This window comes from Esox lucius, chromosome 4 (assembly GCF_011004845.1).
Source record: "Esox lucius isolate fEsoLuc1 chromosome 4, fEsoLuc1.pri, whole genome shotgun sequence".
Classification (NCBI taxonomy): Eukaryota; Metazoa; Chordata; class Actinopteri; order Esociformes; family Esocidae; genus Esox; species Esox lucius.
Genome location: NC_047572.1, coordinates 12,460,265 through 12,584,134, shown reverse-complemented (window position 1 = coordinate 12,584,134; position 123,870 = coordinate 12,460,265). Strand labels below are relative to the sequence as shown.

The following is a 123,870-nucleotide window of genomic DNA, read 5'->3' as shown; positions in this document are numbered from 1 at the left end:
ATGTGACATGGGTCGTTCCACCAAGAGAGTGCCTTTCATGTCCTTTTAAGGTAGTAATTATGCATCGATATTGCATATACAAATTATATTCAGCAAGTGCCCTTTAGTAAACCACACATGTTTATTTTAATTAGTCAGTATATTTTAATTAAGTCAGTATATTTTAATTAGACATAATGAAGCATTTTGACATCAACTCTGTCACTTCCAAGCGGATTAAACCCACTTGGGGTCTAGACCCACAATCCAAACATTTCTTCGTGTGTTCTCATTACCGTAAGCCTGTAGTCACGTTTTTTTGACGGACATTACTTTTGAGATTAAATGTTTTTCCCCCCCTTTGAACATTCATTTTCAAATCATTGGGTCAATGTGGGTAAGCTGTTTCCACTACTTCTGGACTCTTTCTGGCGTTTTGCATTGGAAGACTGAGTGGGTGCTAATTCTGTTACTCCTATGAGACCTTTATCTGAGGCGCAAATAAACATGTAGGTTAATAATGGAAATGATTATTCCCACACCAATCCACCTAATTAATAATGTATAAAAATAGAGATTGTGATTTGTGTAATTTTTTAAAAACCTTTTTATTCGATTGCCACACCATGCCATGAACAACAAGCTTTCATTCCCTTAAAGCTGATTTAAGATAGTTGTCAACCCTGTTATTCTATTTGGCACTTAATAGGCACATAACACCTAGTTATTCTTCATTGTTTGAAGTCCAGGATTTTATGACCGAATGTTAAAATAGATGCAGCCCCTCACATTTGGCATGATTACACTTCACAAAAGGCAACTGATTGGTGGAACGACCCACATATATCTATGCTTGTGCCTTGTCCCCAGCAGTTTCAGACTTGAACAATGTTTTTACTACTAAGGGCCATGTTCTGGCTCCCAGAACATGCATTTTCTATGTCCGGATTCTCATTATTTTAGGCTTAGATATCAGAGTTGATGTAATTGAACACTGTAGATGTATGAAGCCATCTGAAATAAGAGATCTGGTATGCATTTGAAATGTTTATCTTAACCTCTACACCGGATACCTTATCTCTAGCTAGTCTCACATTACAAACAGAATGAAGGGTTTTGTAGGCGTCTACATGTCTTGTCGCTACTAGGAACCAAATGCATCACTTGTGAACAATGTCAATCTAACCATATTCACTGTACCATGTCAAAACTTTGTAGACAAAAATATAGAGAACCGGCCTTTTGTGAACTTTGTACAGTTTTTATATTGATTTACATTCCTATTCATGTTTATTATTTGATTTAGTCCTGTGTTGTTTATAAAGATGATTACAGTCAGAGTGGAGAACTGGGTTGTATTCATTATACACCAAATTAAGGGGAATGGACCAAAACAATGAAGAACTACCTGAACTTCCAATTCGACCAATACGAAAGCTCGTATTAGTTTTTTGTTAAATGTTTTGCTACGGTGTGACTTAATGAATATGACCCTGTTTAGATACAGAACTAGCTCTTCACTCACTAAAGAGCTATTTTTCACTGAGGTGTCAAGGTGCAATATGTTTGTTTTTGTTGGTAGAACCATAGAAATAGAAGGTTTCCTTCTGATAGAACTCTTCTCACATCCGTCACTGTCTTGTATAGCTCTCACTACTGGTTCATCCTTTACAACGTAGAATTTGACATTATTGTTTGACTTGTCTCAACCATGATCCTTGTTGCCAGAAAGCAGCAAGCACTGAAAACGGACTATGTTGCATATTGCAGCCTTGACTGATATACTGTGTATTTGCTATAGCGATACTGTGCATTTTTCTATACTCTGAAATGTACAGATAAAACGACACACCAAACAACCACACAACTTCTCCAATGAAATTACTAAAGAAATGTCACTGCTCTATTTTTGTAAAGATTTTTTTCTGTTTTTATTTTTTGGCTTCATTAATGTGACACTGAAAGATAAAGCGGGTTGTTTTATCGGTTGAGCCATTGAAATAAAACACACTAAAATGAACCAAATATCGTCATTGGGACAGTGTGTTCTTTGTTTATTAAAATTGTGCTATTCATTTTTGTGTGTAAGTAATTGTTGTTTAAATGGGTCATTGACGTATTTCAAAGAAAGATATGAACAAGCAGTCCATTTTCACAGTATTCTAACAGTGTCTTGGCCTAGCTGACTAAAACGGAGGCTGAAGAATACGATACGAGGGGCCCCGCAGAAATGTTTCTACAGTTCAACTCCTCTTCTCATGAGCCCTCGATGCCACCCCCTCATCTCATTCAGAGGGTTCTATGTTCTAGGACATTCCATCAAAGAAGGCTGTTCATCACGTACTATGAATGACAGTGTTATGAATATTAAGGCACTCTTTGAGAACTTGTGCACCTGTCTTGTGACTGTCTTTAGTTGAATGAGTCCACCTGTGTGCAATTAAGGTGTTTCATATGAGTTCAGGTTAAATTAATTCATTATTTTCAAATAAATAAAAACTCAGATAAAAATTAAATAATACATATGTATATACAGACTATATGAACTATAATAATACAGTAAACTAAAATTATAATGTATGTTATTATATAGTAATGTGCAGTATTATTTGATTGAGTCTTAAAGCCTGACTGTCTGTGCTGCCCTGAGGCTGTCAGGAAGGGAGTTCCAGAGGTGAGGTCCAGTGTTGGAAAAGGTGCGGGCTCCCATTTTTCTTGGTTCATTTGAGCAGATTGGTGTTACTGGCCGGTAGAGGGCATGAAGTTTCATAGGGAGAGAGCAGGTAAATTAGTAGACAGGTTTCAAGCCATTGATACTAAAAGGATCATTTTAAAGTGAATTCTCTGAGGGACAGGAAGCCAATGAAGGTCAGTAAGGAGAGGTGTGGGCAGATTTATTTGATTATCTCAGGATCCTTGCAGCACTGTTTTGGATGAGCTGTATTTTATGAACTGAATTTGCTGGCAGGCCCCCGAGTACTGCATTCCCATAATCACTTCTGGAGAAAACAAATGAATGGATAAGAATTTCTGCGTCAGAGATGGTGAGAGAAGACCATAAGGTGAAATAATTAGGTTTTACAGACATGTCTAATGTGGGCCTTAAAAGGGTTAAATAAAGAGTAGGGTTACATTTCACACACAGATTGGTGTTGACTTAGGAGAGGGGAATGATGTGGCACTCAATGGCAGAGCAGATGTAGGAGTTGGTGACTTGCTGTGGGGTGCCTATAAGTATTGCCTCTTGCTGCTATAGAGTTGGAGGATGTTGTTCTGGATCCAACATTTTACCTCTTTCAGACAGTTGGACAGGGTTGACATGACAGATGTTGTGTCAGGTTTGGTTCTAATGTACGCCTGTGTGTCACCTGTGTGACTTTATTGTCCCGGGGAGGACACCAAGAGGCCAGAGGAAACTAGAGTTACAGTATCCCCAGCTAGGCTAGCATAAGTGCACAAATAGCAGCAATAGCCTGGGTGCTTCACAAACGTAGCTTTTATGGGAGAGTAGTGGAAAAAAAACTATTATTGTAAAAGCTCACCTCAAATCTCAGTTAGATTTTCCCCAAAAGCCAAGTGGGAGACTGAAACCAAGTGAAAGAAGATTCTAAAGTCTGCTAAAACCAAAATAGAGCTCTTTGGCCTCAACACTAAGCGCTATGTTTAGCTCAATAACACAGTACTGATGATACCATCCCTACCGTGAAGCATGGTGGTGGCAGCATCAAGCTATGGAGATGCTTATCTGTGTCAGGGTCTGGAAAGCTTATAAAGATAGAGGGCCAACTGTACGCAGCAAAGTACAGAGAAATCCTGGAAGAAAATCTGCTGATGTCTGTAACAGACCTGGGATAGAAGAAGATTATTCTTCCAGCATAACAATGACCCCAAACATACAGTCAAACCACACTGCAGTGGCATAAAAACAAAAATGTAAATGCCCTGCAGTGGTCAAGAATATGTGGACATAGTTAAGAAATTGCTTTTCACCAAAGGTTGCCATCCACGATTGAGGAATTCTTTGGGTAGAAATTGTTGTGTCCAGATATGCAAAGCTGGTAGAGAATTATACAAATAGACCGATGGCTGTGACTGCCGCCAAAGGTGCCTCTAGCAAATATTGACAAAAGGGGTTTTTAATACTAACCCAGTCAATTATTTCCTGTTGTATTTGTCATCAATATAGAACAATATTAGATTTGACATTATTTTTCACTTTGACATTAGACTTTTTTTGTGTTGATCAGTGGCCAAAGATTAAGAAAACGAATTAAATCCATTTTGATTTCATGTTGTAATAATAAAATGGGTAAAGGTCCAAGGGAGTGAAAACATTTGAAAACCACTGTAACCTCCTCAGATTTATGAAAATAACAGCTCAAACAAAGACCATTTTTGAGTAGATAAGGGATACAAATATATGAACATCTGATGCAGATGGAGAATAGGAATCCAATTGCAATCAACAACAACAACAATCCATAAAATGAATTACTTATGTCATCATTTCCACTGTTAAAGACACAGTCACAAGTTCACTGGCGCATTTAACGTCATCATGTGATGTGCCTGTTCACTGTAGTTTCTCCATGTTGTCCTCTTGATGTTCGCTCTGTGTGTTGGGTTTAAATGTCATTTAGTGGTGTCTCTCAATGTGTTTGGTTTTAATTTGGCTTAGTGGCGTTTCTCTGTGTTTGGTTTAATATACACTCACCTAAAGGATTATTAGGAACACCTGTTCCATTTCTCATGAATGCAATTATCTAATCAACCAATCACATGGCAGTTGCTTCAATGCATTTAGGGGTGTGGTCCTGGTCAAGACAATCTCCTGAACTCCAAACTGAATGTCAGAATGGGAAAGAAAGGTGATCAAAGCAATTTTGAGCGTGGCATGGTTGTTGGTGCCAGACGGGTATTTCACAATCTGCTCAGTTACTGGGATTTTGACGCACAACCATTTCTAAGGTTTACAAAGAATGGTGTGAAAAGGGAAAAACATCCAGTATGCGGCAGTCCTGTGGGTGAAAATGCCTTGTTGATGCTAGATGTCAGAGGAGAATGGGCCGACTGATTCAAGCTGATTGAAGAGCAACTTTGACTGAAATAACCACTTGTTACAACCGAGGTATGCAGCAAAGCATTTGTGAAGCCACAACATGCACAACCTTGAGGCGGATGGGCTACAACAGCAGAAGACCCCACCGGGTACCACTCATCTCCACTACAAATAGGAAAAAGAGGCTACAATTTGCACAAGCTCACCAAAATTGGACAGTTGAAGACTGGAAGAATGTTGCCTGGTCTGATGAGTCTCGATTTCTGTTGAGACATTCAGATGGTAGAGTCAGAATCTGGCGTAAACAGAATGAGAACATGGATCCATCATCCATGTTCTCATTCTGTGCAGGCTGGTGACCACTGTGCAGGCTGGTGGTGGTGGTGTAATGGTGTGGGGGATGTTTTCTTGGCACACTTTAGGCCCCTTAGTGCCAATTGGGCATGGTTTAAATGCCACGGCCTACCTGAGCATTGTTTCTGACCATGTCCATCCCTTTATGTCCACCATGTACCCACCCTCTGATGGCTACTTCCAGCAGGATAATGCACCATGTCACAAAGCTCGAATCATTTCAAATTGGTTTCTTGAACATGACAATGAGTTCACTGTACTGAAATGGCCCCCACAGTCACCAGATCTCAACCCAATAGAGCATCTTTGGGATGTGGTGGAACGGGAGTTTCGTGCCCTGGATGTGCATCCCACAAATCTCCATCAACTGCAAGATGCTATCCTATCAATATGGGCCAACATTTCTAAAGAATGCTTTCAGCACCTTGTTGAATCAATGCCACATAGAATTAAGGCAGTTCTGAAGGTGAAAGGGGGTCAAACACAGTATTAGTATGGTGTTCCTAATAATCCTTTAGGTGAGTGTAGTTCAGTGCCGTCTCTCTAGGTTCTTGATTTCAATGTAATTAGTGGTGTCTATCTGTGTGCTTGGTTTCAATGTAGTTTAGTGGTGTATCTCTATGTGCTTGGTTTCAATGTAGTTCAGTGGTGTCTCTCTGTGTGCTTGGTTTCAATGTAGTTTAATGATGTCTATCTATGTGCAATACCCATTCTCTAAAGGCATTTTGCCTCCTGCCTGCTTGGCTTGCCAAGAAAAATGTGTTCTTAATTGACTGGTAAAATAAACTTAAATAAAACAAATACATTTCAAAAATGAATATTACTTATGTAACATATTTACTCTATGTTCACAATATTAAATTCTCAGCTGTTGTTTCCATTCCAGGGATCTATGACTCTGATCAACAGAATTTGTGGTAAGTTGATCGGCCTGCTATTCATTGTGCAAGTGGATAGTGCCAGTACTGTGCTTCAAAGCAGCTCAAATTTCTCGTACGGGTGCTTCCAAAACACAGTTCCCTTCCAGTCATGAAGGTAGCCAACTCCTGGACTACAAGTGAACTTATTTTGAAAAAAGGGTTATTGTTGGGGCACATTTTACAGGAGCCTAAGTAATAAAGACTGCTCAACTTGCTGATGTTTCACAATATGCCATGGCCATCTCAGTCAGATCTCAATCCAATTTGAACAAATAAGGGAAATTATAGGGCAGCGTTTTGTACTAACATCAGCCAACACAAAATGTTTTTAAAAAAAGAGATGTTGCACTTCATCCCTCTCAGAAATCCTAGTGTTGGGGTACTTACAGGATGTCTGGCCCAACACCCTGAAATTCAAAGAAATTACACAATTTCAAACTACAAACGGTATCAATCGAGGTGGATGACCTATCCTGGTCAAGCATCAAAAGTCAGAAGAGTCTAGTGTCAGGTATCCCAGCTGCAGTCAGTGCGCTGCAGTGGGGGTCGCGCTGTTGGAGTGAGTTGGGATGGGCCTGATGCATTGAGTTTAAAGTGAAAGATCATTCTCACATTCTCTCCAGCCTTTGTTTGTGGAGCTAAGGGGGTGAGAGGACGGCTTCCTTTTAATTTGTGTGATGAGGGACAGGAGGTTTATGCGCACGCGTTGTGGGGGGATGGGGGGGGGGGTATAACATCTTCCCATATGCATGAGGGCTCCTAAAGACAAGCTGCTATAGGCATCAGACACATTTGTCCATTAATTAAACATTGTTGGGGTACACCTAGCATTACAAATTAGTCCTACTTCCGATTGCGTTTCTTTTTCCTTTTTACAACAGGCATGATAAAATACTAATGTAAACAGGTAACTGGATTTTTCTGTAACTTTCCCTTCACAGTAACTATCAGTAAAAATTACTTTCATGGGGAAACCAAACTAGTAAGTGTTTTTATCTTTCAGTATTAATAGTAGAAGGGTGGGGCAAAGTTTGAAATTTAGAAAAAAAAGAGGATTTAGCGTTTCAAATCCCAGGCAGTATGAGAGGTGAAACAAACCGAACCTCTCTGATACTCCTGTGATGGACAAATAAATAGAACACGCTACAGATCAACATAACCTGATAAGTGTCTCCATCTAGTGGACAGAGAGATCTATTGCGCCATTTGCAACGTTGCAAACAGGAAAAAGATGAGTAGTTGGCTAACTCATTCTCTTGCAGTTGTTGATTTGTGTAAAATCTAATGACGCACCCTGCATTTGTAAACACATAATCCTTGTTTCAACAGCTCTTCTGCACTTCAAAACTGTCGTTTGCATTGTTGTATTAGCTGGAAAGCAAAATTAAGGTGCTGTAAACAGGTAGATTAGACATCACTCCTTAAGCAGTGAAATCTCCAAATACCATCCGTTAAAACAACACAGCAGCATTTTCTCCACCCTTTTTCTGTACATAATTGAGTGATGGGGTGGCGAAATGTAATCACTCGTACTGATAGGGCTATACATCCAAGAACTTGGTCCATGAAATCAACATTATAGTTTGAAAATGTTTTTGAGTGTTTGTTTAAACCATTACACTAGTCACTCTTTTCCAAGCAGAAAAACAGACACACTTATTTCCTAAATTCACATTGTTTTCAGATTTCTATTAAACATTACTTATAGTTAATTAGAATATTTACACATTTTAAAAGGCGATTACGTGTTGTAAAATGTTCATTTTCTGCGTAGAAATAAATACGTATTTTTTTCCATTAAAATGTGAGTATACCACTTATTGGCCAGACCATCCTTTTTAAGATGTCCCTTCGTTTCCTTATGATATTACTAAACAGTAAAGAAAACCAAATCCAACCTTGAGTTACACTACCCAGTTCTTCAGTCTGAAAGGCATGACATCATAGTGTGTGAAATGAGATTTGTTAGGTATGACATCATACAGTATACTGTCCTATACGGTATATGAATTTCATATATATTATCTGACAGTATGCATTAAACACCACGTCACTAATGAAAATACTATTATTAACAATATTGTTTTTTAACGGCGTTTCTACTAAACTTTGATGTCATAACGATGCTAAATTAATCAAGCGAGTCCCATTATTGGTCGTTTCTTTTTACTATGTGCTCGTCTGTTATTGGCTATAGTAGTTTTTCCAGCTATTAAATAATTCCGTACAACAACATGTGAAGTAGAAAGTGTCCGTGGTACCGTGAACCAAAGCAACCAAATACATTAATGCTGGAGATGTAGGCTGTGATTACATTTTGTTTTATATATAGGGATTTTAATTAATAGAATTACATTTTATACTCCATTTTTATAGAATAATAAATATATACAAATATGATGAAAAATAGGAACCAGTTGGTGGCTGTTTCGTACCCGGAACAAGAATATGGTCATCCCGGATCCATGGCGTCAGAAATAATTAGAATTGATCTGTTAGTGTCTTGTCGAGTCCGAGTTAGCAGAATGAGAGGTTTTGGTACATTTATTAGGATACCACTGCTTTTTCTATTACTTCACTTTACTTTTGTGCAATGTGATATAACAGACGGTAACGCAGAGCACTTGAAGCGAGAGCATTCGCTCATGAAACCTTACCAGGGTGAGTAACGTCCGTTGATAATATTAGCTAGGTGACGTAAACGTTACATTTCTTGCCCTTAATCGTATCGGCTAGTAGGCAAGTCAACTGCGTAGATCGGTTGGCACTATAACGCAAGGATAAAAGTACGAAGTAGTTCTATGTGTTTAACCGAAACTTTAGCTAGCCTGCTAGTTACTTTATTTTGGCTTGTTGGAGTAATGCTGTACACAACTGATAAGCAATATCGTTATTTTGTAAGTGTAATAAGTCCAGAGGTAGACATAGATTCGAAGGCTCTGGGCTAATGTGGCACTGTATTATTTACGCTACACTGAATTATTTACGTTCTCCTTGACCCTGAAATCCTGCTTGACAAAATATTGTACAGGTGTTGGAAGCAGTCCATCCAGTCAGTGGGATTTCTGGGGAAGCACACTAGTGACCAGCTCATATGTACGCCTCACACCTGATGAGAGGAGTAAACAAGGATCCATTTGGAACACTGTGGTCAGTAAGGACCTAGTTTACTGTTAATTGTATTGCCGTTACAAGAAGATACACAAAGTCTGCTGCACACTCAATGCCCTAATTGAATAACTGGATTCAAGAATATATCTTGAAATGATTTGGTCCAATTCATAGTTCTATTAATGATGTGTTGTCGTGAACCTTTCCTTTGTAGCCTGTTTATCTGAAGGACTGGGAAATGCATATCCAGTACAAGATACACGGGTCTGGGAAAAAGAATCTTCATGGAGATGGCATTGCCATCTGGTACACTAAAGACAGGCTGCACCCAGGTAATGCATCAACTTGACAAAATAACTAAATTAACTTCCTTATTTCACAATACATTACAAAGCTTTTCTAGTTTTAGGCATAAACGACGTAAGTTGTCACTTAGGGGCCCCTCACTGCTAGGGGGCCTCCGTCTGCTAGGGGAGAGGGGTCATTCCATCTATCAGAACTCTTAAAGGAGTAAGTACAGAGACAAAATTCTCTTGGCACAATTAATAGTTTATTTGCTAATAGAGACACAGCATATGCTTACAGAATAATCATCAGAGGAGTCTCTAACTTAATACATGACAATCATCAGTACTTATAGTGGAAAAAGGGGTGTGGTAAGATGCTGCTCATCTGTCTTGTGTCACATAGGTTTTACCCAAAGGGAGGGATGTCACCCCACCTTATCCTTCCTGCCATAATGTTTACTGTTGTGTTTACCTAAAGAGGCCAACTGCCCCTACTTCCCACCCAAAGGTCACATTCCTAAGGAACAAAGGACTGATACCCTTCTTGGTTTAAGCAGATAAACAGATGGTCAGAGAACCTAATAATCCTTCGATGTTATACAGACGTGTGTTACAATCAAAGTAAAGAGTTACATACCAGGTAATAGAAAGACAGACATTTCTCAAATGTATCTTTGTTCAAAAATGTCCACAACTCCCAAAAGGTGTTGGCACTGACTGCCAGAATGTGTAGTGGTGGGAGTGGTGGAACGGGGTCTCACTCACCGCAAGAACTTGAGGCCTTAGTCGTGTGCTCAATGTCTCGCATTTTTGCCTCCATTTAGGCCCAGTCTTTGGAAACCAAGATCATTTTGTTGGCCTGGCTATATTTGTGGACACCTTCCGCAATGATCTCCATGGGATGGATGTAAGTGCCGCGTCCTGCTGTCTTTACTTGACTTGATTCTTTCCTTGCAGGGCCTGTGTTTGGCAGCAATGCTAAGTTCCATGGCCTCGCCCTTTTTGTAGACACGTACCCTAACGATGAGGCGGCTGACGTGAGTTGATGCTGCCCGATCTATCCTCCTTCTCATGTGTCTCATTTCACTATGGTGGAAAGATCTGAATGTGATGTGTTTTTCCCCCCGTGTGATATTATGTCATATGAAGCTTTTGAGTTTTCTTGTGGCTATCTGAGATCACTTCTTTTTTTGCTGTACAATAAACTGCAACATTTTATGCTCCTTTCACCCCGTCCCCCCCCCCTTATTTTAATAGCTATATTGCCTGAGTCATGCAGCAATGTGCTGTGAACAGATTATTATAAGGTGCATCTGCAAATGTTTTTGCTTTGATTTAAAATTGAGGCTAAATTAGGCTAAATTAGGCTAAATTAGGCTAAATAAATGTATCATTACTATATTTATACCAGGGTATTTAAACTCTGATTTTCCAAGGTCCAGTGCCTGCTGGTTTTCTGTTCCTGTAGCCCTTGATTAGAGGGTTACACTGATAGAAATATAATGCTTTCTAAATCTGTGTCTCATTCCTGTCCTTGGTAGCGTTCCTTCCCCTACATTTCTGCCATGGTGAATAATGGGTCCCTGCCATACGACCACGGGAAAGACGGGCGGAACGCTGAGCTAGGAGGCTGCTCCTCAGAAATCAGGAACAAGGACCATGACACCTACCTGGCTATCCGATATTCCAAGGGCAGACTTACAGTATGGGTCTTTCCATTGTTATCAACAATAAACCTGGTTTAATTCTAGACCAAGAAGCATTTTCAGTGGAGTTTAAGTGATCCACCTGGACTTGGCTCAGTCTGGGGAAACTGGTTCCTTGGTAAAATTGCTTAGATAATGGCACAATGAATGAAAGTAATCGCTGATATGTACCGCTTTTGATTTTTATTATATTTTTCTTTTACAGGTTATGGTGGACATTGATGATAAGAATGAATGGAAAGAATGCATTGACATTGGGGGTGTCCGCCTTCCCACAGGGTACTACTTCGGAGCTTCTGCTGCTACAGGGGATCTCTCGGGTATGTTGGCATCATGTAGTAGGTCCCCATGCACAACCGCCAGGCGTTGTGGGTTCAATTCCCACGCGGGGCCATTATGACAAGTATGACATGTAAGATGTCTGTAGTCACTTTGGATATGTTTGGTAAACAACGTCAAGGGGATGATGTCTCATTAAATTGAATGTAATGTAAAAACTGCACACTGAAAACAATATCGACTGACCGTGATTAAGTTTGTATGTATGCAGAAGTAAAACCTCTGTCGATTTATCCTGGTTAATTTAACACAGTATTGCCCATTGCACAGATAACCATGACATCATCTCAATGAAGATGTACCAGCTGATGGTTGAGCACAGCCCAGATGAGGACAACCTTGACTGGACCAAGATTGAGCCAAGCGTTAGCCTGCTAAAGTCACCCAAAGGTAAGTGGATTTTATTTGGTGAAGATTGCATTCTGTTTAAAAACCTAATGTTGTGTGTCATCTTAATGTAAATAATGTACAGTATGTCGATTAACTTATTAGAATTAGAGTTGTCCATTGTTCATGTTTCGGCCGTTTTCTCATTCACAGACAACATTGATGACCCCACTGGTAATTTCCGTAGCACACCACTTACTGGCTGGAAGGTATTCCTGCTTCTGCTCTGTGCACTCCTGGGAATTGTAGTTTGTGGTGTTGTAGGGGCTGTAGTATTTCAGAAGCGTCAGGAAAGAAACAAGAGGTTTTACTGAGAGGTCGAAACATGTTTCCATGTGAGATCTTCATGAAATGAACTATTGCAAAGAATACAGATTCAACAAAACATCCAATGTGAATTTTCTAAGGATTGTAAAAATGTTTATATCCGTTAAAGCACTGCGACGAGTCATTCGTGGTATCTTCTAATGTTTGAGGTCACCATGACTAATGGTTACTACCATGTGTGTGACTGACTGGTTACCATGGTTACTAACATTATAATGACCTTTTTGATGGAGGCAGTTTGACCTTTTTTTAAATTCTCCTGTTCTTGTTTTTTTTTCATTCATAGTACAGGTGACAGTTGTGGTAGGTTTTCTTTTTTAAATTAGATCAATCTGCAAAACACTGATTTGATTACTAAGATTATTATTTTTTTATATGTATAATTATGATTTTATTTTTCTCTCTTATTTCGCATTTGTAACCTTGGTTTCTGATTGGGTTAGTTTACATATGTGTAAGATTGTTTTTACTTTTTTATCTCTTGACTGCTCTTGACTGTAGATTGAAAATGATTGCTGCTTTCTCTTTTGATTCTGAAATGCTGAGGCGACCTTATCTGGACATTTTCTTTCCATGTGTGTCTTTGACAAATACATTTTAAATGCTTATAGGGATTACAATCACCACAATCAGAGGCCCCTTTAGGAAGAATAATTTACTAATTTTGGAATTGTTAGCCTAATTATACTTACGTTTTACATGCTAAAATACCACATGAACTGACAGGATTTAGGGCACATTCTCAATTGGTAAGGCCTACTGAAAGCTGTATATGTCTCTACTATGAGATTGCACCTTTCCAAACTTGCATTAGATCCATGTATATTTTATTTTTTGACAATTCTCTATAAAGTGTTTATCATTAGTGGTGGCTGCTTACACAATGATATGAGTGGAAATATCCCTTTACTGTGATTGAATGACTCAAAAGCAATTTTTTAGGCATCCTGTCTGACTCAATAAAGCTGGTCTCCAAATAAAAACATTGTCTTCTAATGTCTAACATATCCTGTGCGGTTCAAATCATGAAAGATGTGTATTACAACACTATATTCTGAAACGTATTTTTTTTAAAGGACTAAAATACAGTCAATCTAGAAATGTGACCTTTTTCTTCCGTTCCCATATTTTGACACATCCAATGTTATTGATGGCCATTTTTCTACACAACAACTCATTGGAGTGGAGGATTATGCCAAGTTTTGCAGGCCAGCTGTCTCAGGATGCCGCTAGAGTGTGAAGAGACCAGGAAATCCCGGCCGACGATGCCTTCCCCTCTTGGTGATACTGGCCATCACTGCTCAAACCTCAATTGTGGTGGTAACCTTGGTCATCAAAAAAACCTAGCCAGCTGTGCTATATGGGAGGACTTAATTTGGTATTTTTGCAATATGTGAATGTGTCTGTTATGTTGTTGAATATATATATATATATATATATATATGGTAACATGTTGTTGAATATATATCTAATTTACTAATGTTGCCTTAACTTTGCCCTATACAGTCTTTTTTGTCCTGTTTGGTAATGGCAATTGCTCTGTGCTAGGTTTTTTTGTTTTAAATTTTCCCCATAGTCTCTTGGGACTACTATGTCATGTCTGACAAAGATGTTTTCAATCTATTGTCTATGTTCCAGAGCAACTCTTTCAAAGCACATTCAATTTGACCACAAAAAATTAACTACCAAAGCCATAATCCTGGTTCAAGCCTTAACTGCCTTTGTTTTGCCTTAAAGCTTACCAAATAAATTTGTAATTATATTATAATCTCAAGTTATTCACTGCATGGCAGAAAAGCCCTGACACCCCAAATCAATATATGTAATCATTTTTTTTTGTTTTTATTTTGTGAAAACTACAGATCAACCTTATTCAACCAAGTACATGTTGGTAAGATTACTTCTGAACTGACTTCCCTACCATAGAGCCACCTTAACCCCTTGTAGAAAGTTGGAAAGTTACTGAATACATAACAGCACACTTGGAATGTTAGTCTTTTCTTCCATATTTGTCGGTCCCAAATTCTTCAGTCTCTGTTGTTGGGATCACGGCTGAACAGCAAAGGTTTGGACATTTTCACTTAAAGGTGTACTCACTTTTGTTGCCAGTGGTTTATACATTAATGGCTGTGTGGTTAGTCATTTTGAGGGGACAGCAAATTTACACTGTTATACAAGCTGTACACTCACTACTTTACATTGTAGCAAAGTGTCATTTCTTCAGTGTTGTCACATGAAAAGATATACTCAAATATTTACAAAAATGTGAGGGGTGTACTCACTTTTGTGAGATGCTGTAAGTCATGGGGCAGGAAATGTGACATGTTCTTTACAATCTGGGTTAGAGACAAAACCAAAAGTACAAATTAAATACATGTATTATATAAGGTATGGTTCCAATGTGACATGGCAAGCAAAATATCTAACATCCTCTCAGTCATAATAAATTCAAAAGCTTGTACATGTGGCTCTTTTAGATGAACCATGCAAATTAAAATATGCACATATTACATACAAACCAAAAGGACTCAGGAAGTTACAGTCCTGGAGGCATGCGTATAATATACTCTCCTTAGGTTACTTCTCTGTAACTCTGCTCTCACCAACTGTGTTCTGCTACAGCCATCGCCAAGTAACTTCCTGTGGGAGGCCACCTAGAACTCAAAGGCTTGAATACCCACCTAGACTCACTTAATGCAATTAATCAATTAAATTCAAGTTGGCAACTAGGCAATGAGTCACACGTGACACACACTACAAGGCAACCACCACTAAGCTTTTATACGAGGCAGTGACTTAGTTATGTGTTATGTTACAGGAGCCCAAAAACTGTTCCTAGGGCATTTTCTGTTGTTGCATTATTACGTTTATGCTTTGCAGGTTGCTTATTTTAACACCTATATTGTATAAGTTGTTTTTAGACTGACATTTCGCTACGTGCTAACAGCAAGAATATCCACTAGAGCTGTTACAAAATAAATTAATGTTGATTTCTCTACAATAGGGTGCATCCAACAGCGTTTTAAAGAATTTGATAGTACGTCCAATGGCTTTGAAGTCCCTCCCAGTCTGGGGCCTGGCAAACTATCAGCAGAGGAATCTTGGCTGTTAGCAACAGCACATTCCATCTGTTACTGTAATTCCATGACCCGGATTGGTAAATTGGGCTCAGCTCAATGGCCCGGGGTAGCTTGCTGTGCAGCGAGTTTAGAAGGGGGTCAGTGTAACTGCGTAAAGACTGTATCCTAAGCACACTTCACAGATTGCTTGAAATGACAATTATCTTCTTGTAGCTCAGTGGGTTGGAATTTTGTTAAGGAGGTGTTGTGTGGCAGCAGTCCACGTGATCACAGTGTGGGGACTAACAAATTGTCAGGGAAGGAAGCTTGACTATCAGCAACAGCACATTGCCATTATTACACTGACAAAACCTGACAGACCTAATAAACCAAAAATCAAGGAGTCATCCTACTGGGAGTTGATAGGAAAATGGCCATTGTGTCGAAACAAGGACCCTTCTTATTACAGACACTTGTTCATTCATCAACTATTAATCATACGTGGACTCCTGAAGCGAGACAGATACCATGTCCTGTTGAAATACTTGTTATACTTTTTTTTATAACTGTCTTTTTTATTACCTTTTAAATCGTATTTTTTCTCTAGCATTGTCTAGTAGAAACCTGAATTTTTCATTTGTTTGTAGTTTTAAATTTCTCGTCACTATGTGAAGAAATAAGAATACATTGATAAAACTACAACAACCAGAAGTCTAGCGCAAGTGTTGATTGGACGACAGCGAGCGATAGGTTACGTGGCATTGGTGTTTGCGCAGACTCAGATCACAACATCCTCGTTCGTCTATCACCGGCTGGAAGATGGTGGCAGTTAAAATGCAGTCTTGTGTGTTGTCAGTTTTGCTTTTGAATGTTTTTTACACTTTCGTGTCCTCGCTGTACTTTCACATTGGGGAGACTGAGAAGAAATGCTTTATAGAGGAAATTCCTGATGAAACGATGATCATTGGTGAGAAGCATGCTGTGTTGTGTTCATTGACATTGCTATGTTAGCTAGCATTGGAAAGTCAGCTAAAGGCTACTTTGCTAGCTTGTTGATAACTAACTCGTCAAGTTTGCGTCTGAGTTCGCTAGGACGCTTGCTGGGTACAGAAGTTGTCCAGCAAGCCAAGGTTGCAATTATATGCACAGTTCGTTTCAAACAAAAGTATTATTTATTTTCAGTTGACACTTTTCTAACCTGCTATCTACTCATCCAGGGTAACAACTAGCTAACTATAATATTTCGCTATCTACCAGCCGACACCTGTCATGTTGATATTCCTAATACAGCTATCACCTTCTGAATACGTCATGCTTACGTTTGATATTTGCCTGTAATCATAATATAATCGTATTTTACTGTCTTAACATTGATTTCGACGTCCATTTCCGGATTCAACATACTGACTGTGGTTCCTGCTATGAAACAACCCCTGGACCTCTAACAGTTTGACCCCACCCTCCACTGTTTAGGAAACTATCGTACACAGTTGTATGACAAGCAGAAAGAAGAATACCTTCCTGCCACACAGGGTCTGGGGATGTTCGTTGAGGTGAAAGATCCGGATGAGAAGGTAGGATTCTGCTCTGCACAAAATATATATTTCCCTTCATATCAAATGGTAGTCTTTCAGATAAGCCTGTAAGAATACACTTCATGGATGTATCAATCAGATTGATTTTATGAATCCCTTTTTCATCAGTGGTCACATACTGTTTGTACAGATACCCAGCCTTGGAAATTGATAATTTATTATTTCCTGTCTGGACTTCAGGTAATCCTGTCTCGTCAGTATGGCTCTGAGGGAAGATTCACCTTCACCTCTCACACCCCTGGAGAACATCAGATCTGCCTCCACTCCAACTCCTCCAAGTTCTCCCTCTTTGCTGGGGGAATGCTCGTAAGTGGCTAGAGCTAGGCGAAGTCTGGATTTACATATCCCAAACATTGTCGACAGTCAATGTCATCATTTTTTCATTCATGGAAAGCGAGGGTGCATGGATGGGTAAAGTGGCATGAAAAACGCAATGTGCTAACACATTACACACACATTAACTTGTTAAAATAGCTACAAAACAAATATTGTTTTAATTTGGAGAATGTTATTGCTTTCTTATATAGAATATTTAAAACAAACGATTAAACTGGAGTTGGCCTTATTTTGTCATATATAGCACTATATAATGAGTTTGTTAGCTTAGACAGGGCATTGTATTGTCTTGTATGCTATACATAAAAATAATCAGAGATGCATTATATAAGCTAACCCTTTCGAAAACAAATAGGGCTACTTAGTTGACTTATCTGTTATGTTCATTCATATTTAAACTATTTTTTGCTACTCTTTCGCTCAACGTACTGCTTTATGCTAAATCATAAAAGAGAGACTGGTGTGTGTGGGGGGGGGGGGATTATGTTGGACTGGGTGGCCAATAAAATGTTTCTGTCTTGTTTGGCTGTCCTTTAGTTTTAGGCTAAATGACACGGGTTGGCCAGTACACCTGAACGTCTCCTACAGTCAGTTGCAGGAAATGCAAGAAGATTTAAGTGTTATAAAGAATTAATATGATGGTAATTTATTTTGTTGTATTTTGAAAGGAGAAAAATTATTTGGTTTAGGCTGTGTTATTTTTATATTAAAGTATTACAAAAATTAGTAAATAGCTTAATTTGTAAGATATAACTGTTGTTGCGTTCATTATCAATACACCTTTTTCTTAGCTCTTGTAAATTTAAGTTGTTCATGAGACAACCTTAAACAGTAAGCGAGCGAGGGATGCACCTAGCGACATTAATAAACCCTTCAATATTACAAATGTTTCCGTTACCAAAGAATGATTTCCAACAGCAGTTTGACTTTCCTATTTGATTAGTCTATCTTAGAATTGTTTTGCAATTCTCTCTCATTAATGTAATTAGCAAAAACATGCAGGTGGATTAGAAGATTCTAAAAATGAAATTGCCTTTTTGTAACATCTATTTTCATTCAGAGAGTACACCTTGACATTCAAGTGGGAGAACACACCAATAACTATGCAGAGATTGCTGCCAAAGACAAGCTGACTGAGTTGCAGCTAAGAGTGAGACAACTGGTGGAACAGGTGGATCAGATCCAGAAGGAGCAGAACTACCAGAGGGTGAGTAGACTATGAGGAGAGTATATAAAAAGATATCCAAAACACTGCAAATGCCAGTCAGTACTGTTCAATCACTTATTAAGAAGTGGACATTTCGGGGATCTCTTGATACCAAGCCAAGGTCAGGTAGACCAAAAAAGATTTCAGCCAAAACAAAGAAAAACCCACAGGGAACCTAATAAGAAATACATGCAGACTTTTGAACAGGGTCAACAGGGTTTTCTTTGTTGCCATGTTTTGTTTTATTATTGTGCCAATCTGTTATGACCTACTGTTGAATGTGAATCCCATAAGAAATAAAAGACGTGTGTTTTGCCTGCTCGCTCATGTTTTCTTTACAAATGATACATATATTACCAATTCTCCAAGGGTATGCAAACTTTTGAGCACAACTGTACATCTTAAATACTTTTGAATTGTAATGCAGTGTAAGTAAAACTCCACAGATACAGGTACATTATAATCAGGTAAATACTAGCAAGCAAAATCTATCAGAATAAATGTTGAACAGGATGTTGGTTACTGTTAGATGTTTCCTGTAGAGTACATTAGCCACCAAGTAGAGTCAGGTATCTTGAAAACAATAGGTAGGGTTTAATAAGTGGGACTTATAGGGATTTTCCTGTTCTGCTCCTTACTTGTATTTATAGAAGTTTTACCATGTCTTTCAGTACCGCGAGGAGCGCTTCAGACAGACCAGTGAGAGCACCAACCAGAGGGTTCTTTGGTGGTCCATCGTTCAGACATTGATCCTGGTGGCTATTGGCTTCTGGCAGATGAGACACCTCAAGAGTTTCTTTGAGGCCAAGAAATTAGTGTAGAATGCACTTTCATTTTATTGTTTGAGTCCAGGTTGGGGGGGTCAATTTGCTTTCAAAATCTGCAAATTCAAGAAGTGAATTTTCATTCTGTTATTTATTAGAAAACTGCCACATAGTTTTTTGAGGCTTTTTTAATCCATCAATTGAATTGGAATGAACTTCCTGAATCGATGATGTAACCCACCCCAACCTCGGTCTGAATGCAGTACTCCAACATCAGTCAGGTGTGTGGGCTCCCAGAAGGTACACGTGTTGACTTAGGAGGTCAGCATAATTGAAAAACCACCCAATTCCTTATGAGAGGGCTCTGCTTTGGATTTTAAAACCATTTTGTGGCTTTGATATGCCCAAACTATGTTTCTGTAAGAGAAAACTGTCTGCAGTTAATTTTTGTTTCCATTGCCATGTTTTTTTGTCCTGAAAATGGGTTTGCTTTTGGACTGAGTTAAATCATTTAATACTGTCTCACTGCGCATCACATGATGTTATTAAATATCTTCTTTGAATTTTACCACCCCTATTTTTTGTGCCCCTTAACCACCCATAACTTATTTCTGCAGTATTGTGTGGGACATAGATCAGTCATAGACTAGTACCTGGTTGAATCTCTACCTGTTGGTTAGGCAATGTTTTTCCTCTGTACTTTCCTTTTAATGGGTTTTTTGTTACTGGCACAGAGAGATTCTCTATTTTGGTTCAGAGCTATACAACAGAAAAGTTTACTATTCATTTGATTTATGAAACATATTTTTGGTCTTGTGTGCATACTGATACCTGATTTATTTTGCTTCAGATGAATGCTGTTTCAATCCCTGATGCACTGTACCAGTCAAAGGTTTGGACACACTTACCCATTCACTGGAATTAGAAACCGAATGAGCTCCAGAATATGCAAAATATAAAATCAAATCCTTTACATTTGTGGTCCTCAGTCTGATATGGCACATGGGTGCCTATGTAGGGCTCCATTTTCTGTTAAGTCTTGCGCTATACCCGAATGAAGCTTCCCGCGTCTGTTTATTTCACGGTCAATTTATGAAGCAGGAAACTGTGAAAACATTTTGATTTAGTGGTGGTGCTAGGCGTCAGAGTGGTATTGATGGGAGGTATGAGTTTGTGTAATCCCACAACCGATCAAATAGTCGTGTGGAATACCTGTTCTGCATCTGTTGAATAAACTAGACAATTGTTCTGTTTTCCCCTAATATGCTGAAAACACTGCCAGTGATGTTATGCTATCACAATCCATTGGCTTAACGGCGGTCAAAGTGAATACTTGCAGATGGTGGGATTCTAAGCGGTGTTAATGACAGGGTTGGGGTCAGTTCTATTCCAGGAAAACATTTGACCAAATGTGATTATTCTGAATTGATAAGGTATTGACCCAGAATCTTGTTGATGACACTTCAATTCTCTGTATACAGTTCATCGAAGGCTGTTTACACAGACAGTCCGCTATTATTTTCTTTCCACAAATGTGACCAATGACATCAAATCTTTTCACTTAAATCAGATCAGTTATGAATAAGATCTGGTCAAAAGACCAATTACGGGATCTTCATGCAGATTATGGGATTGTCTAAAATGGCCCCCTGTTGCCTACATAGTGCTCTACTTATGTTAAATGTGTGCATTAAATCAGAAAATAGGGTTCCACTACACACACTGACATTGTTTTGTTTTTCTGCTTCTGTTTGGTCCATTTGTCCTGTTTGCAAATACTCAGGTAGAGTTATGAAGACACTGATGTAATTAAATAAACAAGTGCTCCAGATAACAATTCACTCTACTTCTCATCACACAGTATAGAAGTTGTCATTGTCTACATGTGAGAAGAAGCAAATTTAGATAAAGGGTATTGGCCTGCTGTGTAATCTTCCTGGAAACAGTTTTGTTTTTGTAAGCCTTTGAACCCTTGTGGGATTATTCTCTTTTGGTGTTTCAAAATTTGTTTTCATTGCATTGAATTACTGAGTTTGACTTTAAAACACGTGGTGAATATGTGCTTGTGGTCATGGGGTTTTATTTATAGATTCTGTAAATGTGGTATCTTGTCTAAATTGCACACAAAAATAAAGATTGGTCACTTTTGGTTAGAAAGCTTGAATAAATCACCAACACATTGGCATGAAAAGGACAGTCACATACTGTATGTCTCCAAATTGTCAATTATCTTTTTCTAGTTGTGTGTGTGTGTGTGTGTGTGTGTATACACTCACCTAAAGGATTATTGGGAACACCATACTAATACTGTGTTTGACCCCCTTTCGCCTTCAGAACTGCCTTAATTCTACATGGCATTGATTCAACAAGGTGCTGAAAGCATTCTTTAGAAATGTTGGCCCATATTGATAGGATAGCATCTTGCAGTTGATGGAGATTTGTGGGATGCAAATGACTATGGGGGTACAGTGAACTCATTGTCATGTTCACGAAACCAATTTGAAATGATTCGAGCTTTGTGACATGGTGCATTATCCTTCTGGAAGTAGCCATCAGAGGATGGGTACATGGTGGTCATAAAGGGATGGACATGGTCAGAAACAATGCTCAGGTAGGCCGTGGCATTTAAACGATGCCCAATTGGCACTAAGGGGCCTAAAGTGTGCCAAGAAAACATCCCCCACACCATTACACCACCACCAGCAGCCTGCACAGTGGTAACAAGGCATGATGGATCCATGTTCTCATTCTGTTTACGCCAAATTCTGACTACCATCTGAATGTCTCAACAGAAATCAAGACTCATCAAACCAGGCAACATTCTTCCAGTCTTCAAATGTCCAATTTTGGTGAGCTTGTGCAAATTGTAGGCTCTTTTTCCTATTTGTAGTGGAGATGAGTGGTACCCGGTGGGGTCTTCTGCTGTTGTAGTCCATCTGCCTCAAGGTTGTGTGTGTTGTGGCTTCACAAATGCTTTGCTGCATACCTTGGTTGTAACGAGTGGTTATTTCAGTCAAAGTTGCTCTTCTATCAGCTTGAATCAGTCGGCCCATTCTCCTCTGACCTCTAGCATCAACAAGGCATTTTCGCCCACAGGACTGCCGCATACTGGATGTTTTTCCCTTTTCACACCATTTTTTGTAAACCCTAGAAATGATTGTGGGTGAAAATCCCAGTAACTGAGCAGATTGTGAAATACTCAGACCGGCCCGTCTGGCACCAACAACCATGCCACGCTCAAAATTGCTTAAATCACCTTTCTCATTCTGACATTCAGTTTGGAGTTCAGGAGATTGTCTTGACCAGGACCACACCCCTAAATGCATTGAAGCAACTGCCATGTGATTGGTTGATTAGATAATTGCATTAATGAGAAATTGAACAGGTGTTCCTAATCATCCTTTAGGTGAGTGTATGTATGTATTTATATAGATATAGATAGATATACACACACCGATCAGCCATAACATTATGACCACTGACAGGTGAAGTGAATAACACTGATAATCTCGTTATCATGACACCTGTCAGTGGGTGGGATATATTAGGCAGCAAGTGAACATTCTGACCTCAAAGTTGATGTGTTAGAAGCAGGAAAAAAGGGAAAGTATAAGGATCTGAGTGACTTTGACAAGGGCCAAATTGTGATGGCTAGACAACTGGGTCAGACCACTTCCAAAACTGCAGCCCTTGTGGGGTGTTCCTGATCTGCAGTGGTCAGTACCTATCAGAAGTGATCGAAGGAAGGGAAAGTAGTGAACCGGCAACAGGGTCAAGTGCAACCAAGGCTCATTGATGCACGTGCTGACCCCTGTGCACCGTCAAAAGCATCTACAATGGGCACCTGAGCATCAGAACTGACCACAGAGCAATGGAAGAAGGTGGCCTGGTCTGATGAATCACGTTTCTTTTACTTTACGTGGATGGCCGGGTGTGTGTGTCGCTTACCTGTAGAACACATGGCACCAGGATGCACTGGGAAGGAGGCAAGCCGGCGGAGGCAGTGTGATGCTTTGGGCAATGTTCTGCTGGGAAACCTGGGGTCCTGCAATTCATGTGGATGTACCTTTGACACAAACCACCTACCTAAGCATTGCTGCAGACCATGTGCACACTTTCATGGCAATGGTATTCCCTGATGGCATTGGCTTGTTTCAGCACGATAATACACCCTGCCACAAAGCAAAAATGGTTCAGGAATGGTTTTAGGAAGTTCAAGGTGTTGACTCCAATCGAGCCTCTGTGGGATGTGCTGGACTAACAAGTTTGATCTGTGGAGGCCCCACCTCACAACTTACAGGACTTAAAGGATCTGTTGCTAACATCTTGGTGCCAGATACCACACAGCACACATTCAGAGGTCTAGTGGAGTCCATGCCTCAGTGGGTCAGGGCTGTTTTGGTGGCAAAAGGGGGACCTACACATTATTAGGCAGGTGGTCATAATGTTATGGCTGATCGGTGGATATAAATGGCATTCATATTCATGTATGTGTGTATTGCTCTATACATTATTTTCTATATAGGAATATACAAAAAATATGCTCAAAAAATTAACACTTAAATTGCACATTGGGTCTTGATGAACGAAATACATTTAAGATCAAAGTCTTTACTGTGCATTGTGTAATTAATTGAGAACAAAATGACGTAACAACGGTAAATGGAAACCAAAATCACCAACCGATTGAGGGCTGGATTCAAACTCACACCAAATTGACTGTTCCAATTTGGGTGAATTTCATTACAGCAACTCAAAATATGATTCAGTAGTGTGTATGGCCCCCAGGCGCCTGTATGCACTCCTGACAACATCTGGGCTTTCTCCTGATGAGACGGTGGATGGTGTCCTGGGGGATCTCCTCCCAGACCTGGATCAGGGCATCAGTGGCGCTACTTTGAAGCATCGGATGCCCCGATACATAACGTCCCAGAGGTTCTCAATTGGATTCAGGTCTGGGGAACGTGAGTGCCAGTCAATGGCATCAATGCCTTCATCATCCAGGAACTGCCTACACACTCTGGCCACTTGAGGCTGGGCATTGTCCTGCACCAGGAGGAACCCAGGGCCCACTGCACCAGCATACCGGATTTTATCCGGTACCTAACAGCAGTCAGGGTATCGTTGCCTAGCACGTGGAGGTCTGTGTGACACTCCAAGGATATGCCTCCCCAGACCATCACTGACCCACCACCAAACCAGTTCACCACAACGTCTCCAGAATCTTTCACATCTGTCACATGTGCTCAGTGTGAACCTGCTCTCATCTGTGAGTTCTGGTGTTCTCTGGCAAATACCAGTCGAGATGTACAGTGCTGGGCTGTGAGCACAGGTCCCACTAAAGGATGTCAGGCCCTCATGCCACCTGACAGTTTGGTCAGAAACATGCATACCAATAGCCCGCTGGAGGTCATTTTACAGGGCTCTGGCAGTGCTCCTCCTGTTCCTCCTTGCTGCTGGGTTGATGCCCTTTCACGGCCCTGTCCAACTCTCCTTGTGTAATGACCTGTCTCCTGGTATCTCCTTCATGCTCTTGAGACAGTACTGGGAGACACAGAAATCCTTCTCGTGACGACCTATGGATATGCCATCCTCGAGGAGCTGGACTACCCGTGCAACTTGAATGGGCTGCATGTACCACCTCATGCTACCAGTAGTGACAAGCACACTAGCAAAATGCAAAAGTAGAGAAGAATCAGTCAGGAAGGATAAGGAGAGAGCAATTGTCTGTGGCCACCACCTGCAAAACCATTCCCTTTTTAAGGGTTGTGTTGCTGTTGCCTCTTCATTGCACCTGTTATCACTTTCATTTGCCTCAAAGCAGTGACACTGATTCACAATCGCTTATGCTTCCTAACTGGACAGATTGATATCCCTGAAGTTTAACTGACTTGGTGTTATACTGTGATGCTTACGTGTTCCCTTAATATTTTTGAGCAGTGTATCTAGGAACGTTTAGTGATTACTTTAATGTTTCTCCCGGAGCAGTATCTCAGACGGATCTTGTAGAGGGGTTGTCATAATTTCTTTAGATATTGTCTAGACGTGATTTAACAAAAATAACGAAGTTGTATCTAAGTAATTTTTATATGGTAGTGTGGGAAACTGTGTGCTAATAATATATATTTTTTTTATGTTTATTAGCTATGTTGTAATCGTTTTTTTGTTTCCCGAAATCCACAGGGTGTACTGTGCGGTAGGAACAACATTTCCCTTGCTCCGCTATGTTGCTACGTGTACACCCGCTAGCCGGCCACCTAGAAGTGAATAGCCAGCGTCAAGACAAAGCTTTGCTAATATAATGCGAATATTGCCACGATAGTTCACGAGCATTTGAAATACGGGTGATGTGATATTTCGGGATAGAATAAGACCAAAAAATATGAGGGGTCCATCAAAATCCGACTGCAAAGGAGAGAGTCTGGAAAAATGCAGCTCGATACTATAATCCTCATGGCAACGAAAGCATTCTCGGTTTCATGAATAGCTCATGTCAATATTTGGGCAATAGCAATACTGCATTTTTGTGCAATCTTCAAAACGGTTGTCATTTGCTAACTTTGAAAATGATGTATTCATCAAGAAGAAAACCGGTCCTCTATTTCAAAGAAGACAGAAGGTAAGATATGGACGGTAGCTTTAATGCTCAGAAGATGAGTATCCAAATTGCGCTTGTCTAGATGAGGAAACGGCTATGAATTACATTAGCAAGGTAGTAATAGTTTTTCATTGTTAGCTACCTACTACAATGTAGTAGGTGACTCACCACTACACTACAGCAGAAAAGCCGTCAGTACATACTAGTAAATCAGTGGATCCCAAACTTTTTGGGTTACTAGGCAAACCTCCAGAATTTTCACCTGCACTGAGTAGTCCTGGACTGGAGTACCCTCTAATTTGCATTTTGCCAGTAAGACTATTATTTTGACAGAAAATGGGAGTGCAGTGAATCAGGGATGCTTCTCAAGTACCCTTTGTTGATAGGAACGCCAGCACTAGCCCGTTCTTCAGACCATTGAAAAGGTTCAGATGTTTAAGGTTGTTCAAATATTTCATATTTTTTTACTGTACAACTTCAAAGACATTTCCAAAAAGTACCTCGCCCAGAAGACGTTAATAGGTGAGTAGGCTAGTTCACTGCAGTAGAATTGTGTGGGATATTGTCGGTGCATATATTTTAGTATGCTGGTATTTTAGTAGCATGATAGTTTTTTTTTTTTTTAAGCCATTCCTTCTCATCTAGAGATGCAGACATTGTATACAGGAAGTGTGTTTGAGTTTGGTTTTGCAGGTGTTTATCATTAGTGTGCACCACAGTCCTAAACACTAATTAATAAAAATATATATATATATCCCCCCGCCAACTAAACCTCTCACATTTCTTTGCACGGCACTCAAACAGTTTGTGATTGAAGTGCATCATAACATAACATTGATTAACTTGACTCAACGTCGCTGAATACGAGGCTCGTGATTCTTTATACTTTCAGATTCTGGTCCGGTAAATGCACAGTGTACAAACTCTTCGGCCTGTGTATGGTCCTGGTGCTGGTCTCGCTTCTGTGGCTCCAGCTCAGCTGTACGGGTGATGTCCGGCTGATAGACGACGGCGGTCTCCCTCGCCAGCCCTGTCCACCGGAGAGACAGGCGTCCGCTGCCGAAGACCCTTCCTGGGGTCCTCACAAGCTGGCCCTCCTGATACCTTTCAGAGAGAGGTTCGAGGAACTGCTGGTGTTTGTCCCCTTCATGCACTCCTTCCTGAACAGGAAGAAAATTCTGCATGAGATATTAGTGATCAACCAGGTCGATCACTATCGGTGAGTGGTGCGAGTCGTTAGGTTGCCTCGTTAGTCGTCGGGCGTACGACATCAACTTAGTTAATGTCTAATTTAATTTGCCTCCAATTCAAGTGGTCGATCTTTGCGAGAGTTATGACGGGCAAGCTAGCTTGGATGTGGGCTCCATTGTTGATTACCCCGGCGCTAAGGTTTTCACTTGTATCTTGCCACAGCTTTAACAGAGCCTCTCTCATCAACGTGGGCTACATGGAGAGCGGAAACGACACAGATTACATCGCCATGCACGATGTCGACCTGTTACCTCAGAATGAGGCGCTGGACTATGGCTTTCCCCAGGAGGGGCCTTTCCACGTGGCCTCGCCAGAGCTGCACCCCCTCTACCACTACAAAACATATGTGGGAGGAATCCTGCTGCTCACCAAACAGCATTACCACATGGTTGGTCAATAATAATCACAATGCACTTCACTTTGTATAATTCAAATGACATTGTTTATCGGTTGATTTAAATGTGTCATGGATTTCATTGCGGTGTTTCGCTAAAGTGCAACGGTATGTCCAACCGGTTCTGGGGATGGGGAAGAGAAGACGACGAGTTCTACAGAAGACTTCGAGCGGCTGGATTGCAGGTAAACCAGGACTCCTCATGAGCCAAGATCACGCCTAGTTTGGCTCAGAGGGAACAGACATTTGTGGAACTGTGGCTAGGTTTACCAAGTCAGACCTTTTCACCGTTCACTTTTTTACCATTTGGAAATGCTCTAAATATGATCTATCCTGATAACGGGTAAAAACTAAAAATTATTGATAGGAAAATGAATGAATAGGTATGAATAATTGGGTCAGTATTGAAGTTGTCGTCTCATTTTTCCAGCTTTTCCGGCCCAATGGAATAAAGACAGGGTATAAAACCTTTCACCACATCCATGACCCAGCCTGGAGGAAAAGAGACCAGAAGAGAGTAGCCGCCCAGAAACAGGTAGAGACACAGCCAATGGAATTTGCCGCGTTCTTCACGTCATCTTCTCTGTTAAATCACACCCAGACCTGGGTTCATCTTCTCTGTTAAATCACGCCCAGACCTGGGTTCATCTTCTCTGTTAAATCACACCCAGACCTGGGTTCATCTTCTCTGTTAAATCACGCCCAGACCTGGGTTCATCTTCTCTGTTAAATCACACCCAGACCTGGGTTCATCTTCTCTGTTAAATCACACCCAGACCTGGGTTCATCTTCTCTGTTAAATCACGCCCAGACCTGGGTTCATCTTCTCTGTTAAATCACACCCAGACCTGGGTTCATCTTCTCTGTTAAATCACACCCAGACCTGGGTTCATCTTCTCTGTTAAATCACACCCAGACCTGGTTTAATCTTCTTTGTTAAAACATGCCCAGACCTGGGTTCATCTTCTCTATATGTTGTGCCCGCTGTATTGCGACTTGTGTTCTTGTTTGATTTTTTTGGAAGGAACAATTCAAAGTGGACCCTGAGGGCGGGCTGACTAACCTGCAGTACAAGGTGGAGTCGAGACAAAAGCTGACCATCAGCGGAGCCCCCGTCACGGTCATCAACACCCAACTGGAGTGCGACACTGAGAAGACTCCCTGGTGTCTCCTCAACTAACACGCCGCCGTTGTCGAACAAGATCGAACCGTGCTGCCTCATCTGGCTTCTGTTTATTTTGAACCAAACGACAGGAAACAGACTAACTTAAGGAGGGACTCCCTGGATTTGTTCAATGAGAAATGTTTGTTTTTGTGTGCCCTAATGAATCTGACCCTGGTGCTTCAGCGGTGCAGTTTCCGCTGCTTGCTGTGCCAGTCCAACGAGGGGAAAAAAGAGGAATGGTCAAACAACTGCTCCAGAACACATGGCTGCCATATTCTGGCCGGCCCAGAGAGAAAGAGCTTTTGGATCCAGCAGCGCCTTCCCTCGTCGGAGAGATGGAATGTATTTATATTAAACTATCTTTATTTTATTTTTTTGAACCGCTACATAGCTGCCTGACTTGCATTCAGAACTGTGAGTGAATGGATCTCATGCGGACCAAAACTTCAGGGGTTAAACTACAGATACTTTTCCAATATTGACGATACATGAAAGACAAGGGTAATACTCAAAATAATAAGCAATGGCCTTTGTATATCTAGGGTCCCTGTGACCAGTCGGCACTTTTCAGGAATCCCTTCCCTGTACTTTAGATGTAGTTCGCTATACTGTCTGTCTGTGTAACAAGCAGAGTTAATTTCCTATGAAAGTGTTTTCTTTCTGACAATGTAATGCACTGGATTGGCATGCCATGTCCATGTCTCACAACATTGTACTCTCATTGTGTATCTATTGTGACCCATCATGTGCTCAACTAGCCGTGAGTTGAGGATCAGAGCTCCATTTCGGCCAATTAACGGTCAATCAGCTTTAAACTTGCGCTGTAGAATGTTTTACGAAAGACTAGACATTATTAAAGGATGTTTGGGTAAATTATGGTGTATTTTTGGCAAAGCCCAAGTGTATGTTACAACAGTTTGGAGTTTGGCCATTTACCACAATGTATTTTTGGAATGACTAGGTACCATTAATGTATTTGTACGATATTCAGTATTTATATAAAGATCTGACTAAAGACTTGGAGAATCATGCATGGTCTTTCTCATTATAAACATCTTCATTGAACAAAAGAGGTAACAAAACAAACAACAGAATATTTTATCCATTTTGAAGTTAAGTGTTGCAGAACATCATTGTGCCACAATTGTGTTTCTACTGATGCCCCTCAATGTGGTTTAATACCCTACAGTACTTGTTGCATTTAGAAGCTAATCAGGAAATGCATATTGTGCTAGTTAATGGGTGGCACTTTGCTTGCAAGTGTAAATGGGAGGGTGTAACCTCCTGTGCGGCTGTCAGCTTTACATTTTAGGTGCTTGAAGTGATCACTAGCTAGTCGTCTGTGGTGTGTCTTTAAGTGATCCAGTGAACAGCAGTTAATGAGTGTTTTAGGCACCTTTGAAGTTTAACAGCAGTGCACTGTTCTGGCCCACTAGATTTGGGCACCTACGAATCTGCTTTAGAAATGAAATGGATACATAGACATGAGCAACAAGATCTCAAGGAATTGTGCGATTTGCATCAGAATGAGATATTTGTGATTAGGAGTTGTAGTCCACAGACAAGTGTTGGATTCAACCCCCCCCCCCCCCCCCATTATGTCTCTGGACATGGACACCCCATTTAAGGCATTCACTATTTTATCTGGTGCATGGTTGCTTGAAGACATTTAAATACATAAATTTTTTTGATAATATATTTTCTACTTAGTGCTGTAGAATGATGTAGACAGGTTTTTCTTTTTGGAGGGGGTTGGCTGGATACAGTGAGTAGTTGTTGGTATATTGACTGTATACCACCACCCCAAGAATTCAATGAATCTGGTTTATAATGTTTTTATTAATGTTTATATAATGGATATACAAATAAACACAGTAAGTGAATTAACCTGGTAGAAATGAATAAACCTGGTAGGTGCTTTGAATCTTGAATGCTGATAGCCGTATTACAGTGGGGAGAACAAGTATTTGATACACTGCCGATTTTGCAGGTTTTCCTACTTACAAAGTATGTAGAGGTCTGTAATTTTTATGATAGGTACTCAATTGTGAGTGATGAAATCTAAAACAAAAATCCAGAAAATCATATTTCAATTTGCATTTTATTGCATGACGTAAGTATTTGATACATCAGAAAAGCAGAACTCAATATTTGGTACAGAAACCTTTGTTTGTAATTACAGAGATCATACGTTTCCTGTAGTTCTTGACCAGGTTTGCACACACTGCAGCAAGGATTTTGGCCCACTCCTCCATACAGACATTCTCCAGATCCTTCAGGTTTTGGGGCTGTCGCTGGGCAATACGGACTTTCAGCTCCCTCTAAAGATTTTCTATTGGGTTCAGGTCTAGAGACTGGCTAGGCCACTCCAGGACCTTGAGATGCTTCTTACGGAGCCACTCCTTAGTTGCATGTTTCAGGTCGTTGTCATGCTGGAAGACACAGCCACGACCCATCTTCAATGCTCTTACTGAGGGAAGGAGGTTGTTGGCCAAGATCTCGCGATACATGGCCCCATCCATCCTCCCCTTAATACAGTGCAGTCGTCCTGGCCCCTTTGCAGAAAAGAATCCCCAAAGAATGATGTTTCCACCACCATGCTTCACGGTTGGGATGGTGTTCTTGGGGATGTACTCATCCTTCTTCTTCTTCCAAACACGGTGAGTGGAGTTTAGACCAAAAAGCTCTATTTTTGTCTCATCAGACCACATGACCTTCTCCCATTCCTCCTCTGGATCATCCAGATGGTCATTGGCAAACTTCAGACGGGCCTGGACATGCGCTGGCTTGAGCAGGAGGACCTTGCGTGCGCTGCAGGATTTTAATCCATGACGGTGTAGTGTGTTACTAATGGTTTTCTTTGAGACTGGTCCCAGCTCTCTTCAGGTCATTGACCAGGTCCTGCCGTGTAGTTCTGGGCTGATCCCTCATGATCGTTGATGCCCCACGAGGTGAGATCTTGCATGGAGCCCCAGACCGAGGGAGATTGACCATCATCTTGAACTTCTTCCATTTTCTAATAATTGCGCCAACAGTTGTTTCCTTCTCACCAAGCTGCTTGCCTATTGTCCTGTAGCTCATCCCAGCCTTGTGCAGGTCTACAATTTTATCCCTGATGTCCTTACACAGCTCTCTGGTCTTGGCCATTGTGGAGAGGTTGGAGTCTGTTTGATTGAGTGTGTGGACATGTGTCTTTTATACAGGTAACGAGTTCGAACAGGTGCAGTTAATACAGGTAATGAGTGGAGAACAGGAGGGCTTCTTAAAGAAAAACTAACAGGTCTGTGAGAGCTGGAATTCTTACTGGTTGGTAGGTGATCAAATACTTATGTCATGCAATAAAATGCAAATTAATTATTTAAAAACCATACAATGTGATTTTCTGGATTTTTGTTTAAAATTCCATCTCTCACAGTTAAAGTGTACCTATGATAAAAATTACAGACCTCTACATGCTTTGTAAGTAGGAAAACCTGCAAAATCGGCAGTGTATCAGATACTTGTTCTCCCCACTGCATATGATATGGTATACCACTGGTATATGATATCACTCTATTGCTGAACACATTTAACCTTTTGTGAATCTATTTAGAAATCAAAGCAGTCCCTTTTATGAGCTCAGAGCCAGCCCAGGAGTTCTGCAAGTTGACATTTCACTGTAAGTCTACAGTTGTTTTTTACAAGACGACTACAACAATTAGATTTTTCCCTGAAGAAGTAGGCTAATGCAGTTTCTTGGAAACATTTCTGAAGACACAAGCCCTTTCTGATTTAATTAGGCCCCTATAAAATATTTTAGAATTATATAATATTAATTAATCTCTATTTGAAACAGGTTTCAAATTGTCTCAAAACTAGTTTAAATTGCAGATTTGGCTCTAAGTTTGCAAATGTGTTGCTGAAACCGAATAGATTTTTCGTAGAGTTGTGTATTTTATTTGAATATCACAATGAGAATTTCATTACTACCATGTGACTGTATTATTTTGGCTCTCCAGATCCTCATGTGCCGCACCCAAGAGTTCAGTCTCACTCAAAGTTACAAATATTTTAAATGGGGATTACATTCTGAAAGAATTAAACAAAATAAATGTTTCAGCTCCTGCCCAAGTATTCTCCAGATGCTCCCGACAGCTTTTCTTGTAGCTAAAGCCCCTCCAGAATACTCCACAGGAAGCTCAACACCGCCCCTTAATGGACGGAGTTCTGCACTTGCGAGGCACCAAACAAAAAATGTATTGCCGTTTTAACATGTATTCCTAAAGTCATACTAGTAGGCAGAGATGGGGACAAGTCACACATGGTCAAGTCCAAGTCACAGTTCAGATAAATCAAGCAAGTCAAGTCAAGGGTTCACCCTAAGCAAGTCAAGTCGAGTCATTATAAGTTTCAAGTCAAGTCACAGTACTAAAGAGATGAACACACACACACACACACACTGTCCTCTGTTTCTGACGTGCGCTTGGTGCGAAGCTCGATTTCAAAATCAAATATTTTTTTCCTCCGCGGTACAATTTTTTGGGGGGACGAAGCGGAGGGATCTTGAATAAGCCTGAAGGGGTTGTATTCGCTATAACAACCGCCTCGTTATACCTTATCCCGCTTATTACATGGCTACCTACCAAATAAATCAATAATTTGACACAAAATATTGATTTCAAAAGGAATTTATCGATTTCAAAACGATATTTATTGCTTCCTCTAAAGAAAATAGTCCGTTCCGTCTCTGGTTAGAATCCTGCTGCGTCCATAGCAACGCGCTGTTTTTAATGGCAACGGTCTGTTATCAAGAAATAACACGCATTCTGCACTGGAATTCAGCCAATATATGTAATAAGGTCTAATAATAACAACATTATAAACTAATTATTGTGACTGAAAAACTGCCTAATATGTAATTACGCTGTAATTATTCTTGTCTGTATGAGTAAAAAAAAAAACCTATTCGAAATGTTTAGGTGCTAGTAATTAAATCGGCGCCTCCATGTTAGCCTTTCATGCAGTAAAGTTAACTGTTATGGTGTAAGCACAATGCTTTTTAGTTTCCACACGCAGTCCACCAACACTTGAAAATGCCCACATTTAATACAGACATTATAGCCTACGTGTAATAATATACATGCCCGCTCATTTTAAGATGCCCATCAACATTAAAATTCAGGTTATGCCACTGTTATAGTCAAATTCCCTTACATCTATTTACCAGATGTATTCTGTAATGATAATGGTCACATTTCTAACAAGAAAAAATAAAATATGCAACCAAGGCCAAATTATGACAAACAAAAGATTAATTCATTACTTAATCGTTATAGATCTTAGTGAAACTGAGATTACTTTCTTACCTTTCTTTGTGGTTCTTAAAATGACGAATGAAATTTGACGTTGTTGCATATTTTGCATCTGGCAAATCTTTTTTTATTCACACGGTCCAGTTCAAAGTCCTTGTATCCAAACGATACTATTTGTGGAGCTCGACTAACGTTACTGTCTGCCATGTTTGGCGCGGTTTGAATTGTGCAGCGTTAAAGGCACATACGCTGAATAGTGCTGCTGATGTCACAACATATAAAATAATTGTATTGCTGTTCATGTATTATAAGTTCAAGTCATTGTCCAGTCTTCCACTTCAAGTCAAGTCAAGTCTCAAGTAACTTGTTCTCAAGTCAAAGTCAAGTCAAGTCATTTTCATACTTTAATCAAGCAAGTCACAAGTCCGGAAAATGTATTTATACAGTCTATGGTCACAAGTCCTGAAAATTGTGACTCGAGTCAGACTCGAGTCAAGTCATGTGACTCGAGTCTCCCACCTCTGCTAGTAGGCCTATTTTTTAAGTTAGTACTTATTCTTAAGTTACTAGTAACTATTACAGATTTACTTGTAACTATTAATTAGATACGTGTAGGCTACTTATTCATTAGTTAAGGCTAGGCCTAACTATTCAAAGAGTTGCTAGCACCTATTACAAAAATTGTTGTTAACATTATTTTTTGTAATTGAATTCATTATTTGCTTTGACTTCTAACTATTCAAATAGTCACCTATCTATGTCAGGTTTACTAGAAAACTAACTAATAATTTCCTATTTGATAGTTATTAGTATATATTCCAGTTGTTTCTATAAAAAGTTGTATTATTACTAGTAAAATTTTAAATTGAACTCTCAATATTCATATTGACTAGTCATTACAGATGACAAGTAAAAAATGGTTACTAGTAACAATAGAAATGTTACTAGTAGTAATTGTTATAGCTATACTTATAAAAAGATACTAGCACTAGTTGACTATCTGATGCATGGTTACTAGTTGACTATCTGATGCATGGTTACTAGGAAAACAGAAAAAGATTTGACAATCTGAATAGTTAGGCCAACTTGATTCTGAAGTTATGTACTAACATCTAACAATGGTTAGGCTACTAGTAAAACCAGCAGCCTAGCCCAGCCGTTAACAAGTAGCCTAAAGGTCTGAATAGTTACAACTCAGAAGCACGTTTTTGATATGTAACATCTGAAACCCACTATTATAAGTTAAATTGAAATTATTCTCAACTTGAATAAGAACCAGAAATAATTTGTTCGGAGATATCTTAATTTGCATAAATCTCCATTGAAATTGATTAATGCATAAACATGAAGCAGACACCCAGGATGATTTCTTGGTCCCGCCCACCCCTGATGTAGAGGATGTGTACCTCGCAGTCCTCAGAGCCTGGTTGTGTGTCGTTACGTTGTACGTTAAGTATCTTGCTGGTTACCAGGCCGTACATCCAGCCTTTTTAGGGGAACACAATGGAACGGTGAGTTTTATCGATTTATCGACCGTTTTACCACCGTTATTACAGTTCATGACCATTTCTATTTTACACATGACGATCATACATTAACCGACTATCTTACAGTAGCTAGGTCAGATATAAGCTAGCTATTTTTTATTAGATGCTCAACAAAACATGTAGGACCTATACAGAAAACCCGACACTAAAAACTGTTTTAAGTGGAGGTATACCAACAGCAGTGTGCCAGGGGAGTTACATTAGCAGTGAATAAACAACAAGGAAAATAAATCATACAAAAATATTAAAATACTATTTATGAATGTAACATTTTATAGACATTTACACGATTAATTAGGCCTATATAATAATCACTCTCCCTGTCTCTCTTCCTGTCAGGAAAGCCTAACAACACCTTTGCCTAAAACGAAGAAATTGTCGGTAATATTGTAATTAATGAAACGAGCAATGCATGACGTCTGACGAGCAATCTAATCGGTAAGGTTGCTATGCGTACAGTACAGTAAGTATCAAGATCTAAGCCAAGCCAAGCTGGCTAACTATGTAGCTGGCAGTAATAAAGTAGTGTGTATGTGTGTGCGTGCTTGTGCGTGTGCATTGTGAGTGTTTTATCACTGCAGCTCATCTGTGCCTTCCGGTGACTATGCTTCCTGCTTAGAAGCACAGTAGACGGTCACTATTGAACTTGGACATCAGTAGCCTATATGATGTTTTCATAGTGACAGACAGGGAATGGAAATATCAAGCTGGAACAGAAAGGTCAACGCAATGCTTTTAGAACAGATGGGGCACTACCATGACGCACATAATCATTTAGTGAGACTATGGTGTATACTGTAGACAACCCCACACTTACCAAAGCATCTCCACCCGAACTCCTGTTTTTAAATTAGAGGCTTTTTCTAAACTGATGTCTCTCCAGTATCGCTCCATCTCCTGAGCGCACACTTTTCACTGTTCAACCCGGAGTTGAAGGAGAGGGGGCAGTGTAAAACAGAACAGAAGTACCACACAACTTCCATGTATCACACATGCAGTCATGTCAGGTCCTAATTGATTCATCGACTCGGCCCCATTAAGACGATTGTACACTAATCTCCTTAAAGTAGACTACTTTCCGACTGGATGGGACAGCAACACCCCTCAGGCCCTCTGATCTGTCTGTTAAGGCGGGGTATACAGTCCTACTCTCCGGTCTGGGGAAAGAGCTATGCACATTGAACCACACATTCAACATGGCAAGAGGTATTGACGCGAGTTCCTTCAACATGACATCTTTTTCACCTCCGTATTTTCTTTTTTCTGAGGCAACGGACATGTCCTCGTGGAGGCCAAACAAGATTCCATTTACTACACAGACAAAGAAGGCATGCTCCTTCAATATTGAGGCTATCCTTTCGCTTGGTCCCCGCGAAGCCGCTGCTCAGAAGATTCAACAGATTCAGCAACCAGGCGGATCCGCGCAGCATCATCCCGCAATGCTGACTTGGGCGCATCGTGGCCATTTAAAAAGTTCCCTTTACCCATTTTATTACCAGCAACCAAATGGTTATAATCGAGTTCTATTTAACGGTAAGATTTCAAGTTAGGACCCTGTCGTCAATGTTTTATTTTGGTTTAATTACAGTTCCAGGATGTGTAGAATTATAATGTATTATTAATAATATGTTAGCCATAATTCGTTTTATTTCTCTGTAAAAAAAATAATCTGCAGGACAACGGGATAGTTTATTCAGGGGAACCTTCTTGCGAAGATGTAGAAGAATCCGCACCATATACACCGACGAGCAGCTGACTAAACTCGAAGAGGTGTTCTGTAAGCAGAGATACATGACCGGGACGGAGAAAATGCTTTTGGCCAAATCGCTGGGATTGTCTGAGACGCAAGTTAAAGTTTGGTTCCAAAACAGGAGAACGCGGTGGAGGAAGAGCCAAGAGGAGGTGTCCTGTTCACCGGACGGGGAGAGCCTTGCGCACCGCGAAAGACCGAATAAGAAGCGGGGTTAATTTTCGAGTACAACCATAGTCATTAGATTTATTTTTTATTTTAAGTAATATTTGTGAATACATTTAGGTAACCAAACATGTCTGATGATTATTTGATTTTTATTCTTGTCACACAAGAGAGAGACGTCGCCACATGTGTGGCTTGAGTTGCTAAAATTATGCTGTCTACTATCAATCAGACAATAATTTAGCCTGTGCCATTTTTATGAAGTGTTATATTCATCTTTAACAAGATCCCTTACTTAATCCTAATGTTTTACCCCCCTTGATATCTGCACACCATTTATTAATTACTCCCACACTTGTTGTAATCCGTAGTAAAGTTTTTTTGCAGCGAGTTCGTAACATTCACAAAAAAACAGGGTATGCTAATTTGTAGACTGGTGCAGTTATTGACAACTTGTACAAAATGTGTGAAGTATTTCATCTGTTGGCACATAACGGCCTTTATCTACTTATAACAAATGTAGAGACAAATGTAAATGCCTTACAAATGAGGAATGGATCAATTTATTAATGAGCATTGTTTTTACATACTTTTATCTTGTGTTACACACTTTCACTTGTGGTTGCCTTTCTGAATGTTTTTATTTTTATTTTGTCAATCTGAAAATTACTCGATAGATTGCTGTCTCTACATTGTTTTATTGTGTTGTTACTTTATTTTTTATACATTATTTCACTGGTGTTGTTCATAATAAAACTGAAGAACTGAGCTGTGTGACGGATTATTTCTTGTTTATAGGGCTTTTAGAAAATGCCTAGTCCAAAATAGAAAGTGGGGAAGCATTATATATTCCCGCAAATAGGACAATAAGTAGCCTCACATGAATTAATCATCGAAATTAGCCTAATCCGAATAAAATAATTATAAATGATTAAATATATCTATCTGACTATGATATGATGAACAGAGGACTGCAGTATCACAGGCCTAAACTGGACGACTAATGCTTTATGGGCCACTACTGTCTGTTTACTTGTTAGGAACTCCCTCCAGGCATACTGGCCCTCACTTAACCAGGTATTATGTTCCTAGAAGCCAGGTGTGAGGAGGTAAAAGCTTACATTCAGACTAGATACTGACATTCTTCTCCGTAATTGACATTTATGGGCTCAAGCTTGACAGAGGCAGGAAATGTTTGTGCGCAAGACTAAATAAACCAGACAACCCGGAGAGCCATACAGAAATTAAGGGTCACAAAACGTTACACAACAGAAGCCTAATATACCTAATAGGTTAAATTGCATTTACTAATGAAATCGGTTATTTGCAGGGACATAATTTATTTACTGTAATAACAGTATAAAAGTCAAAAATGTTGAATGGACTTCAGTGATGCTAATTAAATTGAAAAGGATCGTTGCTATGAGTGGCGGACTGCAATAATATTTTAATCGGTTTAAAAGTAGGTTTAATTTCACTTGCAGTATTTTTTTTTAAATACACCTGATCTTTGGACAGTTGCAGTTATATAAAAGACAGGAACAGTAGCGTTACGAAATCCGATGAATGAATTTATGTGAAACAATAAACCTGGATTTAAATAAATATTTTCTTTAGGCCTAGCTGGTATTTTAAACACTGTTCTTGTTAGTTCCTTATTGTATTTTAATGATAATTTGTAATACAGAACTGGTGTTTTTAAGAGGACTTCTGTAAAAACATTTTCAAATACATTGGATCAGTGCGTGGGAGTGTAGTTTTTAGGCAGTGTATCGGCATTTTCAAATACTGAAATAAATATATATACTTAAATATTTCCGAAGTGGTTGAGATATTTGAAAACATGTTTGGGACATCGTCTGCATATAATAGATGTTTTTCCTCAACATGATCTCCAACAAGACGTATGTAAAACAGAGAACAACAACATCCACTAGAGGGCATTGATCAACAATTAAGATAAAAATTCGGTTGGCATCCTTCATTATGTCAATATATGTCTAGAAGATGTACCTTAGTTTTCAAAAACGATCTCTTACATTTTTACCTTTGTTATAACGTACATTGTAACTACTTTAATTAGCCTAGATTAAGTCATTATTGGGTTATTATCATGAATTTGTAATACTGGGAATTGTCTTCATTATGCATAACATTTACGGAGATACAGCTCAAAATATCTACAATGATGTGTCAATGAATGTTCTAATCAAATTATGTCTACTACTGCTTTATATGTCTTGACAGAATTAAATAAATGGCAGCCATTTCCTCTCACATCCTTTTTCTTCACATGCCTTTTTAATGCAGTGAAATAGAATAACCTCATTCCTTGTAAGAGGGACTTAACTCCAGTTAGCTGATTCAAGGCCGACCAGGGGGACAATAATCACATTTTAACTCAGCTTCACACCACTGTGTCACTACAAGAGCTCCAACTGGTTAATACCTCCTTTCAAATCAGCAAAATCTGTCATTTATTGCCAGAGGCAAAATTAATAGTTGTTAATGGCCGCCTGAATCAAAGGCTCCGGGGCCAGAACTGCCAGTAAAACCTATTAATGATATGCAGGACCGGAGGCCGGGTGTAGAAGACAAGAGAGGTGGAGACAACTACTTTTGGCACTCAAAGGGGTCTTTTGGCCCTTGGAGGTTCACATCACCTTCCGCAGAGGAGATCATGAAAGATGGAAGCAGGGGGGCTTTAGTGGACTTGTCCTGAGCCACGATTATTTCTACTTTGAATGGACTGACATCTGTCCTGGGACTGGCTCTGATCTACAGCCCCCCATAACTCACCCCCTAAACGCATACACACACACATACACACACACACACAACCCTCCTCAACCTCCTCAACAACATCTGTTGATATCTAAACATATAGAGCTATTTAAAGTCTAGTATTGGTGTATGTTAGACATGACTTAAAGGTTAGGAATAGCATGATTTGGAATTATAGCATGATTTGGAAATATAGCATTACAATAACCCATAGGTGCCACTATTATAACTTTGCAAATAAGAAAAATCTGAATAATTGGTTGAAGTCAAAACCCTTCTAAGAAATTTCGATTTGAGACCATTTGGAAGATAAAAATAGCAAACTCCTACATCTTTTGTAAATTATACATTTTAGGAAATCATTAACAAGAAAAACGTAATATTGTGCGCTTCTGACCTAGTGCAACATCATTTTGCAGGATTGAAATAAACGTATATCTATCAGTCTCAACTGAACACTGCATCAGCTACTCAAGGGAACTAACAAAATGGCTGTCATGCGCTAGTCAAGTGGTTCTATCTGCGCATGCCCACCACACCTCTGTCACCGACAGTTGAGGGCAGGTATTGAGCATGATGAGTGACAGGCTCTTTCTTAAAGGCTAACTAATCCTAGCTCTTTATACAGCACAGTCCAAAAATGGTTTCCAGGAACGATGAGACAAGAGTCAGTCTGCTATAAACCTTAAGTTGCCTTATCAAAGGCGAATACATTTGCCCAATGATTTACGGCAATACGATACATACTTTTTCGATAATAATATAAAAAACCATTGCGGATAAAGGATTGTTACAACAGCGGAAAACTGGTCGATAACCCATTGATTGAAGTGTCGGGGACTACTGAACTAGCTCCAGAGATCCAGTTATACCCGCAACTCTGTTGGCACTGCGAGTTATGGATTTTCCGTGAGCTGTATTACTAAGCTGCTGTTGTGAGGTTTTTAAAGACAAGGACCAGACTTGCATTGGCTCTTTAGCATCACCTGTCTGCGCTATTAGTTTATTGTATAGTGTAAAATAGAAACTATAGACTTTTTGAGATCATGTACCAGCACAGTAAGAAATGTTTTACCATCGAATCTCTTGTTGGCAAAGAAGCGAACTCGCCAACCGGCGGGGACGAACCTATTAGACCTACAGCTCTAAGATTCACGGAATCAGTTCACCATGCGCCCTTCGGGAATTGCTTCCAGAACTCCGGCAGGACTTTGTACAGCAGTCCAGATATGATGTTCCCCGACCCGGGCTCACACACAGGCAACTCCGGTCTGCCTCTGCATCCTCTCCAGCTTCCGTCGCAGCCTTTCTTCAACCCGCATCAGAGAGATACCTTGAATTTCTACCCGTGGGTTCTTCGTAACAGATATCTCGGACACAGATTCCAAGGTAGGCTAGTTAGTATCTTTTAGGATACTTTCCAAATAGTGCATTATTTCGTTATGTTTGGCACACATTATGCACGAGCTAAATGCACGATTTTAACACAACTGAGAATTAATTGAGAACAGTTATTATTGTTGCCTTATCTTTCAAGATGCTGCAATGCTTGACCTTTTAGGCGGTAAATAATTATATTTGAAATAGCCTTCTGAACAACGCAACAGAATGGACAGTTCAACATTTTCAACTTTACCTTCGAATTCAGGGCTTGAACCCGTCGGTAGACCATGACACTTTTTAGATAAATGCATATATTTGGTTTGGTTTCAGAAGTCAATTTGGCAACTTTTATTTGAAGACTACATTTTTAATTTATTTTCGATTAAATAAAAAAACAAATTACATTGTAGCCTTCTTTCCATACTTTATTTAAAAAAAAGTTAGAACATAAATTATAGAAACAACTAAGCCAAAATGTCTTTTATTTGTGTTTTTAATTAATAGAATTAAATAAAATTCATATAAAACTTTCAAATGTCAACTACTACAGCTGGACGAAATCTATGCATATATCCCGATAAAGTGTCAAGGCCTACCAACAGCAAATGTGCAAGGTGTATGAAAATAGAAAATATAATAGAACAATCTATCAACAATTTAAATCACTATACCGCTGTTTCGATTTTATGCAGTATTCACAAAGTTAATTATGAGGATTTTAGTTTAAATTCTTTAGATATGATAAAAACATATTAAAATAAATTAGTATTAGTATTAATAAATAATGTAATTTTTTATAATAAATAAGCAAATCATAATAACTCATAATAACAGAAAATGACAACAACATTATTAATATTATTTCAATATTATTATTTAAAATTCTGTAATGCTTTGTGTTCAAATTTAGATAACTCTGATATATTCTGTTAAACCAATAACTTATAAACAATTAACAGGACATACATGTATTAGCAACAAAATAAGAAAAATATAATGTAAGCAATAAATCAGTATTCAATCAATTACCTGAACTCTCTCTTCAGCAGTTGCATGTTAATTTGCCACGTAGTAGGCCTACCTGCTGCTGGGTGGTCCCCCAAAACAAAGCAATTTGTTAAAACTGGCGGATCAATAACTTGTAAAGCTCTTGCGCATGACTCGTGACAGGCTAGTTAGTCAGTCAGCGACTTCAGGTATTGTGGGCTCTGACCATGCTGCCAGGGGCCGTATTTATAAAGTGTATCAGAGTATTATTGCTAAGCTATTGCTCAGTTGTGTCTTTTAATAAAATGTAATTTAATTAGCAAGCAGGCCCTGATCCTAGATCAGTTCTCCAAGAATGTCTGGGCTAAGTAACATTCGTGTTCTATCAATGCCATGTAGGTAGTCAAGCGCGAGTCAGAGGTTGTTGTCATTGTTACCCAGAGCAGGAGCTCAGATAAAGAATCTTTGTTTACAGACACATCAGATCCACTCAGTGATGGTGTCCAATAACAGTTAAAACAAATGTTTAGACAAGGCCAAATACAGCCAAGAGGATGTAGAGGGAGGATTACGCGTCAGAAGTGTCACTTATTGTTAGTAAATGCAAGTGCGTTTCAATTTTATTTCTTACTCCTCCATTTCCTTTGTCGAAAGCGGGATATGGCGTGTTGGCGCTGGCAAGTTTCACGATATAAACATGATGTTGTGTCCTATATCTGAGCGACACTTTTTATCGGGGTCTATTTCAGGGCATTGATTGGGGTGCATATCCGTATGTATAGCCTCTGAGGTTCATTTCAGTGCGCATAGGATTGTTATCATTGTGAGAGCAGACAGTTCCTTCACCTACCTATCTTATCCCCCATGGTCTGGAGGTTTCATTTAGCCTTTATGCTTTCATAGGAGGTGTTCAATGCCAGGATGAACATGGTACTAACCTTTTTTGTAATTCTTCCAACCACTTGGACCTTTCCTTTAATAGTCCTCCAACCATTTTTGTCCTTTTGTTAAATGACAGACAGAAAAACAAACATGTATCACTTCATATTACAGTCATGGGAAGGCTAAATGCGTGATTACAAATAAATAAAAAACATACTACCTGAATGCAAAATCCTAAATCAAATATATTGATAAATTAATACTTACATATTTTCAATTGGCAGCTTCTCACTTAACTCTCTACACTGCACTGTCCGAAATTAGGTGACAAAAATAAAAGACATATAGGCTACTCTATATGACATTTGCTAAGAAACTGATCACTGAACAAATTCTTTAGCCTGACATCTTCTGCTCTATCATTAGCTTCGTTCTTTAGTCTGAGACTGACATTATGGAAGATGTTTCTGGTGAAATTCTGGTGAAATCAAAATGAGGTACCAAACAATGTCTTCAGCAAGTGGATTACCTATAACCAATCATAAGCCAATGACAAATGGCAGAATAAATGAAGGTATCTAAGCTATTGACTATTTTTCATAATGCTCCTTCCCATGTGTATTCTTAATCAGGTCCTTCCCATGTGTGTTCTTAATCAGGCCAAACCCATCGATTTCAGTGAGTGGTAGCTAACATCTGTAGGTTGAGCATTTGGCCCGATTGAGTAAGTCACGTATAGCTAGACTATTGTTTCTCACCTATACCTCAGACTCTCGGCATACATCAAATACCCCCTCCACATCCATGCAAGGTTTTTAATGAGAACTGTGTAGCTGACGTCTGACAAGACCGGTCTTGTTGGTACCAGGGGACTGGTGCTACTGATGCGGCAGCTCTCTTGCAGGCTCTGCCATCTGCTCCCTCCCTTGTAGTCTTGTTGAGGGCACGTTTCCCTGTGTGTCCCACCCACCCGCTGAGCACAGGCCAGTCTGTTGAAACCCGGTCCCTGGGGAGGATTCCCCTCTGTGACCGGGGCTGGGTCGCTCTTACAGTTCGGGGTTATTCACGCAGGGTCTCAGTGTCGGAGCACTGATTAAGGACCAGGGCCTCCCTGAGTCCATATAATTATATTCATTATGACCTGTGAGGCAAAACTGATGCTGGATCAGCGCTCCTGCTGAAAGGAGGACTGAGTAGAGCCACCATTATTCGGCCTGGTGTGTCTCCTCAGCCTCAGTCTTTTCCTGGGGGATGTAAGGGGAGGTGACTCCACACAACACATGATGCCAGACTGACTATCTGAGCTGTTAAACCACCAGCCAGAACAAGCATGGCGCATGTGCAGGCTTATGTGAAGTGTAGGAAAAAAGTGGCAGAGGAAATCGTATTGTTTCGTTTGTCGATATATCAAAGTAAAACGAGTGTATTTACACTGGAAGTCTCAAACCTAGATTATATTAGGCTACATTGTTTCCTCATTTTATTTAACTTAGCCTGATGCTGAAATTGAGAAAATCTTCCCAACAAATGGAGATATGGTTTTGTTTATTTTATTTTTGATGCATGGTTAAGTTCAGCACAAAATCCCATTATTTCTGAACAGGGCATTTTGGATTGTTGGTGTTCAGTGCCCCTTGAGAAGAATTAAGACCAAAGCTTTCATCACCTGTTGATGCAGGGGAGCTCTCTATTGACATTCTTATCCTGAAACAAAGCTGTTCTGCTTTCTTTGGAGGTGTTTAGGTTGTTTTGGTCTCTGATGTTCAAAGCATTTTCAGCACACCAGCTGAAGATGTTTGTCAATGACAGTCCTGTGACAGAAAATATGCACTCTGCGTCTTTTGTTAGCTAACATAGGTGAAGTGCTGAATGTGGTCTTTGTGTCGTTAGTTGATAAAAACAGGTTAAGTATTGCAAGCAGAGAACAGTATTCAGTTTTAGAGCTATATTGCAAAAGTATTTCATTTCTCAGTCAAAAATACATGAACAATGTTATATCAAGTAACAGATACACTTACCTCAAACTATCAAAAATATAAACCCAATAAAGTCAGTGTTTCCACTGTGGTCCTCAAAGGGTGCTATAGAAATTTGACTAAGGAGACACAATGTATAGCATAATTTGGAGTGTGATATACTGTGACAATATTGTGACTTGTCTTGTTGCTGCAATGTGACACAGACCCACCAATAACCATACAAACTGAGATAACCTACTATTATGTACACTTAGCAAGTGCTAATGAGGAATACACTGGCTTTTAGGTTAAGTGGAGTTGCTCTTTGACACTCAAGTGCTCCAAATCCTTTTAACATGTAACTCCCTTTATCTGTAGGTGTGAGGCCGATCGTAGCGTGGCTTGCTAAAGTACATCCCAATAAAGAATTTGCCATAAGCACAAATTATATCTCATGATACATGTGAAATACTTAGTTGTTTCAACAGGCAGGCCTTTCATTTAAGTAATTTGAAAAAAAATTCTGTAGAGGAGAATAACAGTCTATTTGTTTCTTTTAAAGTGACACAATCTCATTAATTTATCACCACAGCAATATCACATTGTATTTCCACATTACCTGTCCTACATCTTTAAGTCACTCTTCCGCTAGTGTTTGTGCACTATATAAACATATTTGCAAGTCCAAGTTCATTGGTGAGTTTGATGGGTTCTCCGTATCCATTTCCTTTCAGAGATGCGCCATCTTTGGTTCCTGTTTTACATGTGAATGAATAGGGCTGGACACTGCAGCCCTGGTGTCTCCGATTGATTTGGGTTTGACAGGGCCCATCATATCTCACAGCGTTAGTGCAACCCACACACTGACCCTCAACTGCCGAGCTTCAACCCACTTTGCGTACACGTGTTTGAGGTTGGAATTGTGCTGTGAGGTTCTTTTCAAGCCAGGTTCAGTATTTTCATGCGGTGGATGTTTATGCATAATTTCAATAGACAAGTCTTAATCCCGGGACTGCAGATGTTGGGTCTGTGGCGAGAAGAAAGTCACGTACAGAATAATGAAAAAGAAAACAATTTTTTTCATGCCTCTTGTTGAATTAAAATCAAGCATTTGCATGAGATTTAATTTGCTTAATTGCACACCACTTTATCTGCACAACAATTGGTTTTGGAAATTTTCAGCTCTAGATATTTACGTATGGTGCCATACGAGGCGTAACTAAACGAATTTCATGTTCAACGTTGAGACACACTAAAGGCCCTACATTTGTATACAAATTAAGTCAATGCCACAGTATGAAGAGGTTAACTCTTGCACAGTAAACCTGGCATCCACAGGAGAATAGCCCTCTAGATTCGGAAACACCTGTCACCCATATCTCCTGAATCAGTATGGAAACCCAATGTGTTATGGGGGCCATTCTTTTAGATGAAGTCCTATTTCTGTGCATGTGTGTGTGTTTGAGGAACCAGTAGGCTTGTTTTTAAAAGTCTCAGTCAGTTCCTTTCTCTGTCAACAGTTCAAATTTTGCTGGTGATGGATGTCCTGTTAGCTGAACCAACATGACTATGTGAAGTATGCAACCCTCCCGTGTGCTCTTACACATATTTTTTCTAAAATCCTGGAGTCATTGGAGAGTACACAGTTGCGTTTTTTTTGTAAAAATATCTATCAGGTTTTAGACCTGGACAAAGCACTACTGTGGCCACTAATTTGATTATAAATTATATTGCCAAAGCTTTGGATGAGAAATTAAACAGTGTTTCTCTAGTCATGTCATACAGTTGATCATTCCATATTGCTTAAACCAAAAATCTCACTGGGCCATAGACACCTGCTTATGGTTTCAGAATATCCTCTGCGATAGACCACAGGCAATTATTGCTAACTTGGTTAAATCTACATTTATTGCAAATCACAAAGGAATTCTACAGCGTTGGATTTTGGGTCATTTATTACTCACTCTGTATATAAACAATGTCAGTAACTCTGTGAGAAACTGGAAACTAATTTTTATTTTTATGCTGATGACATTACAGTGGTGCTCAATCTCATGCAATGGCCTTTGCATACTTAGTCTGACTTCCAATTAATAAAAAAGTTCTGAATACAAGTTGAACTATGTATATATATGCTCTAGGTCCCAAAATCTAATCTTTAAATGACTACCTCTGTTATAGGATGTCTTCCTACCTACAAATATCTCAGGATTTGGTTAAATTATAATCTTTTAAATCACACATTGCTGGGTTGGTGAAGTTAGTTTTTTATTTATTATAAATACATTTTATCTGTAATGTCAAAATTTAAATGAAATTGCACAGGCCACTTTTGTCAGTCATCAATGTCTTTTGTAAACATCAGTTGGCTGGGAGTGGGTAAATGCCAGAAAATTGTAAATTTTGCATATGAGGCTGTACTACAGAAATGTATGTATTATCTTCTAAAATAAACTAGGAAACCTGCATTTTTCAAATGTGCTGTGAAGGCCGGCTATTTCTTGAGGAATGTCTTGCAGAGTAACCTTAAAGCACAACACCATTCCCCAAAAAGTTGGGAAGCGGTGTGAAATGGAAATAACAACAGAATGCAAATATGTGCAAATCATTTAAACCCTATATTCAATACAAAAAAGGACAAAGACAACATAAACATTTTTGAAACTGAATTTTGTTATTGTTCCTTGAAAAATATATGGCCACTTTGAATTTGATGCCAGCAACAGGTTTCAAAAAAGCTGGGACAGGGGCAACAAAAAACAGGAAAAGTTGTGTAATACAAAAAAAGCATGACTTTCTTTAACAGACCTATGTAGGAGATTTGATGACAGAGTCAAATGGTCCTAAGCCTAGCCTCGGCTGTGGCTCACAGAAGCAGCACACGCACACAACTTTTGCAAATATCGATGGCAGGAACCACATTAGAAGAAATACGGTTGCATCATTTCAAATAAACATTTGCCAACAGTCACTCAAATAGTGGCGGAATAATTTAAATCACGCAACTACTCAGATTGTTTCAAGACCACAGACAGCATATGCTGTCAGAGAGAAAAAAGTTGCGCTGTATTCTGACCAGCATGCAACAATAAAAAAAGGCACCACAACAAGAAATGTCATGTAACCAGTACTTCCAACTGCAACGTCATTACCTTAGTTTTTACCACAGAACAAGTGATCTAAAGTTGAAATCATATTTTACACATTGTATTCAAAATGATATGAGATGGCAACAAAAAGCAAACTGTAGATGAAAACAAAAAGTCCACTCACAATTATGATTATTATTTAAAAATGAAGTCCATTCTCCTGTCATTCTTTATGAAATGGATGATGGTAGGTTCATGTAGCTTGTCTTTTGATTTAGAATCTGAAATAAGTTATTTTTCAATTGAGATCAAAGCCAGGGCAGACACCCAGACCATCGCCATCCTTACGTACACTCGCTGCAAAAAGCTAGCCAGCTAGCTAGACTCAAGCGTAAGAAAATGAGACAAGGCTTGGTATTGGCTCTGAATTAGTGATGTTTACTTAGACCCTCTAGTCTAAAGGGCATTGAGGGGTCATACAATTGTCCCACCTATTACAAGATAATAAGTGATTGGATGATTCTACTGTCATTCCATAATGCTGCTCTAATTGAAGTCAATGTCAATAACGTTGGCTGGTTCCTTCTATTCACGTGTATAATAGAGAGCCTAGCCAATGAGCATGGAATATCACTAAAGATTCTGATTGGATATCTTTCTTCTTTTTCCAACACAAACTGAAGATATTGAATAAGAAGATAATTACAATAAAGACAAATATAAATAAATAAATATATATATATTTTTTTAATCTATCCTTAGGCCCTCTCTGAGGGTCCTGATGGTTCCCCACTGCTGTGAAAGCACCATTAATGCTGAACAATATATACTGGTTTGGGAGCAACATATGATGGCATCTAGAAAACAGGGAAGGCCTTGCTATTTCAGGAAGACAATGCCAAATCACATTCTGCGCGTATTACAACAGCTTGGCTCTGTAGCAAAATAGTCCAGGTGCTAAACTGGCCTGACAGCAGTCCAGACCTGTCACCCATTGAAAAGGAGACCCCGAACTGTTGAGCAGCTGAAATCCTATATCAAGCAAGAATGGAAAAACATTTCACTTTCAAAACTACAGCAATTGGTCTCCTCAGTTCCCAAAAACTTAAAGAGTATTGTTAAAAGAAGAGGTAATGCAACACAGTGGTAAACATGCCCCTGTCCCAATTTATTTTAAACGTGTTGCTGGCATCAAATTCAAAATGGGCATATATTTTTCAAAAAACAATAGGTTGTCTTTGTACTATTTTCAGTTAAATATAGGGACAGACCAAATATTTTTGATTCATGGCATTTTCATTTTTGTGATTGTATTTCTTAATATTTCATTTTTATATAATTTATTTGAATGTCGCTGTGATACAAATCAAGGTATCTGTATAAATCAAGGTAAAGTACAATTAAAAATAAACATGGATCAATTACTCATGTTATGATACAAATCAAGCACATGGGGCACATGTACATGGCTAATCTGGCAATCGGGATCTGGCAGTATGTCTGGCCGTATGTCACATATTTAAACATGGACATGTTTAAATATGAGACATACATGCATTCATCACCAATGATGCCATATACGGTGAACAATAAGATTTACTAAAGACTTTCTTTATATCAATAAAACTGAGACTTGCTTGATGAAGGTCTTTGACCGAAGCGTTACAGTTTTTCAATAAATAATAACATTTGAAAGAATTTTCCAATTTTTAAAACAGCTCCCCTAAGCATGTATAATGTGTCTCTCTCTGTCTCTGTTAATCTATGTCTCCTTCCTTGTGTCTGATTCTGTACATTGTCCAAATCCACACAAAACTGCACTCCACGAGCTACTCTATATTATTCCTGTCTGTCATAACCCCTCTCTTCCTAGGTGAGGACAGCAGCCCAGAGAACCTGCTCCTGCACGGCCCTTTCTCCCGCAAGCCAAAGCGCATCCGCACAGCCTTCTCCCCCTCCCAGCTCATCAGGTTGGAGCGAGCCTTCGAGAAGAACCACTACGTGGTTGGAGCTGAGCGGAAACAGCTTGCCAGCTGCCTCTGTCTCACTGAGACACAGGTGAGACTGAGGTGGTCGAACAGTTAACTAGTCTGTTTAGAAAATTATAATAACATTGAAAAATCTTTTTTTTGTGGGGCGTTTTTGTTAAACAAGCAAGCAGGTTTATTCATGTAGCAAAATTCATCCATAGTAGCAATTCGATGTGCTTTACAAAGAAAAAGAAAACAATTTTCAAAATGCATAATGCCAGAATGATACCAAGGTTCAAATGAATTGATCGTATAATGTAAAGGTTAATGATTATCAGCTGTATTGAATGCACCCTAAAATCTTTAAATCTTAAACTGCCAATATATCCCCCAAAGGCCTGAGGCATGGCTGCATTCCAGAGAAATGAAACAGAGGATATGAGTAAACACTCAGTCAGTACTATACAACACCCTCTCATTAACAAAATAGGCTGCAGAAACATGGGAAATTGTTTTTTCTTACGTATCTATGGGGATGGGCAAGTTGATGCCAATAAATTCTGCAGTAACTTCCACAATTATTATTTACGACTTAATTTGCTTAAAGAAACATAAATTACATGAATCAATAGCAATTTAAGATTTCACAATCTCATGCAACATGTCCTCTATTAGTAATACAGAATTCAGTGATGTCTGAAACTTTCAATGTTCTTTTCATGTTTTATTTGATAGAAACGGTGTTCAAATGTAGTATGGAGTATTAAAGAGCAGTTGGCTGAATTCGAACTCATGCTATTGCAGTACATGTGCACCGAAGGTAGCGGCTGGGCCGTCCTGGGCCTCATACTTACAGGGGTTCTCAAACCTATATTCGGGGACCAGAAGAGGTTTCACAAGTTCCTTGTATATTTTAGTTTCTTCCAAGACTAAATGTGATGTCTCTCCTTTGGTTCCCAGGTAAAGGTGTGGTTCCAAAACAGGAGGACGAAACACAAAAGACAGAAGCTGGAGGAGGAGTCGCCCGAGTCTCAGCAGAAAAGGAAAGGAAGCCAGCACGTGAGTCGCTGGAGAGTAGCTACACAGCAGGGAAGTAGTCCAGAGGACATCGATGTCATCTCAGAGGACTGATGTACACAGATGGACGCCGTCAAAGGTCGCATGATGATAACGTCACTGCCCCAAGTAAACATCGATGCCATCTCAATCACTCTTATGCACACCGGGATGAATGACTGCTGACTCCCACATTTTCAAGTGTCGTCTCTCCGCGCGCTCTGTTCACGTTGTCTGGACATATGATGCAACCCGAGAGAGCTCAGATGAACCAGAGATCATAGCGACTTTATGTTGGACAAAAGACTGTTCAGATCAGATCGGGGAAAAACGAGTTTGTCGTTCTGTGGCTGAAGGGGTTTTGGACAATCTGGTGGACATCTGCATTGTGGTCTATATTGCTAGCCATAGTTGGCAGAAGACAGGCTGAGAGCAATCTTCATTACAGTTTAGACACCTATTATCTATCTGAACTTGAGTTGTTCCGTTGAATTGTTCCCTTCTCACACTCACATTAAAACATCACCGTTTAATCGTTTTTTGTACAATGCTGAATATGCACAATAGGTGTGTGGTCAAAAATAAGCCATTGTTATGGAAAAGTGAAATCTAAAGGAACCTCCTAAAATAATCTGTTTAGACTTTTTTAAATTGAAAAATAGGCAATCACCGGTCGGCTACATTAATGGGATTCCATATTACCCCTGAAAATGTTTTTGAATCTCATTTTGGAATAGCTTGGACGCTTTCAATTGTATGTGTTCATGTCAATTGAAAAAAAGGTATTCTATGCATATGTTGTCCATATTTTGTTTCCTGTGGGTTTTCAAAAGTTGTTATTGTCTAGTCTGTTACATATACGAATAATTGTTACCTAGACAAATACAAGTTTGTTTTTGCCTAAGTCAAATACCTGATTGATAATATTGGACCATGTACAGTGCAGGCATATTACTGGTCGCCAGAATGATGAAAAATCCTGTTACCTCAGTACGTATTTTTTGCAATCATTAGGCCTATCACTCCTGGGATATCATGTTATGTAGCACTTTTTAGTGAAATATATTTTTTTATTTGTTTTGCATAGATGTTAGAAATAATGCACTATTCTGTAAGTAGGCTACACACCTTTCTTTGAACCCCTGTCCGAGAGTGAACATTTTTGTACTGTGTGCTCACATGACTTTGGAAAATAAAAAAAACTCAACATTACTTTTTCTTTACTACATTAAACGTGATATTCACGTTTGGTGTTTGACTATGTGAGTCTGTATCAACGATTATTAGGTTATTATCAAAATTGACAATTTTCATTCTACCTATTTAAAATATGTTTTTGTATTACATAAGAGGTTAAAGAACAAGCATGACCATGGGATGTATTTTTTAAATGAGTGACAGTAATTTCAATTACGTTATCTTATAACAATATATAATACATCTATGTATACAGTTTTAAACCATATCCCCAACGAGTGAGAAAATGACAGTCGGTCAGGCATACGTAGCATTGGTTATAGTTTCGAAAACTTGATAGTTTGTCATTAAAACTTGGATAAAATGTAAATTCCATTGTTTGGTTACTTTTTGTTTCATTGATTTCGTGTGCAGTCTGTATAATAATAATACCTACAATGCTATTATAGGATTATTAACACATTTTTATTATTAATTTTGTTGTTGAAATCAAACATTTTAATAAGAGATTTTAATAAGCCTATTGGTCCAATTCTTTTACAATGTCATTGTAAATCTCAGTCGGGACCCTGCTTCTTGGGATGCGTGCCCAAATGCGATAATATGTTCAAAGTGATATGCAACACGTTTAACATCTTAAACATAACTCAGTATCAGATAAACTGTCCGCTCTCGTGCTCTTCAAGGATTATATTTCACCAGAAATACTTTTGTCAGATATGTTCACATCTCACTCTATCAAGACAGAACGACGAGCTTATAAATTGCATATCTTGATCTCACATTATAGAGACGAAACAACCTATTATTTTGACTCCGATCTCAAAACCCTGTTGGGACAGCAAAATTGCCTTTATGCAGCGCTATATAGACAACCAAAAAGAAGATAACGAATAATGAGAAATATAATAGGTTTGCGCAGCGTATTTTTCGGGAAAAAATTAATTCATAAACCCATAGCCGAACGAGTTTCATAAAGTCCCTAACATCAGAACCATATGCAATTTTTTATTCCTATTTTTGCCTTGTAAACTTCTGAGATTTGTTACCGAGGTCCCAGAAATTCGTTTTTTCCAACAGAACATTTTAGGTCTAAAATATTTGACCATACCCTAGAACTGAACAGAATAGAATGTAATCGTATATTCTTGCCTACTCTAACACATGAACATGAGCTACTTAATCAGTAATACATGGAGCACGCCACCGTCAATGATATTTCGCTGAAATGTACCTGTATCTCATTGTTTCATTCTGTTCTATGTCACCATTGTTGTGTTTTTCAGCTTATTTTCTTCTATATGAGTCGTTACATCTGGGCCTTCGTTTTTGTGTTTTACCAGCTGGAAAATTAATTCATGTCACCCTTTATGCGTTGTGATTTACACCTGCTAATTCTTCAAGCCCCGAGCAATTGAGAGGTGTTAGATTTGCATCATTTTCATCACCTTTTAACAATAGACAGATTCATTTTCGGCAGATACACACATAAACTGTGAATAAAATGTATGTGCAAGCTATTCATATTCTCTATAATTGGGACAGAATATTCTTCGGGTTCAGTTACATGAATACATAGCCTACATTTAGAGAAATAATGTAGACGCAAGCACAAAAAGGTATAGTAAAGTAAGACCAAGTTAACGTGATGGAGTGGCTGAACCTGTCAGTATGTACGCAATATCTGTCAGTACGCAACACCACTGCTCCATATATACTAAATTGGCACAGAGATCCGTCATTTTCACCATTACACTGGTTCTTAACAAACAACGGATAATGCAAACCTTAACCCATTAAACCCAAAGTCATGAAAATCGGTACAGTCCCTCTTACTTGGAACATCAATGGCCTCAGGGACAAACTAATACCATGATGATTCTTTTTGTCATTTTACATTGTGTGGACAACACTTACAACCCTGCCCTTCTGGTACTGAATGACAAATTTGCATTGAAACTTGATATGGGGCATCTACAGACCAAGGTTTCCCAACCTATATTTGTATAGTTTAGATACCTATAACTACATGGCTGTTATGTTTACCACTGGCTTGTTTTTCATATTGTTACAAAATGGTATAACTGCCAATACTGTGATTTGCAATAGGCACTCAAGGAACTCATAAACTTGTGTAATACTTCTTAAAGCCAAAAAAAGTGTCAGTGTTAAAATTTAAATGCATTGTTAGACAACTTTAGTATTAGCAGTAGATCTTGTTCTTGGTAGGCTAGCTAAGAACCTAGCTCCTGTTCTATGTTTTAACATGTTGTAAAGGATAAAAATGACTGCAGGCTACAACTGACTGACTGATATACAAATTACCTTTCATTATTAATAACCTTTTTATTATTTGTTTTACGAATAATAAATCCATTATTCTTTTTCGATAAGTCGCTCAGTCAAAATTTACTGATACATTCCATTTTTGATCTCATTGAATATGGAAAATGTTCTTTTGCTCAAATTAGTCTTGTTTTAGGAGATGAATTAAGAGGATAGGGTGTTTGCCTGGGGTCAAATAAGACAGTGTGAAAAGATAATCAGTGATGCATGAAAAGGATTCAAGTAATATAACAAATTGAAAGATCAAATAAGCAAGTATTTTCTTTCATGTTTTCTTGAGTTTTCTTTTCTTATTGACTGAAGCCCAGTAGGTGAATGGTCAACATGTTATAGCAACAACAGGTGAACTGGAATTACATTCACTTTCACAGGTGGCCAAAACTATTTGAAAGCCATGCCTCCACTAAGTAATTCCTTCAGTCTTCTGATCTGACTGGCTGGTTCCTTTAAGCAATAAGGCACATGGGGGGTGTGGTATAATTGTCAATATACCATGGCTTAGTGCTGTTGTTATGCATGACGCATCACAGAGTGCTTTTAATACAGTGGTTAGGCCATCCAACAATACACATTGTTTTTTATAATACGTGTGAATGAACCAACATTTGGATGTTTGGATAAGCCCAACATGGATTAATTTAACCAACTGTTGGGTTGCCCGAGGTATGGATAATTTGGCACAGCTCTACCAACTGAGGTACACAGGACTCATCCAAGATACAGCAGTGTCAATTTCCAGTTTTAAACTTTGTGTTGATAAAAACAACAAAACAGATGAACAGGAATGCTATTTGCTCCCATTGAGAGATAAAAAATGCCACATACTTCAAGTTTTCAAATATGACCAACTGGTCCATATTGTATTTACACAGCATCAATAAGCGAGGGTATTAAAAAACACTACCAGTTTCAATATTGCTCAGGACCCTATCACACAGTATCACAGGTTCTTTGTGAAATAAACATACATTTATGACATGCAAACGAAAGTGGCTGTTCTTCAGTTTTTGCAGTTTTCTTCACAATTTTTTCAGGTATGCCCTGGTACGAATACATTCATTTAATAAATGTTGGGTATGGATAATGGTTAGGGTTAGTTATGTTTACGGTAAAAGTAAGGTTTAAGGTTAGGATTTAAGGTGAGAACAGGGCCAACCGTTCTTGCTAACCTGTTCTTTATGCAAGCTCCGCCTTTGAGTTAATTTTGGAAAACATGCCTGTTTTCCAAAATCTGAAAAAAAAAAACGTTGTCCTTCAATAAAAAAAAAAGCCTTTTCCATGTGCATGTCCCACATTTCAAATAAGCAATTACTGTCTATTTCACAAAAACCTGTGTGAAACTGTTATGTAAAACAAGAGGTTCGACACTGAAACTCTGAGTGTCTGAAAGCTGTGGTATATCTAAACTTCAATGCATGAGGGGATGTGGTCTATTTCCAATTTTCAGACAGTCAAGATACATATGAAAAACCCCTGAGACGTCTTATTTCTCTTGTAAACCGATTACCAATGCAGCTGGAGCAGTAAAAGTAAGGTATGGTCGCATCATCAGACAATTGGCATTCAATATTCAAACCATAACATTTATGTTTACTATTACAATGTCATTGGTAATCCATTTATAATAGCATTAAGGGACATCAGGGATTTGTAGAATATTGCCAAAATACCATGATTAAGAGCTGTATCCAGGCACTCTGTAATGTGTATAAAAACACTGTTAAAATTGAGAGAGATTTACCATGGTCTATTGGCCATGTACCACACCCCTTTAGGCATAATCGCTTTAATAAATACCATATACTTTTTTATATGGTATTTTTAAATATTGTATGTTGGAAACCTGTTTATAATGCCAATAAACTGAAATAGTCAATTGCGTCATCAACCCCGTAAAACCTGACAAAACATGAGTGAAGTCATTATAATTGTGCTATATGGCTGTGGCTTAAGTCTGTGTCAAGGCACTCTGGGTTGCGTCTTGCCTAAGACTAGCCCTGCATTGACAATATTCCGCCCCCTTTGGTAATTGCTTAAGCGCATAATTTTTTTATAGTGCGTCCAAGAACCATATTTAGATTCTAATAATTCTGTTGCATTGTTTTAACATTCTGGTTTTACCTACCTGCTAGTTAATTGCACTGACCTAGTGTTCCAGATTGAAATTAGTCCATGATTTCGAGGAGGAGCAGATTAAGTTGTGTTTTGGCCCTCCAGGACTGGTTAAATACCTCTACGGCCTAATTGCTCCTGTACATTACTCTGGATTAAAGCTTCTGCTAAATAACTAAGATCTAAATGTGTTGTAAGGGCAACATAATGCCAAAAACCCATCAACATAGCTGTGTAAGTCCTATATGTGGTCTTACACAAATTAGAATCTCTGGAAAACATTTAGAATCAGCCTACTACCTGCCCCTTTTGGTGTTGCCATGGGAATTAGAAATTAAGAAACGCAAATAAAAAACCAGATGGTAGAATGCATGAGGTGCACAGGGAAATCAAGAGAGATATTTATTGTTTGGATTATGTGATGCTGTTAATATAACATTCATTTAGACTACTAAAATCTTTAATGTGCCTGAATTCCATACAATATCATATTCCATTTTATGTTTACTTTTATGCAGGTTTAAAATATACGCAATGTGATTGTTTTAGCCATGTCTGCAGAAATGTCAGAAACAGTTGTCTTATGAGAAGGTCTAGAACTATCTAATTAAATATTATAACTCTAGAACCAAAGTTTTGAACTGTCATTAAATATTACAGCAAAAAAGAAACACATCCAATAAATACTATATATGATCTATTTACAGTGGTTCAGCTGATTTACCCCCTAGTTTTTATTTTATTTTAAAACAAAAAAACTAGATCAAAACCTTGAGAGTAATGCATAATAAAAAATAATCATTAATCTCTATTACTAATAATTTATGAGAGTTGCTAAGGTAGGTGTTAAAATGTTATTAAATTATATGTCTCCAGTTACACGGTAATGGTGTTTAGGAACCCATGGAAAGCGTAGGCTATTAGAGTGCAAAACATTATTAAAGTGATTGGACTAATCAGAAAACAACCACACAACCTCCAGTAGCTCAGTGTGTGTATGTTTCTACGTGTGTGTGTTTTATAGTTAACATGTTAGTTAGTGTGTGCATGTTTTAATGCGTGTCTGTGTGTATACATTCATGTGTGTGTGTCTGTGTAGGATTCCAGGTGAAGTGAAAATAGTTCAAAAGCATCCCCAGATTAAGTATGGTAATTATTGAGTTATTGATAAAATTACATGAATTAATACCAGTTTCATGTGGCCCCTCTCACTACCGATATTATAATCAAGCATGTTTTACTGAAGTGTACCAATTAAAATTAAGAATAAAAAACACATAATTACCTTTGCATGATTAATGCAATGCTGATGACTAAAGTCATTGAGCAAACAACAAACCTGCCTCACATGCGAAAGGAAAGCTATAAGTGAGAATGTAGCTAACTGTGTTTTGACTATTTAGATGGGTTCATGCAGCATCATTAAGCTGGGTTTGGAAGTGTTAAATCTTTCCTTACACGATTCCTACTAGCTCATAATGAATAGACAGTAAAGGGTTAACTTCACAGGATTGTTATATTTCTGTACATATAAAATGACAATTCACAACAAGCCCTGCTACCCCATAGATGTTTTAACCCAAATCCTCCACACCATTCATGCTCCACCGAATTACCTGGATATTCAACATTTCCCACAGTCTTATGCTTCAGTCTGAAACACTGACTTCCAAATATTATGACATTAGCCTTTATGTATGAGTGCATGTATGTATGCATTATCAACATAAATAAACACGGGCTTGCTGGTGGTTGATCTTATTAGTATGAATTGCAGTCAATAACACAACATGCATTCAGTTATCAAAGCACAAAAATAGTGATGATAAATTAGATTTGATTTACGTGAACTTTGCTTATTTGTGTCCGATAGTTCATGTCATGTAAAAGAGTAAAACCATACTCTCTAATGAATCATGCTTTGACTGAAGTTATCCCGGGCGTATTCATGTGATTGACTGTGCCGATGATAAAGGGTGCGTGATCATAGGTGTTGAGAGTTTTGTTGAGACAGGAGAACGGAGATGGGTGGGCACCGTGCAAACCAAGGTTGTCATGACTTGATGTGGGGAAATTCCAGAATTCTTGGATTTCTCTAGTGTGCATGAAATGTCTAAAACAGGAACAGTGGTGTACCATTTATTCTGTGACCTCAATGACATACCATACTCCAGGATGCGAAGCAATAGGTTTGGAGGTTTTTGAACGCCAAAAAGATATGTTCTTAGTATTAAATGTGTATGATGTAAGCACAATATCATCTGATCATGTGAAGTGACCTGACCAGTTTCAGCCACATGACAGGAGATATTCAGCCGGGTTCCTGTACTTCCAATCAATTGTAATTTCATACTTATCTTGTTGTGTCACATCGCATGAATCCCCCTTACCTCTATCTGTCTGGGATGACATGACCAGCTAGGTTTGTAGCTTTGAAATATCTGTTGTGGATGTGATGATAACATGACAAGAGCGGGAATGATTTACAACCTAAACGATGTGATAATTACAGGTTGGCAAGGCTCAGGGAGCTAGTCGCTGCTTTACAGACTGGAAGGGCTTGTTTCCTTCTCACACACCTGTTTGCTGTGCAGTCATAGGCTAGAGTGTACTTCAGAAAAGGAAAGCAACTAAAGTCAATTATAGGGTGCCACCAGTCAAATCCAGATGTAATTGATTGGTTTTGGGAATCAGAGAAATGGCAGTTTATTTTTATTTTTATAAAATGATGCCAATTTGGTTTTCAAAATGTATTGCATTTCATTTTGATGAGGACTGTGTTTGTTCGTTGATAATTTGTCCATTTCCACAGAGGAAGTTGGTAATGGGATCTTCATCCTGTAGAGGATGAACAAGGCTTATGCTCAGACTAACATGATTCAGACTGATCACCAGCTTTAATCACAAACCGTCTGCCTACACTACACACTGACCCAAAACCATTTTAGTAGCTGGTAAGCACACCGTCGTTGTTCAACTGACATATTTTATCAACCCAGAATCTCACTGAACCAGATAGACGAGTCTACTTAACATAAAGAAAATATCTAAACATCAATTAGACGTTTGGAACATAAACACTCATATAAAGCTGTCTCTACGAGTGACCCACAGACGATGGACCAAAAGCCATTAAACAACTGAAATTAAACTGACACTAACTCACAGAAGGTTACATTTGAATCAATTAGATGCTTGGAACATAAACACCTGTTTATTTCTCACAGTGACAAGCATGTGTAGTAACTCAAACATAATCAATGTCTGCTTACAGTCATTTGGACTAGAATGATTAAACTACAATTAATCATTGTTAGAAAACCTGCCTCTAGTTCCTTAAAACACACGGTATGCCACAGACACACGGTATGCCACAGACTACAGACCAAAAGTCCTTGCAATTGTGACAGGTGTTCAGATTCTGGTCACGAAATACCAAAGATATAGGGTAGCCAACATACCCTTTAAAGAGGGAACTGTACTATCATAGTACCATACACATTTTCAAAATGTGACCGTCCTGGTCAGAGAGGCCAATGGTACCTCTAAAGGAATTACAGTGGATATTAAAACAATAGCGGTGGGGGGGGGGGGGAAGCACACCATGGTGTTCACCATCCTGAGAACACCATCCATACTGTGAAAATGTTTTGGTGCAGCATCGTGCTATGGAAATGCTTCTCAGCGGCAGAGAAAAACTGTGGTCTTTGAAGAAAACCCGATCCAGAGCAAAAGGACCTTAGACTGGGGTGAAGATGATTCATCTTTCAGCATGACAACGACCCAAACCACACAGCCAAGACAAAAATAGAGTGCTTCTGGGACAAGTCTGAGAAATTAGAGCCAGGACATCAATCCATTTATGAATATGTGGAAAGAGTTGATAATTGCTGTTCATTAAATGTCCCCACCCAATTCGATGAAGTTTGAGAAGTTTTGCGGAAAAGAATGATAAAGATTGATCTAAATCGACTCATGACTATAATTGCTGCCAAAGGTTCCTCTGCCTAATATTGACTATATCGGCTAAATACCTATCCAATAAATATTTCTCTGTTTAGTATTTATCATTATTAGAGCACTGTGTAGAATCCTGCCTCAAATGTCACCAAGACAAAAAATTTACAATAATCCGACTTCAGAATAGCATGAGGGGATAGCACTGTGAGTGTCTAAAGCAAGCAAGTCAATGCAAACTGATAAGCAAAAATATAGCCTAGCAAAAAATAAAGCAAAAATATACAAAACATTACACTAGGAGCAGTTTAAAGGAGTAATGTAAACTAGCAGCAATCTGGGTAATATTACTGAACATTATAGAAATGTTTCTTAGTAGATAGGTGTGTATTTACAAGAGAGCAGGGAACGTCGTGTCTTGATTCTAGGCTTTGCATTTCAGAATCTCTTGTGGGTGTCCTTCAACCTGACAGCTAAACTGTCAATGGAAGTCAAGCTGGCCATCATGAGACAGATAAAGCCACAAAAAGACAGATTCAAAGCATAAGAATAACAGAAGAACTGGTGAGCCCAGCAATGGCAAATTCCATAAAATCCTCCCAATGAATCACTTTCCAAGTATCTGGAAAAAACCTACCCTGTCCTTTATTCCTTTTTTGTTTTGCTCCTGTTATTTGAAATGTGGCACACTTTGTGTGCTGTTTGCAGTGGTGGGGTGTAGAAATAACACATCTATTACTGTATAATATCTAGCTGATGATTACAAAAAATGTAGAGCCTTCTCTTTCCCTGCCCACATATCTCCTACAGGCGTCACTATTCAAAGGGAAATCAGGGATCCACAAAACAACAACACAGGCACCCCAACATATTTAGAAAAGTGAGTGATGGCAGTGGAAACTGTAACCCCCTACAAATTCACAAACATGAAGTAGGGAGAACAAGTATTTGATACACTGCCGATTCTGCAGGTTTTCCCACTTACAAAGCATGTAGAAGTCTGTCATTTTTATCATAGGTACTCTTCAACTGTGAGTGGCGGAATCTAAAATAAAATCCAGAAAATCACATTGTATGATTTTTAAGTAATTCATTTGCCTTTTATTGCATGACATAAGTATTTGATACATCAGATACTGGGCTGATCCCTCACCTTCCTCATGATCATTGATGCTTCACGAGGTGAGATCTTGCATGGAGCCCCAGACCGAGGGAGACTGACCGTCATATTGAACTTCTTCCATTTTCTAATAATTGCGCCAACAGTTGTTGCCTTCTCACCAAGCTGCTTGCCTATTGTCCTGTAGCCCATCGCAGCCTTGTGCAGGTCTACAATTTTATCCCTGATGTCCTTACACAGCTCTTGGCCATTGTGGAGAGGTTGGAGCCTGTTTGATTGAGTGTGTGGACAGGAGTCTTTTATACAGGTAACGAGTTCAAACAGGTGCAGTTAATACAGGTAATGAGTGGAGAACAGGAAGGCTTCTTCAAGAAAAACTAACAGGTCTGTGAGAGCCGGAATTCTTACTGGTTGGTAGGTGATCAAATACTTATGTCATGCAATAAAATGCAAATTAATTATTTAAAAGTCATACCAATCATATAAATGTGATTTTCGGGATTTTTGTTTTAGATTCCGTCTCTCACAGTTGAAGTGTACCTATGATAAAAATTACAGACCTCTTTATTAGTAGGAAAACCTGCAAAATCGGCAGTGTATCAAATATTTGTTCTCCCCACTGTAGCTACGGATGCAAGGAATGACCATCCAGAAAATGTAAATGCTAGCTATGCTTGTTTAGAAACTAGATATTGTTTGCAATCAACTGTTCTCTTTTATATGTATTTACACATATATATACAGTACTGTGCAAAAGTCTTAGGCACACATGACAACGCTGTTGAAATCTATTTATCGGCGCACAAAGTGTTTATTTGCTCATAAAACCCCTATATAACATTAGAATAAGGACAAATAATGTCAATGCAACTGTGGTCTTGTTTGGTCAATTGGTCTGGACCAGTGGCTGTGACACACAAGCACACAGCAGCGTGAGTTTGAGTCTGCTCTTTCAGCAAAACCTCTCCCCTCTCTGTTTCCATAGTTTCCGGTCCAAACAAGGCATAGAAATGCTTAAAGAGAAATTTACAAAACTTTCTTGGTAGGTTACTGATATCTTGTGAGATGGCTAGATACCTTATAAGATATAAATTATCTTTTGGACAACATGTGGACTTCTTCCTACTTTTTATTATATTCATTCTTCCTTGTATTTGGTATAAATTTGGTACTAAATGCTCAAATAAACAGCTTTACAACACATAAAACATTATATATATATATGTCTAATAAGGCAGATAATTTAAGTAAAGCTCATCAATCATTGCCAGTGTATTATTAATGTCAATCTTTGCCAATCCCAGCTTGTACCTTTAAACTGACACTTTCCCCATTGTCCCGTTCGTTCCTCCCCTGTCCTCCCCCATCCTCCCTCCCTCCGTCCGTCCCTCCGTCACCCCTCTCAGAGAGACCGACAGCCAGAATCAACACTTGACAGCAGGTTTCCTCTGATGTGATCACGGGCCTCTTGTTGGTGTTCTGTTGCTGCAATGCAATTTAAAGGGACCTGGTCTATTTCTCTTTCCCATTATTTTCCTCTTCATTAAAATGAGTTAAAAAGCCTTGTTGTATGAATAAACCACTGGTGACCATGCTCAGTCGTGTCTACCTTTCATGGATGTGTAAGCAGGAAGATCACACCAGGATACACGGGAAAATTCAACGTTTGTCGGGGTGTGACTTCAATACTAGCCACTAGAGGCAACAGGGTACACTATAACCATCAGATAGGTTGTCATCTTTCCAGGGCATTGTGGATGGTGATTGCAGATGTTTTTAAAAGCACAATATATCGCTCTCGGGTGGAAACCTGGTATGACCAATACCGTTACTTTTCAGGAAATGAAAAAAAAGCGGTATTTTTTAAATAATTGAACACCGCATCATCGAAGTTGGTATAGTCCCTTTACATACGGTCAGATACTTGCATTTGTCATTACATAATTAATACCTTACCAAAATCAAGAGTTACAAAGTTTGCGAAGCGTGAATGGCGAGACGCGTGTTTTGTCTGTCATTGATTAGAACGGCATCGCACTACGTTATCATCAACTGACAGGTTACATTGTTTTTTGTAGCTATGTGTGCTCTCAGTTTCTCCTGTCGTTAAATACATTTGGCCAAAATCTCGTTATAAAAGATGAAGTGCTATGAACAGGCAATTGAAGACTGTATTGGCTATGACTAGAAGGCAAATGCTAAACTAAACTGCATTCCAACCTACTGTGTTTGCCTGTACTCTTTTCCACTCCCACATGTCTCAGGCCTCAAATACATAAAACATTAACTTTTATAGACCTAGTGTTTCTTGAGTAAATAAAATGCTGTACTTATTCAAACAACAAATTCTTTATTTTGCCTTGCTAAATATTTTCTTATACAGCACACTTAGATATTTGATAACATGCACTGCCATAAATAAAAAAGAAATACATAAATAATACATAGATATAAAAACAGGTAGTCCATCATAAAATGCACTAACAATAGTCTAACAAATTGCCTCATCACTGTTTAGCTTCAACACTGCTGTACGTGGCACATCTTCATTCAAGATGGAGCTACGAGGTTTTGTCGACAGTTCTATTCGAGTTAGGCTACCTGTAATGGTGATTCAGAGTCATGGTTAAGTGCTTGGATTATGATTGAACCAGGACATGAACATGAAGCTAGGGTTGGACATAGAGTAAACATCAGCATAGCTGCTGATAAAATTATGTTATTGGACAGGTAAAACAGGTTGTTGGTGGTCTCAATGGAGCTGAAGGACAGATGACATGATCTCAAGGTTGGGTACTGTGTTATTAGTTCAAAGACATAACACGCACCTTGTCTCACAAAGGCTACAACTGTACCTTAGTCATAGCTGTAGGCAGGGGGCGGGTTCCACTGCTGTCTGTCTAGTCAGAGAGTCTTTGTTAGGAAGAGGTCTTTGGTCTTTTTGGTGGTATGATTGGGACAAAACACCACCTTGTCATTACTCAGTGTTTTTTTTTTTATCAATACAAAATGTGAGCTTACGGAAAAGCACCTAGCTAGCTAAGATATCTGAAGAATGTACATTTTTCACAAGTGGAAATTGAGTGAGAATGGTAAAAGCAGAGAGTTTGTGTGAGACTTCTTTAGTATCTGACATTTGTTTCACAAGGCACACTAATTGCTGCTTAAAGCAGGCAAAGGGAACACTTTAATGTCAGGCCTGAAGGTCAAACCAACTCAACATTGTAAATGGCAACCTATTTCCTTCATAGTGCACCTCTTTTGACCAGGGCCCATAGGGCATGTACAATGTAAACTGCCTAACCCCAAGTGTGTTTTAGGAATATGGTGCGATTTGGGAGGCACACATGGAGTGTTTTAACAGAAAAGGCCTGGTATTTCCCCAGTACACTACATCGCATTATCAGATGTCAGCAACTCTGTTGTTTTGTTTCTTCTCTTTATCTCAATAGCAAATTAAATTGCCATAAAATGACTGGTAGAATTGACCCAGGGACAAAAGAAGAAGGTAAGCTGACTTTTCCGACAAAAATGATTGTCAACAATTGTGAATAGATTCGATCCTTCATAAAGGCCTTCATTAGACAAAGTTAATGGGCTGCCAGAGAGGCTTATATTCATATTTATATTACTAGTCGTGTCCACTGTAAGTCTTGCCTGTATGCAAAGTCTGCTCCAAATGGCTCCTATTGGCTTTCTTATGCTCCTTGGCCCATCACCCTGAGAGGCAGAAACAACCGCCTGGTTTGTGAAGCTGGTAAATGACTGGTTTGACCTAATGATGGTTGGATACAGGTTTGATAGTGTATATTATTTAATGTCAACAGATTTAGCAGAGAACTGGTACCTGACACATTCTGCAAATTAAAAATATGTCATTATTGTATCTGTCAAACATGAACATAAGCTATGCAATACAGTAACTTTCAATTTCAGTTCTATTTCAACAGCATTAGCGCAACAAATACTACTTTCCGGGTGCAGTGGAAGCTCCAGAGATTTTAATATTTTTCTGATGATGTGGATGGGAACGGTTTTCGGTTTTCAGAATACAGAAGAAACCCTTGCACATAGGGTTCAGAATGCTGACCTCCACCCTGCTTGTCTCTGCAGACTCCCTGATGCTCCCTTCTCATCAGACATGAAGGATCACTTGCATGTGGTCACCACTTCTTACTCCCAACTGACCCCCACTAGATAATAAACATTTAACACCCAGGTCCACACATTTCTGTACTGTATCTCCGAGACCACCAATGCTAATGAGAACTTGCACTGTAAGCTACTCACCCACTCGCAAACGCCTGTTAAATTAAACTGCCATCAGCCAATTTGAAAATGTTAGATGACGTGAACCCTGATTCAGTGAGTTTACTGTTCGCTGACTGTCTGTTTCACCTACAGGCATCGGTAGTAAACACCATGAAGCCAAATTACACAAAGACCATCTGACTACACTAAGGGCTTATTTATATTTTCAATTTATATATATCAAAGAAGCCTCAAGACCCTATATGACTTTGTTGTGTAAACCTGCTGAAATCGGTAGCGTGCGACATATTTTCGAACCAGCCCCCTGGAGGTTTGCAACTGTTGGAACTCTAACAAGTTTCTGTGCGGAGTGCATGAGTATCGCTTGATTTCCCCTCGCACGACGTACGTCTTGAAAATACCAGTGTAAATTCGAACACTATGGAAACATATTCATAGGCAAATTAAAACTGCAAGAAGTGTTGAGCGGGTTTTCAATACTATACAGCCTTATTGTGTGCATTTTTAGCAGAGAGACACGTATCCAAAAATGCACCCAATGGACATTTCATCACAATGTTGTTTTAAACTTTTGTGTCTAACAAACTCACCTGGCACGTGGGATTCAACATTTGGAACACGGACAACTGTTCGCCCTCACCATTGTTCCTCATCACTGTTCCTCCTTCCTTGGTGTATCTTGTTAATATTTTAAATTCCGTTCCATATGTAAAATTTTTCTGTTTTGTTTTCTTATTCTACTTTGGCTTTGTTGTCTAAGTTATTTTTATCGTAAGTCCTCTGTTCTCCCTGCGCTGGTGCTCGCAGCCTCTTAAACTGCAACGCTACAGCATCTTAAGATCACGGATGGAGATCTGTTTTAAACTGTATTACCGTGGCTTGAAAACACAATACCAATTAAAAAGGCAAATATTTAGTAGAAAAACCTTTTGTTTTATGTTATTGACTGAAGAGATAAGTATTTTATTAATTAGCTAGCATTAGTATTGCCAGGTATTTTTGATGGACTTTGCTAGCCAAAGGCAATTATGTAGAACATGATAATACCTAAGTTGTTTTCTATGAAAAATGTGTAATGTCATTGTATATCCAAGCCCATTTAAAGAAGTATGGACAAAACAGGTTACCATGTCAATTTTCTTTAATAGAATGAAGGAGACTTTCTTTTTAAGGACACATTTTCATGAGTTAATTTTTAACACCTCTTGGGATTTGTGATTGCAGAGCTCTCTTGACACTATGCAGGGATTACCACAGCGTTTATGATTTATTAATGATTTAATTGTTAAGTTTTGAGACAAAATTATATTTGAATAGGGTCAAAACAAATTTAATTAAACAAACCAGGAACAAGTACCCAGTAGATCATTGAGCTCACAATTAGCATTTTGACTTAATTTCACCATTCTGTTCCAGAAATGTAATCTCCATCATTTATGCTTCTAGCACCACTAATTAATTTCCCCCTAAACAGGATGAACTTTATTCAAATTAGGTATAGACTTTCTGGTTCGCACACCTGTGCTACATGTAAGGCCTAATCAAAAGTGGAATCCTGTCATTTTTTACATCCGCAAGCAGGCAGTGGTTCTGTTACCAAATACTGAGCAAGGTAGCAGTGTGTTAATTACTGTTATAATGAGAGGAGGAAACGAGTTCAACGTCAGCTCATTAGCATAAAGTGCAACAATACAAAAACCCTACCTGACTGTAATTCTCCAGTACCGGCATGTTTTTAAACGTGAAGTTTTTTTTTAATACTTTGGTCGTTTGACCTTGACTGCTTGAAGAGCCATATGGGCAACTTTTGTCTATCAAGGAGGAAATCTGAATGAGTAGAACTCTGGTGAGTATCTATCCAATATTGTCCTAGTTGTTGGTGTCTCAGGGTAACAGAAGTTGTGTTTTGTTGTACCCTGAGGACATTTAACACCAGTAGACACTCTACTCAGCAGCAAGGCATACAGAAGAAGACATTGAGAAAACATTAAACTCATTAGAATTCACTAATCACCATATTCATCTTTCAAAAACCAACCTGCAAATGAGGATTAAATATAAAAGCCCTGTGTTGTTATAGTTAGCTTATTTGCTCCGCTTTCACCTGAATGTGTGAATTACAATACATATTTTAATAATGTATGTTTTATTATGACAACTATTGACAAACTGGTGAAATCATAAAACTATTATTTACATTTGACATTTCAGTTGTTCAGCATACTCTTTAATCCAGTGCCAGTGAGACTTTTGTGATTAACATAAATGTTTTAAACCTCCCACTTGGTGTTGTGTAATTTGTTGTTTATATGTACATAATCTATAAGTTGAATCACTACTATACCTAATGTAGCTATTAAAGTAATATCAAATAGTTTAAAAACAACTGGTTTTGATGGCACACAGCACAAACTAGCTCAAAAAGTCCCCCTTTACAACCAGTGGACAAAACCATGTAACTGTATCTTTAAAACTGATTAAGTAAAATTCACCTCAACATGATATTAACCATTCAGCTTGAATGTTATTTTATAAACTGCTGATCGATGGAAAAAAGTTAAAACCATCCTTGATTTGCTGAGACTGCTCATGCACTCAACATCTGGGCAGTGAACCAAATGGTACATTGTTCCATACAATGTCTACAACAATACTTTATAATAATAATAATACATAATACAATGGATGATTTTAAGCATCTTTCAAGAAACCCATGGACACTGTACAGAAAAAAATTAAACAAGACGAAACAGAAATCAAAGAAAGACAGAATAACAAAACAAGCCAGCATGAACAAGTCAGTTTTAAGTCTGTTTTTAAAGGTGCTGGTGGAATCTCTAGACCCCCTAAGGACAATAGGGGGTGGACGAAATATGGATAAGGGTGCCATTTGGCAATTACCTCACATTTTGAATGCCCACAAAGCCAGTATGCTCACAATCAACAGCGCCAATTATATGGTCTTCGCCTCTGCTATTTAGTACTATACAACTGCTTATCAGCTATATTGTCAAACTATATGAATGGTGGTGAAGGTAATGTGGGTTTTTGTTAACATTTGTGTGTAGGGTAAGTACAAGGCTTGTGACAAAGGGCTTTGCCTCACAAGCGGTTGTGTCATGGTCCTCTGGAGATTTTCTCATATTTCTTGGTTTGTCCCAGGTATGTCTCAGGGGAACATTTGAGATTTTGGTCTAGATCCCAAATAATAATTACGGTATAAATTAATAGAATCTACGCAACGGATGTGTACACTCACCTAAAGGATTATTAGGAACACCTGTTCCATTTCTCATGAATGCAATTATCTAATCAACCAATCACATGGCAGTTGCTTTAATGCATTTAGGGGTGTGGTCCTGATCAAGACAATCTCCTGAACTCCAAACTGAATGTCAGAATGGGAAAGAAAGGTGATTTAAGCAATTTTGAGTGTGGCATGGTTGTTGGTGCTAGACGGGCCAATCTGAGTATTTCACTATCTGCTCAGTTACTGGGATTTTCACGCACATCCATTTCTAGGCTTTACAAAGAATGGTGTGAAAAGGGAAAAACATCCAGTATGCGGCAGTCCTGTGGGCGAAAATGCCTTGTTGATGCTAGAGGTAAGAGGAGAATTGGCCAACAGATTCAAGCTGATAGAAGAGCAACTTTGACTCGTTACAACCGAGGTATGCAGCAAAGCATTTGTGAAGCCACAACACGCACAACCTTGAGGCGGATGGGCTACAACAGCAGAAGACCCCACCGGGTACCACTCATCTCCACTACAAATTTGGAGAAAAAGAGGCTACAATTTGCACGAGCTCACCAAAATTGGACAGTTGAAGACTGGAAGAATGTTGCCTGGTCTGATGAGTCTCGATTTCTGTTGAGACCTTCAGATGGTAGAGTCAGAATTTGGCGTAAATAGAATGAGAACATGGATCCATCATGCCTTGTTACCACTGTGCAGGCTGGTGGTGGTGGTGTAATGGTGTGGGGGATGTTTTCTTGGCACACTTAGTGCCAATTGGGCATCGTTTAAATGCCACGGCCTACCTGAGCATTGTTTCTGACCATGTCCATCCCTTTATGACCACCATGTACCCATCCTTTGATGGCTACTTACAGCAGGATAAGGCACCATGTCACAAAGCTCAAATCATTTCAAATTGGTTTCTTGAACATGACAATGAGTTCACTGTACTGAAATGGCCCCCACAGTCACCAGATCTCAACCCAATAGAGCATCTTTGGGATGTGGTGGAATGGGAGCTTCGTGCCCTGGATGTGCATCCCACGAATCTCCATCAACTGCAAGATGCTATCCTATCAATATGGGCCAACATTTCTAAAGAATGCTTTCAGCACCTTGTTGAATCAATGCCACGTAGAATTAAGGCAGTTCTGAAGGCGAAAGGGGGTCAAACACAGTATTAGTATGGTGTTCCTAATAATCCTTTAGGTGAGTGTATATCAAAGGGTATCAAATGTAGGTTGAAAACTGACGCCAAAATCACTGCAAATGGTTGTCTCTAACATCAGCAGCAGATAAAGAGCTGTGAATGGGTCTGTGGTTCACCAATCAGGGCTTTGATAGGCTTGGCAACAGTAACATGAGCTGAAGAGTAATTAAACTAGCTAGTGTATTCCCTTGGTAGACACCTTTTTCAATTTTAGAGGAGAATGTTCCTTTACTAGCGTCACATGTCATACAGGAACTAGATGAAAACCTCCAGGGGACCACAATAGAACTTCCTAAACTGTCCTTGTGGATGTTCCTGGAACAAACTGGAACATCCTTAATACACATGTTTGTAGCGCTGTTCTCTGTATATCACATTTTGCTCAACTAAATACAAGGCATAAGCCTCCCTTCCTGTCAGTTGAAACAGCATAACGCTTTAAGAAATCCAGATGTAGCCAAACGTAACAGCTGCAGTGGAAACACCTGATTGGGGACCGAACAACCAGGAGCTAGCATGAAGATACCTTTCCCTGAAAACTGGAAACATCCGGTTTCTGCCAACGCTGTTCCAGGGTGCTCCAGTCTCGAGGCTTTAGCTCCTCAGCTTCCTAACCGTGCCTGTTAAGTAGCAGGGGTCGGTAGAATGTTCCATGTCCCACCTCCTGCAAATTAGCAGCTCCATTTCCATCCATTTCCCTTCTGTAGTTTACACAGCACAGGACAGAGCAGAACGGCAGGGCCTAAAGAGGATGGGCACGGACGCGGCGGTTGAACAAGGATGGCATCTGAGCCGCCTCGGATTCAAAACAACCCAGAGCTGGTTATTACAAGGAAGGATTATCCAAATTCTCCCTGTGTGCTCTGTTAAGATTTACCTTTGGTGTTCTTGTACCAGGATATTCTTACTTACAACTACACCACAGGGCATGGGTACCGGTAATAGCTAGTAATATTTTGTGCAGACACAACTCAAGAACATCTGTGGTAAAATGTGTAGTCACTGAACCTCAGTACGGCCGGTTACCCGACTGCATAAGCAACACAAGAGTTAAATCAATGCGTTTGTAAAAGTTATAACCATAAGCATATGCACCACAATCTGTTCTGTTATTTAGGGGTTCGCTAATCACCAAGCGAAAAGCTCAATTTCTGTGGTGCTGTCAGTAAAAAACCTTAAGAATCTGGAAGGATTTCACGGCTAATAATTCGTAAGTGCTCGCTAATCTCACTCTAGGAGTCTAATTAACGCATCATTAAAAGCATAATTCTGATCATTATAATTTCTCACGTTTTAAATGAGAGCATCACAGAGCCATGTACAGAAAAAAATGAAGGGTGTCTAGCCGAGCTGGAGCCAATTTGGGGGTGGGTAAAACAGACTAAAATGTAAAAAAACTCGTTGAGGGTGAGGAAACAAGCTATGTTGTGTATACCAGAAAAGAAAAGCTGAGGAACACAAGGACTGGATAGAACAGATGTTTATTCTTAATGAACATGATAAGGTATTCCTAAAGTATTCCTAACAATGTCTACCGTATGCATTGCATCCATTGTTACTAAGAAGGAAAACACTGTCTGTATGGTTGGTTGGGTCCTTTCAGTTTGGGGGCCATTGCGCTAATTTCCTGGTGAAGTCTGTGTCTCATTTCTGTTGAGGTTATTCCGACAGATTGCCTGTTGCCATCGCCTTTATGTGTGCAATGCTTGCTGTTGTATTGAGCATGAAGACTCTTCAGATTGTGGAGTATTAAAGTAATCCTTTCAGTATCGTCATTATTAAATATGTGAATTCTGTTTAAAAAAATAAATAAAAGGTGTACATGCCATGTGATTTACAGCGCGTGCATTCTAGCAAGTCATCAGAAGTTGCGGTGGTGTAATCATTCAGTCCAACAGCTGTTACCATGATGCACAGTGGCGGTCGTCCAAATCAATTATTTCACTTCTACCCCCAGCCCAAAATTTTTATTCTGTATCACTCATCAGACGTGTGAAAAGGTATAAACATTGCTCTGCTCTCCTGATACCTCAATGCGTCACCACACCAAATACACTGCAGGATGGTTCCTCAATGGCACCCTACTCCAGGTTTAGTGCACTACCTCTGACCAAGGCCATAACACACATCACAAGCATTGGTTAGAGGATTCCATTTGGGACACAGTCCCAGGTTGTCTAGGCGGATGTGACTCCTGGTATGTTGTATAAGTCTCCCCAGGTGACAGGGTGTGTTTAAAAAAGTAATCTCCCCGCTAAAAGGACTACTGTTCAGAAACCTGCCGCCACAAAGTTTCTTTACCTATTGTTTTTTTAAATGTACTCCTTAGCATACATAAAACCTAAACCTTTCACAGTTGCTGGTGGTATAATGAAAAGTAATAGAATGCAGAGAGAAAAATACTTATTTTCATATTTTCAAATACTTTTTCAGCTAAAACTCTGCTCTGATTGGCTTTAGAGTTGAAACCAACAGCCTTATTATATAGGCCTATTGTCTCCCTGGTCACACCTGGTGCAGCTCTGGAGGTGAGAGATTTGCCACCTCAGGTGTTGAGGCAATGTCTCTTTCTCTCTGTCACTCCCTTTCCAAAACAACACAACAAGTGTTCTGGATAACAAACACCGCAAACAAACTGTAAATTGCAACAAGAGAGAACTTTCGGGTTGCAAAGACAAAGAAAGTTCTGCCTATTTTTAAGGATGGGTAACTTTTTTTGTCCTAACCTGGACACCAATGAAGATTATAGGCTGTCTGCACTCAGGCTTGACTTATTTTATTGGTACTCTCTCCTACCTAGACAGGGGAAGTGCTGTGCAAAGAAACCCCGAGGCTTCACTGACACTTCTATCTTGGGGAATTTGTCGTACGGTGGCAAGGACGACCGGAACATCGCAGCAGAGCAAGCAGGGAGTCTCAAGGTCCCTCTCTCTCCTGAGTCCAACCTGTAGCGAAGACGCCTCAGTTTGGACCTGAAGGAGAACCGGAATGGGTCCATGTGCAGCCTCCCTTGTTGGGAATGTTGAAACGGGACGTTACAGGAGGTATGAGAATCAGTGGGATTCTCCGCGGTAGATGGCTTCTCCATGGGGTACGAGGCAGAGCTGGGTCCTTCCCCGTGCTTAAGAAGACACTGCCTGGCTTCCTGTCCATCCTCCAGGTCTCCATTATCACCTGTGAGGAAAGAAACAGGAGAATAGACTACACTCAGGAGCAATGGCATTCTGAGTTAAGGGCACTGGAAAGAAAAGAGAGAATGGGGAGAGGGGCAGAGAATATTCTATAGCCTGTGTGTATGGTGCTGTTTAGAGAAGATTCTTCTATAGCCTGTGTGTATGGTGCTATTTAGAGAAGATTATTCTATAGCCTGTGTGTATGGTGCTGTTTAGAGAAGATTCTTCTATAGCCTGTGTGTATGGTGCTATTTAGAGAAGATTCTTCTATAGCCTGTGTGTATGGTGCTATTTAGAGAAGATTCTTCTATAGCCTGTGTGTATGGTGCTGTTTAGAGAAGATTCTTCTATAGCCTGTGTGTATGGTGCTGTTTAGAGAAGATGATTCTATATCCTGTCTTGAAAAAAAAAAAAATATATATATATATATATATATATATATATACATACATACATCTGATGGACCAAAATATACAAGGACAGCATACCAGAAGTAGTGGTGCTGACGCAATCTGGGCTGGCTGCTGGCTCCCCAGGGCCTGCTGGTGCAGATGGTGGAACACAGTCCAGCCATCCAGAATTCTCCTCTCCACAAGATGGCTGGACGGGCTCCCAACGCCTCACAACCGGCTGCACACACAATGAAGAGGTCCAGTCAATCACAGAGAGCACCAACCACCCCCCTAAGACCATTGTATTCAATCCTTTTCCGTTCTTTATTCTAACTCGGTTACAACCACCAGTATTCTATTCCATTTTTTCATTCTGCTGTGTCCTGCTCTACTCCATTCTGTTGTCGTTTCATTCCAGGACTGACCTGAACGTAAGTAGACGAGCAGGGTGTGTCTCTGTCCCAGCTGAGGTGACTCTTCGGGCAGATGGAGGGAGGCTGAGAGCGGGTCGGGGAGCAGTGGGATTGGGAATGAGGGGTACGGGAGCTGGGTTGGGAGAGTGGGGAGGAGCGAATGGGTGGCTGGGTGCAGGGTTGGGAGTGGCTCTGGGTGAGGGGTTGAGGATTCGGGGGGAGGGGGGAAAGTGGACTGGGCTCTCTGTAGAACCGGAATGACAATTCCACTTGCCCCCTCTTCTTTGGTTTCTTTCTCGGCTCTGAACTTAGAATGAACCACCTGCACAAAAACAGACACGTTAGTTTCGTACTCCTCTTTCGTAAGCAGAGGTCCCCAGTAGTGGGGAGAACTGTGGCCAATATCTGTAACGTTGGTGGTTTGAATCCCAAAGCGTACAGGGCAACACATTGTCCTGTGTCGACAGTATGTCCCCAGTGAGGGTCCATCACACACAGATTCGTACATTATATTACATCAGTGGAAATGCTATCATACTGGGTCCTTATTTAGTCAACTGAAATTAATGATTCACCTCTTCAACCCTACACATATAGGCGTGCAAACATTCTGCAAACCGGTCCAATGCAGGCCTATATCCCACACCAAAACATCCCACTGTACTGTTAGAAGTGGACACAAGCAACTCACTCTTTCTTCCCCTCCTGCCTGTAGATGTCTTCCAGCCTTAACCTCAGTGACCCCAGGAACTTATCGGGAAGAGCCAGTAGGGAGCGTCGGTGGTAGATGGTTAGGGTCAAGGCTGCCGCGGCTCTGCCCTGGGGGCCGGGGGGAAGGGGGAAAGTGAGCTCACAGTTCCAGCGGGGGCTCAGTGTGTCGCAGATGACAGGGGTGGAGGCTCCCTTCGGCCCCAGTCGTAGGACAGCGTAGGGGTTACTCCTGCCTCTGAAGGTCTTAGCCCTGAGGCCGGAAGCCCTCAACACAGACACAGACAGGTGGGAGGGGGGGGCCTCACTGTACACAAGAGTGACCACCAGAGATTCACTCCCCTCTCTATCCATTATGAGGCCTAAAGAGATCCGGGGGTGAGGGGGGTTAGTGTTAGGTTCAGGAACCAAAATGCACACACTACATAGTACTTAACAAGTACATAGCACTTAACAATAATTCATTATTTGTATTGTCTACTTTCCAGTATTTACTTTTTGCAGATAACTAATTCATTGAGTAGAAAGCAATTACTATGTCTTGTGGGATGGTAAATTGTGGGATGGTTCCACCTAGCTATTTTAAAATGCATGCACTATCTATAAATCGGTGTAGTTATTCAATCTTCGAAATTCAAAAGACCACAGGAGCTGAACCTGCGTACCGGCACCTATTCCAGTCAATAAATTAACATTTTGGTCTTAACAATTTTATTTACCTGGGTTTGGCTCATCCATCAGCAAACACTGAACCACAGAACGTCATTAACATATGAAGGTAGTGATGTCATAAAGAGTGTTCTTTAGGCTGAAGATTCCCCATGGATGTTCTACTCAATATTCTGTTAATAATACTGTAGCTGTTATTTTTCACAGACACCATCCCAAAGACGTCTTTTGAAACGTTATGAGAAATCTCCTGCTTTTGTGAGATCGGGTTAACCTGTTGCCACACCATTGTCTTAAAAAACCTCTGAAAATCACTCTTCCAAAACAACTGCTGATAAAAATATAATTTCAGGTGGTTGTAATGTGTAAACAATAATTAGTCAAACCAGTTTCATGTCCATCGATCTCTTAGCTAAAAGACATAGCAACCAAAGGAAGTTAAACCTCACATTGCATCAATTAAATACACTAAATAATATTTACTGAAGCTGTTGATACCTGGAAATATTCTATCCCTTTGGTATGAATATTGGTGGTGTCCAATGGTAGATTTGACAGTAGTTCTTTGGTTTGGTATACATATAGAATAATAACCTAGGCCTGCCAGAAAATGCAATATTGCAAACCCAATGCCCTTCCCATTTCTCACATCTATAGATGTGTCTTTGGTTCTAGAGTGTGAGTGTGTGATCTTCTACTCAGTATGTGTGACCAACTCCCCTCTCCTCCCTGTTCCAATCTTCGTGGAGCAGAATCCTTCCAAACTATGACTTCGGGAACAACGCTGCACTGTTGTTGTTGGATGAAGATCAATCAATGTTCACATTTCAGACATGGATAGAAAAGAAGAAAAAGCAAAATGAGCGTTTAGGCGCTCGTGTGAATTGCCTTTCGCACCAGACAGATTTTCTTCTCCCCATTATGGTTCCAGCTAGCGTTCTTAGTGCCGATTCTCTCAGCGCGTTGTGTAGATTGCACATGCTCCCCTCGTCTAATGAGGAGGCATTAGCCAGAAAGAAGCAGTAATTAGATCAAGCGTCAGAGACGAGGAGTCAAGGACAGATGGCATGTAAAGACAAGTCTCTGTTCTCTTCCTCAGACTTTATTGTTCCACTTACTCACTCCGAAGGGAGATAGACGTGTCACTTGTTATTTTAATCTACAGTATGTCACAATCTTTTGATAGCCACGTACCGGAGGATGTATGACGAGATCCTGAATGCATAGCTTGTGAGCAATTACTTGCCTGTCTCGTTCTCGGTCACTGTTGGTTTGCACTTGAAAAGACAGCAGTATTTTAAAATAGCAGTAAAAGCAGAGCGAAAAGACATATGCTAGTGCTAGTGCGTTGCTTATGTAGAATTTCAGTATTTCAAAGAGCTGTTTGTCAGCAGACAGTGATCGAACTTAACTTTCCTGGTATACATTTTCTTCTGAGAAAATATTTTGATGCCAATACAAAAACACAAGGAAAGAAAATATGTGTTTTCTCAGGTGTTACTAACACTGATTCATAATTAACCGAGTATCAGATGATGCGATTCAGGTTTCTTCACCAGTACAGTTGAGAAAGTCTCAATAATAATTTATGCTCTGTGATTGTGCCTGTCTTCGCCTGACGGTGCTGAACCTGGTTACTCTGTAGTTTTGACTACATAATGAGCCAACCCAGGACTATGTCCCAACTGACACACTTATCATAAGTTTCTGGTCAAAAATAGTTCACTATTAACAGAGTGCCATTTGGAATGTATTTCCGGGACTCTATCACACTTAAGTGTGTTTTATTAGTGTATTGTTTATGGTAATTTATTGTTTGTGTGTTCAAATATTACAACGTGTTCTGCATTTTCCCCACAGCACATTCATAGTTAATGAGACAGCTCTGAATTGTGTTGTTGGGGAAAAAAGGGAATGTTGTTGACAGCCAATCAACATCTCACTTTGGTGCAGAACAGTGTAAATAGTATGACAAATGTAGGAATGACAAAATATTACAGCTTCATTTTTCTGGAAAAGAAGTTGGTAAGGTATTTGAGATAATGTATAATTGTTGTTTATAAGCATTACAGTTTCAGTAAACCTCTGCTTTATTAGGACAGAAACTGAAATATTTCACATTTCGTTCTCTGCATATTTCAAAATATCGTAATCAACAACTGGATCATCTCTGACAGTAATATAAGCAAAACCAATAGCAAACAATATAAATGTCGCTTTACCCATATGTGCTTTGGCACAACCCATCTTATTCTGGGACCAATCAGAATCATTAAATACTTTCTGTGATCTAATAATTGACTTGGGAGGTCAGCAGACCCTTTGTGTAGAAGAAACTAATGTCCGTGGGTGTGGTGTAGTGATTGGCTGGAACAAGTAGTAGACTGCCCAAATGTCAACCTCAACTTAACAGAGCTGTGAATGACTTCAGTAACCCTAAACGGAGCTGAGTATCCACACCCCAACTCAACCCCTTACTGTAGTTGCCCTAATCTGTGATCTATGGTCTATGGTCCGTCCCTGGTCCCACTAACTGTCTCTGTCGGTGCTGTCAACCAATCCCCCTAACAGTACCAGGTCCTACATGAAGGGCTTAAGGTGAACTTCCATCGGTTCTGCTGTTTGGCTCCTTGCCACACATTAGTCACAATAGGAGCTTAACAGTAGCAACACACAAACATCTGCACCGGAACTCTCTGGTGATTCTTACACATACAACACTTCCACACAAACACAGGCTCGCACACGCATTCACACTAACACGTTGAGCCACCAACAGCAGCTAATGGAAGGACCAGTTTACACAGCAGCAAACTTCCTGTATTTCTCACCTTGACTGCATCTGCACACTGAGAATTGTGTGTGTGCAAGGATAATAAAACCTCTGTGTGTGTGTGTGTGTGTGTGTGTGGGGGGGGGGGGTTAATGGTCCCCCTCTCTCCCCTCCAAAGAGGCCTTCCAGATCCTGACAACCATTCCTTTCTTTCTTTGACTTGTTTTAATGTGACATTCTAGCATTGCATTTTGTTTATTTTCTTTCCCTCTTTGTTAGTGCTCCCCGAGCCCTGTCTGTCTGTCTTCTACACACACCTGCAATGCCCCAGGGCTGGTACATCGGTCTCCCCAACAACACACACGCACGCACACGCTCGCCTGCACGCACACACACACACACACACACACACTCTCTCTCTCTTTCCCCCCTCTACATGGAGGAAGTTCAGAACGTCGACTTCAGAAGTACCTACATAAAAGGTGATTCTGTCTCACATGGTCCCCTAATAGGAATTGACCACTTTACCATTTGACTAAAGTATCCTTGCAAGAGAAACTATGGAGGACTAAGTTAAAAAATAGTGAATCAGTAATGGCAGAAATAATTTGGGGAAAATATAAAATGAGTTGCCAAATTATTTTCCTTGACTGTGCCTCAGTCTACTTGAAAACCTGTACTCCTGTCTGCTCTGATGATGGTGGCAGCGGTCCCAGTACCAGCGGGCGATCATCAGCACCTGGGACTGCAGGAAGTGTCTGTGTGTCTGTGTGTGTGTGTGTCGGTGTGGGTACCAGGAGGATTGCCCACCACCCATATATCTGTTGAACCCGCCCAGCCTCCTCAGCTTTGGCACCTCAGCTGCCAGCCATGCACATAGGTGTGTACGTGTGTGTGATGACAAGAAGGTGTGGGGCAATACTTAATACCTGATAATGAAGACACCATCTTGTCAGTGCAGATTATCTGCTCAGGGCCTTCCGTTGGAGGAGTCTGCCTATTGCGCTGATCCATAACGTGCCCATTTTATAGACTTTATTTGTGCCCAAAAATCGAATGTAGAGGCACACATGCAGGTACTACACCCTCTTCCTCCACCCAAGGATTTGCCACCTCTAGCAGGGATAGGGAGGTATTTGTACCATGCATGCTCCATTCCATCACCACAAAACGCCCATATATATTTTCTCCTCACTGCGAACTACCGAATTCATACCCGACGACTCATTTCATCCTATAATTTCCTTCTACAGTGTGCCTACGAAAAACACTGGCACAACAAATAAAAAAAGAGTAAGCTAACTTTTTAAATGAAGTTTGTTTTCAAGTGGGAAAAGAAAGAAAAGAAAGAAATGACAAATACATTTTTATGGCAGATGCAGTTAAGGCTCTAGATAACAAAGATCATTGGATTGTCTTTTAAGTCATTTCACATTTCAGGGATGAGCCGATATCATTTACCAAGTCATACTGTTTGGTTAATTTCTGAAAGGATCAGTGTAAGAAGGGGCCAGCAGCAGCCAACAACACAGAAGGTTGATTGGATAGAGAATCTCAGAGACTGGCTCTTAATGAGAGTGTTCCATAGTGTTCTCTGTGTTCCGTAGTGTTTCCCAGTGTTCCGCTGGGATGTGATCCGCCCACATCCTCTTCACTAATTGGTTTATTAATTGCGCTGCCTGTTCCTCGTTTCACCCATCCACCAGCTTAAGAACTAATAATACCCAACATTAGACCACTTCTCCAAAAATCAAAAGATACCTGACCCTTGGGTCTAGAGTCACAGACGGGAGCGTTCGCATACTAGACTGCAGGAAGAAAAAACCAAAACAACTTTGTTTTGAAGTGTCCATCCACCCCACTACTGAAGCGGATCATTTAAAGAAAACCATATGCACTGGCATCTGCTTTCTCATGACTCGTAGCAAACTGAACTGCAAAGTATCTACAGACTCGAGAAGCGCCGCGCCGAGCCACTGTTTTTAAATGGAACCGCCATCTGTCTCTCTCTTCTTCCCTGCAAGAGCTTTTCTTGGCATGTAGGAGCAAGACACCCTTCTACGACTTTCTAAAAGTAGAGGCTCTCCACAGACAAGTTAAATGAAAACTGCTCATCCAACATAACTCCCAAAAGTAGAAGGATTAAAGAAAACATTGGAAGTCATTGGAAGTCCAATGTGTGAAATTACCAAGTGGACATCTCACTTTTGAAAACATTGGAGATGCCAGCATTTGATAATAAATATTAGCTGATACACATGGCTCATGCTGGCCAAAGCAAAGCCCTGTTCACTTCTGTTCTCGCCGCAAAGTTGGTTTAATCATTAGCCCCATTCATGTTAAAAATGCTAGGGAAATAGTGGCATATAGTTGCGGCATTAGTGCCTAATACCCTCCTACATTTCAACAGTACCTTTTACGCCCACTCTACTCCACCCAGATTTGTTCCTAAATACCACAAAAGGAAAGGGATTTAAAGCCTGGAGAGGAAATGAGAAGACAAGTTAAATCAAAGCTTTCATCTCCATCTCCTTTTCAGAGTTAGAATGGCTAACAGCTAATTAGGACTACAGCGACAGCATGGAGTGAATGGGATAAGAGGAACTCTCCAGAGCCTGCTCCACTTTGTCCGTGTAACTGTCTGTGCTCAGGCTAGACAATACGCGCTGTACGTGACATGAAACATGCATAGTGGTTTAATGTATAATTTAGTACACTGGAAATGGTTGTTGTCGTCGAGATTGAGGCTGTGCTATAATCCCTTGATTTGATAGTTACGATTTCCCACTTTACCTTTCTCCCTTGATTTGACTTCATATAATAGATGGGCTAATTGCTCCACTAACAGCCTCTACTTTTTCTATTTTTCGTCAAATTGGTCAGTCCCGAAAGCATAAAAAATGCCTTTGTGAGCCTTTGTTGGCATTGATAACTAGGCTAATGATGGTATGAAAGCGGGAATGTTCCACTCACCTTCAGGGCAGAGAGGAAGTGACCAATTCAAGCTTTTACTAATTGATGAAAATAATATGCTGTGCCCCGTGATGGCCCAGTGAAGGACAGAGGTGTTGTCAGAGCTGGGGGCTGACTGGGGGCTCCTGCAGGTGCCTATTGTGTCAAGTCACCATGAGTTTAGTAGTTGGAGGGGAGGCGACTCACCATGAGGGGTTTAGGAGTAGGAGGGGAGTTGGCTGTTTTGAACACGGCCACTAGAAAAGGACCAGGGTTGGATTAGCTTGTTCCCATCGGTATGGTGCTATTTCTTCGGTAACGTCATTAGATGGCATTAAAGCGTTTCGCTTTTTCTTCCTTTATTCCCTCCAAACTCTCACAAAGCCCTCAGGGATTAGTGGGCTAGCAGCTTTAATTGACAGACCGCAGTCCTCTACATTGATTGGGCCGCAAAACGATGTTATCCTGAGCTGCAGTACATGGCTTTGATGGACTCAAAACTTTGAACAACAGAGGGAAAAACGGATTAGCTAAGCCTGCATGTTTAAAAAAAAAAGTATATTAATGTTTGAAACGTGAAACTGAGTATAAAGTGCTTGAATATTTCCCATATCTTTCAGCACTGTTACTGCATTCACATCCCTCGAACCAATGACTGCAATGACGACCGAAACAAGTAAAGCGGTGGTAAACTCGTTAAGAAGCCATTGAGCCTGAGTTCCTGAATGGTTTTAGCTTTAACTTACCTCCTCGCCAACCTGCTCTCTTCCCAAATCCCACCCTTTCTCTTTATGTCGGTGACTATAGGTCTATATGCTATAGTTCCAGCACTAACGTCTACCTCCACAGCTCCACTCATCCACCCATGGCCATAAAGCCATCCAGGGCAGAACAAGCCAATAACGTTCTCCTTCATCCTCTCTGAGTACCAGTGTCATTAAGATGTGATTAAGGGGCCGGTCCTGATGAATGCCAGTCTAAGTGCCTCCTGTGGTGTTTTGGTTGGACACAGCAGGGAGACTTTAATTGATCTAGACTAATCAGGGGGAGCAAATTAAAACAGTCACAGTTGTTTGGGAGGAAAGACGAGAGGAAAAGCAAGGAAAAAGGAGGACAAATGTCCATTATTACAAGGAGTGAAACCGGCAGAAGGCATGTTTTTAGGATCCTGCATAAATTAAAGTGGAGGGAGAGCAGGGACATCAGACCCAATCTAGGCCAGGTTGGTTGCCAAGGAGCTGCTGGCCAAAAGAAATATTCACCCCAATTAAGATTTCAAATGGTTGTCCTTATCTCCGCTGTGAGTCGAGCACATTTGAGCTGGACAGTTAACGTGCAAGGTTTCATTTTTTACGTCTCGGAGCAAGGGTTAGGGTTAAAGTTTAAAAATAACTATATCGTCAGAATAATGTTTCCCAAGGGCAGTATTTGGCATGTTATTTTGATGAAATATGCTGTGGCAAATTGCTTTGTGAAAATTGACGCCTACAATTATCACAGGCATATAAACTGTAAATGAATCCAAGTGACACGGCAGTAGGCAGATTTAGTCCAATTATACTAACACAAGTAGAGGTTGTTCCATATGGTGTCGTGCCTGTCTTCAGATACCCCTATGGGTACACGCTCATGTTGAACAGTTTAGGCAGTGCAATAAGCACTAACAAATTAGATTGTTTGGAAAAGTGAATCGGAAAATTAGCCTCGGTACATTTAATAAGTTAATTGGACAAATCCCCAAAATGTCCCCAGACAGCAGCCCAAGGACCACTTGGCCGTACTGAGACAGGTGTTTTGGACATGGCTATACGTACTTGTCTCTTTCAGATAATTGTAGTGCTGCTAATGACAGATGCCAAGCTGCTTGTGCAGATGGTGCTATGGTGGTTGCAGGACAGACAGTTGCTGCTCCACTCCAGTTGAAAATGGAGTAGGTCAGTGATGTCAGTATTCTGTCGAGGAAATGACTCTCTGTAAAAGCCTGGTAATATTCCCATAGGAACTTTATTAGAAATGCTTTAGGCTAATAGGTGTCAGGAGAGGGACTGAGAGAGTGGGAGGACCAAAGATGTATGTTTTTTTTACTTTGTGTGTTTGTCCTTGTTGTTTACTATCTGTAGGGAGGTTCTTTGACATTGAATGATGGATAAATGAGGAATTAAATACAAAACTACTGGTGTAAACAAACTGTTTCTCCTATTGTGGGAAAACACTGCATTTTTAATTGCTGTTTTTGAGATTAAATTACATACAACTGTGACTTTAAATATCATGTAAATGATATGATAATTATTGTAGCATTTATTAAATTGGTTTAGCGCTTTCAATGTTGCCTTGCGGCACAGTCTAGGCAACTGCACCTGATTGTAAAATGTACATTAGTGAGTAATTGTAATGGAATAACTGCAGAATTCATATCCAACAGCAAAAACACATTACTAGCTGCCAGAGGCGTCGCTAGGATCACAACACATTCAGGGCTCAGTCCACCCTCCCGCCCCGCCCGGGACAGAAAGTACAGGGTTTTGAATGTACACGCGGAATATTCTGACGTACACGCTAGTGGCCTACACGTCTACATTGTCATAACGTGCGATCGGATTTACAGATTAATAGATATGGGGCCATTTTTTTATTATTATTATTTTTGTTCCATTTGAGATCAGGGGCTGTTCATAAAAGAACGGGGCTCTAGCCCCAGATGCCCAGGGCTAATGACGCCACTGCTGGCTGCACAGCAAATCATATGTTTTCAAGAGCACTAAATTCATGTCCGGCGATAATAAAACCACCCATTTCCTGAACTGTACCAGACGTATTGTAACTTGTGACCAGGGCAAGCCTTAGGCATAAGCGACATAGAACCGCTAGGGGGCCCCAAACCACTAGTGAGCCCCGGACCACTAGGGGATAGAGGCCCCCCAAATCAAAATCTGCTTAGGGCCCCCAAAAGGCTATGGCTAGCACTGCTTGTGACAATGGCTCCAAATCTTGATGTGAACAACTATTACTAGTTGTTAAGTGATAAGACCTAAGTCTGCTATGAGTACTTAACACCTATAAACAGTGTCAGCGGTCACAGATAGCATGGTCCACCTGCTGTCTGTCTGGTTAAAACAATCTTAACAAGAATGTAGGAGTCCCTCTGTGTGTTGCTGGTTGCCATCAAAGATAGCTACCTAGCTGTGCTAATACTTCTTTTGTTGTAGAAAGGCCTTTTTGTAACTAGTGGACCATGGATAAATAACTACCTGGAAAGGGTGATGAAGAAACAATTTAATTCACCCTCTCTAATCCCGTAATGTCAGGGCCAGCTCATATGTAGCTGGCTTGTATTAACTAGTTAATCATTCACATTACAACAGTTTACTTTGTCGAACTGCGAGCTGGCAAAGAAAGACACATAATGGGATTTGTAACAGTTCGACATGGTCACTTGTTGGGTTATTGTTACAGTCTGGATCAAAACAATGGAACATCTATGGTATATGGTAGCTAATTAATACGCTGTGCAAACTGTCAGCAGCTAACACATACAGCTGCTTCATGGTAATAAATCATTGTGATTTATTACCAACAATTACAGTGGCCAGATAGCTAGCTTCAAGGAACGTATTAGGTGTTTTGTGCATTTTACCTGTTCTCCTAGCTAGCTACCAGAAACCATTCAATAACTTGTGACTGGCTAGTTTAGCAAGCTGCAAGGGGGTGACTTGTTTTCTTATTAGCTGCTGTCTTTTCAGGCTTCCTACTTGTTCTCTTGTGTTCCTCACTGCTTTTGAGTGAGGAACAGAAGGGTTAAAATTAAGAGACCACTGCAAATTGAATGCTTCTGTTCCTCACTCAAAACTTTACTTTGCAACTTTTTTGGAAAAGAAACAAAAAAGTGCAATGGTCTCTTAATATGTTTCCGGATATTATAAAGCCTTTCTTCCATATGCATTTGCAATGTTTATTTAAAGATTTTTTTACAGATACCCATCCTGACAAGAGGCTGTAAATTCACTCTGAGAGAATTTTCAGTAAGTTCTCAGCTGAGTCATGCATTGGGACAGACAGGAGGTCGCCAAATCACGTCACTGCACAGACATTCAGATCGTTCTGTTTCTTTCTGCAGTCAAACACACACACAGACACTCACAGACAGCACTGCCACATCTGTCCCCTCCGCCTTTCCTCAGAAGGCTTCCTTCCACTGTAACAGCCACACCTGTGGAGACACTGGCGCTGAAGCAGCTCTTAGTGTGAAGCCTGATGTATTATGTTAATTGTGACCCACGGGCACTGTGTGAAAGCTTGGTATAATTATCCCTGTAATTGTCTCGTATTTTGTAAAGTGCCAGATCGTTTAATTTGGGATTAGCACTTCTAACTTCCAACGGCCAATGGCTTTAGTTGGGCTCACCCCTCTTCTCCTTTGGGGCTGTGCCCCGAATAGCACGCTCTTCCATATGTGGAGTGATATTTTTGACCACGGGGCTCTCATTGGTCAAAACGAGTGTACTGTTAAGAGCCTCTTAAGACGAGGCTCTGTCGTAAATACAATTTCATTTAAAGAACATTAACATAATATGTCAACACAATTTTTGATTCACACTAGTGAAGAGACACTCTTGCCGTGCCAAAAGGCGAAACATGCACATGCAACGCTTTGGCCAGACCACTGACCTGGAAGGTGTATAAACCCACTGAATATGTGATTAACTAGGTGGCTAATGTGGTGACCCCTGTCAAGAACGTGTTGTTGCTGGGGATAGTAGAACTGTTTCGGGGCCAGCGTGAGATATTTTTATCAGATGTTTTTATCAACTTCGCAACAACAATTTTTCTTTTCTGGGAAGACTTACAGAATCATCCATTCTACTTCACCACTCATTCCACTTCGATACACATTGTGCCAGACATTGTCTTTAGACCTCAGCCACTGGGAGTACTGGTTGGAAAAGTGTCCCATGCTACCCTGTAAGGTGACGTGCAACAACCGTTTACTCTATAAAAAATGGCTCTTGGACGCAAATCTGGCATCCAGTTTCTTTCATCTAAATAAAACTTTTGTAGTGTAAAACAGGCATTTCGGATTCTTAAGCAGGAGTTTCACTCTCACCTCCTCCTCTCTCTTTCTCCCATCCTAATTCTGTCTCTTTCTCTCCACCTCCTTCTCTATTTCCTCTTTTCTCTCACCTTCTTTCTCCCCTCCCGATCATTTCTTTCTTTTCTCTCTCTCTTCTCCTCTTCTTTCTCACCCTTCTGCTCCATGCTTTTTTCTTTCTTTCATTCTTACTTTCTTTCTTTCTGAGTGATGCATTTCTATCTGTGGCTTCAGTCTGTGTACAGTCTAGAATCTGTCTGGACTAGGCCAAACCACCATATATATACGCACACACACACACACACACACACACCTTTACCATCAATGACCCATTACTATGGTTTCTGTTTTGCTTTGCTGCTGTTTGTAGAAAAGTTTGACAGACTTGAATACATTTCAGTCCGTGTCAGTTTTCACATGCTTGGTTTCTTAATCCACACTGTGTTTGCGGATGTGGCATGTGTGATGAGTTCCCACTGTCTTTGCTGAATAAAGCTTGTTGGTTCCTAGTGAGGCTTGTAGCGTAACCACAGATTAAAACATTACTGGGCCAGATCTCACAGGTTGACCTTTGGCCTAAGATTGACTGTGCTCATCCAGGGTGAAGCATGTAGTCAAAGATTCAAACTAATACTAGCTAGGTAGTGGTATTGTGGTTTGTGTGTGTGTGTGTGTGCGTGTTGTTGTTGTTGTTGTTGTTTTGTCTCTGTCCTGTCTCAGTCTGCTTTTCATACCTGTCTGTCAATCACTGCTGAATCACACGTCTGTATAGCATTCCTGGTGTCATCAGAATCATTGTGTCCAACAAACATAAGACTTTGAAGAATATAATAAGTCAATCACAGGAAGATTGTCACAGCATTTGAATGCATTTTGATGGTGGTATTATCATTTTGAATGAACATCGACAGATTATTTATCTCAGGCCCCTTGAGGTAATAACAGAACACCAACATGACACCAGCTATTCTCAGTCAGTTTGGCACCACGTTACTATCTGATGACTAAGCATACAGCGGTAACAGACAGTTCATGTAATCTTCAGCATTTTCTGCATTGTTGCATAGATGCTAATTGAAATGTGATTGTATCTTCTTAGAATAACTAAGAATTGTCCTTGAGATTAATTAAACAAATAACACAAAAGAAGTTAACCTACAAAAATTACAAAAAAACTATTGAAAATAATTCTACAAATATATTGAGTTACTAACTCAATGTTGATAATGCACGCAAAGAAGATTTAACAAATGCCCAAAATTGACAAAAGAACTGGTAGCACAGTGCACCTGTTTAGGTAGCGTGCTTTACGGACGCTGCAGTTTGGTAGCACAAGTTACAGAGGGAGCCAAGTGGGTATTATCATCTCACCGGGGGTCTGCTGCCACAGCACAGAGGTCTACAAATTGGTGGTCATGTCCGTCAAAAGATTACGTTGAAAACAAGGATCAGCCATGTTGCAGGCTACCTAGTACTATTTATTTACTTTGTACCAGAGCCCATAGTGCAATATATACAGGAGCGAAGATACCTGCAAAGGCGAGGAAAATGCAAGAGAGACCCATTCCACAACCTGCTCTGGTTTTTATCCTCAAAACTAAAGTTCTGAGGATTGTATAGCTAACCTGAGGATCACAAGATTAGTCTTGAAGAATAACCCCTCTTATGAACTAGAGACATGTTCCAGTCTATGCTTCCTGACAATATCATTAGCCATAGTAATCTACTCATTGCACAGGGTGTGGGCTATGACACAGAAACAGGGAGACATGTGTAAACAGAACAGCAGCAACAAATAGTATTCAAATGACATCATATAAGGCACATACAGTACATGTCACAGGATATATATGATACATAGGATGTACTTCAGAATGGATATACTACAAAATGAAGACCCCTTGAATAGGCAGTAAATAAACAGAGAATTAACTTTTTCCAGTTTGTTCAGTACTGTAGAATACAGGGTTAATTTGGGAAGGGCTGAACAGTTTATGCTAATAGAGGGGTGTTTTGATTTTGTAGTAGCACTATTGTCTTAGTAGCTGATCATTCAGGAGCAGTTGAACAGAGTTAGCATCCCTGATGGCTTTTTGAAGTGGCCGTCACAGAAATGCAAATGTTCAGTGGCATCAGATGATGTTTAAACAAATCCACTGTTGTATCTTCTGAAGAACGTTGGATCAGCGTTCTCTTAACCTTTCTTCCTTTTTTCCTTGTTTTTGTATTTTCTATTCTTTGTTTTTTTCTAACTTTTTCCACCTGTCTGTCTGTCTATCTGTCTGTCTTTCCTTTTTCTCTCTCTGTATGTGAATTATATGTATTTATATAATGTATAATGTATTTATTAATTGTTGAAAATGTTGAATTCCTAAAATAGATGCAGGGTAGTGAGACGAGAGCAAATGCAATAGCCTACAAAGATATCTGTATTTTTGTAACCACATTACAGGTTTGTAATGCTATCCTCTATTTGGACTGCCACAGTGTACTTCTGAATTAGCAGATTGCTTATCCATGTCACCATATTATTTGAGCTAAGTTGACAAGTGAGAAGTCTCTGGCAAAACTTTTATAAAGCCTCCAGCAAGTAAACACGGACAATCTTCTCAAGATAATCTGGCAGTTATGAGTTGTCAGACGCGGATCAACCTGACATTAAAGAGGGTTTTAAGTTAAAAAATTACTTGTTTCAACAGTTGATATTCCTGTAGTTGATGTTGAGGTACATACTCCAAGTTTGGGCCTTGAATTAGAGCAACTATTTATACATCTGTATTCATGATTATCTCCATGTGAGTCAGATCCCCTCAGGCTAGATAACATTTAGGAATCACAGAATTATATATGGATAATATATTTTTTTGAGGGGGGACGGGGGTCTCCATTGAAATCTATGCTGCAGCAGTATCTACTGAGAATGGAAACCAAATAAAAACCAATTTGTTTTGGTCGGTGGTCATGCGTGCAGAGTTGCGTCAGATGCCAAATGTGTTATTTCATAACATGGCTGACGTCATTGGCAGATTTTATCAATAGGTTACACAATCTCGGGCCAACTTCCCTGTAAGATGTTCCATCGTGTTCGTCGATGCCTAGATGACATCCTGTTATGTGAAAACAGTTGACACAATATTTGTGTTTGCGTTGGATTCAGTCCAGAGCAGAGGTGTGTTTTAATCCGTTTAGTGTTTGCCTGGATGCTTGATTGACACCTGGCACACCACCATCCCTGTTAGAGGTTCTAATAACACGTCATGGACACACGCATAGCTTGCCATCTAAGGCAGGGGAAGATACACCAAGGCATTGGTGTTAGCGTACACAACCAAGGCCTTCGTTTCCACACAGAGTCTATTGACGAAAGAATGCGGACCGGCCGTAATGTGACGACTTACATCAGCAACAAGACATCACACGTAACATTTGTCTCTGTTCATCGGTGACATGTGGCAACAGTGATACTATATTTGTCTCAAATATGTGAATGATCGGTGTTATGCACAACAGCGATCAAGAAAACAGTCACGGAAATATTAGGGCCTGTTCAGACTGAAATTGTTGTGACGACAATCTCAATGCAGCGCTTCTCAGCACAATCTCAATCTCAACATTAGCTTTGTGGCATCCACTGCGTACATTGCAGCAGCTGACGGTAGGAGACTTGGTGAAAATGCATGTTAGAGAACTCAACAACAGCTAGTTAGCTAGATAGCTTTTGGTGTAGCATATTCCCGAAACCCTAGTCCCTTTTGTTTAATATTGAGCTGGACTGGCTGGCTCAGCTACATTGTTAGCACGGTACTTTCTTTCATTGTAAAAGAAATTTAGCACATTGGTCCACAAAATGGGTTGTTCTGGAACGTTGTTTCAATTAGGTATTTTTTCCAGTAACACTATTTGACAAGTATGAATTATCATATCATGTGATGTGCCGAATAGAAAATCAAATGCTGTTTGCAGTTACAGGTGGGATAGCTTGTTTAAGCTTTTGCTTTGTACCAGCCTGAAAACAAAAAATATATATATCTTCTTAGGATTGGTTTGCACCCGAGTGACTGTGCTCACTAATTACACAACAAATTTAACAGGGCAGATTTTCCATACCCATGTTTTAAACATACTGCCGAGCTTTGTGAGAGCTACACTTCACTAAATTGTTGTCACAACATTGGTTGTAGTCTAAATACGCCCTTGTCGGAACCATCATGTGTTACAGTAAATGCCCTGTAGCAGCCCCCTGCATTACCTTTTGTTACAACCATCTCACCCTGAAATAAATATCATAAATATCAAGTATAAAAGGTACAAAGAAAGACCTCCCTAGAATGAAAGTCGATTTTCCTGTATGTGCACGTGTAGGTCCCATTCTTCACTAAAGACATATACGCCCTTTAATGAACTAGCTGGAGGTACTGTCTGTCTGTCTAAGGCCGTATCTCCAATAGCACTGTATACCCTTGATGGGATACTACTTTTGAGGGTCCCGGTTAAAAGTAGTGCACTATATAAGGTGGGATGGGGCGGTTTAGGACCTGTCCTACTGTCTGTGGATTTATAGGAAGGTGTCTGACTGTTAAATATATCATTATTTTAACATATCCTTCCTGTCTTTAGTCATCACAGCCTGTTTCCCCACAAGCATAAAGCAGAGATCTGAGGGCTGGGTCTAGGGTGGAGAGCAAAGTGGATCAGCCACTGAAGGTTTGTGTGTGTGTGTGTTGGTGGGCGGAGAGCAGGGTACTGGCTGGGAGAGTAGTCCTTATCTGATCTAGACCACTTTGGAAGGGAAAAGACACCTGTGGAATTCTGGGACGATATATTACCACCTAAGTAGCCATAAACTCAGAGTTAGTGTCATACCTGACTAGGCAATCTGTGATGGCTTCAGGCATCAGCCCCTTCAAGAGAAAAAAATGTGTTTTGTGGCAGGGAATGAGTAGGGTGCTTATCTTAAATTGGGTTTCAGTTCTGTGTAAAACTCCTCACAGACCAACACACGTATATATGAAGTGTCCACAGAGAACAATTTATAATAATTACATTCAAATATGCACTGCTATACCAGATCTTGCATTGTAGTCATTTATCTGTCCAGTCCAGAGTGTATTCCAGTCATGGCCCTTAACCGAGCCGAGAGTATGTGCTAGTTTTATACAAGAGGTTGTCGATCTCTAAGGGCCTGTCCTCAGCCAGCTATCCCAACTCTCCTGGGTTTCTCTTAAGAGACCGTGTCTGAACAGAACAGTTAATATATCGCTGCTCCTCTCTGCCTGGCGTGCTCTCTAGGCCAGGTCATTGTACAACAAAACATGGTCTTGGATCTGCCTGACACCCTCCCTTGACTCTTTCATCTCCTGGGTTTACCTGTCGGCCCCGGTTGAAAGGCTGTTTATTTGACACCTAATGTGTTGACAGGTGTCAGGGCTATCAGGGCCTGGAAGACCCGAGGGAGGGAAGGGGGGGAGGGCTCTCTTTGTCTTTCCCCAACCCGAGGAGGGAACGATGGGTAGGATGCATATCTTCCTCTCCTCCTCCGCCCTCCACCTCCTGAAGGCCCTGGGGTGTTCCTGTGATGGCGTATGTTTCCAGTGCCTTCCCTGGAGGTGACGGGGCTTTAAATGGGGGGCTTTAACCAGCCCAAACGGGTCCCCGGCGAACACCATTAAGCCTTAAACACCACACTGCTCGTGCTCTGTTTGTTTTCCTGGTTTTCATGTTGATGACTTGTTTGTTGGTCTGTCATTCTGCTTTGTTAACGCTGTTCTATTTAATGAAGGAACGTTTCTTCTTTTTGATGAGTTGGACACGTTTTGTCTCCATCAACGTTATTTATTACATTTGTTAATTTTGTCATTGTGTTTATTCAAGTTCTTGGTTTCGTCATTGTGTTAATCTAAATTGTTGTTTGGATTTTGCCCTGTAATTGTTCTTGCAATATCTCATTATTTCAAATATCTTTACCGTCACGTTTTTGTGCAGGTGTTCATATCAATTGTCAGTCACAGAAAAAAGCACCCCCAATTTGAAAGACATATTTCTAGTTAACGGAATGACGATGGACTTTTAAACTGTATCTAATGCCCAGGAGATGAAAAGCATTTGACAGACTGAGTGAGTGAACTCAAATGAATGTTGATGATGAGTTCTCTGTGATGTTTTTTGTGCGGAATGATGTGGTAAAAGGTGTGTTTCTGTGATGTACATGGACGGAATGTTGTCTGGCCACGTCTGTCACCACTCTGAGGGAAGTGTCACTTACGTATACTCTTTTTTTTCCCACAAGACCGCGGGCCGGCAAACCCCTCAAAATGACAGACGGCCCTCCATTTCCAAACCGAATCTCTGTATTAGTTTCTGTATCTGCATGCAGAAACAGGACCGGACTTTTGCAATTTTGTCGCCGAGGGACAAAATTGCAGTTTTATACAATTCAATTATTTTTGCCACTGTGCAGAGAAAGAATGCCCTGCTTGAAAGCTCATCTAATTCTCGAGCTCACATTGCGCCATGAGGAAGAAAGAAAATGTAGAAGTTTTACAGCTAAGTTCCTTTTTATTTACACGCATTTTGCCATGAAGCTGATAACAATTTTCTTTGGCAGTTTTACAGCAAATTTCCAGCAATTGTGGTGATTCTGCTACCATCAGCCATGGAAACATTGGGGGCCCCCTGGAGGACGTGTCCGGCTCACCTGTTAGGTAATCCGGCCCTGGGCGATAACCTCTATATGCGATGGGAAATTGGACACTTCATGAGAATCGGTGTGAAAGGTTGCATCACGCGCCACACCACTGTCCATTCACTGTCTCCACTGGTGAAATCAGACATGGGCCCTGCCACCAGCTGACTAATCACTTCAGTGCCAGAGGCTGAGGACACACTTTCTTCAGCATATGTCTGACAAAAGTCTGCTCAGACACCTACTTAGATGAGATATACCTCATTATCCCCTTGGGAAAACTCTTTTGCGGGATTGTATAACGAAATAAAACATACCAGATTAACAGACGAGGTCAGAAGCATAGTAGAGTGTTGTGCTATTGCTGAATGTTACTATTCCCCGTAACAGGCCGCAAAGATAATGATGGTGTGAACGGAATTAATTGAATTCCTCACGGACAGGGTACAGGGTCAAAGCCCTCAGAACAGAAACCCAAACAATTGTTAGATCGAGTCCCAGCTCCCGTAATGGTGAGTGTTAACAAAGGTAGTTAACCCCTAATTACTCTGTAAATGAGAATGTGTTCTGAGTCAAATTGCCTGGAAAAATAAACAAGAAAATTACTCAGAAATACCTTCTGTTAAAGTGTGTGGGGTATTGTCTACAGACACCGTTTTTCACATTTGTCACAAAGGATATCTAGTAATCAGGTTTGGTGTCAAATAGCCTGTTATTTTGTGATTGGTGTCCATTCACTGACGACAAACCACAGAATGTATATCTTTCTTCCTAGACCCCAAACAACTTAAATCAGCCAAGGGGCTATTAGTGAGTCCTACTCAACACTTAACTAATAATTTATGCGGCCAGGACAAGTTGCTCCAGGAGATGTACTGCCATTACCTAACCTCTATTCTTTCGACATGTTTTCACGTGTGTGAGAGCTATGCCAAAAATGTCATAACTCCCTCTACCTCTGGGCTAAACCAATGACATACGGCCTTATATGTGGGATAGGGTTGATGAGTTAGACTGATAGGTTAACCGGTACAAGAGGCAGAGACAAAAGGTTCACGTTCACAATTGTATCGACATTGTTAATCTGTGCGTGTAATGAATGTGTCATAAATCCTGTGCCGTGGCGTCTCCTGTGACAGGTAGAACTGTAAATGTGTAGGCTGGTTATTCTGGCAGACAAACAGGAGGCTAAGTATGAATTATTATTATTCGTGTTCCCATCCATTGTGAAACATTTTACTTCAAAATGACTGGAATCATACAGAAGGTCTGCCATGAGAATTACATCTCTTTACTAATATTCAAATATACTAATCCTATTTCACTTGACAAGGTGTTAGCAAATGTAGGTTAGGTAATCGTAGCCGTTAGATCATTTGGTCATCACCAAAAAATTCCAGCATCAAATCCCAGGCCTGGCAAGATGAAAATCTCTCATTCCTTCCCTGTTGATTGACAATTGGGATCACCAGATCACCAGCTTCATTAGACACCCTACCATGTCAAAGCATATTTCCAGATCCACTCATGACCACAGAATCAAGCTTTTGCATGAGCCATCCATCCCAGTCCCCTAACATAAACCCCATTCAAAACCTGTAGGTGAGCTGAAGAGAAGAATTGAAATTGTGGACCTAATCTGGAGAGATTCTGCATTAGTTAGTTATCTCAGATCCCTTGCTATGTGTTATCTCTAATCTTTAAAACAATATGGTGGTAGACTTAGCACAGCTACATTGACAGGAGAAGGGTGAACAAAGTACTACGCTGATGAGCCAAAACATCATGACCACTTACAGATGAAGCGAATGACGTTGATCATCTCCTAATACGGGACTATGTCCAGGTCTGGGTAGATCAGATGACAACAATCAGTTCTCCTAGTCAACATGCTGGATGCAGGAGAAATGGGCAGGAGTGAAGACCTGAGCGACTTTGTTACGGCGAGACCACTAGGTCAGAACGTCTCTGAAATTACAGGGCTTGTGGGGTGCTCCCCGGTCAGCAGTGGTGAGTACCTACCGACAGTTGTCCGAAGAGGGACAAACCATAAACCGGCGACAGGGTGTTGGGTGCCCAAGGCTCATCAATGCACGAGGGCAACAAAGGCTATCCGGTTTGGTCCAAACCTACAGAAGGTCTACTGTGGCACAAGTCATGGAAAATGTTAGTGATGTCTCCGGGAGGAATGTGTCACAACACACAGTACATTGCACCCTGCCTGCATATGGGGCTGGGTACCCACAGACCGGTCAGTGTGACCAAGATGACCCCTGTCCACCATTGAAAGAGCCTACAATGGGCATGTGAATGTCAGAACTGGCCCTTGGAGCAGTGGAAGAAGGTTGTCTGGTCTGAGTATGGCTTTCTTTTATATCATCTGGATGACTGTGTATGAGTGCGCCGTTTACCCGGGGAAGTGATGGTACCAGGTTGCATTGTGGGAAGATCACAAGCCGGAGATGGGAGTGAAAAATACGCATTTTCTGAAGTTGTTTTTCTGTTGTTTTTTGTGGTTTATATTTTGACAGCAAGATCATGCTGATAAACAACAATAACATATTTTCATAGTATTTTTTGCTCATCTTGATTAAGTGGTCAAATATTCTGGAAGGATGATAGTTATTCCAGAAAAAAACAGGCCTGTATGATTTCAATCTTGAAATGCATTTTTCTTTCGTAATATATTCAAAGGAAAACTTAATGTGAATCCCACTGAATCTTCAGTTTTACAACGTCAGTTAGGATGAATAGTTCTTAGGAGTGATGGACAGTTTATAGATTTGAGTGACAGACGTTGTTTGGCTTTCAGTGGAGCGTAGAGCTGTCTCAGAGCCAGGTGATTTTTATATACAGTGTAAGTGACTCATCTGACTGATGGGACAGCTCAGCATACCCCAACATAGTCTCTTATCGGAAGAAACCAAACTATGTGTTTTCTCTCAGACATTCACTTCAACTTCTGTTTAATGACATAAACAGTACTTACCGGTAATACATGGTCAACCTACCACATATAAGAGCTGTTCTTGAGCATGACACATTGTGCAGTGCCAGGAACCAGGACTTAGTGGGGTATATATTAGCAAAATACCACAAGCCCCCTTAATGCCATTATAAAATGCATATGAATGCACTTAGAACATTCAACTGTAAAACAAATGATTATACTTCTGTTATATGGACTCATATACTATAGCTTTCAGCCAGTCAGGATCTAGGATTTGAACCACCTGATAAATAATTATAAGCTGGTTTGTTTGAATCCTGAATGTTGATTGGCTAATAGTTGTGGTATATGTAAGCAATATACCACGAGGGGGTGTGGTGAATGGCCAATATACCACGGCTAAGAGTTGTTTTTAACCTTTTAATGTTATTAACTAGTTACCAATGCAATTAGAGCACTAAAAAGTGCTATGATGTCATACCCATGGTATACGGTCTCACATACCATGGCTAGCATCCAATTCAGGATTTTAAGCAACCAATGTCCGTAGTTGCTCTACAGATTCTCTACTGACTATCAGTAACATTTTAACTATCTACTAAACCAATGGCCTGTGTTCAGTCTGGATGCTGGAATAAAAGACAAGCAGTAAACAAATATATGCAGGTAACCTGCACTCACCTAAAGGATTATTAGGAACACCATACTAATATTGTGTTTGACCCCCTTTCGCCTTCAGAACTACCTTAATTCTACGTGGCATTGATTCAACAATGTGCTGAAAGCATTCTTTAGAAATGTTGGCCCATATTGATAGGATAGCATCTTGCAGTTAATGGAGATTTGTGGGATGCACATCCAGGGCACGAAGCTCCCATTCCACCACATCCCAAAGATGCTCTATTGGGTTGAGATCTGGTGACTGTGGGGGCCATCAGTACAGTGAACTCATTGTCATGTTCAAGAAACCAATTTGAAATGATTCGAGCTTTGTGACATGGTGCATTATCCTGCTGGAAGTAGCCATCAGAGGATGGGTACATGGTGGTCAATAAAGGATGGACATGGTCAGAAACAATGCTCAGGTAGGCCGTGGCATTTAAACGATGCCCAATTGCCACTAAGGAGCCTAAAGTGTGCCAAGAAAACATCCCCCACACCATTACACCACCACCACCAGCCTGCACAGTGGTAACAAAGCATGATGGATCCATGTTCTCATTCTGTTTACGCCAGATTCTGACTCTACCATCTGAATGTCTCAACAGAAATCGAGACTCATCAGACCAGGCAACATTCTTCCAGTCTTCAACTGAGCTCGTGCAAATTGTAGCCTCTTTTTCCTATTTGTAGTGGAGATGAGTGGTACCCGGTGGGGTCTTCTGCTGTTGTAGCCCATCCGCCTCAAGGTTGTGCGTTTTGTGGCTTCACAAATGCTTTGCTGCATACTGGTTATTTCAGTCAAAGTTGCTCTTCTATCAGCTTGAATCAGTCGGCCCATTCTCCTCTGACCTCTAGCATCAACAAGGCATTTTCGCCCACAAGACTGCCGCATACTGGATGTTTTTCCCTTTTCACACCATTCTTTGTAAACCCTAGAAATGGTTGTGCATGAAAATCCCAGTAACTGAGCAGATTGTGAAATACTCAGACCAGCCCGTCTGGCACCAACAACCATGCCACCCTCAAAATTGCTTAAATCACCTTTCTTTCCCATTCTGACATTCAGTTTGGAGTTCAGGAGATTGTCTTGGCCAGGACCACACCCCTAAATGCATTGAAGCAACTGCCATGTGATTGGTTGATTAGATAATTGCATTAATGAGAAATTGAACAGGTGTTCCTAATAATCCTTTAGGTGAATGTATATTACACTCTTGAAGTAGCCTAATCAGATTAAAACTAAGTAACACTTTACAAAGTGAAATGGCAAACACTGACTGTATTAAGCAACCTCTCATTCAAGACAAGATAAATATATTTGTTTCAGGAAATAATCAAATGTTTAGTTACTTTTTCCTTGTTTCTGTAACTTTCCAGAAAGTCGAGCTAGCCTACAAAGTAGCTACGCTAGTAACTTTCTGTCCTGCTAACAGACCCTTTCTGCACACATTTTTTTTTTTTACATTATGCAACAGAGACTTGAACTGCTAGAAGGCGTTAGTATTACACTCCGTTGCGTAAGATGTCATTCCAATGAAGTGGAATTGCAATGTTTTTTATGCTTATGAAAATTATATATTTATTTAACCAATAGGCTAGTGCTGAAAAACACTGTGTGTGAGATGTAAAGTCTGAAAGTGCCGTATGTCCAAAGCCTTGTGTACATTCTAGTAATTGGTAAATGTAGAAATAAGAAGGTGGGTTTGGACCGGAGTGTGCCAGGCAGGCCATCTGTACGTGGAGTCTTGCCTACAGGGTCACTTGGCACATTGTGAAGGGCCTCATTCTGCTTAGTGTTGACGTCTGAAGTTGCTTTTCTCCAGGCTCACTTTTCAAATGTATGGAACTTGCTTTTAATCCATTCGTGACATGTTTCAGTGCACTTAAAGACCATCAATTCCTCACAATTCCTCACAGTCTTTAACGAAACAAAAATAACCAGGCCCAGTGACTCAATTACTTTCACTGTTGCATTTTCAATTTTGAACCCACATGGTAAAATAATATTTAGATGACACCAAAATCAACTGTAACCCTAGATGTCGAAACCAGGCAGAATACAGTGTGTCGAAAGGGATGAGAGAAGAAAATGTTGGACGGCGGAGGTTAATACACCTTCTTCCCCACAAAGCTGTTTTCCCCAGGGTGCAATTTTCACCTTTTTTTTCCTCCTAAGCAAATGCGATGAAAAACACCTCAATTTCTACAAATAGCACTTGGCAAAAACCTATAGAATTTTGCACAAGGTTTTGAATTCTTAATTCCCCACTTGGGGTTATCGTTGCCTGTAATAAAATAATGGAAATTGTAATAATGATAGAAGGAATGTAGCCTTCTATCATTATTACATTATTACAAAATCTCACAAGCAACCCAGAATGAAAACACGGGAGCAGATGAAACACCTTATTACACATAATGAATGTGGACACATGCTTCTATTACAGAGCAATTAGCAAATTATGAAGATTAGTGGACAGGTATTGTATGAAATTCACACGACTAATAATGCACAGAGGGAACCAGACAATTCAGGTGTGTTCAAAACACGAGCTCCTGTCTCTTTCACTCGTCAACACCTGCCCGGAAACCCTTTATGGTACATAGCAGAGCTGTCAGTGTCTTGACAACGTGCTACATTAACACAGAAAGTCAACCTGCTTTTGACCAATTTCAGGCAAAAGAGCAGATACGATTGGTCAAATTACAATTATTTGAGACGTTTAGAATTGAGGTGTTCGTACAGAGCAGACTACGCCAGTAAGAGGCTGCTTAGCAGCAATAGTGAATCCAATTTGAACGTTTTTAACCTCTAACGAACAATCAACAAAAGAAATAATCAATGCACTAATGGGATACAGTCATTAACTCTATCTCACAGTGTGTTATAATGAGGTGATTTGAGAAGGTGTCGGATTTGACTAACAAGAACCACAACAAAGGTGAAGCTGATTGACACATTCATCTGTGTCGTTTTCACACTGGCGCTTGACCTTCTCCCCCGCTTTGTCCCCCCCCCCACCCCCACCCCCACGGGTGATTTGGTCATCCCGACAGGGAGGAGGTGAAAGTGGGGCGACCCTGCCCCTGTCCGCCTTGGCCCGGGCCGCAAGCGGAACCGTTCGCTCAGCGGATGTAAAAGGATCACTATGTCAATGGATGTTTGACAAGCCGGGACAATACCCGCTGGGGCTTCACGCTAACTGCAGGTCAAACCCCCAGCTGTGATGTCACACAGTTCCCAGGGCATTTCACAGCCACCTGGGAGGACAGGAGGAACACCTCCATACCTCTCAGGATAGTGGAGGTGGGAGGCTTCTAACCTCAGAGACACGACAGACACATTAAAGAGAGGCCCGGGGAGGGGCTCTACCTTTGGAGGAGCAGGACGTTGGGACAACCAGCTGGGCTCACAGATCTATCGCTGGAGTCGGTTAACAGACTGTTTCACATCCAGGAACGTATCAGCCCCGCTACGACTCAACTCAGCATGTCAACAGTTCACTAGTCACCTGAATAGTGACCTGTGTATTATAGCCACCCTAAGAGAGTTACCAATCTGCTTCACTACTATAATTGGATTAGAAACGAATCACCTAACTTAGTAGTAGTAGTTAGTGTACATTCATGTGTAAGTCAATCCAAATTAACTTGCAGTTCAGCATCGTAGTTGATTAGCCGATACATATTTGTTGGGCAATAGCAGAGCATAGACAAAAAGCGGAAAGGGGAAGGCAATATTCTGGTTCAGCAGTGTCACCTGCTTATTATCCTGTTCTGCCCTCTAGTGGATTATGGCAAATATAACCGGGTACCTTGGTGGAGACAAAGGCAAATGTCACACAAAAACACTGTAAAGATGCAACTCTTTATTGGGACTCAAGCAGTGACCAAGGGCACACTTATGAAAAATAACAGTCATCCAACAAACGTCCAAACAGTTAAACATAAAACAGGACTAAACGAAAAAAATTAAAAAATAAAAGCCTCTCACATTTAGTACGAGTGGAATACTGACTGAAAGTGCTGGTGCATCCAAAAGAAAATCATAACACTGACAAGTGCTTTTTGGTTAATGCAACTTAAAAAAAAAAAAAAAATCCTATTGCAAAAAAAGGAAAAAGAAAATACCACTGCCAACATGGCAATCCCCTGCATTCTAGATGTATATATAAAAAAATCCCAATATACAAGTTGTTTAGGCTTTATGGTAACCATTTATAAACTGAAATATGTTCCAGTTTGGGATTAACAGAGAAAATGTGTCTATTTTACATAAATAGGTGCACCTCTGTTAAGTCTGAGGTGTTACTCTACAAATGCAATAAGAAATGGTTATTTAAGACAGAATAAAAAAGTGGGAGGATGGATGTGCAGTTATTACTGTAACATTTTAGCTAGTCCTACCCCTAATCTGAACATTTCAAATATCCTGCGATATGTTGGAAAGACGTATAATACTAGGAATTCTGTGTTCCAATGTGTATGATGTTCTAAAAGAACACTATTCTGCTCACACCCTTACAAAAATGGAGGGAAACATTTATGCACAGTACCAAATTGCACAAACTGGCCTAAGGCAAGATCGTATATTGTGTAGCATTTATACTCAGTGGTGTCAAAACATTGAACACATCTCGATAAATGTAATAGTGGCTCAATAGAAGTGAACAACAAAAGAAAAAAAGGTAGCTACAGGCTTTGTTATATGGAAATTAAAATTGCACCAATATGTACAAAGATCAAACATCTTCCTAACCTATAACTAAAACTGCAACTCAAACCATAAGTGACCACTTCTATAATAGGAATCACAGTTAGAATATCTGTTCTACCAGAGTCTCAGCAGGTACTCAAGTGTTTTAGAACCTTAAACAGTATGCTTCAGTCAAGGCTGAAAGGAAAAACATTTCCAGTCCTTACTGTAAGCCCAAAACACCGTAAAGACCATGCCTGAAAACCACAATGCCATTTCAAAATATTATGGAAGAAGGCACAGCAGGTACACTTTCTTTGTAAGAATTTGGCATCAGGTTCCATCCAGCAAAAGACTATAGCCCTTTGTAAAAGGTAACAAGAATTTGGTTGTCACGGGTTAGAAAACAAACCTTTTCAAGTTTAGTTTTTTCAAGAAATCCTGACAGAAGAATTCCAAGTCAGAGGATTCCCTTGCGCCTTATTCTCTGCTGTTTCCAGGAATCTTCACAGATATCTGAGAAACCAGGGGAAACACTAGACGTGCATGTACACACAACCCATCCTGAATGTTCTGCACAGCGTGGATCCACCTGGATCAGCTGGGAGAGACCTCGGACAGTATGGGGAAAGAAGGAAACGTAGGACAGGAGTCTCTGTGTTTCAGTTTAAACATGAGTTGCTCTTTTTCTTGGCCGAGCCTCTGACTGAGGCCCGCCTGCCTGTCCAGCGCCCCCTGAAGGTCCCGGTGCTCCTTAGACAGCTGCCTGGAGAAAACGAGACAGGCAAGGGCATGTATTAGAGGAACAGACAAAGGACAATAAAATGGTTCATGAAGAAACACATTAGTAGCGAAGTAAAAATGTAATTAAAATATTTAAATCATTCGAAGGTGATTTAAAACTCACTGCGCTTCATGAAAACCCAACATGTGTAAAGGGTACTGGTAGTGATACACAGTTGTTGAAAAGTACAAAAGCGATTCCATAGCTAATGTAAAAGAGACTACATGCTTTTTCATATTTTACAGAAATGCTGGAACTTCCCTCCAAAGAAATATATCAGACTTAGTCCACCAAGTGGCGCCACATCTCAATGTGAATGCTATAGTCATTTCTTACATGTTAGTTTGAATAGATCTTTTTAAACGTTAGTTTAACCTACAGACATAACAATGTTAACTCTGAGGTAACTGACTGTTCCCAACACACCTGGGGCAACACAATGTTAACTGACATAATATCAACATAATATTGCCCAAAGAGGGACAGACGGTGTGAAACAGGATAAAGAGAGCATTATCTTACTGTATCAGGCTCTGATAGTTGTCAATTCGAACTCTCAGGTCCTCATTCTGCTGAAGAACGTTGATGACCTGGTCTTCTAGAGAAAGATTCTTTTCCGTCTTGAGTTAAAGACGCACATAGAGGACACAGTGAAGGTAACAGGTTGTGAAAAAGAAATACAACCACAGTATTTGACAGCTAATATCTAAAGGCTGGCGTACTTTAAACACAAATCTTGGTCACTTACCAGAGCCTGCATTTGAAGCAGTTTGTTCCCCTGCTCCTGAATACGTTCACTCTTCATCTCAATGACAAACAGCAGACTCTCCTGCTCACGCTCCCAGAATGGCCCAGGACTGCCATGGGCCTGGACAGACAGGGAGGAGAGGAAGGGGATGGAATTAACAGCATGCTAAGGAGAGCTGGAGACCAGATGTTTAAGGAGACAGTCCAAACAAGTGAACTGGCTACGAGACACTTTGCGCGCACGCGCTCGCACACACACACACACACACACACACACACGGACGCATGCACGCACCTGAATGTTCCTCTGCAGGTCCTTCTTGAAGGTAGAATCTTCAACCCTCTTTTTCAACTTGTTGTACACAAGCAGCTCTTCAGTTAGCTCCTCGACCTTGTCCTTCATTTAGAATAGTGCGAGGGAGATCAACTATTGGCTATTGGTCAGTACAGTGTTCTTCATCACATCAGGGATATGCCTCTAACTCGGCCCCTCTGCAAAACCAAAGGGGATCAAATGCTCAGGAAAAATATCCCGCGTCTGAAATCCTCCATACCTTTAACACATTCTCAGCAGCCTGATGGGTCTCCGTTAGCTGAGCTGCTTCTTCACGGTGTGCCGTCTGCAGTTCTGTAGGGAATAACAGGGATTCTACATATAATTCTAGGGCCGGGATGACACCATTCAATGATTAGACATTGAGATTCCAAGATGTCTGCAGATACTCTCAAGTATATTTTTTACGAATCGTCGGTGCAGTTTATTTCTGCTGTGTTCTCTCGTCAACTCTTCATGGTACTGTCAAAGCCCGGTATTAAGAGATTGACCATGTTAGCGCCTTTCATTCTCAAAATATTGTTTGTTACAATGAGAGATGCTCCAACAATTCCCTATGAAATGACAAACTGCAAACTACCAGAACAGTGTGCAGATCGGCTTTCACTATAAAAATACATTGTATGTTTTAGAAACATACTGAACGATCTGTTAGGAAAAGCTATTGAGGGACAGTCAAGGTGAGGAGCTGTATTTGCCAGACTTCATTTGAATATAACTGGGTCTTGTTGATCCCGTGAGCTGTAAGCAACAGAGCAGAAGACACTGGCCCCAGCGCAGGATTTTTCCAAAGTTCTTGCCTTCAATCTTGCTCTCGTACTGATCGGTGGCACTCTTGCTTTTTTCCTCGTGGAGAGCATTGAGGTCTGTAGCCGTCTCGGTTTTCACCTGGAGATTATATCAACAAAGCAAAGACATGGTTTAACTAAGCACACCGAGACTTGTCAAAAGGAGATCAGCAAAGTGAATATTACATAAGCAACGAGATAATCGCGTTACATAAACAAAACAAGTGTATAATGGCTACATCACCCACCCACAACTCAATGGTCTACCAAGCCAAGTCAAGATGAGGACAGCCAACACTTAACAATCCAACTGGGTGCTACCAAATATGACTCATGGAGAAATCCTAAACAAACTGGTCTACAGAAACATCTCATTCCTTTTTCCCCCTGTCATCTCTGTTTGCACAAATTGATTCCCTTTTTTTAAAGTTTCAACACAGGACTGCCTATAAAAAGATCTAGCTTTGCTGAAGGAGCAGAAGTTCACAAGACAATAACCAGCCATTCCAAAGCACAGGCAGTCACAAGAGCATTACACACTCACACGCACACAAGCACACACGCACAAACGCACGCGTGCTAAATTGACTGTGTTCCCAAAGGTTCTGCAATGGAAAAGCATGGATTGTTTATTATCCCCAACAGCTGAACACAATATGACATGACACTATCATTTGTTACTGTGTTGTTCCCTGCTCTGGTTATTCTTAAATGCCATTGCTCCAACTTTATGTCCTTGAAACATGGGTCATACTCTAAAGAGTCATTCTCTATATGGGAAATCGGGTGCGTTTAGGACACAAACACCAAGAGTAAGCTATTCATAAAACTGGCCATGTACTTAGTGGGTAAACAGAAATATGTTCTGTAGATTATTCAAGATATCAGGTAAAGGTATAGGGTCCTTAGTACAGCTATGTTCATTGCTCTGTTACCCCTCTCGGGATTCAGGCAACGTCGTGCACGGGGGCATTGACATCCCGGAAAAGACCAAATAATTAACCGTATTTCAAAGTCACTTGAGATCCTTTCCTCTTGATTCAACTGAGGTAAAGTGGGCCTGCTCAGCATTTTGAAACATAGGATGTTAATTGATTAATTGCATCAAGCGTCAATGCATCCGTTATGCACTCATTTTTTCAGGTTTTTCCTGATTCGTCACCCCTTTGTATATCAATCACATTTATTTATAAAGTCCTTTTTACATCAGCAGTTGTCACAAAGTGCTTTTACAAAACACTTAGCCTGAATATGTACATACACTGATCAGCCATAACATTATGACCACTGACAGGTGTAGTCAATAACACTGATAATCTATATAAATATATACACCGATCAGCCATAACATCAGCAACTGAACATTCTGTCCTCAAACTTGATGTGTTAGAAGCAGGAAAAATGGGCAAGCGTAAAGGATCTGAGCAACTTTGACAAGGGCCAAATTTTGATGGCTAGACGACTGGGTCAGTTCCCGGTCTGCAGTGGTCAGGACCCATCAAAAGTGGTCCAAGGAAGGAAAAGTGGTGAACTGGCTACAGGGTCATGGGTGGTCCATGTTCACTGATGCACGTGGGGAGCAAAGGCTGGCCCGTGTGATCTGATCCAACAGATGAGCTACTGTAGCTCAAATTGCTGTAAAAGTTAATGCTGGTACTGATGGAAAGGTGTCAGAACACACAGTGCATTGCAGTTTGTTGCGTATGGGATAGTTCATGAATGGTTTGAGGTACACAACAATGAGTTCAAGGTGTTGATTTGGCCCCCATATTCCCCAGATCTCAATCCAATTGAGCATGTGTGGGATGTGCTGCTAACAGGTCCGATCCATGGAGGCCCCACCTCGCAACCTACAAGACTTAAAGGATCTGCTGCTAACATCTTGGTGCCAGATACCACAGCACACCTTTAGGTCTAGTGGAGTCCATGCCTCGACGGGTCAGGGCTGTTTTGGGGGCAAAAGCGGGACCTACACGATATTAGGCAGGTGGTCATAATGTTACGGCTGATCGGTGTACACACACAGAAAAGTAGGTCTGACTATCGAAGTGAAGATGGGCAATTTAGTACTATTATACAAATATTTTATGCTTAACTTTAATCCTAACTCCAAAATATATAATAATTTATTGCATTTGTAAAGCTCTTTTCATTAGAGAAATAATTTCAAAGTGCATGAAAAAGATAATATTAAATAAATAAACTATAAAATATATACACCTAAGCATTAATCCCTAAAACTAACACTATTGCCAAACTAAATTCGAACCCTAACTTCAATCCCAAATCAGATTAAACTCCTTGTTAAAGTCAGTATGGACCAAACGTCTTCACTCTGTTCCTGTCCTTATTACAATAGTAAAACAAGGAAAATCATACAGACAAAACCTAAAAGAAACAAAGAAGTAGTGTTTAAAAATAGTCAGTATTTTGTGTAGCCTACAGAATCCAAAACTTAAGCATTTTGCTTTGTTAGACTGTCGCAAAATAAAAAAGTGTATACTGACTTCTTACAATCGAAGCATCTACTATGATGACCGAACACTCCATCAGATGCTGAGCACTGATCCACACAAGCACCAGGAAACTGATTGGTTTCAGTTTAAATTCTCCAGGCCTGATTGAATATGCCCATACTTGTTGTTTCAGGGGGTCAACAAAGACCCTCCAGCTTCATTCACTCTTTCTGACCAGAACTTCCACATACCAGAGGGGAAATGAAAGCCGGGAACAGGCTAGGGTTAGGATCATGTACAGCTGTGGGAGCTTGAGGAGAGGTTGAAGGAAGTAAGCTGAAGAACTCTACCTTCTCTACGATGCTGTGGACCAGTGCACAGAGCTCTCCATTGGAGTCTTTCAGTAGCACCTCCCTCTCCTGCGTCCCAGGCGCAGACAGAACCTCCTGTAGGATCTTCAGCTGCCGCTCATACTTCTCCAGCTGCTTCTCGGCTTCTAGACCCACATTCAAATCCTCCAAGGGGACTTTACCTAGATGAAGGGAGGTAGTGAGTGTAGCAGTGGCCAAAAAAGTGGCTTTTTTTCAGAACTGTGTTATAGCTAGAAATCCTTCTGGTGAGACTGCCATGTCGGTTTACAAAATCAGAAAAGTAAAGAACAGTATCCCCCAATAATTTAACACCTGCCTTTATGTTCTCCAATATCATTATTAAAAAAATCGATAAAAGATAAGAAAAACCTGCCTCTGGCATGCAGGATAAGAAGTTATGCTCAGCTCTTCTCAAATCTTCTATGATGTAATCTGGACCGTACGTTCCACAATGTTTGCCCACTGCACCATGGGGCCTAATGGAGCCATTCCACTGGTGAGACAGCATTCTGTAGTTGGCAGAGTGGCCGGGCCAATCTGGCTGCTGCCTATTCGGCCCTCACGAAACACCAGAACTACATACTAACTCAAACGTTACCTACAAGAACTCAGAGCTACATACTGAAGGAAAGAATGGCCCAGATTCAGTAGAGTAGTTCTGACTACATTTCTGACCTTCCTCGAAACTTGAGGAAGCGTGTTGTCTCTCGCAGCTTAGGCTATAGGTCATCAGGCTAGGATAACATTTGGGTGCTCAGGAGGTTTGTGACGTCACAATCCTGAGACCCGTCATTACATGGCAACCAGAGAACATACCTGTTGAATATTAGAATACAGAACGGGCAAAGTGTTGACACATTTGTAGTTACAAGGTCATCCAATCAGTCAGTACAGATGTTATGAAGAAGTCACTTCAACCAGCAATTCCCAAAACATTGGAATTATGGAACTCCGCTGGGATCAAGCCAGAGTAAATATAAATTTAAAACAGTAAGCCATTGCATGTAATTTAGTGAATTATTTAATCTAAAGTGACTTGAGAATCAGATTGCTTTGCCAAGTACATGAAAACATACCCAGACAACAAATAGGGACAGAAGACACAAAATAAACATTCAGCATAGGCATGCATGGATGCATTTCCATATATAGGCAAACCGAGAGAATTGAACCCAGAATCCTGGCGTTGTGATTGCAACAACAAACAGAGTTGAGTGTTATGTACTAGTCACTGGTGGGCATGATACAACAGAGGTTGTGTGTCAGTTTGGGCTCGTATGATTTTACAGTGAGTCATTTCAAGACAACAGACTGCCTGATCATGTGACATGTAAACTCCTGTGAATCTGAGTGAGCTCAGAGACATGCTCGAAGGCAGTAGGTGCGTGTTACAATGTCAGTACAATTAGTTTCAGTCTACAACAACAGGAAACCACCACCTACCATTTTGATGGTTGTTGAGCTCCTTCAGGGTTTTCTCACCATCTTTCGCTTTGCTTTTCCTCTAAGAAGAAAGAAAATAATGTGATTGATAAACAGTGGTCGAATTCACACGATATTACACAACTTACAGGGATACTAGTGACATGATCATCGATCTGAAATCTCAGACAGTTTAAAAAAATGCCACTTGAGAAAACCATAAATGGTTCAGAAGACAAAATAAGACTAACAAGCGATACTAGCCCATCAAAATTGTGCAACCTTCTGAGACCAACCCACATCACACCTGAAACTCATTTGGATTGTGATGATATCTGATGCAACCGGCTAAGGTCACTTTCAGAACAAAATAATGAACTTTTTTCTTTTAGGATAAGCTTGGCCATTTGAAAGTGACTGTTGAAATGTTACCATGAGTGGGCAAAGGGAATTTTTTATGATACAGTTCGTACTGTTTTTAAGTACGAGAGACCCACCCCTTGTCAGGGAACTGGAGCAGGGTAGCAGATTATGTAAAGTCGGATGGGAGCTTGACCCATATTGCTCTCTCATGGTCAGTGATTAGTGACCACATGACAGGCAATGAATAATTAGTTTGTTCAAAGTTACGTAAGACGTCCATGCTGCAGTTTAGGATTCAACAGCTGACCTGGTCTTTGTACATTGTGATACCCTGGTGATTTGAAATGATGTACTGAAACAGTAGAAACCACAATAAACAGGTCTGCATTAAATAAATATAACAACAACCTGTACTTCAACATTTCTGCACAGAATACAGTATGAAGTCACAGGTCAATAAAACTTTGTCGTACCAAATATGAGCCCAGCTTGAAGAAAAACATATTTGCAGCAAACTGCAACTAAATAACTTTAACAACAACAACAACAACTAGGTTCCTGACTTTACTAACATCAGGAGTACACATTACACTGCTCCAGTTTGGATGGGTCACAAATTCAATGTAGTTTAAGTCACTAGCCATATAGTACAGTTGCCATGGAGACCAGTCTACCCCCCTCCTATATGGCAACATGCCATTACTGCTGTATAAACACACAGAGACACTCCAAAGAACATGGGACACCGGCTTTGTTTTTAAATTAATCCTTGTGTGTCCCAAGTTACACTCTTTTCCTATAGTCCAGAAATTGTGCCCCAGAAAAGGTATAAGGTACTATTTAGAATGTAGCCCCGATAATGGCCTCATCCATTTCAGTATGGCTGCTTCTCCCCTATCCCTATATGGCTAATGACCCCAAAGAAACAATGTAGACAAGGGATGTCACAGCCAATGATCAAGCATTTAAAAGTCTTAACTACCCAGGGCCAGTCTCCTCTTCCTTCTCAGGCAAAGTGTCCCAAATGGCACAAAATTCCCTAAATTGTGAACTACTTTTAATCAGGGCCTAAAATTGTGCGCTACAGAGAGAACATTTAGGACAGACAGCCTGTTTCTACTGCCTTTTTAAACATTGTCCAACATGAAGTCCAACATGGAGGCATAGACTCAACTCCCAGGAAACATCTTCGCCCCCTGGGACAAAATGTACATTGTGTTTACAAATTCCCCCCGGCACAAGTGTGCACTGCAAGATGAGATTCAGTGATTTGGGACTTTCGTGAGAAATATCGAGTCTAAGTACGTCAAAAGGCACACTAGCTAAAAATGCTACACATATTAGAAGTGTCCCGTCAAGAACACATATGGGTGACAAACATTGACTGTAGGCCAATAGAAGTTGGACAGACCACAAATGAAAGAAACATTCAATAAAGCAAAGGAAACAGTGTTAATTAAGGGACGTTTTATTTGAGAGTGTTGTTGAGTCTTTCGAGCTGAGAAACCAATATTCCTTGCCATTTCATTAACAATTGGCTGAGACTTTCATGTGGCTTTTTCATAATTGTCCTTATGGAACCATAGTGCAGAGTTTGTGTCTCCAGGCTACTCTTGGAGTCTAGCCTTCTCTAGCAGACCTTCACACTTCTCCAGTTGCCTACGTCAAACAGGCTAACAGATGGTTTAGTGATCTGCTCTGCAGAAGCTGCAACTATTCGCCTCCAGCAAATCCACAAACTGAATTTTGGCTAATCCAAGTGCCAGACCAGTTTAAAATTGTATGAGGTTTCAATGTGTAAATGTGCTTGCTGTACAAACAGATAAATGGTTGTAATTATCCTCAATATTAATCAATGTAGTTTGATGTCCATGCTTCGTCCTGGAAGCTGTACAGTTAAGGATATCATTAATATGGTGTGTAAACTTAGGCACTGGTTGTTTAGGTCAAAAAGAGGTACTAGTGCAAGTAGATAAAAGTAGATCTACAATGCATAGCTGCATACGAATTACTACAGCTTCCATATCCTAAAGCAACTGCCAGTTTTATGACTGGAAACTATGAACTGATTTTGGGCAACCCAAAACCCTTGAATTACAACATAATTGTCACTATAATGGGAAGGATTAAGTGTCAATCTCATAGATGCATTCTCATTACTGATGTGCTTACGACGATACAAAAAAATACTGAAATAGGAGTTAATTGATACAATGACGACCAATCCCCAGCGAGCGCTTGATAACCTGTAACTTTCCTTTCCTAGAATTAATGTGTAATGCGGAAGAATGACATCAGAATAGTTCCTGGCACCGTTACATTTGACAAGCAGGGTTTAAACTCATGGGAAAGACCACTGTATAGTTATTTTCACCACATCTGTCTCCAATCAAGACTTAAAAAAAAACTTTAGACACACTGATAGCCTAGGCCGAGATCATTAATGTCAATACACGCGTGAAATGTGTCTCCTTAAAAGAAATACTGACTTAAAACACGCCTGCTGTAATCACACGTAGAGTCGCCGCCACAATGGCAGCTACAATAACACCGCTTGTTTAGCTAATTAACTTCTAGACACACAATTTGAAATAAATAAAATATATAAATACCTTTTTCTTGCAAACTCCGTCGCACGCCTTGCTGTGGTTGCAACCCATGCCTCTCCCACGTCCTTTAGTCAAACTCTACAAGCCATTGTCTACAGGACCAACTTTCAAATACCAACTAAGCTACAGCAGCACGCCGGGCACTGGTCGGCAGCGTAGACTGCGCTTCTCACAACAACACGCTCAACTCGATCAGATGGGCGGTTCTCTTACCAGATACGAATCCTGACTTTCCGCATATTCGTGTTCAACTAAATATTGGACCTAACCATCCTAACACAAAATCTGAATGTGAAACTACGCATTCTGGGGACTCCGCATCATGTTGTGGAGAACTGTTTGTAGTTGATTCAACTTTTGAATTATTACCGTAATACAACGAAGACACGCCCCATCGGATAACGCAATGATTTACAAATCAAATAATAGGTTGGCCAATCATGGGGTTTCATGTATAGTTTAGGGCTTGCGTAGGCTAGGCTATTCCATTTGAGCAGTAGATCATTTAAGCAGTATTCGCCTGCCCTTAAGTGCCGAAAAACGACTAGAAGTAATAAACGAATTAAGATATTAAAAGATGTATTTGATGCCGTGATTTTGTTTCCGAAAGAAATTGGACAACACAAACGCGTTATAGGAATCACATAACAATGTTAGTAGAACAACCTGTTTAACACCAAGCATGCCAGAAGGATTAAAGCCATGGCCCTTCAAGTATTTACTTATCAGAGTAGCTCCTTTACTGAGTTTGAGGTCCTGTTGATCTTGAGGGGAGGGGCAGCCAGGCTGCATACCCCACATAACTTACCAAGAACCTGCAACATCACAGTAACTTTCTATTCACAGCTAGACAATATTATTGCTGTCGCGAATATCTTCTGAACATAATGTATTCGCCAAATACATTTACACATGCTTATATTGTACTTGGTATAATGGTGTTACTAATGGTAGATAACATAGACAGAACATACAAAAAGATGACACGCAATTATATTCAAATGGGCGGTGAACATAAGACTGTGAGATAGTATATGTGGCTGTTATACGTAGTATATAATACAGATGGATTTACACATACAATATCAGTGCAGCATCTCTAGATACAGAAAGATTAACAGAGCTTGAATACAGTATTGTGGTGAAAATTAAGTTGCATGGCGGTTGTGTCCATTGTGAGTTATGTCTGCAGTAGAACTGGTTTGGTTTATTCAGCAGCAGCGGGTCATCTGCCCCTGTGAAAACCTTTAAATTGTAATCTGAGGCATTGAGCAGCGATTGCTGATGGAACCCAATTCCGGACAACTGTAAGCAATTTTAACAATGGCCTCCCTAATGGCAAAATGAATACTCAAACTCCAGAGGAGCACACAATCAAAGGGCAGATCTGGTTCCCTCACAGGGATAGGCTTGAGCTAAATGACCTGTAGATTTGGAATGTTTGTGTGTGCATTTGCACATAGAATGTAAACCACCGGGCAGATCTGCAGCGTCCCATGAAAATCTCTGTTCTGATACAATCATGTTGCGTAAAGGTGACATCATAGGTGAAATGCAAAACTACAGCCGGGTATATAGAGGACTCTCAAAGTTCTTTTCACAAAAACACCCGGGCTGAATAAAAAGAAAAAACATTCAAATATTTCAAAATTGAACAAAGATTTGATGTCATGAAGTTGTGACAAAAGACAGTTTATTAGGTACACACATTTAGTTCCCGGGTCAAATCCTCGGGTTGAATATTAGGTATGGACTGAACTCCAAAACAACTGAATTTGTAATGTTTTGCAAACATTCAAAGCAACTAGTGCCAGAAGCACGATGACGGAATGTTAGGGTTACACAACACTTTTTTAACGATGCCAGGGGTGCAAAACACAAGCCATAATCAAATAAGCAAATGAGCAATCGGTTAGAAGACCAATTTTCCACCTAGTATCCAAAAATTGGGTCAACATCAAAGATCCTGGGCCGTCCAACGGGACGATGACCCCATGACCCCAACTGAACATCAAATAGCAATCAGGAATGGTTTGAAGAGATTCAGGAAATGCTTTGAAGAATTAGAAATGTTTTTCTGCTGAAAAGTAAAAAGGGCAGCAAGCTCAAATATTCTGTTAGTGAATACACAAAGCTTTTGTCAGCAGCCACCTTGGCCAAAGGGTCCACAACCGGTTACAGGTTCTCAGCTGTCTTTAATTGAATCCATGTCCTTCTCTATTTTCTATATTATATTTTTAAACCTACATATACCTACATAAACAAAGTGAGCAATTTTTTTTTTTGAGAAGATAGAAAGAATAATTTTAAAGTGAAAAGGTGCCTTTATTTAGCCACAGCTGTTTGGCCCTTTCAAATGACCCAGAAATTAATACAGTATTAGAGGTTTGTTATCTCAATTTGAAGAAGGAAATGTGTAATAAAACAATACAATCAAATAGACTTAGTGTTTTTACTTTCTCCAACACACCAGCTTACTCTCCGCCACAAACCATCAGTGAGACACCGAGTCTATATTTGTCCCTCGGTTGAGTTCATACACTACTAAACATAGATGTGACACCTCTACAGTTCTAGAGCCAGATCACCCGTGGAATCTGAAACCCTTTCGTTTTTGTCAACCCATCTATTTATAGGTAACGGAGCCCACATAAAAAGATAGAGCAGTTGTTCCTTGAGAACTGTGTGTGAACCGAGTGACTTTCCATAGTTGCAGCAGCTGCAGTGTCTCAGATACCAATAGCTGAATAGACCCCAAAAACACTTTGAGCAACAGATGTTTTCGTGATACACTGGAGTTTGTCAGCATGAAAATGTTAAGGTCTGCGGTGTACAACAACGTGAGGTGTACCTGCCCTGTTGAAAAGTCTCTCATCAGGACCACTGTACCAAAAATGTGATGGTTGACAGGTCCATCCACTCTGTTCGCTACAATAAGAATGTGATACGCTAATGGATGCAACGTGCAGGTTGCACTGCAGAGGAGAGGAAAATGATATGTCAATGTTATCGTAACATTTATTCAACATCAATACACACATAGGGAGAGAATCCAGACAAACACTGGAATAAGTGAGGATACATTTAATGATGACTTCCTCAGTGTCATTTGAAAGTAATCTAAAAAACAAAATTAGTATTTTAGTTCCAAGACTTTAATTCAATGATCTATGATAACTGATGGGCAACAATTACAAAATACCCTAATGTTTATGTATGATATTAACATATAGGAACATTTTGTATTTTTGACCAAATACATTATGCAAGTGGCCCCTTTAAGGACATTCTTGGTAAAGGTAAAAAGAATATAACTTGCTGTGACCAGTTGTATGTGGTTCAGGCCACTGAAATACAGTGGATATAAAAAGTCTACACACCCCTATTAAAATGCCAGGTTCTTGTGATATAAAAGAATGAGACAAGGATAAATAATGTCTGAACTTTTTCCACCTTTAATGTGACCTATAACATGAACAATTCTATTGAAAAACAAACAGAAATCTTTGAGAGGGAAACATTTTAAATAAAAAACTCACAATAACCTGGTTGCATAAGTGTGCACACCCTTAAGCTAATACTCTTCTGAAAAAGCGCTCCAAATCTCTCAGATTGCAAGGACATCTCCTGTGCACAGTCCTCTTAAGATCATTCCACATATGTTCAATTGGTTTCAGGTCTGGGCTCTGGCTGGGCCATTCCAAAACATTAATCTTCTTCTGGTGAAGCCATGCTTTTGTAGATTTTGATATGTGCTTTGGGTTGTTGTCGTGCTGAAAGTTGAACTTCCTATTCATCTTCAGCTTTCTAATGGATGCCTGAAGGTTTTGTGCCAAAATTGCCTGGTATATGGAACTATTCATAATTCCCTCCACCCTGACTAAGGCCTCAGTTCCAGCTGAAGAAAAACAGCCCCAAAGCATGATGCTGCCACAGCCATGCTTCACTGTGGGTATGGTGTTCTTTGGGTGATGAGCAGTGTTGTTTTTGTGCCAAACATACCTTTTGGAATTATGGCCAAAAAGTTCAACCTTGGTTTCATCAGACCATAACACATTTTCCCATGTGCTTTTGGGGGACTTGAAGTTTGTTTTTGCAAACTTCAGCCGGGCTTGGATGTTTCTCTTTGTATGAAAAAGCTTCCGTCTTGCCACCCTACCCCACAGCCCATTCATATGAAAAATACAGGAGATTGTTGTCACATGTTGCACACAGCCAATTCTTTAATGTTGCTGTAGGCCTCTTGGAAGCCTCCCTGACCAGTTTTCCTCTCGTATTTTCATAAATTTTGGAGGTACGTCCAGTTCTTGGTAATGTCTTTGTTGTGCCATATTTTCTCCACTTGATGATGACTGTCTTCACTGTGTTCCATGGTATATCTAATGCTTTGGAAATTCTTTTGTACCCTTCTCCTGACTGATATCTTTCAACAATGAGATCCCTCTGATGCTTTGGAAGCTTTATAAGGACCATGGCTATTGTCCTGAGATGCAACTAAGAAAGGTCAGGAAAATCCTACCGAAACAGCTGGACTTTATTTGTGATTAATCAAAGTCACTTTAAATGATGGCAGGTGTGTAATGACTTCTATTTAACATGAGTTTGAATATGATTGGTTAATTCTGAAAACAGCTACATACCCAGTTATAAGAGGTTACCAGGTTACTGTAAAATGATTATTTTTCATTTTTCCCCCTAGAAGATTTGTTTGTTTTTCAATTGAATTGTTCACATTATAGGTCAAATTTAAAGTGGGAAATGTTCCGACATGATTTAACTTTGTCTCATTCTTTTACATCACAAGAACCTGGCCTTTTAACAGTGGTGTGTAAACTTTTTATATCCTCTGTAATAAGAAAATACTTCAAAGTAGCTTAAATACACTTTTCAGAAATACTGCCCATCTCTGCCTGTAATCATATGCTAAAGAGCTGATCACTTTTTGTACTAAGCTAGGCTACATTCAAATAATTGTGGTCAGGCTACTTCTTTTCAAGAGAAGTAGAATCTCCCCTAACACGTCAGAGAGATTCTACAGTATTCAAACTCTTGAGCAATCCTCTTGTTTTTACTCAATTACAAATGTACACTGAAATGTGGTTCTGTTTGTTGTTTTAAAACACTGACAGTCCAAGGAAATGATTGAATATGAAATATGTTGCTTGGGTATTCAACCGCTGTGCTGAGGAATCACCCAGTCAATACAGATGAAAAAAAATGTCCCTGAACATGACATAGTTACCTCGCCAGTGGTCTCCATTTTCTGGATAACAAACTGTCATTGGTCAGTCTGTGACTCTGAGTATAGAATGAAGACTAAAGAACATTCTACACAAGTTAGAAAAAAAGTAATACAAATGCATAGATTAGGGAAACGGTACAACATAATATCCAAGGGATTGGAGATCCTAGTAAGCACTGTTGCTTCATCCCACCAACTCTCAAATTACTTTTTATACAATGACTTGACACATCATTTTTTGAGTGTCAGTATTTTAACATGTAATATCAATTACATTTCAATGTACCGTTTGTAATTCAGATAAATGTGAGAATTGGTCTGTTGCCCAGCACTGTACACAGACTGCTGTGAGACGTTCATGAATCGTTCTTTGCTCTTAAAATCAACTATTCACTAAAACAGTCAAATACACTGTATTAAAAATGATCAGCACTATAGCATATTATTATAAGATTTGGCATTTGGAAAGTCATGTCCAAGTCTTATATTAAACAGAAAATGTGAGTTTGTGAGGGCTCCAAGGTCTTGGGCATTATAAAGCGTCATAAATTCAAGACGCGAGGCAGGAAAGCCAGACATCCAGCAGGGACACACGTAGGCCTAATAAATGTGCTCTGTGCCACAGAGCTTTAAGACAACGCTGGCAGGTTCTCTCACCTCAACCTTCTCTCTTCTCAACCAAATGATAACATTCTTTCCACTGCATTCATCCCAAACTGCATTCATCCCTAGTCACTACAGAGTACCCCACTTGATAGTAAGAATGGTTTACCGTAAAGGGAATAGGTTGCCATTTATTTCACAGGCCTCTGAGACCAAGTCAGAGCACAGAGTCCTAGAGAGACACATGACTATAGTTCCCTGTAGCCACAACAGAGGACAGCGGTGGGCAGAGATTTACATTGCTCTGTTTTGCCTCCGCCATCTTCGACATTATCACTCATTTTACCCTGCACCACGAACAGTAAAAACCTGAAGTTTACTGCTTTAAAATACTATGAATATTCACTCTGACAAACCAAAAAAAGTTACCTTATACAATATAAACACCCGCAGTGCCCCTACCTGAAGTGCATGAACAAGAAAGGGGGTTATTAAGGAGTGATGCATGAATAACAGGAAATCATCAAGCAATTTACTAGACAACAGTTTGCAGGGGTAAACAGAAAAACCTCTGTAAAAAGCTCCTCCTTGCTTTCTATGTAGTATAGGAGTTATAAGGAGAAACACTGCCTCTATGTGAGTTATTGAAAAAAAAAAGTTCAAACAATACTATAGTTATTATTACAGTGATAAACTACATCAAACCCAGATGCTAGAGGACAGACAACAACTAGTATTACCTGTCAAGGGACATCTGCTTTGAGACATGTTGTGATATAGAGAGAGCACCTAGAAATTTGGCACTTCAAAGTGAACTGAAGTACACCCTGGAAAATGAGGAGAATGAGGAGAACGTTGACAAGTTAACAAGTAACTCAGTCATCTGGAATCTGAACAGCCTTGTAATAAGACTGGATTTCCATCTGCAGACTGACTGGCCTAAAAGAAGATTAATTTCAAGGCTTCCTACTGCATATAAAAACACCAAGTATATACAGCTCTGGAAAAAATTAAGAGACCACTGCAACTTTTTATTTTCTTTCCAAAAAAGTTGAAAAGGACAGTTTTGAGAGATGAACAGAAGCATTCAATTTGCAGTGGTCTCTTAATTTGAACCCTTCTGCTCCTCACTCAAAACCATCCGTTTTGACTTTTTTGGAAATGAAAGAAAAAGGTGAAGTGATTTCAACTTTTTCCAGAGCTATATATGTTTTTAAAGAAAAATACCATCACAATTATATGCATTGAAAACCACTTAAAAGTTGGTGTGAAAGTCAAATGAATCAGTACGTATAGTCAAGCCATAATACCCAATCACCCACTGTGTAGTGTACATTTGTTTAACAACATTTAATCTCTAGTGCCATCCAGTGGTAATAATTAAACATTGCATAAATTCACAATACACTTGTTCACAAGTTGTCAATTACAAGATTCCTTTTATTAAAAAAAAAAAAAAACATTTTAAAGTGTGAATGTACAGAGTGGCTTTACAGTGATGTATTCACCAGCTCAATATTATTTTCTTCCATAAGTAAATACATTCTTAATTACCAAGGAACAATGAGATTTCTAAGCATGTTTAAAATGTCATCAACGTGTACTTGAGACAGGAAGGGCACCTTTTACTTAGTACACTTAACTCCCAAATTGGTTCTATAATGAGCATATGGGTGTACGACAGGATTGTTTGCCTATATTCATCCAATTCCCTTTGAAAACATTACATATATAGACCGTATCATTAGCCATACCCACCAAATCTATTAGCATCAATACACCATCAATTAAAACTAACATTCTCTGGTACCACCACTAGCAAACAGAACCAGTATTAAAATCCAAGGCACTAAAATCTAATTGGTTGTACACATCTGACACCCTATTCCATACATAAGGCACTACCCCGAACCAGAGCCCCAGTGAAAAGTATTGCACAATGTAGGGAAGAAGGCGCCATTTGAGACACGGCCGACAAAACTAACATTTCACCCTGAAATTTATAAAGCGGAATGAAAACCTTTAATTTAAAATGTCATCTGACCAGTGCCATCCCAACGGTAATTTACTGCCAAAAGGCATTAAAAGCTTGTCAAGAAATAGGAATCATACTGCATAAAAAGACAAAACAATTCATAGTAGTTATTGCTTGTATAGCAGATTCAGCATAATGTGAATGTTCTGGAGCTGCATTTCCACTACAGAAATAGCACAGCAAATCTGACTCTATTTGGCCCAGAGACAATATTCCCGAAAGGTTTTAAGCAGGGGTTTTAAACTGATCCAAAATCAGATCCACCCTCTTCGTTTGATTATCGTTTGGTTTTATTTCCATTAAAGGGGTAAATCCTTCATGAAACCTTACAGCCCTTTGGTTTGGCCACCTATACATTCTAAAGGAGCTATGCGGTGCATTGTGGGTAACATTGGTTTAGCAATCATGTGATGAAGCCTAACACCCTGAATGCGGTTGATCAACCATCAGCTGTGCTGGTGCATTTTGTTCCTCAATTAATTCATCGTAGACTTTCAAATCTGCTAATAGCTGTTTCAGACTTGCACAGCAACCAGATAAAGATTTGAGCGAGTTTTACCAACATAAACATGGTATGTGTGCAATGTGTTTAAGCTATTTTACAACTATATAACATTCAGATTTTGGCTTTATATTATGTCCTACACACTGATCTAAAAGCATTCCTAAAAAGAGCTGTGCAGTGGGATTTTTCTAGTTGACGTGAATCTCAATAGATTTCACATTTATTGCTAGCTTTGTGAGGTTTTCAGTGGATGGCCCCCTTAAATGCAAAACCGATCCTGGATCAGCACTCCTCTGAACCTTCTTGTGTCCAGAAGCCCAGTTCTTAATTGCTGGTCTGAGAAGAGTAGAAGTTCCCTGGAACTGGATCTGTGCGTATAACATGAAATGCGTTGGGACAGCGGCTCATAAACCGAATACAAAACCTTGTCCCTGTGTCCACCTTAGTTATTAGAGTGGACAGCAAAGGTGATTTTAAGGCATCCCAGCTCTTTCTCCATTGCTCCAAGGACTCCCTGTACTTTGTAGTGTCCGTTGGTCAGCCAGTAAGGCAGGTCCATGTCCGGGAGGTAGAAACCAGACTCTGGCAGCGTGTATACCCCCTTGGAGAAGACAGACAAAAATAACAGAGTTCAAAACAATACACTTTGTCCTTCTCTCCTTCCTAAAAGGAAATGTATCCCTAAAGTCTACTAGTTTTGAGCAGGACCCACAGACCTTTAATGCCATTTGGGACACGTATAGTAGTACGGTATGCTTAGTTTATGAAAAAGTACAGATCATTAGCATGAATAGAACAGAACAGTTGAAAACAAGTAGCCTAAACACATCAACAAATCTTTGAGTAAACTGAATGACTGCTATGTACTAAGTTGGGGAACTGTATCGATCACTGTAGTCAGGAAAACGTATCCTTGTGAAAACATGAGCACTGAGTGAGAAAAACACAAATACTGCATGTTCATGGTTTTCACTGTTATTTGGAAGATAATCTTTCACATCCACATGATGTGTGCAGAAGACCCATATTGGTTGAAGTTGTTTAGTTTTAACACCTAGACAATGGAAAGTGGATCATTTGGCAAACAAAGAGGTTTCTGTTGCCCAAAGAAATTGTTCACAATGCCATCAACGGACAACAGGTCAACTGAAGGGGATATGAAAGAGGGAAGTGGCCAAGCCCTAACCACAAGAGGTGCTGGCATTCTCGACGTTGCATAGCAAAGACAGGTTTTGTATGCGGAAGACAGTGTGTATATTTATTTTGATAAGACCCTTCCATCTTCCTTTTCCATTTTACTTATCAACAGAAATTAGCATTTTTTTAAAGGGCCGTAGGTGAGCATTTCACTGTTAGTCTACACCCATGGTGTGATGAAGCATTTTAAAAACTCGATTTGAAAAGCACCCAAACACACTGCTCAAAACAATTGAAGGGAACATGTAATCACAGTATAACACCAAGTCAACTATACTTCAGGGATATCAATCTATCCAGTCAGGAAGCATAAGCGATTGTGAATCAATGTCACCGGTTTTGGTGCAAATGAAAGTGACAACAGGTGCACTGGAGAGGCAAAAGCAAGACAACCCCCAAAAGGTGAATGGGTTTGCAGGTGGTGGCCACAGACAATTGCTCTCTCTTCTTATCCTTCCTGACTGACTCTTCTCCAGTTTTGCTAGTGTCCTTGTCACTACTGGTAGCATGAGGCGGTACCTGCAGCCCATTCAGGTTGGACAGGCAGTCCAGCTCCTCCAGGATGGCACATCCATACATGACATTGCAAGGTTTGCTGTGTCTCCCAGTACAGTCTCAAGAGCATGATGGACCATTACACAAGGACAGCTGGACAAGGCCGAGAGCTGGACATCAACCCAGAAGCTGGACTGGCATCTGCTCCTTTGTGCGAGGAGGAGCACTGCCAGAATCCTACAAAATGACCTCCAGTGGGATACTGGTGTGCATCTTTCTGACCACACTGTCGGAAACAGACTCCATGAGGGTGGCATGAGGGCCCGACATCCTCTAGTGGGACCTGTGGTCACCGCCCAGCACCGTGCAGATCAACTGGCATTCACCAGAGAACACCAGAATTGGTAGGTCCACCATTGTTGCCCTGTTCTGTTCACAGATGAAAGCAGGATGACACTGACCATGTGACAGCTGTGAAAGAGTCTGGAGACCCTGTGGAGAACTTAATGCTGCCTGCAACGACATCCAGCATGACCAGTTTGGTGGTGGGTCAGTGATTGCCTGGGGAGGCATATCCTTGGAGGGTTGCACAGACCTCCAGATGCTAGGCAATGGTACCCTGACTGCTGTTAGGTACCGGGATGGAATCCTCAGACACATTGTCAGGCATTACGCTGGTGCAGTGGGCCCTGGGTTCCTCCTGGTGCAGGACAATGCCCAGCCTCATGATGCCAGAGTGTGTAGGCAGTTCCTGGATGATGAAGGCATTGATGCCATTAACAGGCCCTCATGTTCCCCAGACCTGAATCCAACTGAGAACCTCCAGGACAGTATTTATCGGTGCATCCGACGCCGCAGCGTAGCGCCACAGACTGTCCAGGTGCTCACTGATGCCCTGATCCAGGAGGAGATTCCCCAGGACACCATATGTCTTATCAGGAGCATGACCAGATGTTGTCGGGAGTGCATACAGACACGTGGGGACCAAACACACTACTGAGTCACATTATGAGTTGACATGATGAAATTCAGGCCAGTTGGAACAGTCCTTTGAGTTTGAATCCAGCCCTCAATCAGTTGGTGATTTTGGTTTCTACTGACCATTGTTACGTCATTTTGTTCTCAACGAATTACACAATGTACAGTAAAGATGTTGACCTTTAAAGTATTTCCTTCATCGAGATCCAATGTGGGATTTAAGTGTTCCATACATTTTTCTGAGCAGTGTAAATAACAAGGGGCAGAAACAGAGGGACCACCTGGGATTTCACAATAACAATAGAGGTTCGCTTTCTATTGCGACATCGTTTCAAATGACTATGCCCTAATCGCTGTGACGACGCTCCGCTGACTCACGGCTTTGAAGGGGCAGTGGCAGGGCATGCCGTAGGTGTGCAGGGGCTCAGGGCAGTCCTGGCCTGGTGGGATCAGTTGGTTGAGCAGGTTACACACGTCTGAGTAGTGGCAGCTCCCTATCTCATCCACGCACGGGACTTTGACCCAGAACCCGGCCACCTCCTTCTCCAGGGTCACATTTACCTACGATGAGAAAAGATTAAGGTTCAGTTGCACAAGTGCAATTTAATTCTTGGATTTTAAATTTGACT

General features: G+C 40.2%; 7 protein-coding genes across 14 annotated transcripts in view; 4 read left to right on the top strand and 3 right to left on the bottom strand.

The window, feature by feature from the left end:
* Positions 1–8,742: 8,742 nt before the first annotated feature.
* On the top strand, positions 8,743–13,454 carry lman2 (lectin, mannose-binding 2). Of its 2 annotated transcripts, none has more exons than XM_010897404.4 (8): positions 8,743–8,973; positions 9,344–9,462; positions 9,638–9,755; positions 10,668–10,747; positions 11,252–11,413; positions 11,622–11,736; positions 12,026–12,145; positions 12,296–13,454. In XM_010897404.4, exons 1-8 carry the CDS (start codon positions 8,778–8,780, stop codon positions 12,454–12,456), a joined length of 1,071 nt encoding a protein of 356 aa, XP_010895706.1. In that variant the 5' UTR covers positions 8,743–8,777; the 3' UTR covers positions 12,457–13,454. The 2 variants fall into 2 exon arrangements, with proteins under 2 accessions (XP_010895706.1, XP_010895697.1); XM_010897395.4 differs by lacking the exon at positions 10,668–10,747 and adding an exon at positions 10,535–10,617.
* Positions 13,455–16,318: 2,864 nt separating this feature from the next.
* On the top strand, positions 16,319–19,996 carry tmed9 (transmembrane p24 trafficking protein 9). The gene is made up of 5 exons (NM_001310936.1): positions 16,319–16,495; positions 17,002–17,102; positions 17,304–17,429; positions 18,520–18,666; positions 19,338–19,996. Exons 1-5 carry the CDS (start codon positions 16,348–16,350, stop codon positions 19,485–19,487), a joined length of 672 nt encoding a protein of 223 aa, NP_001297865.1. The 5' UTR covers positions 16,319–16,347; the 3' UTR covers positions 19,488–19,996.
* Positions 19,997–25,388: 5,392 nt separating this feature from the next.
* b4galt7 (xylosylprotein beta 1,4-galactosyltransferase, polypeptide 7 (galactosyltransferase I)) lies at positions 25,389–29,855 on the top strand. Of its 4 annotated transcripts, none has more exons than XM_020045699.2 (7): positions 25,389–26,049; positions 26,512–26,550; positions 26,921–27,247; positions 27,442–27,667; positions 27,775–27,858; positions 28,104–28,208; positions 28,695–29,855. In XM_020045699.2, exons 1-7 carry the CDS (start codon positions 25,910–25,912, stop codon positions 28,851–28,853), a joined length of 1,080 nt encoding a protein of 359 aa, XP_019901258.1. In that variant the 5' UTR covers positions 25,389–25,909; the 3' UTR covers positions 28,854–29,855. The 4 variants fall into 4 exon arrangements, with proteins under 4 accessions (XP_019901258.1, XP_010895731.1, XP_019901259.1 ...); XM_020045700.2 differs by having other exon boundaries at positions 25,398–26,049; positions 28,698–29,855; XM_010897429.4 differs by lacking the exon at positions 26,512–26,550 and having other exon boundaries at positions 25,395–26,049.
* An 11,163-nt stretch (positions 29,856–41,018) lies between these two features.
* emx3 (empty spiracles homeobox 3) lies at positions 41,019–52,888 on the top strand. Its single transcript, XM_010897474.2, has 3 exons — positions 41,019–41,764; positions 50,548–50,732; positions 51,605–52,888. The coding sequence occupies exons 1-3, from the start codon at positions 41,422–41,424 to the stop codon at positions 51,773–51,775; spliced, it is 699 nt and encodes a 232-aa protein (XP_010895776.1). The 5' UTR covers positions 41,019–41,421; the 3' UTR covers positions 51,776–52,888.
* A 19,746-nt stretch (positions 52,889–72,634) lies between these two features.
* Positions 72,635–78,046, bottom strand: LOC105026185. 4 transcript variants are annotated; one of them, XM_010897486.3, is made up of 6 exons: positions 77,702–78,045; positions 76,558–77,296; positions 75,822–76,200; positions 75,143–75,452; positions 74,814–74,955; positions 72,635–74,326 (listed from the first exon to the last, which is right to left on the bottom strand). In XM_010897486.3, the coding sequence occupies exons 2-6, from the start codon at positions 76,574–76,576 to the stop codon at positions 73,929–73,931; spliced, it is 1,248 nt and encodes a 415-aa protein (XP_010895788.2). In that variant the 5' UTR covers positions 76,577–77,296; positions 77,702–78,045; the 3' UTR covers positions 72,635–73,928. The 4 variants fall into 4 exon arrangements, with proteins under 4 accessions (XP_010895788.2, XP_019901310.2, XP_019901309.2 ...); XM_020045751.2 differs by lacking the exon at positions 77,702–78,045 and adding an exon at positions 77,405–77,537; XM_020045750.2 differs by lacking the exon at positions 76,558–77,296 and having other exon boundaries at positions 77,702–78,046.
* Positions 78,047–101,465: 23,419 nt separating this feature from the next.
* ccdc69 (coiled-coil domain containing 69) lies at positions 101,466–112,562 on the bottom strand. The gene is made up of 9 exons (XM_010897514.3): positions 112,190–112,562; positions 109,236–109,296; positions 107,772–107,953; positions 104,978–105,065; positions 104,398–104,471; positions 104,139–104,240; positions 103,845–103,964; positions 103,619–103,716; positions 101,466–103,078 (listed from the first exon to the last, which is right to left on the bottom strand). Exons 1-9 carry the CDS (start codon positions 112,235–112,237, stop codon positions 102,910–102,912), a joined length of 942 nt encoding a protein of 313 aa, XP_010895816.1. The 5' UTR covers positions 112,238–112,562; the 3' UTR covers positions 101,466–102,909.
* Positions 112,563–119,442: 6,880 nt separating this feature from the next.
* Positions 119,443–123,870, bottom strand: part of LOC105026212 (ganglioside GM2 activator) — an 8,639-nt gene continuing 4,211 nt past the window's right edge. Inside the window, exons 3-4 of the mRNA XM_010897528.4 lie at positions 123,620–123,802; positions 119,443–121,172 (exon numbers count right to left, since the gene is read on the bottom strand). Coding sequence (XP_010895830.1) covers positions 121,014–121,172; positions 123,620–123,802 — 342 coding nt within the window. The 3' untranslated portion in view covers positions 119,443–121,013. The remainder of the gene's footprint in view (positions 121,173–123,619; positions 123,803–123,870) is intronic.

Excerpts from the sequence above, each read along its gene's own strand:
- LOC105026185 (XM_020045750.2), bottom strand. The coding sequence starts at position 77,732 with ATGCATTCAGGATCTCGTCATACATCCTCCG. Across the intron at positions 75,453-75,821 it reads AGGCAGGAGGGGAAGAAAGA|GTGGTTCATTCTAAGTTCAG; the intron begins GTGAGTTGCTTG and ends GTTTTTGTGCAG. Across the intron at positions 74,956-75,142 it reads GCTCGTCTACTTACGTTCAG|CCGGTTGTGAGGCGTTGGGA; the intron begins GTCAGTCCTGGA and ends TTGTGTGTGCAG.
- b4galt7 (XM_020045699.2), top strand. The coding sequence starts at position 25,910 with ATGAATAGCTCATGTCAATATTTGGGCAATAGCAATACTGCATTTTTG. Across the intron at positions 27,248-27,441 it reads AACCAGGTCGATCACTATCG|CTTTAACAGAGCCTCTCTCA; the intron begins GTGAGTGGTGCG and ends ATCTTGCCACAG. Across the intron at positions 27,859-28,103 it reads TTCGAGCGGCTGGATTGCAG|CTTTTCCGGCCCAATGGAAT; the intron begins GTAAACCAGGAC and ends TCATTTTTCCAG.
- lman2 (XM_010897395.4), top strand. The coding sequence starts at position 8,778 with ATGGCGTCAGAAATAATTAGAATTGATCTGTTAGTGTCTTGTCGAGTC. Across the intron at positions 8,974-9,343 it reads GCTCATGAAACCTTACCAGG|GTGTTGGAAGCAGTCCATCC; the intron begins GTGAGTAACGTC and ends AATATTGTACAG. Across the intron at positions 11,414-11,621 it reads ATTCCAAGGGCAGACTTACA|GTTATGGTGGACATTGATGA; the intron begins GTATGGGTCTTT and ends TTTCTTTTACAG.
- emx3 (XM_010897474.2), top strand. The coding sequence starts at position 41,422 with ATGTACCAGCACAGTAAGAAATGTTTTACCATCGAATCTCTTGTTGGC. Across the intron at positions 41,765-50,547 it reads TCTCGGACACAGATTCCAAG|GTGAGGACAGCAGCCCAGAG; the intron begins GTAGGCTAGTTA and ends CTCTCTTCCTAG. Across the intron at positions 50,733-51,604 it reads TCTGTCTCACTGAGACACAG|GTAAAGGTGTGGTTCCAAAA; the intron begins GTGAGACTGAGG and ends TTTGGTTCCCAG.
- ccdc69 (XM_010897514.3), bottom strand. The coding sequence starts at position 112,237 with ATGGGTTGCAACCACAGCAAGGCGTGCGACGGAGTTTGCAAGAAAAAG. Across the intron at positions 109,297-112,189 it reads ACGGAGTTTGCAAGAAAAAG|AGGAAAAGCAAAGCGAAAGA; the intron begins GTATTTATATAT and ends CTTTCTTCTTAG. Across the intron at positions 105,066-107,771 it reads TCCACAGCATCGTAGAGAAG|GTGAAAACCGAGACGGCTAC; the intron begins GTAGAGTTCTTC and ends TATAATCTCCAG.
- tmed9 (NM_001310936.1), top strand. The coding sequence starts at position 16,348 with ATGGTGGCAGTTAAAATGCAGTCTTGTGTGTTGTCAGTTTTGCTTTTG. Across the intron at positions 17,103-17,303 it reads TGAAAGATCCGGATGAGAAG|GTAATCCTGTCTCGTCAGTA; the intron begins GTAGGATTCTGC and ends TCTGGACTTCAG. Across the intron at positions 17,430-18,519 it reads TCTTTGCTGGGGGAATGCTC|AGAGTACACCTTGACATTCA; the intron begins GTAAGTGGCTAG and ends ATTTTCATTCAG.